We start from the raw sequence: 144,179 nt of genomic DNA, 5'->3' as shown, positions 1-144,179 counted from the left end.
CAGGATCCTTCTTTCGACCCCAGTTAAATCTCTCAGGAAACACCCTCACAGAAACTCCCAGAGGTTTGTCTCCTGGGTGATTCTAAGTCCTATCAAGGTGAAGTTAATTATTATAGGTGGGCATCTCAGGACTAAATAAAGGACAACTCCAGGGTCCAGTACACCTGATGTCTTCAAAGTGTGCAGTGAAATGTTTTTGCACTAAAAGCACTATCTCTTTGGCCTGAGAGAGAATATTTTCAATTTCCTTTGCAGAATTTAGCAAAACTATCATATATTGAGATCTCCCTAGGGTATTGATTGAGTAATCTCTGCAAAGATTAGGTGAACTACTTCCCAAAGTAGTGGATTTACACTGGGATTATTCCTCCAAGGTCATTAGATTTAGAGAAAAATTGTTCCTAAAAGTATTAGGTTCTGAAGTCTTGCTCTCTGATTCAGTAGCCAAAGGCAGGGCTTTAAGAAAACAATAGAATCATGAGAGCCTAGTTAATGGATTAGTCTATTGATAAATTCATAATTTGGTACATTATTTGGGATGCTAGGGTGTGGGGTTTGGTTGAGTAGACCACCAAGCGCATATTCTTGGGGAGGTGTGCATTGCCTAATGTCACCCCATCCAGCATCCACCGCATTCATAGTTATCAAAAAACAAGCAACTCCTCCATCATGCCTTCTTCCCTGACCTAAAAACAATGGAATCAGCAGTCCATAGAAGTAATTCTGAAACCATGAACCAAAATATGTCAAATCTCTCTCCCTTTAAGTTGATTTCTCCAGGTGTTGTGTTAGAGTAACAAAAAGCTGACTAGCACAAAGGCCTTTGACAAATTAGTTGTTTTCCTTAATCTGAGATGTGAATGTGTAGATGATGTGAAAAGTTGCCCACTACAATACATTTATTTCCAGGATACCATTTATGAGATTCCAATCCTTCATAGCAATTCTACAGCTGCATTACTGCCTATGATTTCTAGTTATCCTAACCATGTCACTAGATTTTCATACCTTCTGTCACTCTGGGCAGGGAAAGATATATTATATGGGCTATATCAATCTATTGATACAGCTTACAAGGACACTTTTTATCAAAGCTACGTGTTGATAAACATGAAGATAGGCTATACCACTCTGCAACAAAACAGCCTGGAAAAACCTCAGACTTTAGTGAGTAACTTCCATATTGAAAAACTCTAGGTAATCCTTACAAATTATAATATTTGAGAAATCTGAGGTAGTTTACCAGAGACATAAAATATGAGATATTTTGAGCATGAGATAGTTTAGATCTGAATTTCCAAAAAGATTAAGGTGTTAAAAGAGAGTAGCAGCCAACTGCACTATTTGGAGGTGCGGAAACATTTAGGGGTACAGCCTACCTGGAGGAAATTAGATCATTAAAGGTGTGCTCTTGGAGGGACTATGGAGACTCCAGCCTTTCCCATCTCTCTGCTTCCCAATCACTATGAAAAGAATAGTTTTGCCAAGAACTTGCTCCTCACCATGATATACTGTGCTTCTGTAAGCCCATATCAACAAGGCATATGACTGTGAACAAGAACAAAGTACAATCTGTAACTGACTGTGAACAATCAATTGAGATAACTCACTACCTTCAGACCAGCCAGATGTCGATATGTTGTAAAAAGGCAGTAAATAATAAAAAAGAAACACCAAAAAAAAAAGAACAAAGTACAATAATGTCTCCATCAATCCTGATCTAGCAATGGCTATATACAATGACTGTAATGTGTGTGCATATATATATATATATATATATATATATATATATATACACATGCACATATATATATATGTACATATATATGTCACAACAAAACAATACTTTAAATGATAAATATATCTATATATTATTATAGTACATATATACTCATTGTATTCATTAATTATAAATAATTACTTATAATACTTAATATAAGTAATATATATTTGATTTTTACATATAAGTAATATAAAATATAATAAGTAGGTACTTATATAAGTAATGAGTAATGCTAAACATATTGTTATATATTATATATACTCATTTTTTCTCATTACTTATACTTGTATTAAAAATACACCTTAAATGCAATATTTAATACAGTGATTTATTTTTAAAAACAAGCTAGTTCTTTTTTCTATTATTATTATTATTATTATTATTATTATTATTATTATTATTATTATTATTCAGAGTGACTGGTGACATGTTACCATGCCCACAAGAGTATACACTGTATTTGAGGCTTAGCCCTCCCATCCCTCTCTCCTCCCCTTACTCACTGTACCTCACATTACTTTAGTTTATTCTCCAGACCCTTTTGCTTCTATTGTCACATCTCTCGTAGATTGATGTTAAATGTAGCTATAATATCTAAGGTCCACACATAAGAAAATATGCATGCAATGTAGGTGGTAAAACCACTTTTTATATTATAAAAAATGATAAAAAGAGTTATTTTCCCACTCCTCTATCTTAGACCCAGAGTCAAAATCTGCCATTTGTAGCTTTTGAAATAATAAATGAAATGATGACTCCATTATCTAAGCCCACTGAGCATCTCGAGAATCTATGAGTAGTGAACAAAAGGAGGTTTGAGTGACCATGCTAAGTGAACTCGATCTAGGATGTGATTTTCTTAATACATTCAAAACTCACTGCCCCTTTGATTCTTCCTGCCTTGGGCTTCATGGATTGGTTCCAGCCTAGTGGGGAGCCACGTCGAACATTCTGGGACATTCTTTTCCCTCTAGGTCTGGAATGACTTGAAATGACTGCTTTCTCCACTCTTATTATTGGCTGTACTGCCAGCGAAACAGGCATTTTCTGTCAAAAAAAGAAAAGAGAAAGAAAATCTAAGTTTTTTTTAAAGAATGTAGTTACAGAGCCATGACACAACCCATTCAGACCATTAAACATCCTCTGCTAACAGTGGTAGAGAACACCGCCGTTAAATCATTTCATGCCCAATGTAACCCTGTCCCCGGAGCCAGCACTGACAGGGAGGGGAAGAGCATTGATCATGAGTTTTATTTGCATTGGATTCCTTCCTGTGTTGGTAATGATACATGTTATGGGGCTGTAGCCCTGAGAGGCAGTGTGTGAAGGACCAAGGCTTGCCTTGATTTTTATGTAAAATGTAGGAAATGGACGACAGGTGGCGAGGCGAATGAATCTTCTCTCAGCTGGAGCCATCTTGGTTTATCTTGAAACACACACACACACACACACACACACACACACACACACACACACATACACACACTGCTTTTCTACCATTGCCCTGAAAAGTCTTGTGGGGAAATATCCAACCTTGTTCTAGAAACTGAGGCTTGAAAGGCCCCAGCTAACTACCTGCTTCTGGCTTCTGTTACACCGTTTGCTTGCTTTACTTCCCCTGCAACTGCCAAGCAGGATGTAGTTTTTCTGTGTTCTTTGCCTTTAAGAGCTCCTTGTAAAATGCACTCAAGGCTTCTCTGTGAGAGATGTTTCTGGGCAGCCTCCAGCCAGCAGCCGGCCTAATGCAGACTCTCTATTAGGATCTTGGTCCTGCTGAGAGTCTTTACTCACACAACATTTGGAAACCCCACTACGATCCTGTGAGCCCCTTTCCAGTTTAACCAACCCTCCAGGGCTGGCCCAACACCAAGATCCTATAATCGTTCAAGTAACCATTAGCTCAGCTACCCCATCCAGATTGAACAATACCCAGTGATCCTAAAAACAAAAACCAAAAAGGGGAATTGCAGTCCGTATTGCCTGGCACACAGAGACGGGCATCCAGGGGCCCAGCTAATCATCCTGGAATAGGCTTCTCCTGTCTGTGAAGAAACCTGGGACCTCTGATTATAGATTATCCAAGATCTAAAGAAAGTGAATACGGCAGTCTAGACCTTCCACCCCATGAGCCCAAATCCATACACTCCCATGAGTCTGCTTCCTCCAGAGCAACAATAGGTGTACAGTCTTGAACCTGAAAGATTCATCTTTTATCCTCCCATTGGCAAAGATGAGTAAACCTATCTTTGCTTTTGAGTGGACAGACTCAGAAAGAGGTTATAGTGGGCACCTTACCTGGACCAGGTTGCCCCAAGGATTTAAAATTTCTCCAAACTTGTTTGATAAGGCACTAAAGCACTGACATCCTGCCCATCCATCACAAGTTTCATGGTGCCACAATCTTACAATATATAGGGTCCCTGAAATGGAAATAGATTATAAAAGGGCCATTGGGGAACTTCAGCAAGAGTTACAAACTTTGGGATTTAGAGCACCACTAAAAAAGCACACCTTTGTACCTCAGAGGCTACCAATCTCAGCTACCAACTGAGGAGAGGCAAAAGAAACCTGTCTCAGAGTATGACCGCTGCCAGCCTTTAGATCATGAACATCTTTCAAATGCCAACTTCAAGAGAGTTCCTAGGTGCGGTTGGGTAGTGCTACCTCTGCAAACCAGGGGTTTTGGAATTACTAAGGCTTATATACATCAGCACAAAGTGGGACACAGAGTCCCTAATCTAGACTGAGGCTGAACAAAGGGCATTTAAGGCTTTGAAATACCTTTCAAACAACTGGACCCTGTACACTCAGGATGGCCCATTCTTCTAAGAATCATGCTGGTTTTTCTCTATTCTAGTGAAAGAAGTCCAGATTTTTATATTCACAACAATGTGGTTGAGGTCCTCCTCCAAGGAACACTGGAACACTGGCTGTCTAATACCCATGGTATCCAACACCAGCCCCTACTCTTGGAATAGCCTCAAGTCCAATCTGAGAAACCTACCACCATCATCTTACTGCTCTCTTGTCTGACAGCTGCCAGGTTCGCATCCATTACTATCTCAAGGTGGCCATGGTGATCCAGAGCATCTGTACACACCTAGCAGCCATTCTCCAGAAATAACCTAAAGGTAGCGCTCCACACAATGGGAGCAGCTTCATTAAAGATAGAACTCAGAGGCTGCAGTAGTCACTTGTTTCAAAATATCTAATCATACTGTGAACCCCAAGATTGTGTTGCTTACTGGGAAAACCTGTTTCTAGTAGTGACGTGACACAGTCTTAGCACACACTTTAATCTTTCTGGCTGGGACACAGACATGCCCTTAGTACACACCTTTAGTAAACAGGATGAAATGAAATCAAGCATAGCTCAAAAGGCAGAGCAAGCAACCAGTTGATGGTGAGTGAGCATAAGAAGTCACAGGAAGTAGAAAGGAGGGACATTGAGTTGAAGGGCATTTAAGACACCATGGAGAAGGAGAAGGGGCCTTTTCCCTCTGGGATGCTGTGGAGTAGAGATGTCAGCTGGGTACTTTCTCTGCTTCTCTAGCTAGAAGGCTTTCACACCGGCATCTGGTTCCTGAGTCTTAGGTAAAACTGAACACTTGAAATTTCTTTTGTAAAAAACAACAGTTACTTTTAACTGAAATTATTTGGGCCCTAGCCTTAGGGCCAGGTACTGCAGCCCAGAGAGCAGAACTGATTGCTTTGACTCACGTTCTCAGATGAGAAAAATAAAGGCCATCACCATATACATTGACAGTCACTATGAGTTCACTACCACACATGTCCACAGTGTGATCTATACAGAAAGAGGACCTCTCTATGGTTGTGGAGGAGAAAGGGGTGGGACTCAGAATGACAAAATAAAAACAAAGGAAGCCTTTACCTTCCCAGAGGCTATTTGGATTTCCCCTATGAGTTAGTATTCTCCAATGCTGTGGACATGAAAAACACGACTCCCTTGAGTGGAGAGGGTAAAATGTAACTGAGGTTGCTGACCTGACTGCCAGACATTAAAAAAAAAAAACCTAATAAAACTCTCATTAGAATTTAGTGAATGTGAATAGACCGCCCCTTCACTCAAATCTACTGCAACCCATATAGGGAGGGGTTTACTTCTTATGAGGTGTTGTTTGGAAGGCCTCCCCTACTGCTTCCCTGTCTCAAAGACAGTTGGTAGAACTCTCTATGCATTCTTTCTCAAGCCAATATAAGTCCATAGGTCCTCCACACACACACACACACACACACACACACACACACACACACACACACACACACACACACACACACTCACACACAAGGAATGCATAGTAGAAAATGTAATATGCTGGCCATAAAACTAAAGGCATGGAAATTTTTAAAAAAAGATTCAACCTATGGAAAACAGGGATAAATTGGGGAATCAAATCCTATGCCACAGGAAGGGACCCTGGGGACAGATTTAACATCCAGGTGAACCATACCTCCAGGCCTCCAGACTTTTGCTTGCTAACCATTAATTCCTACCCATGTCAAGGTCCTGACCAAATTTTTTCCTCCAAAGCATTTAACATACCCTGGACCAGAGTCCTGCCTCTTGCTGTCTATAAAATTGAGAGAATCCCCATCTTTCTTTTCTGTTCTTGACAAGATCCACTGTTTACTTAATCATTTTACTTCTTAAAATCTAGCCCATTTTCCATAGATCTACTGAAAGAGTGTCTGAAGGCCAGCACCTAATAAGACGTCTTGCCACCCTAAATATGAAGTCGACAGGGACCTCAAATGCAGTGGGTGAGTTCTCAGGAATGTCTTATCTATTGTATCACCATGATAATGATCATAAGTAGTGACTGGGAACACTGAGGAAATTGGGATCTCGAATTCCGCATGTTTCAGTAAAACTTAGCCTGCTGTACATACCTTATGTATGTACCCATACATAGCCCTATGCTCATCTCCAGAAACTCCATCTCAGACTAATAGGCAACTACTAACATCTTCCATGCTTATGAATGAACCAAGTACAAAGTCCTTGGTTTGAATTCATATGATAAATTAAGTTTTATGCACACTATATACCACAAACACAAGACTATGTACATACAACAAGCGTACGTAGCCATGGAGGGAGATAGGATATATAAAATTATGAGATCTAAGACTGCAAGCATAAGAACCAGTTACTTTGAGTGGGCTAAGCTCTGTATGGTGAATATTACTTGTGCCCTTCAGTTTTTAATCAGGCAACGCATTCCTCACCTCCGTTTTCTAAAAGTTTTAGTCAGCCATTTCTGATGAATTTTGACACACTGAAAATTAATCCAAAGTTTCCGCTATGGATCAAGGACTTCCATTACAGCCAGCAGCCTCGCACTATTGATTTATTACATATCCTCTCTTGCCTTGATCCACCTTGAGTTCTTGCTAAAAACCTTGGGAGATGCACCTTGGTCCCACGTGACTAAGCAAAAGAGACAAATCCACAATCACAGGAGAAGCCAGGCCCAGGTCCACTTGTCATTTTAGAGCGAGCTCAGACCTCATCTCCAGACTTCAGCTCTCCCTTGAACTTAGATGTCTATTTTTCCGGTTTTCTCTTTTTAAAAAAAGGGCCATTTCTCTCACTTTAATGCAAGTGCTGAAAAATGCCAACTTAGCCAGACTTTTACTGACTCCATTTGAACAGAAATCTATTTTACCACCGAGGCAAGAGGCTTAATTTGTCTTCGTGACAGCAACTTAAAGGAGAGCGCAGTTTTATACCACAAAGAAGAGCATTTAGTGGAAATGAGTGATTTTAAATCTACAAAAGATTATGGGACATTAGTTCATTTTGTTTCTCTGAATTTTAAACATTGGACACTTTCATTGTTTATTTTAGTGGATACCTATTTAAGTATTCTCCCCTCCAAAATAGGTTATGCAATTTAAACCGTGTAACAGCTATTGGCTGTTATAACATACTTCTTGACAGGATGTATCCTTAAGACATATTGGATTTGTTTATAATGTTAGTGCTTATGCTCACACAGATTCTATAACCTCCTTCAGAACAGGATAAGGTGAAAACCATAACATTGTATCCCTTTGATATCTATATTATATGCATTATAAGGTACATTTGGGCTTTATTTAAAAAAAAAGTAACACACGCTGGATGGATATTTTAAAATGTGTTTATTTACTCTTCTCATTTCTGGCAACTGGAAAATCCAAGATCAACTGACCAGCAGAATCTGTTGGGAACTTACTACCTGTCTCAGAAGGTGGACATCTTCTTGATTTATTCCTTACATGATGGGAGAATGAAGGAGCTCTCAGAGGTACCTTTAATGAGGACATTAATGCTGGGTGAGGTCTCTGCCTTCATGGCCTAACCTGAAAGCCCAGCCAGCCATAATAGCACATGGGGGAAGGATTTCAGCACAGCAGTGAGGATTGTTACACATTCGGTTCATGCAGCATCTTATAAATATCTCACAAATGATCTATGTAAATATTTAAATATCTTCTGTTCTATCTTATACATATTTTAACTTGTTTTTAATCAAAAGGTGCCTTTTCCCTATCAACCTCTTTCATATTGTCATTGTTCCCCACCCCTACTCCCTGTCAAATTCATGCCCATTTTTTCTTTATTATTGTCACATACATACAGAAGTAAATAAATGTATAAGTATTGCCTGTTGAGTATATTTAGTGCTGCCCATGTGTATATGTTTTAGGCCTAGCCACTTGGTATTGGATAACCAATCAGGGGGCTCATTCTTGAGGAAGGCTAATTCTCCCTCTCCCAGCTGTCATTAATTGCTAATAGTTTTTCATACAGAAGTGGCATCCCATGAAGTTCTCCATCCAAATTGGGATGCCAACTAGTTTTGAACTTATGCCTGTCTTATTATTATGCCTGGCATTATTGTTGAGATTTCATGAGTAAGGCCTCCCTATCATATCTAGAAGACACAATCTCACAGAAGATTTTCTGGTGCTGTGTCTCTTACACATTTTTACCCTCTCCTTAGTGATGTTCCCTGAGCCGTATATGTAGAATTGTGATATCTTGTGTTATCAGATATATCCACTAGGGTCGGGGACCTCTCAGTCAGTGTTTCTCTGTGTCTTGTCCAGTTGTTCCCTTCTGTTAATACCTCCATGCTGCAGAAAGAAACTTGAATTCCCATTTAATTTGTTCTTTATGATGTACACAGTGCCTTTTCTCATTATCAAGGCATTTTTTATATTATCTGCCTGCTAAAGAAAAAGATACAATTTAAGGAAAAACAAAAAGAAGGTACATGGAAGCGACATAATTAGAGAAGAAAAGAAGTCAAAGGAAGAGGAAGAAAATTCTGATCCTGTCAGTCTATTAGCTCAAAGCTCCACTTTGAGGAGGTGGCAAGACAACTCACCCTGAGATTTCTGTTTCTCAATGTGACTTGTGTCATAAAAATACCCTTCACCTAAAATAAGAGTGAAGCAAGGACGATGAATAACTTGGTCACAAAATCATACATTGTTCTGTCTCTATTTTAGTGGCTCTTAACCTTTGAGTAGGATCTGGAGGATCTGTGAACAAGGATCAGAAAAACAAATATTTCAAAACATTTTTAACCTCTAGTAAAATGTAGCACTGTATTGAGTTGTAAATTTAGAAACGATATTAGTGATATCTGTCATTTTGTCACAAATAGCACAGATATTTTCATCCCACTTATGCTTGTCACAGATATCTCAAAATATTGCTTATGCTTATCTCTCATTTGAAGTAATGGCGGTTATTAAGCTTATTTATAAATTACATGCTATTTTTCTGTGTAAATCTCAGGCAGCTTAGCCAGTCAACTATGCTATAACTCCTCAGCTCATAGCTGTGCGATTGAGTAGTGAAATCGTGTCTTGTCATCTTGGTCACTTAGATAATGACCCTACTTTTCTAGTTTTCCCTCTACAGTTGTTTGTTGACCAACTTGGGAGAAGATGAAAACACAAATGCTAATGTTTTGCAAATCTAAGCACTTCAAGTTTCAATTCCTAATCCTAAAGTTGATACATCATTATTTATTAAACTTATATAGGGCACAGGAAACAAGTACTTAGTCTCCTTAACACAGTGTGTGTGTGTGTGTGTGTGTGTATGTGTGTGTGTGTGTGTGTGTGCATGCAAGTGTGTGTGTGGTATGTGCGTGCACATGTGTGTTTGTCTATGTGTGCATCTGTGTCTGTGCAGTACATGTGTATGCTTGCCCATAAAAGTGTCCAGAAGCCGGAAGTTGAGGTTACTTTATGTATGGAATAAAGCCTGTAGTTCATTGCTCTGTCCTGTCTAACTGTCCGTCAAACTCCCTACAATCTACCTGAGTCAGCTGGCCCCAAGCCGTGAGGTTTCAGATATGTGCCACTGATGGCAGCCTACATGGCTTGCTGGAAATCCAAATGTAGATCTTCTTGCTTGTAGAATAAGCATGTTGGCCACTGACCCATCCCCCTAGATCCCACACGAATAAATACTTTAAAGATAAAGTTTCACTCAGCTTGTATGTGTTCTGTTTGGTTTATCTCAATTGTCAACTTGAGTTCAGTTTAGAGTCTTGAGGAACTACCTAAATCATGTTGCTCTGTGGGAATGTCACAGAAGGATTGATTGTCTTAATTGATAATTGATATAGAAGACCATCTTTACTGTAGGCTACAACATTTCTCAGCCAAGTGGTATTGGTGCACCGAAAAGAGATATAAGAATGATCTTGAGAGTAGGCACACCAGAGAGTCAGGCAGGAAGGAGCATTTCCCCAATGCTTCTGCTTCAAATTCCTGCCTTGAGTTCCTATGCTGGTTTCCATCACGATGACATGTGATATAAAATGGATGGATGAATGGATGGATGGATGGATGGATGGATGGACAGATGGACATACAGACAGGCAGACAGATGATAGATAGATAGATAGATAGATAGATAGATAGATAGATAGATAGATAGATAGATAGATGGATGGATGATAGATAGACAGACAGATAAACTTTTTTCTGAAGTTTTTTCAGTCAAAAGGTTTTAATCATATTCTAAATGGATTATCTTGACACTCAATTCATTAACACAAATGTATGCACGTGGCTGCATTACAGACATTTTAATCTTGTGGCAAAAGTATTATAATTGATGTCTTTTTCAACCATGGATTCATATTTTTATGCATTTCAACACACTGCCCTTAGAAGACATTTGTGAGTTTCAGTAGAAAGTCAAGGAAGTCCAGATGAGTTTGTGACTGGTGCTATAATCAGTTTCCATAAGCTTGGTGGCTTGAAATAACATGGGTTCATAACCTTAGTGATTTGGAGATCAGAAGTTTGAAAAGGGTGTCATGTGGCTAATGGTACATGTGGCTATGGGTACAGCTACACTGCTAGACACTGATGGCAGATTTCCTTTTCTTGTGTATTCCTGTTTCTGAAAGATGGCCGCATTTCCAGCTCTTGTCTTCTATTAGCAATCTGTTCTCTGCCTCTGTCATTTCTCTCCTTCCACCTTCCAGTCTCTCTATTGTAATTAAAATGGAATTCAAAATTATGTTAGACTACCTTGATAACAACAACAACGAAACTGCTTAATCATATCCACAAAGCTTCCTTTGCATTTTAGGTAACATTCATATATTGCAAAGCTCAGGACATGTGTAAGGGGCTGCCTGTGTCCACTACACATGTGCATGCTCACATGACTAAAGTAAGAACCCTGTACAATTCCTACTACCCATCCTGGTATTAGAAAGCTATCAGTCACATCTTCCAAGACTGCAAACAATATATATTCCAAACATCTAACTTGCTTTTATGACTTTAACAATAAAATATCTCATTTAAGAGTAGATCATATTACTCTTTTACAATAGTAAAAAAAGTTATGCTGACTATGTATCCCTGTATATACACATCAATATAAAATCATTGTATTGAAGTATTATAGCTTATAAAGACAGAATGAATGAATTTGCATTTCTGCCTGCTCCCCACATACATGGTTGCTATACTATGGATAGTGCAAGAAAAGTTTTCAAATACTTTTCACCTTGTTCCTTTCTTATTATAAAGCTTTGCAGAATTCATTTCACCCTAAAATAAAAATCACATCATTATTCTCAAAATAAAATTATTTAATAGAAAAAACTCTCTGAATAGTTTTAAACACTTATGCAGAATTGTGGTTTTTAAATCAAATGTGAAGCTTTCTTAAATCCAATGGACTTTAATAGCCAATTTTTGGCCTCATTCTCATTTACATACAAATTCTTTTCTCCTACTTAAATGCCATCAAGTTATCTTAAATTAGTAGTGAGGTAGGAAAATAGGGAAAGTGGACTATTGTAGGAGATAAAATAATTATTGCTTTTGCAGTTTGGTGTAGCTAATTGTCTTTGCTGCTGTTCTTTTTAACAAAGGAAGCCTGGATGTGTCCCTCTGTCTGCCTGTCTACATAATCTCACGTAACTCATGTACAACTTCCTCCTGACTAACTTAACTCTCCAGTGAGCATCATCTGCATGGCAATCAGAGAGGGTAAGTCTGGTCCACAGTTAGACATGGGACATCGGCGTCTTTTCCTCCTCTTTACCAAGAAAAGAATTTATAAAGTGGGGTTGCTAATGCTTTGCAACCAGAATTAAGAACAACTACCCCTGCTAACCGCCTGTACGACCTTAGGTACATCAGTTTCCTGTTGGAGGGACATCATTAAGTAGCCTTCAACCTATTCTGTTGTTCTTGGAAATTGTGATTTTTTTTAAAAAAACCTTTTTAACTTTTCTTTCATTCATGTGTTTGTATGGGTACTTGCCACAGAATGCCAATGGAAGCCAAAGAACAACTTGTGGGAATGAGTTCCTTCCTTCCACCATCTGGGTCCCATGCATTGAACCAGGGTAGACTTGGTAGTGGGTTCCCTCATCCACTAAGCCATTTTATCAGCCTCTCAGCTATATTTGCACTCATTATTGGTCATAATGTTTCTTACGAAGCTTAAAACTGAGAGTGAAGCACCACTGAGGTGATAAATTTTTGTGCAGTAGATGAAACAGAAATTACACTAATAGCTCCCACCGGATTACCTCACTGGAGGAAGATGGGCCTGAAACCATGATCACACTCTAAGTAACTTAAGCACAGCTGGATTGTGAAAGATATACCATCTGGGAAGGGGAAATAATTAAAAGTATATAGTTGCCGAGCAAGAAAGTCAGGCACAGTGTCTGACCCCTTAAATCTTCTATGTTTGTGTCTAACCCCTTAATCATTAATATCCAGGGGGAATTTAAACTCTGGTGAGAGTATTGAGACCCCACATCTTGGTCAAGTAGAAAATGTTCTTGCTTTGTAGATAATACTGTCCCTGCCTCCACCTTCAACTCCACCATTGCGCCAAGTCATAAACCTACCTGGGTGAAAGGATATGTCCTGTCTGTGGTTTTGTTTAGGGAGTTGTCTGCATTGGGCTGGGTTATTGAGGGCTTTGTTTTATTGCCTTTGGCTTGGTTTGGTTTTTCAGTGGTTAAGTCAGTTCAAGGGCTTGTGCATACTCTGCCAAGGAATGCCATTCCCAGTCCTGGTCTGAAAGAAAAGAGAAGGCAGGGAGGGAGGGAGGGAGGGAGGGAGGGAGGGAGGGAGGGAGGGAGGGAGGGAGGGAGGGAGGGAGAGAAGGAGAGAAGAAGGGAGAGAAAAAAGAGAAGGAAAGAGGGGAGGAGAAGAGAGGAGAGGAGAAGAGGGGAGAGGAGACAAAGAAGAGAAAGAAGAGAAAAACTTTAGTTTGGAGCATTGACCCTGAAGTTAGATTTGATTTTCAATCCTCACAAAATCCTGCTGCTCTTTTAACTTTTTCCAAATGTATAAAAGCATAAAATCTAGTCTGCACCTCCAGCTGTGAACAGTCCACAGGCCAGAACTGGTCGGCAGCTCACCCCCACACTCGCCCACCGTCTGCTCTAGACAGGAGTGAGGGGCAGCAGCTGCAGAGCTTCTTCACCCCCAAGATACGGAAGTGACTCCAGACGTCCTGTAATTGGCAGGGGAGTTGTTGGTAGCTGACGCTGGCTGGCAAAATAATGTTTGATTGCATTTAATCAGATCCTCAAAACACAGCTGGGCTCAGGACATTCAGCTAAGAGGCAAAACAGCTTGAAAGAATAACTCTGTGTTACAGTGGTCAGTGTATTCTGCACTAACTAAGTAAGGAGACAGCATTAGACTAAGGACACAAAAGTTAATCTGTAAGTCTTCGGCTGAGACAATGACCTTGAGATATGAGATATTAGTCCCAGCAGCTGGAGACACAGTAATCCACACACCGGGAGGCTGAACCAGAACCCTGTGCCATAGGCAAGCATGGAGCAAAGCCACCGTAAGAAGGAGGGGGACCAAGGAAATAATTAACTTGCTGCAAGAGACAGACTGTCTTCGAGTAAAGATGAAAGAAAAGAAATTGATGAGTCAACTTTTTTCTTTTCTTTTCTTTTTTTAAAATGTTTTATTTATTTAATGTATATGAGTACATTATAGCTGTCATTGGATACACCAGAATCTGTTACAGATGGTTGTGAGCCACCATGTGGTTGCTGGGAATTGAACTCAGGACCTCTGGAAGAGCAGTCAGTGCTCTTAACCACTGAGCCATCTCGCCAGCCCACCCCCTTTTTTGGCCTCTTTAGGCCTTTATTACCTTGGAAGTGCTCTCTACCCCCCATGAACTATCAATATATATCTAGCAACTATAACAAAACATGGAATAATATACTGGATCCCAGATGGATCATACTTCTGAAGCCTGCGAAGCCTAAGATCAAAGCACCTACAGCTCCTGTGACTGGAAAGAAACGGCTTCCTCATTCTCATGTCGGGGCTTCTGTGTGGTGCTCAGCTAGTAAGAAGGCCATGGCAACCCTCAGGACATCTTCCAGGAAAGCAGTAATGTGAGCTTCATCCTGGTGATCTGGACGCCTGTCAAATGCCCCACCTCCGGAAGTCATCACAGTGGCGATGGAAACACTCAGATCTTAGTTTGTTCTCTGTGAGGCAGTGTGGGACTGTAAATCCACAGCTATTCTTCACAAAGGAGAAACCTGGGAACAACTAACAGGACTTTTCACAAGATTATTTCCTCACATCCGTTTCATCTTCAGAGTGAGGTGGCAGTGCAGTGTCTTGATCAGAGTCCTCATTACCTTAGAAGCTAAGGCTTAGATGAGAAAGTAAAACGAGGCATCCACTCCTAAGACCTCACCAGGCTCATTCACCAAGCAGGAATCCTGCTTCAGAATAAAATGGAGTCCTTGGCCAGTGTCCTTTCAGCACTTTAAAATTGCATCCCCAAGGCATGGCCAAAAAAATTCCCAGATTGGTATTGTGAAAGCATTCCAAAGAGTCAGAAGGAGAGACCTCTCCAGATAATTCCCAGCATACACACAGCATCTGTGCTGGCACCAGTAAGGATAAAAACATCCAGAGCTATCCATCCTCCTTCCTCAGATCATAAAATGATCATTAGTCGGAGAGAGGGAGCAGTTTTTGTCCACCTGGGATTATGCAATTAGACACAGTCTGGGAGGTTTTATGCCTTTGTGCAAGGCAACCATAGGGATGAAGAGTAAGGAATGATAAAGACCAATGAGGGACCACAGTCTGCTGGCATCTGTTACCCCAGTGCTCTGAAATGCTTAGAATTCAGTCACTGAACTCCACTGAGCGAGCCTCCAGCAGCATAGTTCTAGACTTCCATCCTGAGGCAGTCCAAGGCTGACGGAAAGTGACAGCCTTAGGCTTTTACTCAATGAGAGAGGCTGCCAATTCTTAGATGTTCCCACTCTGTTATGTGACATTTGATTTGGAAAAGAAAAGAAAACGCAAAGGGAAATGTCAGTGTGAGGTTTCTGAATGTTTGATTCTCCACCAGCGGTGACAGAGAACAGTCCATGGGCCTTCTCGCCTTTCTGCTGCCCGTTGGGACAGGCTGGCATGCTATCCACAGACTGCAATGACAGGAAATGAATTTTAACAATGCAATGCTTTGGAACAAGGCTGAAAGTCACTGGTCCAAAAATTATATTTTAGGATAAGGATGTTTCTGAGACAGAGTCTTTTACCAGAGCTTTTGTCTCTGGTAATATGTCCTGTACAATTATCTTCAGTGACCACTCATTTTCCCACCCACACATATCATAGAGAATACATAAGCTTTCTCCATGGGATACAGACTCCGCAACACACATGAAAACATCACAAGCTGTTGGTTATCTTTACTGTAAATTGCTCTTACAATTTATCAATATCCTATTAGATATTATTTCCAGAGTTATTTTTCAGTCAGACTCCTTAAAAGCTACATTTTAGATATGGAAATCCTTTTCCAAAAGAGAAAGAGTTGTTACTTTCTGAAATCATACAGGCAACATGCAAATAAGCATAAGTTGCAAAGAAAGAACTTACCCTTCCCCTGCTGTAAATGTTCAGCAGGAACCCAAAAACTTCAATGAAGACAAACTTTTCTGCCAAATCACTATAGCTAATAAAACATAATCATCATTCCAAAAGTGTGATTTTATTAATAAAAATCCAATTCATCAGCTACAGAGATGTCTCAATAGTTAAGAGTTCTGTTCTACAGAGGACCCAGCAATATGTTTTAAATCCCAGCAACTGCTTTGGGCTGTTCACAACTGCCTGTAACTTCAAGGAATCTGACACCATCTTCTGGACTCTACAAGCTCCTGCAGTCATACATACACATTCTATATGCAGGCGTGTATGTGTGTGTGTGTGTGTGTGTGTGTGTGTGTGTGTGTGTGTGTACGCGCGCGTGTGCACGCACGCATGCTTCCTCAAAAATAAAACTTTGGTATAATTCATAATAACATTTTTCATTTTATTTTATGTACATGAGTGTTTTCCCTGCATACGTCTGTAAACTACTTGTGTATCTGTTCCCTGCAGAGGCCAAAAGAACTTGTTGGATCCACTGGAACTGGGATTACAGACAGTTGTGAGCCACCATGTGGGTGCTGGGAATCACATTCAGGTTTTATGGAATTGCAGCCAGTGTTATTAACTATCGAGTCATTTCTCCATATCCAAAATATTATTGGTTTAATTAAAATCTCTGTTTGCTGAAAATTAAACTTTCCTAACATAAACTGAATAAGTGTATTTTTTTCTTATGTTTCTGTGGTAGTCAACAAAAACAATGAAGTTAGTTTTAGTACAGGGACATGTGATAAAGTCTGGGCCTCTGCAGAAATGGTTAATCAAAGTATAAGGGAAACAATGTTAACTTATATTAACTATACAATGTTAGATGAAGTGTGGATATCCAGGACACTCAATCACTGTGACAGATATATGCAACTCCTCTGGTATATAAATTCATCTTTTAAATCAGAAGCAAAATGATCACACAAATAATTAACATTAACATTTTTCTTAGAATTAATTGGGAGATGTGGGGTAGGATGTTATTCAGTGGTAGGGCACTTTACTAGCATGAACAAGGCATAGGGTTCATTCCTGAAAACAACCACACCTCTGCCTTCAAGTAAAGAAGTAATAGAGCTAAAGGTAACACAAATACATAGGAAGTTAAAGTTGTATCAGTTTCATTTAATACTTATTCATTCAGTCTATACCAAGCACTGTGCTAGAGTCTGTGATCACAAGAATGAACCAAGCATGATCTTGCTTCCTCTGACATTGAGAAAACATTTTTTTTAGAGTAGATGAATATTGTCTATGATTTTTTTCTGGTCTCATTCCTAAATTCTGCATGCTAGGTAGACATTAATTAACAGAAAACGCTACATCAGTATCTTTCCTATCTGAACCAAAGATAACTCATACAATAGCTACAACTGCTGGTTCCACAGACCAGAAGACAGGATTACCCTCAGCTCTTCATGTTTTCTTTTTTAATACTAGTACGCAGAAATAACTTTTGGGTTCTTTTTTCTTTTTTTTTTTGTCCATCTTACTGTTCTTTGACTAAGTTGAGTCTTCATAACCTTGCCTCATTAATGACCTTTCCATTTCCCCTGTTTCCTGTACAGTCAGTGCCAACATAAGGGCTATCTTCTTTAAACACATGAACACCATCTCTCAACATCTTCCTTGTACAAACCCTCAAAGATAAGAGAATATTGTTGATCTCTTAAGAGTAACATTTGGCCCATTTTAATTTAGTTCATAAACATTTGGAATCTACTGTACTATATGTGTCATATCCCAAATCATAATGAACTACATGCAGTTCTTTCAAGTGCAAATTAGATATTCAAGTTTCCATGCAGTTTGCCCAATCATCCTCACACCAAGAATTCTGTCAGGCTTCACAGATCTGAACTCTCCAATTGGAAACCAGTAGAACAGGGAGTCAGGATCCTAACATCGATATTTAAGGCAAAATCATGAGAGTGGTCACATTGTGATTAGAAATTAACAAAAGTAAGGATTAAATAAGAATCTGATTTTGGTTATATCTGCAATCACAGCATTGGGGGTGGGCTGAAAAGAGAAAATTGAGAGTTCAAGGCAAGCACTGGCCTGGGATGTCGAATGAGATGTTGTTTCAAGGACTGATTGGTTGACTGGATGATTGAATGATTGATTGATTGATAGATATACTGATTGATAAGTGAAAAATCTAAATGTGTGGGTATACAGGAGCTTTGATATCTGAAGGGGTAGGTCCAAGTACAGAGCTCAGGAAATTTAATCAGGAAAAATGCATGCATTATCGGGTCTATAAAATGATCACATACAATACTTCTTGGTTTAATACTTCTTTGGAGGACATAACACCTTACACCCAATGATTTATTGATTAGGATGGACCTCTGCAAGGTTAGAGTCTGAAACAACACAGCAATACATACAGATCATGAGAAAATGCCCTACTTACAAAAGAAGATAACTACATCTCCTATGAACTAACACACGAAGACTACTAGACTAGGAAATTTGTTTCACCTGTTTTGGGATGCATTGTTTCCTAATGTTCTCATTTTTTCATAGACTTTTCTGACTGCAAGATTTTTTGAAAAAAAAATGAGAAAAAAAATAAAGAAACAAAACCAAACAAACCACAAGAACAAAAAAGAAAAAAGAAAATGGCTTCCGTGTAAGAAAACGCTGAAAACAGAAAATGCAGTTTCATATTACCAGCTCGTCTTAGTGTGTCAGGTCACCTTAATCCATCCATGAGTCAGCACTCTTCGAACCACTGAGGTATCATCCATTACACTCTCATTCTTGAATGTCTACGACATCTGTAACCAAGAGCCAATTACCAATGTAGCTCATTAATCATCAGTGCTTCTTGGGGCAGAGAGCTGGAGTGGAGCTGTCCATACCGCTTTACTTAACTCACTCTACACAATGTCACATAAATGAACAGCCCTTTATAAGGAGGCTAATTTTGTTAGGCTCTGGATTAAATGCGCATTTAAGCCTCATAAAAAGTGACTTTGAAAAAATGTGGCATTTCAAGTAGTTTATGTGTGATACTAAGCTTTAGTAATAAAATGAAAGCACAGACAACACGATATCTTATGTCATACTTATTAAACCACTAGAACTATTTACAGTTTTGCTATTTCAAAATTAGTCATGAGAGTGTTCTTATTACGCATGCATATATTAGTAACAGAAGACTTTATATTTTGGCTAGTAAGTTACTATAACAAGTTTAGTCAGCAAAAAGTACATTTCCAAACCAAAGGTAACTTTGTTTCAAAATCAAAGACAACATATATATATATATATATATATATATGTGTGTGTGTGTGTGTGTCTGTGTGTGTGTGTATGTATGTATGTAAATATATATATGTATTCATATTCTTTTTTTTTATTAACTTGAGTATTTCTTATATACATTTCGAGTGTTATTCCCTTTCCCCGTATCCGGGCAAACATCCCCCTCCCCCCTCCCATTCCTCATGGGTGTTCCCCTCCCAACCCTCCCCCCATTGCCGCCCTCCCCCCATAGTCTAGTTCACTGGGGGTTCAGTCTTAGCAGGACCCAGGGCTTCCCCTTCCACTGGTGCTCTTACTAGGATATTCATTGCTACCTATGGGGTCAGAGTCCAGGGTAAGTCCATGTATAGTCTTCAGGTAGTGGCTTAGTCCCTGGAAGCTCTGGTTGCTTGACATTGTTGTACTTTTGGGGTCTCGAGCCCCTTCAAGCTCTTCCAGTTCTTTCTCTGATTCCTTCAACGGGGGTCCTATTCTCAGTTCAGTGGTTTGCTGCTGGCATTCGCCTCTGTATTTGCTGTATTCTGGCTGTGTCTCTCAGGAGCGATCTACATCCGGCTCCTGTCGGTCTGCACTTCTTTGCTTCATCCATCTTGTCTAATTGGGTGGCTGTATATGTATGGGCCACATGTGGGGCAGGCTCTGAATGGGTGTTCCTTCAGTCTCTGTTTTAATCTTTGCCTCTCCCTTCCCTGCCAAGGGTATTCTTTTTCCTCATTTAAAGAAGGAGTGAAGCATTCACATTTTGATCATCCGTCTTGAGTTTCATTTGTTCTAGGGATCTAGGGTAATTCAAGCATTTGGGCTAATAGCCACTTATCAATGAGTGCATACCATGTATGTCTTTCTGTGATTGGGTTAGCTCACTCAGGATGATATTTTCCAGTTCCAACCATTTGCCTACGAATTTCATAAACTCGTTGTTTTGATAGCTGAGTAATATTCCATTGTGTAGATGTACCACATTTTCTGTATCCATTCCTCTGTTGAAGGGCATCTGGGTTCTTTCCAGCTTCTGGCTATTATAAATAAGGCTGCGATGAACATAGTGGAGCACGTGTCTCTTTTATATGTTGAGGCATCTTTTGGGTATATGCCCAAGAGAGGTATAGCTGGATCCTCAGGCAGTTCAATGTCCAATTTTCTGAGGAACCTCCAAACTGATTTCCAGAATGGTTTTACCAGTCTGCAATCCCACCAACAATGGAGGAGTGTTCCTCTTTCTCCGCATCCTCGCCAGCATCTGCTGTCACCTGAGTTTTTGATCTTAGCCATTCTCACTGGTGTGAGGTGAAATCTCAGGGTTGTTTTGATTTGCATTTCCCTTATGACTAAAGATGTTGAACATTTCTTTAGGTGTTTCTCAGCCATTCGGCATTCCTCAGCTGTGAATTCTTTGTTTAGCTCTGAACCCCATTTTTTAATAGAGTTATTTGTTTCCCTGCGGTCTAACTTCTTGAGTTCTTTGTATATTTTGGATATAAGGCCTCTATCTGTTGTAGGATTGGTAAAGATCTTTTCCCAATCTGTTGGTTGCCGTTTTGTCCTAACCACAGTGTCCTTTGCCTTACAGAAGCTTTGCAGTTTTATGAGATCCCATTTGTCGATTCTTGATCTTAGAGCGTAAGCCATTGGTGTTTTGTTTAGGAAATTTTTTCCAGTGCCCATATGTTCCAGATGCTTCCCTAGTTTTTCTTCTATTAGTTTGAGTGTGTCTGGTTTGATGTGGAGGTCCTTGATCCACTTGGACTTAAGCTTTGTACAGGGTGATAAGGATGGATCGATCTGCATTCTTCTACATGTTGACCTCCAGTTGAACCAGCACCATTTGCTGAAAATGCTATCTTTTTTCCATTGGATGGTTTTGGCTCCTTTGTCAAAAATCAAGTGCCCATAGGTGTGTGGGTTCATTTCTGGGTCTTCAATTCTATTCCATTGGTCTATCTGTCTGTCTCTGTTCCAATACCATGCAGTTTTTATCATTATTGCTCTGTAATACTTCTTGAGTTCAGGGATAGTGATTCCCCCTGAAGTCCTTTTATTGTTGAGGATAGCTTTAGCTATCCTGGGTTTTTTGTTATTCCAGATGAATTTGCAAATTTTTCTGTCTAACTCTTTGAAGAATTGGATTGGTATTTTGATGGGGATTGCATTGAATCTGTAGATTGCTTATGGTAAAATGGCCATTTTTACTATATTAATCCTGCCAATCCATGAGCATGGGAGATCTTTCCATCTTCTGAGGTCTTCTTCAATTTCTTTCCTCAGTGTCTTGAAGTTCTTATTGTACAGATCTTTTACTTGCTTGGTTAAAGTTACACCGAGGTACTTTATATTATTTGGGTCTATTATGAAGGGTGTCGTTTCCCTAATTTCTTTCTCGGCTTGTTTCTCTTTTGTATAGAGGAAGGCAACTGATTTATTTGAGTTAATTTTATACCCAGCCACTTTGCTGAAGTTGTTTATCAGCTTTAATAGTTCTCTGGTGGAACTTTTGGGATCACTTAAATATACTATCATGTCATCTGCAAATAGTGATATTTTGACCTCTTCTTTTCCGATCTGTATCCCCTTGATCTCCGTTTGTTGTCTGATTGCTCTGGCTAGAACTTCAAGAACTATATTGAATAAGTAGGGAGAGAGTGGGCAGCCTTGTCTAGTCCCTGATTTTAGTAGGATTGCTTCAAGTTTCTCTCCATTTAGTTTAATGTTAGCAACTGGTTTGCTGTATATGGCTTTTACTATGTTTAGGTATGGGCCTTGAATTCCTATTCTTTCCAGGACTTTTATCATGAAGGGGTGTTGAATTTTGTCAAATGCTTTCTCAGCATCTAATGAAATGATCATGTGGTTCTGTTCTTTCAGTTTGTTTATATAATGGATCACGTTGATGGTTTTCCGTATATTAAACCATCCCTGCATGCCTGGGATGAAGCCTACTTGATCATGCTGGATGATTGTTTTGATGTGCTCTTGAATTCGGTTTGCCAGAATTTTATTGAGTATTTTTGCGTCGATATTCATAAGGGAAATTGGTCTGAAGTTCTCTTTCTTTGTTGTGTCTTTGTGTGGTTTAGGTATAAGAGTAATTGTGGCTTCGTAGAAGGAATTCGGTAGGGCTCCATCTGTTTCAATTTTGTTGAATAGTTTGGATAATATTGGTATGAGGTCTTCTATGAAGGTTTGATAGAATTCTGCACTAAACCCGTCTGGACCTGGGCTCTTTTTGGTTGGGAGACCTTTAATGACTGCTTCTATTTCCTTAGGAGTTATGGGGTTGTTTAACTGGTTTATCTGTTCCTGATTTAACTTCGATACCTGGTATCTGTCTAGGAAATTGTCCATTTCCTGAAGATTTTCAAATTTTGTTGAATATATGTTTTTATAGTAAGATCTGATGATTTTTTTCAATTTCCTCTGAATCTGTAGTTATGTCTCCCTTTTCCTTTCTGATTTTGTTAATTTGGACGCACTCTCTGTGTCCTCTCGTTAGTCTGGCTAAGGGTTTATCTATCTTGTTGATTTTCTCAAAGAACCAACTTTTGGTTCTGTTGATTCTTTCTATGGTCCTTTTTGTTTCTACTTGGTTGATTTCAGCTCTGAGTTTGATTATTTCCTGCCTTCTACTCCTCCTGGGTGTATTTGCTTCTTTTTGTTCTAGAGCTTTTAGGTGTGCTGTCAAGCTGCTGACATATGCTCTTTCCTGTTTCTTTCTGCAGGCAATGAGTTTTCCTCTTAGTACAGCTTTCATTGTGTCCCATAAGTTTGGGTATGTTGTACCTTAATTTTCATTAAATTCTAAACAGTTTTTAATTTCTTTCTTTATTTCTTCCTTGACTAGGTTATCATTGAGTAGAGCATTGTTCAATTTCCAAGTATATGTGGGCATTCTTCCTTGATTGTTATTGAAGACCAGTTTTAGGCCGTGGTGGTCTGATAGCACGCCTGGGATTATTTCTGTCTTTCTGTACCTGTTGAGGCCCGTTTTTTGACCAATTATATGGTCAATTTTGGAGAAAGTACCATGAGGAGCTGAGAAGAAGGTATATCCTTTTGCTTCAGGATAGAATGTTCTATAAATATCCGTTAAGTCCATTTGGCTCATGACTTCTCTTAGTCTGTCTACATCTCTGTTTAATTTCTGTTTCCATCATCTGTCCATTGATGAGAGTGGGGTGTTGAAATCTCCCACTATTATTGTGTGAGGTGCAATGTGTGTTTTGAGCTTTAGTAAGGTTTCTTTTACATATGTAGGTGCCCTTGAATTTGGGGCATAGATATTTAGGATTGACAGTTCATCTTGGTTGATTTTTCCTTTGATGAATATGAAGTGTCCTTCCTTATCTTTTTTGATGACTTTTAGTTGGAAATTGATTTTATTTGATATTAGAATGGCTACTCCAGCTTGCTTCTTCTGACCATTTGCTTGGAAAGTTGTTTTCCAGCCTTTCACTCTGAGGTAGTGTCTGTCTTTGTCTCTGAGGTGTGTTTCCTGTAGGCAGCAGAATGCAGGGTCCTCGTTGCGTATCCAGTTTGTTAATCTATGTCTTTTTATTGGGGAGTTGAGGCCATTGATGTTGAGAGATATTAAGGAATAGTGATTATTGCTTCCCGTTATATTCATATTTGGATGTGAGGTTATGTTTGTGTGCTTTCATTCTCTTTGTTTTGTTGCCAAGACGATTAGTTTCTTGCTTCTTCCAGGGTATAGCTTGCCTCCTTATGTTGGGCTTTACCATTTATTATCCTTTGTAGTGCTGGATTTGTAGGAAGATATTGTGTAAATTTGGTTTTGTCATGGAATATCTTGGTTTCTCCATCTATGTTAATTGAGAGTTTTGCAGGATACAGTAACCTGGGCTGGCATTTGTGTTCTCTTAGGGTCTGTATGACATCAGTCCAGGATCTTCTGGCCTTCATAATTTCTGGCGAAAAGTCTGGTGTGATTCTGATAGGTCTGCCTTTATATGTTACTTGACCTTTTTCCCTTACTGCTTTTAGTATTCTTTCTTTATTTTGTGCGTTTGGTGTTTTGACTATTATGTGACGGGAGGTGTTTCTTTTCTGGTCCAATCTATTTGGAGTTCTGTAGGCTTCTTGTATGCCTATGGGTATCTCTTTTTTTAGGTTAGGGAAGTTTTCTTCTATGATTTTGTTGAAGATATTTACTGGTCCTTTGAGCTGGGAGTCTTCACTCTCTTCTATACCTATTATCCTTAGGTTTGATCTTCTCATTGAGTCCTGGATTTCCTGTATGTTTTGGACCAGTAGCTTTTTCTGCTTTACATTATCTTTGACAGTTGAGTCAATGATTTCTATGGAATCTTCTGCTCCTGAGATTCTCTCTTCCATCTCTTGTATTCTGTTGGTGAAGCTTGTATCTACAGCTCCTTGTCTCTTCTTTTGGTTTTCTATATCCAGGGTTGTTTCCATGTGTTCTTTCTTGATTGCTTCTATTTCCATTTTTAATTCCTTCAACTGTTTGATTGTGTTTTCCTGGAATTCTTTCAGGGATTTTTGTGACTCCTTTCTATGGGCTTCTACTTGTTTATTTATGATTTCCTGATATTTTTTCAGGGATTTTTGTGTCTCCTCTCTATGGGCTTCTACTTGTTTATTTATGTTTTCCTGGAATTCTTTCAGGCATTTTTGTGATTCCTCTCTGTAGGCTTCTACTTGTTTATTAATGTTTTCCTGTGTTTCTCTAAAGGAGTTCTTCATGTCTTTCTTGAAGTCCTCCAGCATCATGATCAAATATGATTTTGAAACTAGATCTTGCTTTTCTGGTGTGTTTGGACATTCCATGTTTGTTTTGGTGGGAGAACTGGGCTCCGATGATGCCATGTAGTCTTGGTTTCTGTTGCTTGGGTTCCTGCGCTTGCCTCTCGCCATCAGATTATCTCTAGTGTTACTTTGTTCTGCTATTTCTGACAGTGGCTAGACTGTCCTATAAGCCTGTGTGTCAGGAGTGCTGTAGACCTGTTTTCCTGTTTTCTTTCGGCCAGTTATGGGGACAGAGTTTTCTGCTTTTGTGCGTGTAGTTTTTCCTCTGTACAGGTCTTCAGCTGTTCCTGTGAGCCTGTGTCTTGAGTTCACCAGGCAGGTCACTTGCAGCATACAAGTTGGTCTTACCTGTGGTCCCGAGGCTCAAGTTCGCTCGTGGGGTGCTGCCCATGGGCTCTCTGCAGCGGCAGCAACCAGGAAGACCTGTGCCACCCCTTCTGGGAGCCTCAGTGCACCAGGGTTCCAGATGGCCTTTGGTATTTTCCTCTGGCGTCCGAGATGTGTGTGCAGAGAGCAGTCTCTTCTGGTTTCCCAGGCTTGTCTGCCTCTCTGAAGGTTTAGCTCTCCCTCCCACGGGATTTGGCTGCAAAGAACTGTTTATCCGGTCTGTTTCCTTCAGGTTCCGGCGGTGTCTCAGGCAGGGTTCCTGCCACTCCTGGGCCCTCCCCCACGGGAGCCCAGAGGCCTTATACAGTTTCCTCTTGGGCCAGGGATGTGGGCAGGGGTGGGCAGTGTTGGTGGTCTCTTCCGCTCTGCAGCCTCAGGAGTGCCCACCTGACCAGGCGGTTGGGTCTCTTTCCCACGGGGTCTGGGAGCAGAGAGCTGCTGCGGGCCGGGATCTGCGGGTGTGGGACTTCCGGTAAACACAGGACGTGCCTGGTCCTAGAGGAATTCTGCCTCTGTGTGTCCCGATTTCACCAGCAGCTTTCTTGCAGCAGACAAGTTGGTCTTACCTGTGGTCCCGAGGCTTAAGTTTGCTCGCTGGGTGCTGCCCATGGGCTCTCTGCGGCGGCAGCAACCAGGAAGACCTGTGCCACCCCTTCTGGGAGCTTCAGTGCACCAGGGTTCCAGATGGCCTTTGGTGTTTTCCTCTGGCGTCCGAGATGTGTGTGCAGAGAGCAGTCTCTTCTGGTTTCCCAGGCTTGTCTGCCTCTCTGAAGGTTTAGCTCTCCCTCCCACGGGATTTGGGTGCAGAGAACTGTTTATCCGGTCTGTTTCCTTCAGGTTCCGGCGGTCATGTATTCATATTCTTTGCTTATCGGTATACCTAACAAGAGCAACTTAAGGAATATAGCAGTAACTTAGCACATGGTTTGAAGGGTGACATCCTCTCATGGTGGGAGGCACAGTGGCAGGAAAAGTGAGGTAGCTGGTAACATTTTGCCTATTGTCAGGAAGCAGAGAGAAGAATGCAAACCCATGGTAAGGCTTCTTTAGTTTATGTCTTAGTTAGGGTTTTACTGCTGTGCACAGACACCATGACCAAGGCAACTCTTATAAAGGACAACATTTAATTGGGGCTGGCTTATAGGTTCAGAGGTTTGGTCCATTATCTTCAAGGTGGGAGCATGGCACAGTTCAGGAAGGCAGGGCACTGGTGGAGTTGAGTGTTCTACATCTTGTTCAGAAGGCAGCTAATGGAAGACTGGCTCCCAGTCAGCTAGAACAAGGGTCTCAAAGTCCATACCCACAGTGACACGTTCCCTCTACACTTCCTTCAACAAGGACACACTTCTAATAGTGTCATTCCCTGGGTCAAACATATTCAAACCACCACATTCCACTACCTGGCCCCCATGGGCTTGTTTAAACTATTGAGTCTATGGGGGCCATACCTAGCCATAGCACAAAGCAATGCATTTAGTTCAACTTCAAAACTCCTATAGTTTCAATAATATTAATAAAGTTCAAAGGCTCTTCTGAGATATAAGGAATCTCTTAACTGTAATTCCTTAAGAAATCAAAATCAAAAGATCACATATCTCTAACATCATGCAGAATACACATTACCATTCCAAAACATCATGGTGAGGAAATACTTGACCAAAGCAAAACGTGAAATGAGCTGGGCAAACTCCAAACTCCATGTCTCCATGTTCAGTGTCAAAGTACTCTCCAATTCCTTTCATTCTTGTGACTACTGTTGGCAGATTTGGCATTCAGCAAGAACAAACTTCGCTCTCTTGGGCTGGTTCTATTCCGTTAGCTTTCATCCACAGAGATCCCATGGCCCTGTCATCTCAAACATCTTGAGGTCTCCAAAGAAACTTCAACATTACAGCTTCTTGTTTCAATGTCTGGGATCCACACATTATCTTCTGGGCTCCTGGAAAGGGCTTGAGTCACTTCTACAGCTCTGGAGCACTCTAGGCTCTGGTTGACTCCACTTGACTGCTGCTACTATTCTTGGTGGCCATCTTATGGTACTGGCATCTCCAGTATGATAGGGTCTTCTGCTGCAACTAGGCTTCACTTAAAGCCTCTCATAGACTCTCTTCATGGTGCTGAGCTCAACTTCTTTGCATAACCCCTTCAGTCCTGGGCCACCAAGTGCAACTGAGACTGCACTTTCACCAATGTCTTTTCCTGGTCTCTTGCCGTGCCAAGTTTCTCTCCATGACTCCTTCATGCCTTTAAAAATCAGTACTACCTGGATGATTCTTACACATTACCAAGTCCAAGCTACAACCTTGGCTATCTCTGGAACACAGCTTCTTTGTGCTCTCCAAAAACACTTTCCAGAAGATTTCACCTCCACGATGCTGGTTTCTTCTTAATCACCACTAATTTCTTATCTCAGGCCAACCAGCATCAACTGTCCCAGTAGTCCCTTTTATTCTTGACTCTAAAACCAGAGCCACATGGCTAAAGCAGTGCCATGTGCCGCTGCTTGCTGGAGCTGGAACATGCCCCCATATATCCCTTGATCTATTACATTATCACCAGCTTTCTGTTTTCCAACTCTTACACTGCCTAAACTTGGCTGTCCTAGTACTTGCTCTGTAGATTGACCTTGAACTCAGAGATCTGTGTGGCTCTGTCTTGTGAATTCTGGGATTAAAGGAATGTACCCTCAAGCCTGGACTTAAGATTTTCTTTACCTGGAATTTGTTCTGTACCAGGCTGACCTTGAACTCAGAGATCTGCTTGTTTCTGTTTCCTGGATTACAGGCATGTGCCACCATGCCAGAAACTAAAATTTTCATTTTCACTATTCCTCAAGATCTGGGTCAAAAGCAGGTGTCTTCCATTTCTGGATTGTAGTTTGTTCCAGATATAACTATTCTTTGTTCAGCAGCAAATGCATAAAAAAATAAGCTTACATGGGAGGTACCTTGCCCCAAAGTCACCATTCCCTTAATATTATTATCTACTTGAACAGAGGATTCCCCTTCATTTTATCTCCTGGTTCCCCTTTATTACTTGACCCATACTGTTTTGCTTTTTGTTTTTTTGTTTTTAAGCCTGCTTTGCTTGATCAAATGTTTTTCATGAGAGGAAACCAAAAAACAAAGTCTATGCTGGGATTGTCTACTAAGGCTTCCTATATCAATCCAATTTATCAAAATCTCTTTACCTTAACCTCAGTCAGACTCTTCAGACAAGGGCAAAAGCAGCCACATTTTTTCAGCAAAATATAACAAAAACAGTTTCTCAGCCACATATTAAATTTCTTCTTCTCTGAAACCTCCAGAGCCAGACTTTCACTGTTCCAATCATCCTTAGCAGCAAAGTCCTCCATATTCCAACTAGGATGGCAACTAAGCTTTAAGCACTCACTGCTTTCCAAATGCAAGGTCCCAAATCCACATTCTTCCAAACAAAAGCATGGTCAGGCCTATCACAGTGATACCCCAGTCCTTGGTACCAACTTCTGTCTTAGTTAAGGTTTTACTGCTGTGAACAGATACCATGACCAAGGCAACTCTTACAAAGCACAACATTTAATTGGGGCTGCCTTACAGGTTCAGAGGTTCAGTCCATTATCATCATGGCAAGAGCATGGAAGCATCCAGGAAAGCATGGTGCTAGAGGAACTGAGGGTTCTACATCTTTTCAGAAGGCAGCTAGCAGAAAAGATTGGCTTCCAGGCAACTAGGATGGGAGTCTCAAACCCCACACCCACCATGACACACTTCCTCCTCCACACCTACTTCAACAGAGACACATTCCTAATAGTGTCCCTTCCTGGGCTAAGCATATTCAAACCACCACAGTCTGCAAATCCAAACCTTCCAGATTCCCCCTGTGAGCCAGTTGCAATGACCTGCAAAACACAAAATCATCTTTAGCACTTTTCAGCCCAGATTTTTAGTATTGGATACTTCTCTCACTGTTATATTAACATGCTGGCAAACATCTCCAAAATCTAAGAAAACTTTCTCTGAATTAGGGAGTTCCATGTCTTCTTCTTCGTCCTGAACCTCCTATGTCTATCTAGCCTCTTCCTCATGCCCATGGGCTGGACAGCCACAGAACTGACCCACACTAAACTCCATTTCTTCAAGGACTGCCATTCATTTTCTTCGTTGCTTTTAAATGTATAGAAATCATGAGCCCTTCTCAAACATCAAAAGTCCACAAAAAGCATATGTTACAGAAAAAATTATACTGGATTATAGTGTAATACACAGAGCTTCCCATAGTCTAGGCACAAAGGTATAATTATCTCATAATGATTCCTTTTTAGTATCCTTAAAAGTCTAGTTGATATTACTGACATTTAGCTCTAAATTTTATATCAAATTATCTTACCTAAAGGTATTATTGGTCAGAGGCTTTAAAGGAATTAAGATTAATGCAAATGTTGACAATAATGGCCATTTCAAGGAAGCTATTAAATCGGCTGGTGCCTACCAAACAGGTCCAATCTAGTACCTCTTTATATACTCCCAAGTCAGACATACCTACGGTTTTAGGGTTTCTATTGCTGTGAAGAGACACCAGGACCATAGCAACTCTCATAAAGGACAACATCTAATTGGGACTGGCTTACAGTTTCATAGATTTAGTCCATTATCATCATGATAAGAATCATGGTGTCATGCAGGCAGACATGGTGCTGGAAAAGGACCTGAAAGTTCTACATCTGGATTTGCAGGCAACAAGAAGTGACTGCAATGCTGGGCATAGTTTGAGCATACCTCAAAGCCTACCGTCATGGTGACACACTTCCTCCAACAAGGCCACGCCTACTCAAACAAGGCTAGACTTCCTGGTAGTGTCAATCCCTATGGACCAAACATTGAATCACACAATTCTATAGTGGTCATACCTATTCAAACCACCACACTTACCAGTGTGTTAGAACAAGATGCTCCCTGTCCTGTATCCCACCCATCACTCTCCTACTTGTTTCTACCCATGTACAAACACACACAGTGTAGGAAAATAGTTTGGATGGCCAAAGAAACACCAGGGGTCAGTCCCTAAGGTCTCAGCACCTCCCAGAGTTTGCAGCTTCTAACACAGGAGTCTAAAACACAGGAGTCTTTGAGTGATGCATTGAGATTTTTTTATATCATAGATTTGTATCTTTCAATTTAATATATGACAACTTTTACCCTCTATTGAACTGATTCAAAAACGTTCTAGAGCTTCTGTCTGTAGCTTTTCAGATGAAAGAAGGCTTATATTTCTGGTTGACACCACAGGGGCTAATAAAATCTACAAAAAGTCTGAGTACTAGAATTGGCATGCCCGGCAATATTAAATTTCTTTCAGTGTTATGCTCTGTCAGCTATAACCAGAAGAGAAAAGAGAGAAAGATGCCCTAAAGAAATAAAATATAATAGGAATGAGGATTCTCTTGTGCAATAGCTGGTTCCTGCATTTTAAAGGAAGGAATCTACTTACCTTTTGTGTAAATTATTAATATAAATGATCAGTTTTTTCCACAACACAAAACGAATCTATCTACCTACATATATAATTATTGAGCCTGACTTTTAATGTACTATCTAAACTGAATTTAGAATTTTCTAGAAACTTTGATGATTCATAGTTTGTTTTAAATTGTAAAAATTCATTTCTAGCCCTTAGAATGATTTTAAGTGTCTTTTAATTAGTGTTAAGGAAATGCTTGAATTTTAGGACCTAAAATAATTATTACATTTCCTTCCAATATATAATTGAGTAGTATTCTGCTTTATTATAATGTTCTGCCATTAATAAGTGAGTTCTTCAACTATTTTTCTTATTTATTAATCTTCCATTCATCTACATCTCAAATGATATCCCATTTCCCAGTTACCCCTCCACAAACCCCCCTACCCACATCTACCCTCTCCACCCTTTCCTTTGTCTTTATGAGAGTGCTCTTCCACCCACCCTCTCTCACCCCAATGCTCCAGCATTCCCCTACTCTGGGGCATCAAACCTCCATAGGACAAAAGGCCTTCCGTCCCTTAGCTGTCAGACAAGACCATGCTCTGCTATGCATGTATCTAGAGCCATGGATCCCTCCCTGTATACTCCTTGGTTGGTAGTCTAGTCTCTGGGAGCACTCGGTGGTCCAGCCAACTGATGTTGCTCTTCCTAAGGGGTTGCAATCCCCCTCTGCTCCTCCAGTCCTTCTGCCAGCTCCCCCACCAGGGTCCCTAAGCTTAGTCTGATGGTTATTTCCAAGCATCCACATCTGCATTGGTCATTTGCTAGCCAGACCTCCCAAGGAACAGCCACACCTGGTTGCTGTCAGCAAGCATCTCTTGACAACACCAACAGTGTTGGGTTTGGTGTCTGCAGACAAGATGGATCCACAGGTGGGGCAATCCCCAGATGGCCCTTCCTTCAGTCTCTGTTCCATTTTTGTCCCTGTCTTTCTCTTGGACTGAGTAGGACTATAGCATCCACACTTTGGTGTGATCTTCCTTCTTCTTGAGTTTCACATGGTCTGTGGGTTGTATCATGGGCATTATGAGCTTTGGGTTAATATCCACTTATCAATGAGTACACGACATTTGTGTTCTTTTGTGTTTGGGTTACCTCACTAAGGATGATATTTTCTAGTTCCTTCCATTTTCCTGTGAATTTCATGAAGTCATTGTTTTTAATGGGTTAGTAGTATTCCATTGTGTAAATGTACCACATTTTCTGCATCCATTCTTCCGTTGAGGGGTATCTAGTTTATTTCCAGTTTCTGGTTGTAAGATGATGTCATCATGCAGCAAGGCAGGTTCAGGATAAGGTGAAGCCTATCACTGGATGAGATGGAAGGGTAGGAGAGGAAAAGTCTAGGAAGGGGAAGAGGGGGATCGAGGAAAGGAAGATGGAGAAAAAGGAGGAAGATTATTCCAACCCAGGTAGTCTGGGTCAGTTTTATCTTGTCTAGGTGGATGGTTTCTGTCGTTATTAATTGGCAGTGAATTTATTCTGTGGATGTATTGTAGATTGAGAATTTAACATATAAATCGAATTGTTAAACTACAAGTTTCTAGAGCTTTGATTTTACCAGGCTATAGGAGATGTGAGCAAAGTTCCCAGCAGGCAGAGAGACCATCTGTCTCAGTTCTGGAAGCCATGGTAGGCTATAGAATGCCTGGGGCTAATGTGGTATAGCACAGGGCAGAGCGCAATGTTTGTGTCAGGTGTGGTAACAACTCTCCAATGGGACAGTGTATGAAAGCAGCTGGCAGACAAACAGACAGAACACGAGGCTCCCACAGATCCATGCAGAGTGAGAACGTACGGGAACTGGTTCTGTCACTTTTTTATTTCTACTGCAACATCTGGTTATTATAAATAACGCTGCTATGAACATAGTGGAGCATGTGTCCTTGTTGTATGTTGGAACTTTTTTTTGAGTATATGCCCAGGAGTGGTATAGCCGTGTCTTCAGGTAGAACTATTTCCAATTTTCTCACCAGCAATGGAAAAGTATTCCTCTTTCTCCATTTCCTTGTCAACATCTGCTGTCACCTGACTTTTTGATCTTACTTTTTGAACTTACATTCTAACTGGTGCAAGGTGGAATCTCAGGGTCATTTTGATTTGCATTTCCCTGATGACTAAGGATGTTGAACATTTTTTTAGGTGTTTCTCAGCCATACTCCTCAGTTGAGAATTCTTTGTTTAGTTCTGTACCTATCCAATATATACAAAGAACTCAAGAAGGCAAACTCCAGAGAACCAAACACAATTTATTTTTAAAATGTTATAGTACTGCAAAAGGAATGTGGCTGAGAATTGGTTTTTATGAATTCAGTACTATGTTTTTTATTAAAAATCAATTTAACCTGTTCACCCTACACTGATTATTGTATATTGCTAACAATCAGTATCCGAGAACTATAATGGTTAATTACTGCAGTCAACCTTGTGGAATCTAGAATCACCTAGGAGAAAAGTCCCTGGGAGCAGCTGTGAGGGATGATCTAAAGGGTCTGAGGTGGGAAGACCCGCATTGACTGTAGGTGACATCAGCAGTGAACTTGGGTCCTAGAGTGAAGAAGGGGGAAGCTAAGATCATCTGCCACTCTGCTCCCTCAATGTCCTTGCTATTTGACCAGCCACCTTAAGACATTGTACCATGGCTCCCCTACCTTGATGAAAGGTATCCTCAAACTGTAAGCAAAAGTCAATCCCTTATAAGTAGACTTTCTCAGGTATATTGTCACAGTGGTGAAAAAAGCAAGTAGAACATAGATAGATGTTTTTGGTTACAAATGATTGAAATATGGCTCAGTATAATTACTGTTCTAACAATGACTGAACGAGATGGCCATGTGACACGAAACCCCACCACTCAAGCGTAACACTTACATCCACAGATGAAACTTCCCAGACATGGCTTTCAGCTAAGCAGCACATGGAGTGCCAGGCTTTACATTTTCATTCAATAATGTGCAAAATCAAAGATACCTCTTCCCCCCAACCCCCCGCTGTCCCACCTCTTAGAGAGAGGATGGTCTCTGAGAAGCTCCAAATGTTTTCCTCAACCTGTCCCCAGGTCATTCACAGCAGTGGGAAACGAATTGCCCTGTTGCCCTGTGACAGTTATGACTGACACCTCCTGGACTCATACACAGTGTCACTCAAACAGCCTAAAGACTCTAGAAAAGAGTAAAGTAACCCAACAAAGATCCTATAACATGCAAAATATTTTATAAGTATTTGTAAATTTTAAGATTTCATGGTCCACACATTCATGGTTCATAAGTGACAAAACAGAGGTCTGAAGAAATTTGGTGACTTTTTTCTCCTCCATTAATTGGCCAAGGTCACTCTGCTCATGACAAGCCATATCTGAACAGAGGCTTGCCTGGCCCCACAACCTCTCTCCAGCGGAGTCATATAATGACTGATTCATGTCACGAAGAGGAAAACAATGGGCAACTCAGTGAGTCTTGCTATACACAGAGGTCATTATCTATTTGCTATATCTGATTAAGGTTTTGGAATTTTCTTGAGAAAAGGTGCCTGTGTGTATGTCCAATATATCTTCGAAGACCAGAGATGTTTTGGTTTGAAAAAAATACTATCCCTGGAGTGGAGATGGCAGGGACCATTGGTTGCAAAGCAAAGAAAATACTACCCCTCCCAGTCTCCTCATAAACTAGCATCGTGTGCCTGAAGACCAGCACAGGTCGTATGTCACATGAGAGCCTAGAGACCAGCACAAGTCATATGTCATATCAGGGCCTGGAGACCAGCATGGGTCATATGTCCTATGAGGCATCTTTTTGATTATTTGAGAGCCTCATCTTTATTTATTGACTCATACCCAGCTTCACTCTGTTTCAGTTTTAGGAGAAATTGTTTTCTATAATTTAGTAGTGAATGATTTTCAAATAACAAGAACTTGGAGGGAAGAAAATAAGAGGTTACTTCCATGAAGCAAGGTAAATAATTGAAGATCTTCATGACGCATGTTATTTTTCTCTAGAATAACATCCACTGAATGTCATGTCTGTCTGTCTTGGGAAAGGGAGAAATAAAAACAGGCTCTGTGTTACCTTAAGATATCGATCCTTGTTGGAAATTAAGTGGTAGAATAGCTTCTACTCTCATACAATTCAACAGTAGCAAAAAGTAATGGTTATAGCAGGATGCTAATCGTGTCGTATGCTGACAAAGTCTTAGTCGAATCTCCTAGGCTGGGCCCTTTCCTGGTTTCCTGTCCATAAGTCCCCTATCCCATCCCCATCCTCCTTCTTCTATGAGGGTGTTCCCCTCCCCATCCACCCCCTTCCCACCCAGCCCCCATTCCCTTATACTGGAGGGTCCAACCAAGGACCAAGGGCTTCTCCTTCCATTGGTGCCCAACATAGCCATTCTCTGCTACATATGCAGTTGGATCTATGGGTCAGTCCATGTATAGTCTCTGGGTAGTGGTTTAGTCCCTGGAAGCTCTGGTTGGTTGGCATTGTTGTTCTTATGGGGTTGTAAACCCTTCAGCTCCTTCAATCCTTTCTCCAATTCCTCCAGTAGGGATCCTGTTCTCAGTTCAATGGCTTGCTGCTAGCATTCGCCTCTGTAAATCAAGGTAGAAGGAAAAATTTTTTTGTTTTTTTCAAAAACTGAGCATAGGGTTAACATGACCCAATATTTGTATTACCAGATATACCCATGAGAACTTAAAATATGTGCACACAAAAAATCCTGATACACAAGGCTCCACAGAAGCATCATTCAGAACATTCCCTAATGAGTGAAAACAACTTAAGTGGCCCTTAGCTGATGGATAAAGGAACACATGGGTGCTGCTATACAATAGAATATTGTTGGGCAATATGAAGAATGAGGAATTAGTACTAAAACACTACATATGGATCTTCAAATGTCTCAAGTGAAAGTATTTAGCTGTGAAATCAACATTTCCCATGTCCAGAAACAGCACATCTAAAGAAGCCAGTAGACGGACCCTGCTCACCTGGCACAAAGGATTAAAAACAAGCCAGTAAGGGTTAGTTAACAGGAAGTGACGGCTAATTGGCTGAGTTTCTTTGTGGATTGTTAACATATGTTTGGCATGTGATAAAGATGGTGTGCCTCTACAAATGTGTAGACCATATTTCAGTGAGTGGAAATCCAGAAAAGCATGTAATGAAGAAGGTGTTTTACCACTGACATATAGGAGACTGAAGAATATTGATATCTCCCAAAACCACAGCAAACCAGAGCAAAGGGAGGTATTCCTCTGAAAGGCATATTCATATTTATGTACGAAAAGTACTTGAGACTGGGCACATCTCCTAGTATGCTCTACCTAAAATACCTCTTCTGAATATCTTCAGTGAAGATTGTGCTTCAAGAATGAGACTTGGCTGACAGAAAACTCCTCCCCTCAATATATCCAATCTATAGTATAAAAACTGAGATATGGAATACTCTCCAGATAAAATCATAGATACGCCACAGAAAAATGCTATTTGTACTTACTGCTGTCATGGGCCACTGAGAAATACAGCAACCTACAGCTGGAAAGCAGAGAATTCTTGAAGCCAGCTAAACTATACTAAGAGATTATAAAGGCTCAGAGAAAAAGAATTAGCACAAACTCGCCCCTTTTTGTCCAGAGGATACCACAAGCCAACTTCCTCTCCCCAAACACCTAACCCCTCCACCTTCCAGTCCTGGTGTTTCCATGATAACCAGAGTTTCCTGGGCACCAAAGCAGGCCACCTGCTCCTCCAGCCTGGGTTTGGCTTTCCCTCTCCCAGGCTTGACTTGCTCACTCCCAGTCTCTCAGGGTTCCATGCACTTGGAAAAACTTTCCCAAAAGGTAGTTTTGTAACCAAAGAAAAGACATTTTTGAAAGTGAGTTAAGGCAGATCTGTCCCCAAATCCTATCTCTGTGGATGCTAGCAACATCTTAAAAATCATTGACCTGTGTTGTGTGAATTTAATAGAGTAATGAAATATATATACATATATATATATATCATGTGCACTCACATACACATATGTAACATATAAATAATTAAGATACAAAACTCTGTGAGGCATTCTGAATGATGTATAGTAGATGGATTCATTCCATTAATAATCTGAACTATACGTAGCAGGCATTTATATTTTTACATATGAGGTGAAATGTCTGTCTCCTCTAATCCTGCAGAAGGAATAAACTCACTCGTAAGAGAGGATAAGAGCCCAGTAGAGAAAGAACTTGCCTTTTGGATGCATGATGCCAGTCTGCAGAATACACATCACTGGACAGAGAGGAAGATCAATCATTTCAGGCTCAAGTCCTAAAGAGACAAGCATTTTGATACATTTTGATGAAAACAAGCCAGAGATAACAAAGTGACTTGATTTTAATCGAGGGATGTTGTTTTAATCTAGGCTAGTGAGCATGCCCTAAGTTATTGCTCCGAGAGGTCATGTGTCAAAGTGATGAATGAAGATTTTCTCAATATCAAGTTTCATTGTGCCATTGGGCAGTGAGATGCCCAGGTGGACCTGCTGTACATTATGGACCAAGACTGAAAATGAACATGACACAGGTTGTCTGTCACACACAATGAAGATTCCTTTCCTCAAGCTACAGGGATCATTGTTTGTAGAGAGCTTCAACGCACGCTGGGGAAGCATGTTTGGAAAACAAAGGACTTTTTAATTGCTGCTGACATGAATGAACTCTCTGAAACAACAGCTGTGTCTTGAGATTACATTACAAGGCATGTGAGTGGGATACGGAGCATCCTCATAAAAAGACAAAAGCAAAGAAGCCTTTTATTGCTGCTGGAAAAAAAATTCTCAAGGCTAGGATGCCTAATTCCAGTTCTGGCAGGATGTGACAATTAGATGTTTACAGAAGCAAACTGAGAATCAACCAATGCACTTTGGGTAGGTGTTAAAAAAAAACAAAATCCAAGCAGACAGTTTGGGCAAGCCTCAAAAATCAGTTGGCAAGGTTATCTTGGTCCTAAGAAGTTGTTCAGTGGCAGTGACATCTGGCCATTAAAATATCGTCCCAAGAGATTATTTCTTTTCTCTCTGTTCACAGAATGTCTGCTGCTAGGTATAAATTATGGACAAAAGAACTCATTTGGAGAAATATTGACCCAGTCATACTTCATAGGTTTATTACTACCTTGAGAGAAATGAACCTTGTGAAATTATAACTGCTGAACTACAACCAAGATCCTTTCAAAGGCAGACCTCAAGGAGAAAGGAAGAGAAGGTTATGGTGGGGGAGGAGGGAATCAAGAGTGCATCAAGAGGAAACAGAAGGGCAAGGAAGTAGGATTTATTTTGTGAACAGCCCAGTGGGTCTGACATCTAGGTAATGATGATATGGAGATCTGGCCATGCACTGCTCTAAGTTGCCACATACTAGGTGTACCGGTGGCTTTGGGGCTGTCTCTTGCCCTAGGCAACTCCATTTTAACAAAGCAGCATGTAGCTCCATTTGGAATAGAAATGCACCTCACTGTGTGTGTGGATACTATAGCCAGCCCGGCTCTGTCTCTGAGGCATAGGTTGATAAATAACTTATTCATTCAAGAAATAAGTTACAACCTATAAAGTAATTGAGGTGAATCACAAGCATATGGGTGCATGGGTGTATTAAAACCATATAAGGAAAAAATAGGCTCTAAAACATGCAGAACACAAAACACACCCCTGAACACCCTCACCTCAAACCCATAAAGAGGACACCTAATGCTGAGAGGGCAAAGGTCTCATCTCCATCAATCCCTCATTTGACCATCCTGTATGCACATCACCGGACAGAAAAGCCAAATACTCACATCAAGTTCCTCACTGCCTCACCTGGTCCACTCGCACTGCCACCTTTGTGTCCATGTACCTCTTGTATGTCAAGGGTCCTACCATCTTATGTTGGGTTCCACCCTGTGCCTCACAAGTGGAGCTTGGCTGCACCTTCAACCCTGTGTCAGGGCTCTCCTCTTTCCAGTAGCTCTCCACCTAAGATAATAACGAAACACCTGAAGTGATTCTTTGAATCTCTAACGGCTCCCTTCTCTGCCTCCAGTAAGGCTGCTTTATGCTCTGTGGGTACATTAACCTTTTTTTGTAGCCATGTGTGTGTGTGTGTGTGTGTGTGTGTGTGTGTCTGTGTGTGTGTGTGTATAACATATAAATATGAATATGTATATAGGAATATATAGAGATAACATCCTTATGTATGGTTCATTTTGGTTGTCAACTGACAGACCATGGAAGAGGAAACCTCAATGAAAGAATTTCCTCCATTAGATTGGCTTACATGCATGTCTATAGGACACTGTCTTGATTGCTAAGGAGATGGTACAGCCCAGCCAACAGTGGGTAGTAGTAGCATTCCTAGGCACGTAGACTTGGAATGAATAAGAAATCAGCTGACTATGAGCCTAGAAGCAACCCACAGAATAGCATTCTTCCATGGTTTCTGCTTCAGGCTCCTGCCTTAGGTCCCAGCCTTGGCTCTTTCCCTCAGTAACACTCTGCAGCCAGTAAAATAAAATAATTTTTTTCAAAGTAAGTAAAAAAAGTAAGTTAAAAAAACCAACTAACTTACTTTAGTTGTGGTATCGATCATAACAATAGAAAATCAAACTAGACAACACACACACACACACACACACACACAGTTTGTGATCTAAGACTGAATATAACTAAAATTAGAATAGGAGAACTTATGCTTGTCATTGGCTAGCTATGTGGGGAAACTGGGGCTTCCTGATAAATAGCAGTCAATAAAAGTAAGGTAATTTGTAAATTTACTTGTCAATGAGTTGTGACATTGTGAAAAGATACAAGCATGTTTGTCTATGTTTCTGGTGTAGCTTGCTCACAACAGATGATGGTACTCTCTAAAAGTCTCCTTGTCAAACAGCTCTATTTAGATAGTTAGGATAATTGTTTGCATACAAAATGCATTGAGAGTGAGTTTTCCTGTGAGATTCTCAGAAGGCTCTGTGAACTGAGAAAGTTAAAATCCAGTATGTCTAAAGAAAGCTCAGAGACTCTACCTTTATTTCCATGGAGATGAGGGATCTATTTCCCCCTCTCTTGAGACTTGTGATTTTTGGCTGACAGGAATAATGGGGAACTATGGGCTCCAGTTCCAGGTTTAGGCTCTAAGAGAACTTTGTGTCTCAATCCTCTGAACACCCGAGCTACTATCCTAACGCTGTCCTAAGAACATAGTAAATAAGGTTACCAGGCAACATGGAGTCCCTGGAGATGACGTATGAATAGTAAGAGAGACTAGACACAATAAGGCACCAGAAATGTGAGGGGAAGACCATTTTTGAGTTATATCCTAAGGCCCACTGCTGCCAACTTGATCAGAGATAATCACTTTGCCTGGCGCTATCTAAATGATTCACCCCAAAATGGAAGGAAGACGAACTTCTTATCCTAACTGATTCCAGCTTGTCTCTCCCTGACCTGTGCTTTTCTGAGTAGTTCTTCCCCTCAGTTCATATTAAATTCCCAGAACTCAGATCTGAGAGATTATAAGCATCCTCTAAGGCTAATGGAGTTCACCCTGTGGTCCAGGATCACGAGATTGATGACTAAGGATCTGTGACTGTCCACTCCCCAGAGCCATAGCAACTTCTCCGCACCAATGTGACCCTATGTGCGCCATGGATACCTCTCCTCTGTTCCTGTTTTTCTCCCCCAGTGTCAACTCAAGCACCCCCAGAACAACATTTGCCCTCCAAGGTGTGACTACTCAGAAATCAAATTTCTTTTTCTCTCTTTATTACCAACTTCTCTGTCTTTGGGGAAAGGAATGTGACCAAGCCTAGGTTTGGGGGACATTACCACCCCGCCAACCAGGTATAACTTTTTGTCCTAAGACTCAGGTGGCAAAATCATGGTCAAAGTAACCTGAGTTAAATCATGAAACTCAAGAGTAAGTTGCTCTAGAGAGAGAAATAGCAAAATACACAAGACCTTTAGCAAAGTTTGAAGCTGTTTCGTGTTACTCAAAACTTTTGGACAGTTTATAAAATTATAGATTATCACATCATTCTAAGACAACTTTTACAATACATTCCTACTTAATTTCTGACTACTGTGTTTCTAGCTAATAAACAACTCTTGTTTATAAAACAAAAATAACTTGCCCAAACTGAAAATAAATCTGAAAGTCAGAACATTTTTCAAACAATTTGTCATCCAGCAAGTGAATTTTTCATGATTCCTGACTTATTCCGTGCTTAATTTCTTTCTTGTCTTGTAACTTCTCTGACTGCGCCGCTCACTGCTGTTTTTCATTGACTTGGCTTCCTTGTTGAAGTAGTTCATTCACACGCTGGGGAAATGGTTCAGTTTTAAAAGGACTCACCAATGAGGCACCTTTCTTAAATAACCAGTAGGTGCTTTATTCTGAGATCATTTCTAATTTTACTTTGGCTGAAGATTGGTCTTAGTAATTTGTCAGGACATGGGAGGAAAACTGATTTTTAAAATTTATATTAGGTGTATACTTTTTGATTACATGCCATATCTTTTTTTCCCAATGGCTTTGCTATAGAAGACGTTGACTATATATGTTTCAATCTAATTTAAGTGCATTTGCATTTTTAGAATTTTCTATCCTTCAACCACTGAGAAGGAAGCAAGAAGGTTCATAACTCTACATCAACTTTAATCAATTACAAGTCTTATTAGTAATTTTAATTTTTCTTTTAAAAATTATATCTAATTACATCCATCAACCAAAATGTCCTCTTTATGCAATAATTTCCCATGTCTCTCTAGATCTTCCAGGTATCCTCCTTAAATAAGCTCTTGGATGAAGTGCTGTGAACTGCTGCTCTCCTGCCCATGATGCAAATTCAAAGAGAGATACAGTAAGACTGCAATTTTGCTTCAAACCACATGAGTACCTTCTCCCTACACCTTAATCTCTCCCTTCCCCAGGCTGTTCTGACTTAAATATCTCATGAGGCCACCCAGCAAGAGACATTCTTACACACACACAGTTATGCTCGTACTCCCCAATTACCCACACTTCCTTTTATTCTCAGCACCATTTGCCCCTCTCACCTTTTCTCCTGCAATTCTTACCTGCTATTATCCAAATTACCAAGTAACGCTTTCTCATGTGTATTCAGCAGTGCCAGTAGTTGTCACAGTCTATGTCATTTCAAACTGGATCCTTAGAGTCTGGGACAATGGCTCAGTTGGTCAAGTAATCCATGAGGATCTGCGATGCATACATAACACCCATAAGGAAAGCGGACCTTGGCCTATGCTTGTCATTCTAAATGTTGGAAGTACAGAGGCGTAGCTTTCTCAGGGACTTGCTGGGAAGCCAGCCTGGGCTAATCTGTGTGATCCCTAATAAGACTAATCTAATTGACTCCCAATAAGAGACGGTGTTTAAAATAGCAAGGCAGACCTTTCCGGAACTGACCTCTGGCCTTCATGCTCAGATGTATTCGCACACACTGCTCTTTCCACATCCTAGCATTCTCAAACCTTACCCTTTTAACTCCATTTCAGTCACCTTGCTTTGGAAGAAAGATATAATTGCCATGAAAGATACCTGCTGATCTCACCTGCTCCAGAACCACCATCTTAAACGAATGTTGCAATCCTTTCTGTACAGAAAAAATTCAGGGGCAAATATCTATCTTTTTGTTCCCCGTTAATGGCTCCTGAGGGGAGCCGGGCAACAAAAACAATAGTCTACCTCCCTTTCTCAAACTTTGTTTTTCAAATTGTAGAAATAAAACAAATATTATGATCATTTGTAGCTATTTGGCATTTTTCCCCTCGATATCAGAGCTGGTGATTTATTTTCATCGCCCGGAGCATGACACCTATATTAGCAGGGTGAAATTTCTTGTTTGCCTTTTTCATTTTTCAGAGAACTTCCTACCTAAGCCTGTAACATTCCCCACAGAACAACATTCATTGTTATTTAATTTCTTCTTCCAACTTCCTATTGCTCTTTTTCAAAAAATAAAATAAAAACTTTCTCATGTGATACAGCTATATTTTCCAAATGGCCAGTGTTTGCGTTCCTTTATATCTCATTCTTTAAAAAAAGATGGGAATTTCATTCTTCTGGTGAAAGATAAATACTAGGACCTGGGTAGAGAATCAAAAACAGTCTGACCTTTAAAGTCAGCCTTGCTGCGATTGTGAGCATGGTTGGTAAACCACTGTGGTGCACATACATATACACCAGTAAAACATTCATACACATAACACAAGATAAATTTTAAAAGAAAGAGCCAATTTGCATGATGGTCGTAGTAGTACACAAGTGTATTCACAACATTCTGGAGGCAGAGGTAGAAAGGACAGTGCAAAAGTCCATTCCCGTCTACATAACAAGTTCCCGGCCAGCCTAATCTACATAGTGTGATCCTGTCTTAAAACAAACTGAACAAAAGTTAAAGTGTGCCTTGCATGCAAATCATCACCACACTCGACAGAGAGTCAAGAGCTCAAACCTGAGTGAGCTTCATGACAAGATCCTATCTCAAAAACTATAAATGTGTATCTGTTAAGTGTGTGAGAGAGAATTGGTTTTCCTCAAGACTAACAAACAAAAATTTATTTTAAATCTGAGCCGTAAACATTCTTTTTTAACATCCAAAGCTATTTTTTATTAACAGTAAAAGCCAGGATTAGTTTCTGTAGACTCAGCTGGCCCTTCAACCTCTGGCATGCTCGAACTTCCTTGGAACGAACATAGGGTTTGGTGTGGCTGTGCGGAGTTCCTGGGGCCTGGCCAAAGTGTCAGTACATCTCTCTACCGTTCCGAGGACCAGAAAGGAGCTCGGTGCCTCGTCCCTTGGGAGACTCAAGGGCCAACTGGTTGAAGGTGAGGATCTTACCCTCAACCTTGAGGATCCGACTTCAGGCCCGGTGCTCCCCCTCAGTGCACACACCTTCAGCCTGTGCACTTCCAGAATCCGCACATCATCTGTGACCATCCCCACAACCACAGCAGTTTTGTTCTCCCAGCCAGGAAGCTTCATCTTTTGGATCATTCGGGACAGGGACAGAGGTGGTCAGTTAGTGTGGCTCATAAATAACCTTTTCAGCACCTTACTGTAAGTGGAGTTGGTCCGTCTGGCCAGAAACCTGTACAGCTTGTATGTCGATGTCCTGGCTCTTGGGTTCCTTGAACAGAACCTTTAAGTCCTTGTGGCGAATGTCAACAGCCATGATGGTGTCTCCTGCTTGGCCAGGTCCAGAAAAGACAAACATTCTTATCTTAAAGCACGATCATTTTTTAGTTAAAGAGCAGGAATCCCAGATTGCGTGTAATCTGGCATTGCACTGGGGTTTTCTGAAACTGATACATTAGTGAGATTTTACTTTTAATTGTATTTTAGGGGCATTCAGATGCTTTTCATAAAGAATCCTAGTGCTTGCATATTTTTCCTCATACAAAATCTGTGTTCACATGCTACCAAATATCTATTCCTCTTCAAATATGAACTGGCCCAGGTTTCTAAGTCTGAGCTAAAAACACAACCTTGTGATAGCTGTCAACATCGGATGACATCATATTTTTGTCCTTGAATCTGATGTTCTGTTACCTTCCCTAGGCCCTGCACGTCCTTTGCCTACTTGTCCCAGTGGGCAGCCATATGACGAGCATCGTTTGCTCTAGTCCCTTCCATTGGATCGCAGCTCTGTCGCTTCCCTGAGTTCAATATTCCCATCATCATTATTTGAAGACAGTGACAAGCAATCAACCACCGTGGAAGCTGAGCTTGCTCAGTGTGGCATCCAAGAACACATTGTGAATCTCTGTAGTTTGGCTGCCATCTACAGAAGACCAGACACACCGAACATTGACAGAGCTGAGCACCTTCGCTGCTTTCCTTTCTGCTGTGTCTTCGAAACACCATAAAGAAATGCGTTTAAAACACATGCTACAGAAAATGCGTAGATGCTGTGTGGTGTTTGTATCGATCCGTTTCCTCACAAAACTGTGTTACGTTTCTAAGGAGAAATGACACTGTTGGTGATAGCAATCTGCTTACTGTTAAATGTACATTATGGACTCCTCGAGAAAATATTCATCAAGGTAATGTAAGTGTTACAGTGCACACTCGTAATGCTATAATTAAGACAGAAAACTTGGACCTGCTCGGTTCTCCAGATTGTTTATTAACTCCTGGCTTCTTCTTAAGACAGATTCTGAAAATGTCTGCGCTGTTCTTCTTGGACTAATACTGACAGACAACAAATTTCCCCAGCTTTATAAGTTTTGTAAAAGGTCCTTCAGGTGGCTTTATGAAGAAGTGGCTTCAGTTGCTTCTGCACTTTTTAACATTACTTTTCTATTGGAGTTTCTGTTTTGTGTTTTATGGGCTTTGTTTTGGGGGTTTATGTCTGTCTGTCTGTCTGAATACATGTCTATGTATAGGGGCCTTTTGTCTTTTTTCAATTTGCCTATTTGTTTTCTAAAGAAAGAGAGGAAGAAGGTATAGAGTTGGGTAAGGGGAAGTGAGGGGCAGTGATTTTGGAGGAGATACGAGAGGAGAAAGTGTGCATGGAATATACTATATGGAAAATATTTTTCAATGAAAAATTCTTTTTAAAAAAGCAGCTTTTAAAAAATACTTGGATAAGTAGAGTATTTAAAAGTCAGTTTCTTTCAGAAAAGCAGAAGTATCTTCTGCGTATATACATTCAACGTTCATTTTCTTTTGCTTTCTGCTATGAAGACATCGATGGACCAGCCTTACTCCATGTTAACGATGCAAGCCATTTTGTTACAAGGTCAAAACAAGGTCATTTCTGTTTCCTTCAAAGTTCAAGTTGACCATGCTTTAACCTGTTCGACATGCTTCCCATCCTGATGAGATGTTCTGCCAAATAATTTTGAAATGTCCGTCAAGCTCCTACAAAAATCACAATCCTCCCGGAAATCTCTCGGCCCTTGGAAACTCCCTAACCTTGTAGTTTTCCCCTCTCTTCTCCTGTGTTATATCCTATACTCACAAGCCCATTTTAGAGAGATAGCTCTGTCTGACAGAAAATAGAGCTTGGTTAGTCTGACCAAGGAATTTGGGTAATGGTCTTCCCTCTTGTACAACGGAATTAACGGACATCTGGGAAGTTTACAGAACTGAGTATCTTCACACTAACCTGGGTAATCAAGTGCTAAGGAATCGAGACTTGGGTTTGTTCAATGGTGCCACCATTTTCACTACAATGCTCTGTTGTCTGGGGGTTTCTGATGATGACAGTGAAAGTGCTATTTTAAGGAAACTAGCCAAACAGACATGTAATGGGATGAACACAGAGAAAGTCTGCCATCTAAGTCTTAAACTGAGCACAGAGGTGGGAAATATGGAGCAGGCAAGCATGTTCATGTGAACCAGTGGACTAATTTACACAGTGCAGCATACAGAATGCATCCCCATAAAGATGCTGATAGAAAAGGGGAGCCAAATGAGAGGAGGAAGGAGGGTCTTCAAGAACATGGGAGGAGCTTCCTGGCCAAAGAAAATGAATAACATGAATGTCCTATTCTTAATCTCCTCACCCAGAAGAGCTTAACCTATTTTTAGATATGATCTAAAGGCAGAATTATCAAAGCAGCATTCACCCTGAAATATTCTACTGAGGGAGAGTCTCAGTATTCTCAAATGTTGATGTGCTGCCAACAGGGGTCAGTAAGTTTGTTCTTCTAAATCCAGAGGGTTCCTATTTTTGACTTTCTGGAAAATGTGGTCACAAGTATTCAATTGTCACTGTAGTTTGAAAACTGTCGCAGCCAAACTGCCACAGCTGTGTACTGATAAAACTCTCTTTGTAGTAATGATGCGTGCCTACAAACCCAGGTCTCAGGAGGCTAAGGCAGGATGACTATAGGTTTCAGACTAGCCTGAATTACATAAGGAAAGAGAAAAACATATTTTTTAAAATAAACATAATTTTGCTACTATTTAGACTATTAAAAAGCTAAACTTGGAAATAATATGCAGGCGATGAGTACCAGGGGTGCTGTGAGATAGGGGAAATGGAGAATGAGGGGAAAAAAAGTTTCATTTAGACAGAGGTATACACTTGTCATCTCTATTCAATGTGGCCATTGTTAATAATAGTGTATTATATACATGAAAATTCAGAGAGAAGATTATAGATGCCCTTACCCCATACCAAGTATATTATAGGAATTAATATTATAGGAAATAATAAACATGGTAGTTATCTTAGTTTGTTTCATGAGCTACACATATATAAAAAGCAGATTACAAATTTTATAAAAATCTATGTAATTATAATTTTTCACTTGTCAAGTATAGCTTCATGAAATGTGTAAAGCAAAAAAAAAGAAGAAAGAAAGAAAGAAAGAAAGAAAGAAAGAAAGAAAAGAAAGAAAAGAAAAAATGACTTTTATCATACCTAGCCTAAATGATTGTATGGTTGTCAAATGAATGCTTAGAGCAAGAAGTCTAAATATTATCAACTACAGGAGCTCAAAGGATGGCTCAGCAGTTAAGAGTACATACTGTTCTTGCAGAAGACCCAGTTTGGTTCCCAGCAACCTACAGTGAACGACTCAACCAACCCTTAACTCCAGACATGCAAAACAGAAAGTAACATCATCTTCTGGCTTCTGCAGACATTGACATTCTTTACACAAACATGCACAACTTAAAATAAATGCATCTTAAACAGTATGTCCTATGTATATACTGTTGCCATTATCCCACCCCTGAGTTATATAAGCATCCAAGTGCACTGTCAATATGAAGTTGACCTTGTATTGCACAACTGATATTCTACACTAAACAATACCTATACAGACCTCTCCAGAAAGAGAAGTTTCCAACAAATCTAATCTAAATATAGATGTCTCCTGAGAGATACAGCCAGAGCATGTCAAACACAGAGGTGAATGTTAACAGCAAACCACTGAACTGAGAACAGGACCCCTGTTGGAGGAATTAGAGAAAGGATTGAAAGAGCTGAAGGGGCTTTCAACTCCAAAACAGTAAAAGAGCTATACTCCACTGGAAATTTCCATACAACTATATTGTCCTCATATCCTCACAGCTGTTAGTATATGGCACATGGGGCGACTTGCTGACCTCCACATACTGTGACATGTGCAGACCCACACACATGCATAAACCCATGTCTTCACAGCTGTATGTATTTCTTTAGCTTTATCTTTGTCTCTTATTTTTGTTTGCTTATTTTATACTATTCTGGTTTATCTGTGGGTTTTGTTTTGTATTACTTTTTAGTTGCCTTCTTGTTTTCTATTTAGTAAGGGTGTTAATTAGGATGGGTGGGAAGGCTGGGAGAATCAGTCAGCGGAGGTAAAAATCATGAACAGAATATATAATATGAAAAAAATCTATTTTCAACAACAACCCAAAAAATTACCTTAAGACAATACTGGATTCGTCTGGCCTTCAAATGCAGACCACTGTATCATTCGTGTCAGCGATGAGGCTGTTTTATTTCCCCTTTGCCCCTGTCTTGCTTCCTGGAACATTTTGTGTGTGTGTGAGCTCAAACAGTAGACATGATTCTTACAAGAACCTAGCTTTCAGCTTATCTCAGCTTTTAGTTTATCTTCTTCACTCTACCATTTATACTTTTGATTTAAAGTAACATGTGTGCCACTCTCCCCTTCATTTGAACACTTAAGAGGACTTATAAATTGTCCACTGGCTTGGGACTTGCCAAGTAAGGTAGACCAGCAAGCCCTAGAGTTCCTTGTGTCTGCACTTGCCCAGTGCTGGTATTTCAAGTATATGCCACCGAACTTAGCTGTTTTCTGGTTTTGCTAATTTTGTTTGTCTGTCTGTCTGTCTGCTTTAGCCTGAGATCTGAGAAATCAAAATCAGGACCTCATACTTGCAAGGCAAGCATTTACCCACTAACTTGTCACCTCAGCCCTCCTCTTGTATGCTTGATAAATAATATTTCACTAATGTCTTCTCCGAAAAGAAAGACTGTCTAATACGTTCCCTATTTCAAAGTGGGTTTTCTGATTGTATTATCTGTCTTATAACCATCAAACACAACTGGAGAAAACAAGTGGAATTTAAAACTCTTAAGCTGCTTCTACCCTCCAAGTCACACAGCCTTTCTTATACTTTCCCAGCAGGGTTCAATATCGGGACTCGCATGTTTTAACATACTGAGAATTCTGTCAGTCTGGCAAGCACATATGTATCTTTCAAGCTAGCTCTGTAACAAATGCCACTTCCTCTGTGAAAGCTTCCTTTTCTTCCTCCCACAGGTTGATACACTTTGTCTCTCATATATTCTTTACATATATCTCCTAGTGTGTCTGCCTTTACCACCAGTCTGGTTTTCTCTCACACTGTACCTTTAACCTCATGTATCTTGTGTTTCTTCACATAGCACCCATTTTTAAGATAATCCCAACCTCTTCTTGAAGTACATTTTTTTATGTTTATAGGCATACATGAATTTATGGTGTCAGCAATAAGCAAAAGATTTTCTTTGAAAATTCTTTCCTAAAACTAGGAAAGGAGAAAGAAAACTAGGGCACAGGGTACTATAAATTGACAGTGAATTATACACCCTACTGATTATTCTGAAATTATAAACTCTAGGATTCTCATGTTTGTTCCTGTAAGAATCCCAAGTATCACCTAGTCTTTAATTAGCTCTATATGACGTTGAAGGTGCCATTTGCAATATCACACCAGGCGTACCCAAGGCTCTGCCAGGTTAAACAGTTACTATCGCATTCTTAGAGCTGCTGCTATTGAAATGTGCTATAAATGCCCAGGTTTTAAGATGGCTGAACATAAACACAGCCAAGTACAAGGCTGAAGCCTTTCGATAACTGTCAAGTTGCCATTGACACTGCTCAGAGATGGGAGGATACAGTCCATGTCCTCATTGTCAGCACAGGAGCAACTGCTTCCTCTTGACAGATCTGTATGGGTCCATAGATTATCACTGTCCTCCAAACTCTTCGTCATGTTTTAAATCTGTTGAAATGTGGGGAGGGGAGGGAATCTTAGTGCGCTTCACAAAACAGAACCATAAAAATGAAGTTGGCTGGAGCTGTTGATGCGAATGTTTGAATTATGCCTCAGACAAGTCAAAAGAGAAACTACAAGTTAAGATGGGCATCAGAGCAGAAGCCCTAGATACAGTGGTACTTTAAGGGCAAGAAGATGTGGCTTAATTCACATGAGAGCAAAAAGTGTTGGGCCCGAAAATAAAACAGGCTGAAACACGTAAGTGTGAGCCTTCAGAACCTTCTTCGTGTCTTCACATTCAAGGTGCTGTCAGGTTAAAGTGTTGAATCCCTTCCAGTTCACCATCTTTTGTTGTGGTGACTAATACTAATGAAGAATGTAACCTTTCCTGTGTTCCTTCCAAATATGCAAAATCCTCTCCGCTGTGATTGCCATCTTACCTAATTTCCTCTCAAGGAAATGGAACTCCAGCTACTTGACTGGCTTTTCATTTTCAACCTTGAGAAATCAGAGCTGCTTCATGCACGTGCAACACTCAAGGAAATGAAATTGCTCGCCCATGGCCGTGCTTGAAGTCTGGAGTCACAGTCTTTTCACTCTTAACAGAATTCATCACTTCATTCTATCTTATTTCCTCTAATCCTTGATGCAAAGTCCAGAACTTTTCTCCCTTTAACCTTAAAATCCTACAAACCATGAAAATACTTACTATATCAAAATCTAAAGACTAATGGCAACTTTATTTAAGGTGTATGTGTCTGTGTGTCTATGTGTCTGTGTCTGTGTGTGTGTGTATGCATGTGCATGTGTGTGTGCGTGCGTGCATGCGTGCGTGCGTGCGTGTGTGCGTGTGTGTGTGCGTGTGTGTGTGTGTGCGTTCAAATGTATTCATGTGTTATCTTGGCTTTCAGTGTTGTTCAGTTTTAATGTTGACAGATATTGTTTAGTTAGAAAGGAAGATTCTGAGTGGTGGATACAGATTGACATTATCTAGTAGGCAATTCAATGAATATATTAGAGAAAGATGTCTACCCATAGAAGGGAAAGGTAAACTCCCTACAAGGACCTAATTCATCCACAGTTGTCTAGAAAGTTCAGAAAGACAGATACATCACATCAGTTTGTTGCTTCCTCATAAGAAGCATGAGGCTACCTTTAGTAGAACACTGAAAGAGAGAGGAGGCACACTGTCCTTACTGAAGAGAGCTGTCAGGAACAGTCCTGCCACAGCAAAGGATGCATCACTGGGACCTGTGTGGTGACAGTCTCCTGGTGAGTACAGACACATCTGCCCAAGCTCCAGTCCCAGCTCATATCCATCTGTCACAGCATACTCATACCTCCAACACGGACAGAATTTAATCAGAATTTAATCTAGGGAAACAAGAGCAGCTTCAGAGATTCAAAGTGCTAAACTGTGCAGAAACACGCCTCAGCATGGCTATCAGTTTTGTGAACTCTGTCACTTGAAAAGTGTGACTTCAGAATTGAAGAAACATACCAGAAGGGAGAGTGATCACTGTGCATAATATTAAAGGAAGAGAGTTGGACTTTCTGTTTTACATCTTGAGATGCTTCATATGGGAAACTAAAAAAAAAGAGCATGCTTCTCCATACACTCAGTGATCTTTCAAAATAGCCTGTATAAGTAAGTTACTTAACTCACTGTTGTGACCAAATAACAGACAAGAAGTAACTTAATGGAGTAAGGATTTGTTTCATTCATGAGGTTTGAAAGGATGTGGTCCAGCATGATGGGGAAGTCATTGCAGCAGGAGGTGGGAAGCTTGAGGTCATTGTTGCCTCATATCTTGGCAGAACGGGAAACAGAAATCCTCCTGGATCCAAGGTTGAGATATAAACCTGAAAGCCTGTGCCACAGTGACTCACTTTCTCTAGCTGTGCTCCAGTTCACAAAGGTTCCCCAACTTCCCAAATCAATCCCACCAGTTCATGACCAAGTGTTCAAACACATGACCCTGAGGGGACATTTCACATTCCAAGGACATAGCAGAACCTGACAAAACCTCTGCTGATGAAGAAGAAATGAAGCGTGGGCCAAAATCACATGACAGCAATATTGAGGTTATCAAAACACATTTCAAGAAAGAATCAAAAGGTGGGTCTTACCACTATAAACAAGAAAAATATGATTGGGTTCCTCCTAAAGTCACAGTGGTTGCCAAACCCAGAAAAAGAAACTTAGGATTCAAATGTCTCAGGATATATTTTTGAAAGACAAGTCAATGACCATATCTTGGAAAGCTAACCCGTGCCAATGAAGTCATGGGAGTCATAAATGAAAATTAGTAGGGGCCTGTGAAAAACAGAATGGTGATTTAGGGCAATTGAAATCTGCTTCAGTGAAAGAGAATCTGAATGTTCCCTTCACAAAAATTATCATTATGATGAATCATCATTTAGAAACCCTAAAGTGTAGGGAATCCCAAATAGTACTATATCTTCTTCAGGGATCCTAGCACCACGTAAATACCATGATTTCAGAATAAAAGGAAGTTTAGTCCTAAAATAAAATAATCTGTGGGAGATTACAAGTAATAACTATACTACGTCGAGACAGCTCATCAAAATCATAGAAATGTAACCATCTCTTTGTTCTAACTTAACCAGATGTCTTACTATACGTTGGTGACTTTCGTGGGTAAGCTGTTCACCTGTAATTCCTGCATGAAAGAGACAGAGACCAAAGGTCATGACTTTGAGGGAAGCCTAGACTGTGCACCAACACCCTGTATCACAAACCAAAAAATATTCATAAAAATAATAACAGTAAAGGGAGGCTACATTTACATATAAAAAGTAAAATGAAAAGAAAATTAATCAACATGTGAAAGTACAGTGACACTTTAATTCTAAGTAAATATGGAGGGAAAAACTCTTGAAAATGATAGCATCATTAAGAAGTCTATAAGATGACAGTGTAATATGTCACTGTTTGCCTAAAAAGTGATCCAGCCTCAAAAAGATCCATAAAAGCTGGTGGAAAAGACTATGGAACTCATTTCATCTCAAAGCCCCTATACTTGACATAAGGTTATTATCACCATTATTCAGGTGAGGAAAACAACTATCATGGTGAGGAAGGCCTGTGTTTGAGAGACCAAATCTTTTGGGTTCAGAATCCATCTTAGAAAACCTGATCTAAGGTTAACTTAACTATCAGGCCGGTACCTAGCACCAGTTTCCAGGCTATCTCCAACAAAACCTGTGTCTAGCACCAGTTTCCAGGTTATCCCCCAACAAGACCTGTGTCTAGCACATTTTCAGGTTATTCTCCAACAAATCTGTACCCCTAGGTTACAAGCCTGCCCCTGTCACTTCACTTCCTAACAACCACCAATTAGAAGGAAAGCAGAAGTTAAGTTTATGGTTTGGCTCCCAGCACCAGCCAATTATGTCAAAAGCATAGTAGTCCCCAATTAGATGTGTGCCAGGCTAGATACCCCTTTCTTGTCTCTATAAATGTTTGCCTGAAACTAAGTTTAGGGTTGCCCCTCCCATTTTCCTGCATCAGAGACGGTGGTGTGACTCAAGCTCAAGTTTGAATAAAGAGACCCTAATATGATTGCATCGGATTCAGTCCCTTGGTGATCTTTTGGGGATTCATGAATGTTTCCTGGCACATGTCAATCACAGTTGTTTTCAAAACTGAATCAGTAGAACAGCTAAGATTTAGGTAGAACTGAACACTATGATCTGTAGTCCTATTACACTGAGGGACAAGCACAATAACCAGTAACAAGATTTATGTTTTAATTTTTTTAATTAAAGACAACACATCACTCTCTGCCTTCCCATTCTGTCCTTGAACTCCTCCCATGTTTCCTCATCTTGCTCCCTCTGAAGTTTATGACTGCCATAAACATATAAACACATAAACATTTTTTACATGTGTGTGTTTATAAACATATAAATACCACCTGCTTAATATATTTAATATTACTTGTGTGTATGAGATTTCATGGCTGACTACTTAGTATTGGATAATCAATAAGGAGATTTATACCTCAGAAAGACTATTTCTCCTAATTAATTACTTATGGTTCTTTGTCTAGAGGTGTAGCCCTGTGAGATTCCCTCTTTCTATATTAGCATGATGTGTTTGAGTCTTTTCACACAGTGCACATTGAGATAGCATGGATGAAGTGTTCTTGTACTTTCTAGGAGACACAGCAGATTTCCTGGTCCTCTGACTGTTAATCTTTCCACTCACTTTTCCACAAGTCTCATGTTGGCACAACAATACTTTTAAGGGCCATTTTGGAAAACTCACAGTTAAAAACAAATAACAAAACCAAAACCAAACCAGTGTCCATGCAAACTTCCTTCTACAGAGTGAGCATTCTGCCCTCGTGCTGACCGATTTGGGCTGTCTGCTTGGATCATGAGTCACCTAGGAGATTATGAGTCATACTTCAGAATATGTCTGTGAAGGTAGACATAATCAGATCATGATGGTCTTGAGTAGTGAATGGACTCATCCCTTGATGGATTCGTTCAAATGATGACATGATCAGTAAGTGTTGAAAAGGAAGAATTGGAACCTAGTTGAAGGAAATAATTCACAGAGGTCATGTCTTGGGGACAATATTCTGACCTGGCTTCTTCCTACATGCTCTCCTCTAGGCTTCCTGTCTGCCATTAGCCAGCTTCTCCTTGCACATACCTACCACCACATTTTTCTACTTCACAGGCTCCTCCTTACACATACCAATCACAGCATTGTTCTGCTTCACAATGGTCCCAGAAGCAAAAACAGAAGACTGGTGACTGGACTCTCAGATACCACAAATAAATAATTCCTCCCTGAATGTATCCCCTTAGATACTTTATCACATAAAAGAGAAAAGTAACTAGTGCAGACTCACACATCATGTCTGTTCTATCATGTAGTACTGGTATAGAGGCAAGAACATAAAGAATCAAGACTCCTGTTGTACCTCCATATTTTGAGATCTGTGTTCAAACTATAAATGCTGATTCCAAAGATATAGAAGGCTTTCATATAATATTCCTCAAGAATTCCTGATCCTAACCCCAACATTTTGGGTATCCACCTTGGCTCCAATGGAGACTATACAACAAGACAACTTCTTTATCGAACCTGAATTTGAGAAGCAATTTCAGTGGAGAGTAGCCTATTGAATGACTAAGAGTAGAAATAGAAAATCTCAAGAATCTAATTTTATTCTTCCAAATCTGAGAATTTTTAATTTGGACAACATAGTTATACAAGTATATTTTATTAACTATCTACTTAAATATATATATATATATATATTTAACTCATAACTGCTTTCTACCTACATTGTTGTTTCCACCTGCTACCCAGACTTTAATATATTTCTTTTTTTTTCTTCCATTTTTTAAGTTGGGCATTTCTTATTTGCATTTCAATTGTTATTCCCTTTCCTGGTTTCCAGTCCTTCAGCCTCCTAACCTCTCCCCCTTCCCTTTTATACGGGTGTTCCCCTCCCCATACACCCCCCATTACCGCCCCCCGAACAATCCCATACACTGGGGGTCCAGCATTGGCAAGACCAAGGGCTTCCCTTCCACTGGTGCCCCTACAAGGCTATTCATTGCTACCTATGATTTTGGAGCCCAGGGTCAGTCCATGTATAGTCTTTGGGTAGTGGCTTAGTCCAAGCTCTGATTGGTTGGTATTGTTGTTCTCAGACATTAATATATTTCAAGTTCTACATCTAAGAATCTGCAGCTGACATGCTACTTTTAATTATGCACCTCACAGTATAGGTTTAAAATTAAATTTGGCAATCAAAATAGTGAAAGAATAGCACATCCTTAAATATACAGGTTAGTAGTGTTATATTATAATTATGCTAATTGTAAACCATAATTTTTCATTTTGTTATCAACCCTAGCTCCTTTAAACGAAGATGAATTTTATTTTCCCAAACTTCCCAATCCACTATTTTTCCCATAATGTATTGTCCATAAACACCTAGTTGAAAATGGGACACTGACATCTTGACGAATCCTACTTTTTTTGCCGAGCAATTTGTGAATCCCATTCAGGTAGTAAAACATGCAGGACCTTTCTTATCAAAGATTTGTGGTGCAAAATAGTTGTTAAAATATCTGTCAAGGCAATAAACTGCCATTCCAAGAAATAACTAGGTGGTCTTGACCTTAGGATCTCGTGTGAGCTATAAATTCTAGGAAGAAGATGGTTTACAGCCAACCATCAATCTGTAGATGTGTTTCCACATAAATTTTAGAAGTCTTGTGTTGGCTCACACACTTCCTCATCAAATATGATTGACAAGGTTCTAAAATTCTAACTGGGCAGACATATCAGACAATATACACATTGGTGTTTTAGAAGTTCATGTGAAGTGGCTAGTACAATTAGTTAGCACTTACTAGCAGCTTTCAGAGAAAAGATGGTGTGCAAAGATGACTACAGTGAAAGCATTGCCCAGGAAAGATGTTAAGAACGCATCTGAAGCAATGGAAATGGGTGACCATGGCAATGTAGGAAACCCCCAGTCTTTGTGCCTTTCTGAAAGCTGTTTCCTTTATGCTCAGTTCCATGCTATACACGACTACAGTCTCTCAAACCCTGTGAGTGGAGAGAGTTCTCCCATGGTTGGAATCACATTTCCTGTCATAGGGATGTATTATAGGATATCATAATTAATATAATATTCATAATAAGTCATAATCTTTGCACTAAACTGATACTGAAATCCAGAACTTCCTTCTGGTCTCGTTTCTCACTATATTTCCATTTGGAATTTTCTCTTCCTTCTTACTTATTCACTTTCAGAAGGACAGAGAAACTAAACATGAGATCATATTCAATTCTGCTAATAATCAGCTTGATGCATAATAATTACAGGGAGACTTATAAAATATATATAATTATTTTTCAAATGGGAAACTACATTCTCACCAGCCACATGAAGCTGGTAAGCTGGGACATGCTAAACAAAGTGAAATTGACAAACATTTTGGCAAACATGTAAGATATGACTATGGAAAGATCCTACCTCCCCCTCAAAATACCCTGTCTTGTGACCTTTAATTCCATTTGGGGAAAACTGAAAGCCAAAGGGAAAGACAAGCTCTGCTCATGGGTGCATTCATTGCAATCTTGCTCACAGATAGGAAGACTAGAAGTGGCTTCAGAGATGAAGTGTGTTGTCTCCTTCTGATATTACAGCAGCTGTGTCCTTTCTTCCTCGGCAACAAATGCACCTCTAACTTAATACCCATTTAAGCCCTGGGAAGTAAAGAAAAAGTAAAAAGCTGAAGTGAAGTTGGTGCTTCCCTTTCAAAGTACATGTCAGCCTAAGGGTAATTGCTGTAGTTGAAGATGAGGCTGCATGATCAGAGAGATAATAATAGCAAGTTGTAGAGCCCACACCCCCACCTCCACACACTGCTTCACCGACTGAGTGCTTAACCACCTCCCTCTCATGCCTCCCCGTTATTACCCCTTCAAATTGTTCCCTATTTAAAAACCATGACAGTTCAATGAGAAACAAGATGCCATTAGGAAATTCTGTGTGCTGCTCCAGAAGGGCCATGCAAATTTCAACTCTTCTATGGAAATTTTAATCTGGATCCATGTTATGTAAAACATGAATGTCATTTTTTAAAGTCATATTTGTGTTTTATCTTTGTTTTTAGTTTTTATTCTGACTTTGATTGGTTTTCCTTTTCTGTTGTTTGCTCCTTTGTTTCCTAGCGAGAGAAAGGAGGCATGAGTTGCCAATATCGGTCAGGAGGTGAAAATGATCCAGGAGGAGATGGAGGAAACCATGACCAAAATATGTAGCACAAAAATATTCTTTAAGAAAAAATAAGTTATAGTTATACTATTTCCCTTTGCCTTCCCTAAAATTAAATAAATAAATTTCAAAATCCATGGTAAAATAACAGCTAATATGTGTGCCACTCTGGGCATAGCTTGAGCATAGTAGACCTCAAAACCTGCTTCCACAGTGACACACTTCCTCCAACAAGGCCACACCCACTCCAGTGAGACCACACCTCCTAATAGTGCCACTTGCTATGGACCAAATATTCCGACATATGAGTCTATGGGGGCCTTACCTATTCAAACCACCACACTTAGCATATGCAAAAATATGGACAGATTAGTGGTATTTTTTCCAAAGATCTATGAAATGAAATAAATGGAGCAAAGTCATGAGATTAGAGTCAACCTATACATGCTAAACCTATACTGCTTCTAGGTACCTGGAGACAAAAACGGTTTGATACGTACCAATAAAAAAAATTCGTTAGGGTTGATGATCATTGACCTGACAAAATGTAGTAGAACTATTCTCAGGCCAAACTCTTTGTCCTGAGTGTGCATTCATATTCAGAGTTATGTCTGATGAAACATTGCCAAGAACTGATAGATGGACACATCCGACCGCCATGTTACCAGAGAGATAGCCACAGAAGAATGGCTCCACGCGCATGCTGGCTTCAGCACTACTGCTCAGACACCTGAATACTGTCTGAATGTCTGGATTTATCCTTGAATTTAAAACCAATGAAAAGGTCTTCCTCCCCAGTGATTCCCCGACCTTTGAACATGTGAACTCAGCTGAAACTTTTTTAAAGGTTTCATCTCAAAAGAACAACTCGGGAAGAATATGGACGTTAAAACTCTTCATTTGCTGAGTTCTCAACCATTTGTATTTTCCCCAAACAATTCAAACCTATTCTCCTTATGCTATGGTGCTTCCAAGTACTGCGATATGTTTAGTTAACATCCAAAAACCATGTGACATCATTGGAGATGTATACAAGTATCCTTTTTAATTTTGTTGATACATAATCTTATCATTTTGATACTTTGCTCAGGCAAATTGACCAAAAATATCCATGAGATGCCAGTGAGGAAGTCCAATAAGTAAAAACAAGTCTGAAGACCTGAGTTTGACCTCTGGAACCTACATAAATGTGGGATGAGAAAACTGACTCCACAAAGCTCTTCTCTGACCTTCACTGTCGAGTATTCACCACTCCCAACACAGACTCAAAAATACCAATTTTAAATGTAAAAATACATTTATGATATTCATTGTTGATCATGCATACCTGATATGTATGAGCCACAGTATTTGGGGACTATCCCACTCCCCAAACTACAGATCTGTTCTTTCTCTCTTGCCAGTACTCCAGCCTTGTGTCCTGGTTGCCCTGCCTGCTCATTCTTCCGTTGGTAGGAAGTACTGTCTTTGTGCCTAGGGACCATAGAGCCTGAAGCTAGACATTTCTGAGAAAGCCCACAGGTGCTCCACATGCAGGCATCAGTGGCTGCTGTCAATCCTCACAGCTTGAGGCTCTAACTCCCTGGCATGTTCCTTACTGTTGTACATCAGACATTAATACCACCACCACCACCATAGAAAAAGCATTCACAATCCAGTCTGTGAGTACCAAGGATTTTCTCAGATTCACTTCTCAGGTAAGAGGGAAAAAAAGACCAAGAAGATTCCAGCAGAATTCACTACTGAGAATCCCAAGACTCCCCCTTTGCTCTTCTGACACCCACAGCTCAGTGACTGAGGATTTCTGAAACACTCAGTGATGCTGACTTCAGCTAACTGAGCTATAAAGAGAGCACGCCATGGCACCTGATTGGAGCCAGAACCACTGCACTCCATCACCAATGCCACCAAGATGAGAGTCTTTGCCACCAACAACAGCCAACAAAATCTCGAAAAGACCATTAATCGCAGGAAATGCACACACTTCAACACAAGACAAGAGACATGCAAACTTAGCATGGGACGCCAGCAGGGAAGATTGTGTAGTAAAAAAATAAAAAAAAAAGCTTAAAGACATAGAAACCCACAAATTGATGCAAAAAGTAGTCAAAACATGTTTTATTTAGAAAATTTGGCAAGGCAGACCGTGGTGGTACACACTTTTAATCTCAGCCCTCAGGAAGCAGAGACAGGCAGGGGGCCATCCTCATCTACATAGCAAGTTCCAGGCCAGCCAGGGCTACACACTGACACACTGTCTCTTTAATTAATTAAAACTGAGCAAAAATTTTAGAGCTGAGGAAAAAGATTGAATTAAAATTTTAAGCTTCAAGACAATCAAGAGTTGACTTGTTAAAGTAGAAGGAGGAGTCTGTGAAAATATTTACTGAAAGGAGAAAAAGGAGGAAAGGAATGAAAAGGAACTTTTAAAAAGCCTATGTAATCTACGCTTCCATAAAGTAAACTAACTTTCAGAGGAGAGGAGGGAAGCGAGAGGGACTGCGGCGTGTATAAACTGGTAAAGGCCTCCTCACACCTGAGGGGAGATATATGTGTGCAGGGGCTGAGGGGCAGTGATGTTCTGGCCTTGACTGCATCGACATCACACTGCACTGTTCATTTTTTAAAACGGCTTTTTTTACTTATTCTTTGAACGTTTCATGTAACATATCTTGATAATTTCCATTCGCCACTCTCTCCCACTTTCCCTAAGCCCCAACATATCTCCATCGTGTCCTTTCTTTTCTGTATAACCCACCGAGTACATTTAGACGGTGTGAAGCCTTTATTAGTCAATTATTCTTCAATAAAACTTTTTAAAGTATACTGTCTATAGGCATTTTAATCCCTGTTTTATAAAAATCTTTGTTAATATCTGACTTCAAGAAAGTGTCCATTTGTCTCTATTCTCGGGAGCTACTGTCTACTAGAGCGTATTACAACTCTGTGAACTTGGAAAGAGTAGAAGCTTAGCTCACCTAATTACTGCTGTCCTTTAAATTACTTTATGCATTTATAACACAGAGAGCAAAAATACAGAGCCTCACCAACTTTGGATGATTTGATGCTGGATTTTTCAGAGTTAAGATGTTGCAAACAGGAGATGCTTTCAGTAGAAATCACACCTCAGATTTTACATTGTCGTCTTTTTATGCTGGTGATAAACAATATAATACTTCTCTACAATGCTATACAGTGAAAAGCCAGAGTCCCAGCCAACCGCATGATGACAAAGGTAAACAATTATACTGGACTATGCAGCTACTGCAGGCGAACTGCATTCCTAATGCTAATACTCAGCATACATTGGCTTACATTGATTTCAATTTATGGTGCATTATTAAACTATATAACTCCATCATAAGCCCATCAATATTTGAATAGGATTTTTTTTACCATGAATCCTTCGTCTTATTCCCATTCTGCAAGGGATGTTTTCAAATTCTATCCTGAGTTTTCAAACTATAAAATTTTTGTATAAGAAAAGCAGAGAGAACAAAACTAAATCTCTAACTCCAGTTAGTCACTGAAATAAAAATGAGACTTCCGGAATAAATATCTTCCTTAGTCACTTCGCGTGAGTTACAATAAGAAAAATTCTGAACTAGTAACTGAGTGAGAAATGCAGAGTAAAGTCTATTTCCCAATGCCCAGCATCTTTAGAAATAAAATTAATGAACAGCTGCCACATGGAGGAGCTGGATATTGAAGTTCATGCAGCAAGAGGCTACTGTACAATATCAATTTCAAATGGCAGCCTGGAGTCTTGTGCAGCTGCATTCATCTCTGTATTTGTCAGAAGTCATTTCATTTCCTATGATTCATTTCATTTGTACTATAATGTATTAGTTGGATACTTTATTGATCATCGTTCCATCCAATTTGGGCTTTCAGAGACAGACAAAAATTCAGTTTGAAAGATAACTATTGTAATCTGCACGCCAGTAGCAGTGAGGGCATTAACAGAAAGAAAACATGGCTGGGTAAACTGCTACACTGAGATGCCATTGAAGATAATGCTGGCCTCAGAATGAACAGTAGTCAGCTAGGTTTTATATACTCATTTCCCTTGAGTCATGGGCAAATAGATAATTAGGGCATTCTGCAAATTGTTCCACAAATCTGGATAAACGTATAGTCAGATCTTTATTTTCCTGATCAATTAATAGCTTGAACATCATTTGTAGCATGAGAAGAAAGTTAATCAATAAATATTGAGTGATTGAATGAGTCACTTTTCTGAATCACAGTTTAAACTTCAGTTGGCTTGAGAGCTACTGGTCCTATCTTTAGAGGGAACTCAATCCCTCCATTAACTTAGAACTTAATAATCTAAATATCTGTCTAGAAGGCCAACCTCTAATTCTGAGAAAGAGGAAATCTGTTTATCCAACAATTTCACTCTGGTCATTGCTTCCTTGGGATACACAGTTAAAACACCTGCTAATAATATGGCGCTGATGCTGAGTGCTAATGTTTGTTAGCTGAGCTAATGGTCATTCAGTCCCCACCTAAAAACTAAACAAATCTTAAATTAAGGCTGACCCAATTTGACCTGAACAAATCTCCCAACTGAGCTTCCTATGACCCATTATTAGTTTGCCCTACCAGGGAAGCCACAGTGATCAGGCAGGAGTTCGCTTTCTGTCTGTGAAACCCGGTGACTCTGACTGCACATGGTCAGAGGGATACAGTGCAATGCCCAGAAGGCATTATGTCATCATCATAGTTCATTCATTCCTCCTTTCTGTCACACTTGGACCAGCCACTGTTCTTAGCTCCTACTGCCTGCAAAAAGAACCTTTGTTGAGGAAAGTACTTCATATCTATGAAGTATTCACATCTATAAAGGAAAGCAAGTTACTTTCTGACAGTTCTCTCCCTAGAATACAAGGGAAAGGCCATTATAGGACCTTCCATTGAGCATCCCTTATAAGAATGAGTTAAGTGTAAAACAAAGAAAAGGAGGAAACAGTTTAACAGTTTAATGACAATGGAAACTAATATGAATTCCTTTCCCAAAGGTAATTTTTATGAATAAAGATGAGCTTTAAAAATTATGTTAGTGTTTGTAACTAGTCATGTAACCAGAAGTTGTATGTTAACAACTTAAAAGTTAAAAACTGAAAAACACAAATCAACAAGTGGTAAATGATTAAATCACAAAAAATTTACAGTTCACCGAAAGTCTATGGGAAATCCTCGGCATTCTTAGCCGTAAAGAAAATACAAGCAAAACTTCTCAGGTTTCATCCACCCTAGTTAGATGGGCTATCATTAGGAAAACAAATGAGGCCAGGCATGGTGCCAGGGCCTCTAATTCCAACACTCAAGAGGCAAAGTTAGATCGATTTCTGGGAGTATCAGGACAGCCTGGTCTACATAACGATTTTCAGGTCAGCTAGGGTTACATATTGAGGCTCTATCTCAGAACAGAACAAAGGAAGGAAGGAAGGAAGGAAGGAAGGAAGGAAGGAAGGAAGGAAGGAGGGAAAGAGGGAGGGAGGGAGAAAAAGGGAAGGAAAGGGAATGAGAAAAGGAAGGAGGGAGGGAGGAAGAGAGAGAAAGAGGGAGGAAGGAAGGAAGGAAGGAAGGAAGGAAGGAAGGAAGGAAGGAAGGAAGGAAGGAAGTCAGGCAGGCAAGCCAACCAACGATAGCAAAGATGGGTGTGTTGGGGAGGAACCCTTATACATTATTGGTGGAAAAGTCACCTAGCGCAGGCACTACAGAAGTCAGTGTTCCTCAAACATTTAAACACAGAACTACCATGTGGTTTTACTACACCACTCTTAAGTCTACACCCAAAGAATCAAACACAACAGGGATGCGGCACACAGGTATTCATGGGGAAGCTTTGACATCGCCCTAGCTGTGGAACCAGTGAAAGAGAGTATAGCACACACAGACTTGCAGGAATAAATAAATGGTGGCCCTGGGATCCCGCACGGTAAATAAACCAGACAAGTGTATTGTAGTTGTTTTTTTTTTTCTTATGCAGAATGTAAATTTTAGAAAACTAAAATGGGACAGGGGAAGTGAGGTTATCTGGAGAAATGAGAAGCAGCCAAGGTTGGAAAGGTCTGCCCTGAGCTATGGTTAATATACCCAGTGACACTTCATTGAAGAAAACTGGGGCAAAACTCCTGTTTCAAACATTTTCGAAAGAAAATACTTTTCCCAATGTATTTCATTTCTGACTTTAACATCAACCCACAACATTCATTCTTCCCTGTAAGTAGAAATCAGACTACCAATATGGGGATACCTGCCATAGTCTCAGCCCAATGAGGGTGTTAGCAGGAGGATCTTGAGTTCAAGACCAGACTGAGTTATCTTGCTCTAAAAAGAAAGGCATGTAAGAAGGGAGCAGGAGGAAGAGAACAAAGTGTCATCCATGTTTCTTCGTGATGCCTCTACCACAGCTTCATCTGAAATACAGTGGCACTTCTTGCCTTTCCAAGGTCACAGTGCTCTGGCCAAAACACCTCCTGCCAATGCCCCTCCTACTACATGTCCAGGGGTTTCTCGAGCACGCTATTTCCCAATAGTATTGCCAAGCAAACGAAGTCAACTTGTGTCAGCTCCAAGTGTAAGCAGAGTGACTTTGCTAATAGTACTGTCGACATATTAGTTGATGTTAACAGCTGAGAGTTTTAAACGATGAGCACCTCTGACGGTGATGACTGCTCATCTAGGATATCTGGCTTAGCTGGGGCGTCCTTGAGCCACAGGGAGATCAATCTCTATCCATTGGAGGTATGGATGAGGGGCAGTTCAGCCAAGCTTGCCCACCTACTTCTCATTTGCCCTTCTCAACTTTTCATTAGCTCTCACCCTCTCTGCCTCTCCTTACAGTGAACACCACGGTGTCCCTCCCCAGAGTATCAGCAACATTGGACACTATGAGTTTTGTTAGATAGAGAACACATGCTTTTTAGAAAAACTCTCTATACTACACTCTATTGGGAAAAGAAGGACTAGAGAAATTTCAATTTAATCCGAAGAGTTCTTCTACATGAAGTGGAGGCCAAACCTTGAGTTTTCACATCAAAAGGCGAGCCCTTTTGGCACACAAAACAGAAATGTAACTAGCAACCTTTTGTTCAGCAAATAAATCAGCGACTCGCCACAATGTCTGTAAGGTACTCTGAGTAGAACTGTAAATGAGATACACAACGCTGTGAGAGGATTCGAAGAAAAGCAGAGCGAACACCCTTGGGGTTCACAAAGCAGTGAAGAGGAGAGATCCAAGGAGTCTGTTCTTAATAAAGCAGAGATCCCAGGAAAGAGAATGAGGCTTAGGAAAAGAGTGAGGATTACCAGAAGCCGGCGAGAAGAGAATGAGTGAGCGCCTGGAAAACAGTCAATCAAGTGCCAGGCCTAAGCCAGAAATGCCTTCCCTGACTCCCGAGACTGAAAACCAGTCCGGGAGAGACACCTAGTGTTCAAGAGTATAAACGCGTCTTCCCTCCTGTCAAGGAAGTTACAGCCGGCACAGATGTCTAGAATCCACTCAATCGCGTGACCCACCCAGTGGTTTTAGATATAAGGAAACCGATTTTAAAAGGGAAAGGTTGATAGGCAAACGGCAGTACAAGAATAGATGCAGGAGTAGAACCCCGAAGGTCAGCTTTCTTTCTCTATAAACGTTTCCCTCTTGGACAGCTCACTTCAAATCCACGTGGTCTTTTCAAACTGTTCGCTTGTATTCAGAAGATAGGTAACAATGCCCTATGCTATTGTCATTGAAGTTAAGACGAAGTGTCAGCCCAGGATGGTGATACAGGCCCTTAATCCTAGCTTTGATCATAGCTCTGGATGTTCAAGGCTAGTCTGGTCTACAAAGGAAATTCCATGACAGGACTGCAAAGTGAGTCTCCATTTCAGACAACAACCACAGCAATACAGGATTCTTAAAGCAAGAAGCATGGTCCAGGCTGACTTAGTCCTTCAAAACTAAGAAAAATGCTACTAATTCCTGAATCCCTGTGTATATGGTACTGTGTACACATTCATGTGTGCATGTGCATTTGAATACACCTGTGTGCCTGTTTATGAGGACCAGGAGTCGTGTTTCCTCAGTGACTCTCCACCTTATGCTTTAAGCAGGGTCCCACACTGAACCTCACTGAGCTCATTAATCCAGTTAGACTTGTTAATGAGATCCAGGAGCAGCTTGTCTCCAACCTTCCAATGCCGGGATAACAGATGCACTGCTCAGAGAGATTACATTTTATGTGATCTACAGCTCCAGACTCCGGACTCCACAACCACACAGCAAGCACTTCACCAGTGATGCCATCTCCCTGGCCCCCGTTAATGAATTTCTTGCACGTACTGGACTGATGATGTTAGAAGTATTATCTCTAATCCTTGCAGAAGGCCAGCCAATCAGGAACAAAAGAATTCTACATAGAACTTGAAATTCAGAGAATGAGAGTGGAAGTTTCAATAAGAATATCCACCACATGCTGGGTTATTTGAATGCTTGGTCATCAAAATGGCGCTATTTGAAAAGGAATGGGAGGTGTGTGTCCTTGTTGGAATGGGTGTGGCCTTGTTGGAGTAGATGTGACCTTGTTGGAGTAGGTGTGGCCTTGTTGGAGTAGATGTGACCTTGTTGGAGTAGGTGTGGCCTTGTTGGAGTAGGTGTGGCCTTGTTGGAGTAGGTGTAGCCTTGTTGGAGGAAATGTGTCACTTTCAGAGAGCAGTGCTACAAGGTTTCAAAAGCCCAAGCCAGATCCAGTGTCTCTCTTTCTGCTGCTATAAATCAGAATGTGGAACTCTCAACAACTTCTCCAGCAATATGTCTGCCTGCCTGACACCATGCTCCCCTCCATGATAACCAGCTAAACCTCTGAAAGTGGAAGCAAGCCCCAGTTAAATGCTCTCCTTTATAAGAGATCCCATGGCCACGGTGTCTCTTCACAGCAACAGCACAATAACTAAATCAATGAGCAACTTATCACATGCCTGGCCCAAAAGAGATCCTGAATGTTGCACGTAATCGAATCATGGTAATAAAATTCTTTAGCCCAGGAAAACTGAAGCACCAGAGCACAGTCACACCTGGTCATTCCGATCTAGTGCTTAGGTTTCTGCAGATTCTCAAGCCCAGGAAGCAAAGAAATAACCTCAGAGGAAGCTGGGGTGTTTTGTTTGGTTTTTTTTTTCTTGTGACAATTCCTTCTTTTGAATTGAAAGAAAATTAGTTAAAATAGAATTGTATCACTTCCTCTTTTCCTGTCCTCCCTCCAACTCCTCCCATATCTGCCTCTCACTCTCTCAAGTCGATGGCCTCGTTTGAGTAATAGATGTATTATATTATATTATATTATATTATATTATATTATATTATATTATATCATATTATGTTTTCTATACATAAATATAAAAATACAGGCTTCTGAATCCATTTAGTGTAGACTGTTTGTATATGATTTCAGGGATGACCACTTTGTATCAGATAATCAGTTGGAGGGTTCATCCCTACGAGTGGCTAATTCTCTCTCTCAGCAGTCAATAGTTCCCTGTAGCTCTTTCTCTAGGGGTGGGACTCTGTGAGAGTTCTCCTCCTCTGTTGGCATGTCTACTAACATAAACATTGTGCTGGTCTTATTTAGGCAACCACATTATTGATGTTTCGAGGTTGAGGCTTCCTTGTCGTTCCTAGAAATCACTATCATACTCCTGGTCCTCTGGTTCTTATCTTTCTGCCCTGTCTCTTCTTCAATATTCTTGAACCTTAGGTGAAGGAATTGTGTTGTAAATTTATCCATCAGGGCTGGGATCCCCATGACTCTAATCTCTGAATTATGTGCTACCGTGGTTTCCTGTAATAGTCACTATATAGAGAAGCTTTTACTATGAGGGGTTGAAAGTTACACTTATCTGTTTGTAAAAGGCTAAGTTTTAGAATGTGGTCTGATAAAGTGTCAGTGTTTTATCTTCTAAACTCCATGATCTCACTATCGCTGGGTAGTTGGTTAGGTTTCCAATAGCAGTCATAATTTCCCTCTTGCTGAGTGGGCCTTATCATATAGCTGATGGTTACCACCAAGATATGAGTCAATATTTCACCTTTATAGGTATCTCGCCATGCTGGTCATTGTCATAGTCCAAAGGTGTCACAGCTGAATCACACTGTTGATTTCTTTCCTGCTTGGCAGCATACATGGTACTTTCTGGTCCTATGAAAGCAAGACCACAGGAAGGAGGTTGTAGGTCAGATCCAGTTCTAATTTTCTGAGTCCTGTTTCGGAAGTATGTGACATTTTCCAATAAGGACTTACCTTCAATCTCTGATGAGTCAGTAACAATAGGCAGCAGCAATAGCCTACAGTATTTAAGGAGTCACTTGGACTACCTTAATCAACAACTCAACTAGCAATGTCAGGCAGAAATTTAAGATTAGATAGATAGATAGATAGATAGATAGATAGATAGATAGATACATAGATACATAGATACATAGATACATAGATACATAGATACATAGATACATAGATACATAATACATACATACATAGGTACATAGATACATACATACATAGATACATACATACATAGATACATAGATACATAGATAATATAGATGATTGATTGATATATAGATATATATAGATAATAGGAAGATAGATATAGCTAGATGATAGATGATAGATATAATCAAAAGATAGAAGATATAGATGATTGATAGATAAGTAGATAGAGATACAAATATAAGTTAAGTAAATATAAAATGTAACTCCTTGAAGCTTTATCAAGCATCTTTCATGATATTTGTCCCCTCTCTCCTTGTGCATAGATCTCCCTCCTCCAGCCCCTATGAGAGCCTAGGACATACCCTGAGAAAACACTATTGATCCTAGAGGCAGAAGAATAAAACTTCATGCTCTTATTATTTATTCAAAATCCTCTGCCATGAAGCAAATTTCCCGGCCAGCCTAGAGTTCATGAGATCATATCTCAAAAGGACAAGGAAAAAGATGTGCACCAGATAAAAATTGGAAATGGTAAATTCCCATGAAAAGCCTTTCATAAAAAGGCTAACTGAGGCAAGTGAACTTTGAGATCAGTTACTATGAAAGAACCCTTTGTTACAATGAGTCACTTTTCTGGATTGCTTTCAGACACATGCCTCTTTTCCATCTCATGTAATCATCTATGCCTCCCTCTAATTCACCCTACCCTACCTAGTCATGGGCAACCAACTGCCTCCATTATACTGCAGGGTTTAATGGCGTCCCCACAGTTCCTGTTTCAGTCATGCACTCTGTGCTGTTGAAAGTTGTGTGGCTTCTATAAGGGTTCTAACACTGTATAGCCTTCCCAGTACCACAGCACAGAATCCAACTGAGCTAAAACTGAAAGCCTCATCCATCTCAAGATAAGCCCCACACAGAGTCACCCCTCAAGGTGAACTTTGCCATGTGTGAGAGGAGCAGCAGGAGATCCAGTCTCCCCTGCAAGTACTTTGCATTCTTTTCTGAATAGAATGTGCACAGACCAGAGTACAGTATGAGAAAAAGAGTAACTTGGAAAGGAAAGGAACACTCCACACCCTTCCAGTCAAACCTGGAAACCAAACCAATGAGTTGGGGAAGCCATTTTTCACATTGCCCACACAGCCAACAGCTGTCCCATCAGACCCAAAATAGCTTATTCAAGGAAGATAACTTCTGATGGTTATTTGCACTGCAATTTGAATTCAATCTACTCACATAGATGAATGCTTCATTCTCGATTATGATTTCTACATTTGACTCCACACAAAGTGACTGAGGAGATGTGAAAAAAAACAGGAAGTGCTTTTTTATTATTTTTCAGTAATAAAATGCACAATGCATATTCTGTCTACAATGTTAAAAGCATCTTTTTTTTAAAACAACAGCATATTCCACTGCTTATATCTTGTCCTATTTTAACTAAGCAAACTTTTCCAAAACAGAATAAAAATACCTCTGTTAAATACTGCCAGTCAACAAGACTAGGTCAGATCTTTTACAAAATGATAACACCATAAATTATTCTTCCCAGTGCATTGCAAAGCTCTCCTCATCAGCACATTATGTTTTCTTTGGTTAAAGCAAGGTAAACTGAATGACATAAATACCTTCTGAGCAGTCGTTGTGGACACAGGACTCCTCTTGCTCATTCCAGTTGACTATAATCATTGTTTTCCATAATCTCCTTCCTCATGACAGCATCTACAAAGAAATCCGTTTCTAGGCTGAAATCCATGCTATTCCAACACTACTCCAGAGTTGTTTAAACCAGCCCTTGTTCCCTTATACCAGGGCCATCTGACAGACATGACTCTCCTCTGGTCCAACGTCACCCAGCCCTACTCCACCCCCATGAAAGTGCTGTGGGCTAACGATCAGACTCAAGGCTACACCAATAAATTATGGTTGTTAGTCGAAAGACATAGCTGGCAGATGGTTTTCTTAGACTTTCCCTAAAATATAAGACTTTGAAAATTGTGAGTTCAATATAATCTTAGTAGAGCCTTTCTTACTCCACTTCAAGATAAAAATGAAAGACAAAAAAAAATTTAAAAATTAAATAAACAAATCAACAAAAAGCCCAACCTTCTGGTTCAGTTTTCCCTTTCTGTCATAACACTAGATTGGCATATGCATGGCTCTGTGGTCTGTTTCCTCTTTAACCTGCTGTTCAACATTAACCCTATTATCTGTAATGTTTTAGTAGATCACTTATATTTGTAGACTTTTTAATCCTCTACTACCAGCAGTTTTTTTTTTCTGTTTGATACAGTTAGGTTAGTTTTGCATTGAGTTATTTTTATTCAAACAGTCCTCCTGGGTAGATTTATGAGGAGACAGTGCCAAACTAGTGTTGCTTACAACAGTAAGCAGAAAAAAAAACCTTTTTGCTAGTAATTACAGTGACTCTCTGCTCCTCAAGGTACTAAAGAAAAGTAACTGCTGAGTTCTCAGCTCTAAGTAAGGCATTTATATCACACAAACACACACACACACACACACACACACACACTTACACTCACACATATACACACATACACACTCACACATATACAAACGCAATGTCTCACTCATACACATACAAACATACACTCACACACATACACACACTCACACACACATACGCACACACACTTACACTCACACATACACACACATTCTCTACACATACACACACACACACACACACACACACACACACACAGTCTACACTTGGAAAAATATGGAGAGTGAAAGAAAATAAGGCAAAAGCTAGAGATACAAGCATCACCAACAGAATACAAGAGATAGAAGAGAGAATCTCAGGAGCAGAAGATTCCATAGAAATCATCGACACAACAGTCAAAGATAATGTAAAACGGAAAAATCTACTGGTCCAAAACATACAGATATCCAGGACTCAATGAGAAGATCAAACCTAAGGATAATAGGTATAGAAGAGAGTGAAGACTCCCAGCTCAAAGGACCAGTAAATATCTTCAACAAAATCATAGACGAAAACTTCCCTAACCTAAAGAAATAGATGCCCATAAACATACAATAAGCCTACAGAACTCCAAATAGATTGGACCAGGAAAGAAACTCCTCCCATCACATAATAGTCAAAACACCAAATGCACAAAACAAAGAAAGAATGCTAAAAGCAGTAAGGGAAGAAGGTCAAGTAACATGTGAAGGCAGACCTATCAGAATCACACCAGAATTCTCACCAGAGACTATGAAAGTCAGAAGATCCTGGACAGATGTCATACAGACCCTAAGAAAACACAAATGCCAGCCCAGGTTACTGTATCAAGCAAAACTCTCAATTAACATAGATAGAGAAACCAAGATATTCTATGAAAAAAAAACAAATTTACACAATATCTTTCCACAAATCCAGCCCTACAAAGGATAATAAATGGTAAAGCCCATTATAAGTAGGCAAGCTACATCCTAGAAAAAGAAAGAAACTAATCGTCTTGACAACAAAACAAAGAGAAGAAAAGCACACAAACATAATCTCTCATCCAAATATGAATATAACAGGAAGCAATAATCACTATTCCTTAATATCTCTCAACATCAATGGTCTCAACTCTCCGATAAAAAGACATAGATTAATAAATTGGATATGCAATGAGGACCCTGCACTGCTGCCTACAGGAAACACATCTCAGAGACAAAGACAGACACTACCTCAGAGTGAAAGGCTGGAAAACAACTTTCCAAGCAAATGGTTGGAAGAAGCAAGCTCGAGTAGACATTCTAATATCAAATAAAATCGATTTTCAACCAAAAGTCATCAAAAAAATAAGGAAGGACACTTCATATTCATCAAAGAAAAAATCCATCAAGATGAACTCTCAATCCTAAATATCTATGCTCCAAATACAAGGGCACCTACATACATAAAAGAAACCTTACTAAAGCTCAAAGCACACACTGCACCTCACACAATTATAGTAGGAGATTTCAACATCCCACTCTGATGAATGGACAGATCATGGAAACAGAAATTAAACAGAGACATAGACAGACTAAGAGAAGTCATGAACCAAATGGACTTAACAGATATTTATAGAACATTCTATTCTAAAACAAAAGGATATACCTTCTTCTCACCACCTCATGGTACTTCTCCAAAATTGACCATATAATTCGTCATAAAACAGGCCTCAATAGATAGAGGAAGGTAGAAATAATCCCATGTATCCTATCAGACCAGCAAGGGCTAAAGCTGGTCTTCAATAACAACAAGGGAAGAATGCCCACATAAACATGGAAATTGAACAATGCTCTCCTCAATGATAACCTGGTCAAGGAAGAAATAAAGAAAGAAATTAAAGACTTCTTAGAATTTAATAATGAAGGTACAACACACCCAAACTTATGGGACATGATGAAAGCTGTGCTAAGAGGAAAACTCATAGCTCTGAGTGCCTGCAGAAAGAAACAGGAGAGAGGATATGTCAACAGCTTGACAGCACACCTAAAAGCTCTAGAACAAAAAGAAGACAATACACCCAGGAGGAGTAGAAGGCAGGAAATAATCAAACTCAGAGCTGAAATCAACCAAGTAGAAACAAAAAGGACCATACAAAGCATCAACAGAACCAAAAGTTGGTTCTTTGAGAAAATCAACAAGATAGATAAACCCTTAGCCAGACTAAGGGGAGGACACAGAAAGTGTGTACAAATTAACAAAATCAGAAATGAAAAGGGAGACATAACTACAGAATCAGAGAAAATTCAAAAAATCATCATATCCTACTACAAATGCCTATATTCAACAAAACTTGAAAATCTGCAGGAAATGGACAATTTCCTAGACAGATACCAGGTACCAAAGTTAAATAAGGAAAAGATAAACCATTTGAACAACCCCATAACTCTTAAAGAAATAAAAGCAGTCATTAAAGGTCTCCCAATCAAGAACAGCCCAGGTCCAGATGCGTTCAGTGTAGAATTCTATCAGACCTGCGTAGAAGACCTCATACCAATACTATCCAAACTATTCCACAAAATTGAAACAGATGGAGCGCTACCCAATTCCTTCTATGAAGCCACAATTACTCGTATACCTAAACCACACAAAGACCCAACAAAGAAAGAGAACTTCAGACCAATTTCCCTAATGAATATCAACGCAAAAATACTCAATAAAATTCTGGCAAACCGAATCCAACAGCACATCAAAACAATCATCCATCATGATCAAGTAGGCTTCATCTCAGGCATGCAGGGATGATTTAATATATGGAAAACCATCAACATAATCCACTATATAAAAAAACTGAAAGATAAAAACCACATGATCATTTCATTAGATGCTGAGAAAGCATTTGACAAAATTCAACACCCCTTCATGATAAAAGTCCTGGAAAGAATAGGAATTCAAGGCCCATACCTAAACATAGTAAAAGCCATATACAGCAAACCAGTAGCTAACATTAAACTAAATGGAGAGAAACTTGAAGCAATCCCACTAAAATCAGACAAGGCTGCCCATTCTCTCCCTACTTATTCAATATAGTTCTTGAAGTTCAAGCCAGAGCAATCAGACAACAAAAGGAGATCAAAGGGATACAGATTGGAAAAGAAGAAGTCAAAATATCACTATTTGCAGATGATATGATAGTATATTTAAGTGATCCCAAAAGTTCCACCAGAGAACTACTAAAGCTGATAAACACCTTCAGCAAAGTGGCGGGTATAAAATTAACTCAAATAAATCAGTAGCCTTCCTCTATACAAAAGAGAAACAAGCCGAGAAAGAAATTAGGGAAACATCACCCTTCATAATAGTCCCAAATAGTATAAAAAACCTCGGTGTGACTTTAACCAAGCAAGTAAAAGATCTGTATGATAAGAACTTCAAACCTTTGAAGAAAGAAATTGAAGAAGACCTCAGAAGATGGAAAGATCTCCCATGCTCAAGGATTGGCAGGATTAATATAGTAAAAATGGCCATTTTACCAAAAGTGATCTACAGATTCAATGCAATCCCCATCAAAATAGCAATCCAATTCTTCAGAGAGTTAGACAGAACAATTTGTAAATTCAACTGGAATAACAAAAGCCCAGGATAGTTAAAACTATCCTCAACAATAAAAGGAATTCTGGGGAAATCATCCCTGAACCCAAGCAGTATTACAGAGCAATAGTGATAAAAAGTGCATGGTATTGGTACAGAGACAGACAGATAGACCAATGGAACAGAATTGAAGACCCAGAAATGAACCCACACACCTATGGTCACTTGATTTTTGACAAAGGAGCCAAAACCATCCAATGGAAAAAAGATAGCATTTTCAGCAAATGGTGCTGGTTCAACTGGAGGTCAACATGTAGAAGAATGCAGATCGATCCATGCTTATCACCCTGTACAAAGCTTAAGTCCAAGTGGATCAAGGACCTCCACAGCAAACCAGATACACTCAAACTAATAGAAGAAAAAGTGGGGAAGAATCTTGAACACATGGGCACTGGAGAAAACTTCCTGAACAAAACACCAATGGCTTATGCTCTAAGATCAAGAATAGACAAATGGGACCTCATAAAACTGCAAAGCTTCTGTAAGGCAAAGGACACTGTGGTTAGGACAAAATGGCAACCAACAGTTTGGGAAAAGATCTTTACCAATCCTACAACAGATAGAGGCCTTATATCCAAAATATACAAAGAACTCAAGAAGTTAGACCACAGGGAGACAAATAACCCTATTAAAAAGTGGGGTTCAGAGCTAAACAAAGAATTCACAGCTGAGGAATGCCGAATGGCTGAGAAACACCTAAAGAAATGGTCAACATCTTTAGTCATAAGGGAAATGTAAATCAAAACAACACTGAGATTTCACCTCACACCAGCGAGAATGAGAATGAGAATAAGATCAAAAACTCAGGTGACAGCAAATGCTGTCAAAGGTGTGGAGGAAGAGAAACACTCCTCCATTGTTGGTGGGATTGCAGACTGGTACAACCATTCTGGAAATCAGTCTGGAGGTTCCTCAGAAAATTGGACATTGAACTACCTGAGGACCCTGCTATACCTCTCTTGGGCATATACCCAAAAGGTGCCCCAACATATAACAAAGACACATGTTCCACTATGTTCATAGCAGCCTCATTTATAATAGCCAGAAGCTGGAAACAACCCAGATGCCCTTCAACAGAGGAATGGATACAGAAAATGTGGTACATCTACACAATGGAATATTACTCAGCTATCAAAAACAATGACTTTATAAAATTCATAGGCAAATGGATGGAACTAGAAAATATCATCCTGAATGAGGTAACCCAATCACACAAAAACACACATGGTATGCACTCATTGATAAGTGGATATTAGTCCAAATGCTAGAATTACCCTAGATGCACAGAACACATGATATTCAAGAAGGATGACCAAAATGCGAATGCTTCACTCGCCTCTTTAAAATGGGAACAAGAATACCGTTGGGAGGGAATAGGGAAGCAAAGTTTAGAACAGAGGCAGAAGGAACACCCATTCAGAGCTTGCCCCACATGTAGCCATACATATACAGCCACCAAACTAGATAAGATGGATGAAGCAAAGAAGTGCAGGCTTACAGGAACCGGATGTAGATCTCTCCTGAGAGACACAGACAGAATACAGGAAATCCATAGGCGAATGCCAGGAGCAAACCACTGAACTAAGAACGGGACCCCTGTTGAAGGAATCAGAGAAAGGACTGAAAGAGCTTGAAGGGGTTTGAGACCCCATATGAACAACAATGCCAACAACCAGAGCTTCCAGGGACTAAGCCACTACCCAAAGACTCTACATGGACCTACCCTGTGCTCCAACCTCATAGGTAGCAATGAATAGCCTAGTAAGGGCACCAATGGAAGGGGAAGCCCTTGTTCCTACCAAGACTGAACCCCCAGTGAATGTGATTGTTGGGGGGAGGGCGATAATGGGGGGAGGATGGGGAGGAGAACACCCATAGAGAAGGGGAGAGGGAGGGGTTGGGGGATGTTGACCCGGAAACCGGGAAACAGAATTACAATCCAAATGTAAATAAGAAATACCCAAGTTAATAAAGACGGAGAAAAAAATGATAAAAAGTCTCACCAACATGACCACCTAACATGAGCTGAAAAAGGGTGACAATAGTGAACAAGTCAAAGTGGAGAGAGAAAAGCACATGGTCACACACACACACACACACACACACACACACACACACACACACGAACATGGCAAAAAAAAGAACTATAGGCAACCAAAAAAAGCTAAGAACAGAAAATGTGGTCTTTTACAGGGACAAAGACTCCAAATGGTGATCTAATATTGTCTTAGTCAGTGTTATGCTGCTCTGAAGAGACACAATTAATTAGGAAAACAATCGGGGCTGGTTTACAGTTTCAAAGGTTTAGTCCAGTGTCATCATAGTGGGAATTATGGCTGTACACAAGCAGACATGGTGCTGAAGAAGTAGTTTGGCAGTTCTGCACAGGATCTTTGGACACCAGGAACAGAGAGACATTGGGCCTGGCTTGCATCTGAAACCCCAAAGCCCACCCACAGTGACACACTTCCTCCCACAAGGACACACCTACTCCAACAAGGCTACACCTACTAGTCTCTGTTAATAGCACTCTCCATTGATCAAGCATTTAAATATATGGGCCTATGTGAACTTTCCTACAAACCACCACATAAACCACAGCATCAGCTCTGAAAACATACATACAAATAACAGTATACTACTGAATGAGCAGGATATATAAGCATGTATATATGTGTATACATGTATATGTATGTGATGTGCATATATATTTATATGCAATGGCAGTTGAGGATAAAAGGGGTCATGAATTTTAAAAAGTGTGGAGAGAGGTATATGGGAGGGAAGGAGAGGAAGAAATGCTGCAATTATATTATAATCTCAAAAATAAAATGAAACGAATTAAGCTGACTGCATTGCTGGGCAGTGCCCAGGCCAGGCACAGAGAATAGGAAGCGCACTGTCAGTGTGAGGCTCAGTAAGAAAGTCTACAGAGCCTCTTCCTGGGAAGCCAGAAAGGAAGAGTGAGGGGAGTGGAAACCCCCAGGTTCCTATCTAAGATGTCAAAGACATAGGGAAGCAACTGCCATGGAGTAAGAGGTAAAGAAATTCAGCTGCACTGTACTCTAAGGAAAACTTAAATGAGATTTATTTTATCTTACACACATGAGTATTTCACCCGCATGTACATGTGTGCACCAAATGCATGCCTGGTGCCCACCGAGGTCAGAGGAGGGTGTTGGATCTCCTGAAATAGGAGTTATGAAGAGTGGGACGCTGCCATGTAGATATTAGGAGCTGAACCCGGGTCTTCTGCAAGACCAACAAATGCTCTTATCCTCTGAGCCATCTCTCCAGCCCCAAATATCTACCTCTAAAGTCAAATAATACAGCAACCATATGAATGAATCATGAATATGGAAAAGACCCATCACTTCTCCAGAAATAGAAATAAACGCTGTCTCCAGAATTTTTAGCACAGGAAAAATGGAGTGAACAATTAGAAATGATTGAATAGGAAATTAATAATTTAAAAATAGAACTGTAGGCTCTACCAGATGCAATGTGGTAAGATAAATAAAAGAAATACGAGATGTGTTAAAAGACATGAGTAATAAATTGAGAAGTTTCAGAATACATAAAACATAAAAAGTGTGTGCAATATGTTTAATTCAAATGCAGGATGAACTGCAAAAGCGCTCCATCATCGACTCCCTGTCTGCCATGTGTCTGTAATATGAGACAGTGGACCCTATAGTGTCAACTGGCTCAGGCTTGCCTTGCTGCTGAAGTCTACTCAAGAGCTAACTTCACTAGTTGAGGCTTTGCTAACAAGGCTAGCACCATTGTAGCCATGGACCTCCTACCTCCATTACCTGTGTGGACCATGCATTAGGAGCCAAAGCCAACCTCTTTGTTTTACCCAGCTGTCAATAGTTTTGTCAGGGTAGCGAGAAACTACTGATAGAGATGAGGAGTGGTCCCATTTTGACCTTTTTTAAATCCATTGGTAATATCATGGCGCCACTTCAACCAATTGTTCTCATGAATTTAGAGATAGTGCTGCAGACTGAACCCAGGGCTTCATGTATGCTAGGTCAATACCCTATCATTAAGCTATACCCCAGCATACCTGGGCTAGGTAAGTACCCTATCACTAGCTATACCCTAGTACTACCTATGCTAAGTAAGTACCCTATCACTAAATTATACCAGCCAGTATACCTGTGCTAAGTGAGTGCTCCAACACTGAGTTATACCTCTATGGTAGGTCAATCACTTAGCTCTCAACCCAGCACGCCTATGCTAGTAAGTGCTGTCACAAAGCTATATCCTCAGTACCTTCCCCCACTGTTTTAACCTCCTTGGTAATAATCTACTTTTCACAAGCACTGGGCACAAGGAGAAAATGTCACTGATAATGAAAGCCAAGAGGAAATGGTTCACTGTCATGATTCTCTGTTGTAAATCTCCATTTCTTCTCTCAGTCTGGGGCAGAATTTAGTCCATAAGTATTTCTCTGTCTGGGTAGATCTGAGGAGGGTTGAGCCTCGCTTTGGTTTCCAATTGTGTTAACCAATCATTGGTTGATTCCTCTAACTAAATTCCATCCTTAGTAGAATGCCTTTGCCTCCTTTGGGAGCAATGCATATTAATATAGCTCAGACCATACCTGCCCCCCAAAGGCCCATGTCCTGAACCTCATGTTGGTGCTATTAAGAGGAAGCAGAGCCTTGAGGTGGTAGAGCTTCTTCCGATGTCTTTACATCTTTGGAGTCAGGACTAGAAGTGACTAGTTGATCCCTATGCTCTTCTCTCTGCTCTCCTCCCTGAATATAAAGTGAGTGTTTTCCCTCAGCTCCACACTCCTGCCATGGTATCTGCATTATCTAAAACAAAGAAGTGAATCTATCATGAACTAAAACCTAATCTGAGCCAAACTAAACCTTTTCCATAAGATGATTATCTCAAGTATTTGTTAGGTAGGATAGCAAAAAGCAGATTAGCATATGTGCCAATCATAATTTATAAACAAAGCTGTTTCAGTTGGTTTCCATCTTTCTTGGGGTGGTCCAAGAGTCAAAGGCAGAGTTGAATGGTTGAGAGTCAATGAGTGCTTAAGATCATTGAATAGCTTTGTTCTGGAAGTTACCTGGTTCTTTTCTTTTACCAGACTAGGTCTCCATATACTTCCTATAGGTCCCTTTTTGTTCCTGTCAGGGATGTACCTGAATGAGGGAGAGAGAGAGAGAGAGAGAGAGAGAGAGAGAGAGAGAGAGAATGAGAATGAATAAAAAAAGAAAAAGGAAGGAAACAAAGAAAGACTCCAATAATGTTGCACTCAAATGGGATTTCCTACTTATCATTTTACATTGCATAACTAAGAAACCCACACATGGCCTTCCGGGGTGGGGGTGGGGGTGGGGGTGGTTCCCATTTGATGTGAAGATCTGTTCTTTGCTTGTTTTCCCAACTCTGCCCAAGACCACAGGGCTTATCACTTGTCCTCAACAACCTCCCTTACACTGGTGAATACATTCAGTGATGAGTCCCGGAAAACGGTTAGTTGTCTAGTCCTTACATTTCCTCTCTGCTGGCAGTTCAACTCTAGGTGACAACCCCTGCCAAGCAGTTCTTTCTACACACCCCCTTCTCATTTCAGTAGGTCTACTGGGGTGCAATAGAGTACTGAGTATCTCTGTGATTCCTCCATGCTCAAGCCATGCTTCTGTGAATATGGATGCTATTTGATTGCTTCATCTGCTTCCTCCCAGAATCTTATCTGATAGAGCAAAGATCTTCTATCTGCAAAAATGAATGTCTGTTGCAGTTATTACACAGATGCTATAACCTGTAACTAGGTCCAAGAAGGGCACAAAGAGAAAAAGACTATCCAGAGAATGGTAAGCCCCAGTCAGCCGTGGCTATTTCCTTATTTGAACCAGGTTTATAGTCTCTGCAGGATAAAGGCTCACCGTAAGCCCTGGTAACTGCTTGCCATTAGAGCCAGGTTTATGATGGATTCTTCTCTTATTAGAAAGGAATAAAGGAGGGTTGATGAAATCAACACTTGACCAGACTTCAGCAGCTGAGAAAGCAAAGTGAGCATCACCAATTCATATTGCAGGCAGGTATGATGGGTGGGGGTTGTTGCTATGTACCGAAAAACGCTTTGTAGCATATTTCATTCTCCTTTGTTTTGTTTTTTTCTCCTTATACCACATGATTTAATACTACAAGTAGATGGTACAGGCAGCAATTGACATCATAAACAACAAAAACAGTTTATGGCCTACTCCAGAATCTGTTGCTTTTCTTTCTTTCTTTCTTTCTTTTTTTCTTCTTGCTTTAATCTGATGCTCATATCTTTCCTGACACCTCAGCCCATGCACCTGAACCATTTCCCTTGTTACACAGTCAGAAAGGATGTGCCAACCTGTCATTAAAGATAGCTGCCAAGTCCTCAGGTGGGTATAGGTGTGTGGTCTGGTCGTGTTCTAAGCATTTTGACAGAGCCATAATACAAAGTAATTTGCATTTAGTTAATTGTATTCCCTTATATGTATGCGTCACCATCTACTCAGAGGTATTTTCAAAAACCAAAAGACAAGAATTCTGTTGGGGTCCAGGAACAGCCTCACAAACCACTCAGACACTGTTCTCAGTCAGCTATCCATGATTTATTGAATGCACACTCCACGACTGATTAATCAGGGACACAGCCAAGAGTTGGGATCCAAAACTTTGACAGGAAGTCCTCAGGACTGGTTTTTATATGGGGTAAACAACAAACAGGTGCAGTTGCAACATTTACGACATCTGAAGGAAGCAGTGTGCCCGACCTTTAACATTTACGACATCTGAAGGAAGCAGTGCTGCCGACCTTTAACATTTACGACATCTGAAGGAAGCAGTGCTGCTGGACCTTTAACATTTGACATCTGAAGGAAGCAGTGCTGCCGACCTTTAACATTTACGACATCTGAAGGAAGCAGTGCTGCCCGACCTTTACATTTACGACATCTGAAGGAAGCAGTGCTGCCGACCTTTAACATTTACGACATCTGAAGGAAGCAGTGCTGCCCGACCTTTACATTTACGACATCTGAAGGAAGCAGTGCTGCCCGACTTTTAACATTTATGACATCTGAAGGAAGCGGTGTTGCCCGACCTTTAAGCGGACAGGCTCAGTCTAAAGGTGAGAAGACTAGGGAATGTCCAAAGTCCAGGAGGCTCCATGACAAAACACAAGTTGTTTTTTTGTCAGGGCAAGGAACAATAGGTCAAGATTATGTGCTACAAAGTGAAGTTTGGGGGACTACGTCAGAACTATTGTCAAATTTTAATTTTTAACAAATTCCTATCCTATTGTTGGACTTTTCCGGAGATGTGAATGAACATTTGAATATTTATCTCAGATAGTACACCTATAACTGATCAAAGAAACTGTCCTACCCAAGTCTAGCTTAAAGAGCCAATGGCTTTATTGAGATTACATGCAGGGACATAGGTGAACGTTACTCTCAGAGGCATGGAAGGCTCAAACGCAGCTGCTTAACAAGATTGAAGCGTCTGCGCATACATAATCACAAAAGCTGCATCGCTGGAACTCCTGTTTTCCAGCACCCTTTATTTCCTGAATAACCTTTATGAGCCTTACTACTTTCTGAGCTTCTTGGTCCTTTTGTGTATCCTTATCTTCCTGAGTCTCCTGAGCTTCCTTCCTCCCTTCTAGAAAGAAGGTTTCAATGCCCAGGAAATATAGGGTACATACCAAATGTTAAGGAAACTAAGAAACGGTGTTCTTAGAGACTAAATCATATCTACGAGGAACAACATGAAGGATTTCCATAGCATAAAAGGAAATATCCATGGCATGGAGGAGTGTGTTTGTGCATAAAAAGTATAGGATGAACCCTTCCTTCAAGTATGAGATCATCCTACACCAGCATTGTATGGTGAGTGTCTTCTATGCTGACCACTGAATCCTCAGAGTTCCTCACAATAGGTTATCTGCCATGAATATTTATGTAACACTTGATGTTACTGATAGAGACCATTTTCACTTTGACTTTGTTTTCTGTGCTAGGTCTGTGCTAGGTCGAAATGTATGCAGCCATGCACCAAGGAGATCACCGACCAGTTTTTAAATTGGAGTAGACTTTTGCCTGGATCTAACTCTAGAGTGGACTGAGCATGAAACTGTTCAGGTTTTCATGTTCATCCAGTAGACTGAGATTTTCAGACTCTATAATTTATATTATATATTCTATATTAGATATGTTATATATAGTACATCATATAATATATAATATTACATATATATGTATATATATGATCTATGGCCTGCATCAAAATATTTTACTTCTCTAAACCTAAGCTTCTTCATCTATAATAGTGTATACATCATGAAATCAAAGGTAAAGCACTGCCTGTTACATACTAAAAATTCCATAAATATCAACTTCACTGGCATCACACTAAAATGTGTATCAAGAACCATACACATAGGGATACAATGATCACGCCTATGGCTTTTGCATTTCAAATATTCTATAAAACAAGAAGGACCTTGGAAGACTTCCGCTACCCTTTAAACTTCTCCCAGAATAAGTGGGGAATCATAATATGAACTTTATAGATTCTTCTACAGAATTCTCTAGCAAGGCAGCACAGTTCACCTGCTGCAGTAGCGTTGAATATGATTGTATTGTACAGTTGTATTGATTATGTTGCATGGGGCAATAATGGATATAATAAAAAATAACAGGAAAAGCCAGAACCCAGAGAAATAGTTCTTAGCAAGAATTTTTCCTTAGGTAAGAACAGTAAAAAATACACATTGCAAAAGCCATCTACAAAAGTCTTACTTTCTAGGACAAAGGGGATGATACTCTCAATGGTGGGCTTTCCTTACTGTCAGATAGATGATTCGGGGTGTCACAGTTTGGTGGCATGCTCGTTTTAAAGGTAATCCCTTCCACAGAGTGACTTTCCAATGGTTCACATCCTGTATGCCCTTCTGTGGTGTAACCTCACGTTACCCCACCAAAAGAGCTTTATTTTTCTACCTTACTGAATCTCAGCCTTTTCCCTGAGATTCCTTCAATTAGCTGAATGCCAGAAATGTATTCTATGCCAACATCAGATGTAATCATTAAGTGGCCTGACAGCATTAAAATGCCAAAGCCCAAAAGAAAAGACAACTATTACTCCTCCATCCCACAGCTTTAGTGGGGTTCTCAGTGCACAGCTGCCAGTCAGGCACGGTGACTCTGGGTAGCCACCAAGTCAAACGTTCAGCTCACTCAACGCCTCACCTCCACCTGGCAACAGGCCAGACATTCCTCAGAGACAGGCGCACCTTGAGAGCAGTCAACCCATAAAACTAGGGGATAACAAACTGATTAAAACTCTGTGAGCTGCTTTCTTAAAAATTAATATGTAGCCAGAAGTTTACTCAATTCAACCCGATTTACTCCCCTCTATCTAACTGCTAAAAAAGCTAGATGCTTTTTTAAAACTGCTTTCTTCTATACGTGGTTGAAATTTACTTAAGATAAACTACATGAATATATTTAGCCAAGACTGTTAACATTATTAAGAAGCATAGCAGAAACCCAATGTTAAAACTTTAATTTGAAGGCCAGTGAGACAGGAAACTGGAAAAGGAAATACCATTTGAAATGTAAATAAATAATTGTATCTAATAAAAAAAAAGATGGTATGAGGGCCAGTGAGTCAGTTTAGCAGGTAGAAGTGCTTGCCCATAAGCCTGATGACTTGAGTTTGGTCATTGGTCTCAGGAGGTCATAGGAAAGAACTGATTCCACCAAGTTGCCCTCCAACTGCCACATTTACTCCACGGCATGATTATGCTAGCTCACACTGGAAAACACACACATTTATTTTATAGTTGAGACTTTGATGTGATTGAAATTTCCCAACACTGATAGATTGGATTAACAACAATAGCTCAATAAGCAAATAATTCTTATCCATATCCATTGAAGTAAAGAGCCAACCTAACAAAATACTCAAAACTCTTTTAGCTATTGCTAGACTTAAAAACATGCAGAAACGTCGATTAAAGAAAAAGAGGCCATAAATTTAAGAGAGAACTTGGGGAGGGGTACATAGGGGGGGAAGATAATGGGAAACCCAACAAATGTTTGCAAACTATTTGTAATAGTAACATAAAGGCACAAAAAATAATAATTACAAGGAAGAAAAAGGACTTTGTCATGGTTGATCTTACTTATGAACTTGATTGATTTAGCATCCCCCAAGAAGATGTATCTCAGTGTGTATAATGGGGTTTCCAGAAATATTTAACTGAGCATTGACGAGCCACCCTGGGTATAGGTGGCACCATTCTTTGTCCTGGGGTAGCAGACAAGCCAAAAAGAAGAAAGCAAGCTGACTTTGTATGCCATGTGACCAGTCATCCCACACTCTTGCTGCCATGATTCCTCACCAAGAAGGACCCAAGTCTGGTCAACCTTGTGACACTGCAACATGATATTGTCACCTATAAAATGTGTGTGCAAAAACCACAGTAGAATATATAATCCTTATAATGAGATTAATGCCAACATCTCATTTTGGGTGCAAATTTTTAAAAAAAAGCCTATCAATGATTGGGTTTCCCCATATGAATGTAATGCGAGATCTATTGACCAAGAAAAGTGCGAATATTGGAAATACGAGTTGATACTGCACCTGAGAATCATAGAGAACCGATGTGAGGCAGCAGCTGGTAGAGAAAGTATGGGGTCCCATAGCCTAGATGTGCCTGGAAGTTGGACACACACACACACACACACACACCAATGAGGCTCAGAGCTGCAAGTAAGGAAGCTAGAGAGATGGAAACTGTGAGCAGATACTATATGCTTGGGCTGGAATGTTAAAGAGATGGGGGACTCCCAAGTGATACTAAATTTCAAGATAGAGTGGAGCATGGGAAAATTCAGGACAGAGCCAAACAAGACAAAGGCGAGTGTAATGGGCACTGAACGGAAGGGTACTAGAGAAGCTATAGATGTTATGTGGTGAGGGATCCCAGCTAAACATCCCAATAGTAGTGTGAGGTGGGATGGGCTTTGGAAGATGAGAAGTCTTCCTTTATGATGGTTAAGATGCAATAAAATCACAAGCCTCCATATCTATGAAGGCAGTTATGCAGTTCCCGCGAGAGTGAACTAGTTGCATGGTTCTCCCCTCCACTCCTTCCCACATTCCCCCACCTCTCCTACACACATTCTGACGTTCTACACCATCTGTCATGTCTTCCACCGTGAAGCCCTCAACTAAGCCAAGAAGTGGGGAGTGCCTTGCTCTTAGCTGCCATGCCTCCCCCAGAACTGTGCTCAAGAATAAACATCTCTTACCCTGTAAAGTGGTCTCAGATATTCCGTTATAACAACAGAAAACAGACTAAGACAACATGACTTTCTCTACATTCTTTCTCTTTTTTTTGTATGTCATATCTCATTACATTAATTTTTTTCCACCTGACTACCAGTGGCCCTGCTTCATTCACTAGCCTTCTCTACTCTATGTGAGCCTTATCATTTTGGAGTTCTCAAGTTGTGTGTGTGTGTGTGTGTGTGTGTGTGTGTGTGTGTGTGTGTGTGTGCATTTCAGCTAATTCTATCACTACTATTAAATTCAGGCATTCTGTAAAATTTAATGAACACTCTGTGTGGGTCAACTCTACTTGTTTCCAAACAGGGGTATACAACTTTATGATTTTAAAGGACATCTTTTTCTTATCATGTCCAACGTGGCGTTCAAATATTAGCAAGACAATGTGGTGCCTAGCCACATGGATTTTGCTATATTTTGCACAAGTACGAATAAAACAATTTCTAAAATAAATTTAAAAAGAAAAGCTAGAGGGTTCAATAAAATTCACTCAATAACTCTAAAGCCCTGGCCCTCACTCTGCATTTGTAAAAGGGATTATTTTTTATTAACTTGGATATTTCTTATTTACATTTCCAGTGTTATTCCTTTTCCCGGTTTCTGGGTTTCTGGGCAAACATCCCCCTAATCCCTCCCCCTCCCCTTCTTTATGGGTGTTCCCCTCCCCATCCTCCCAGCATTGCCGCCCTCCCCCCAACAATCTAGTTCACTGGGGGTTCAGTCTTAGCAGGACCCAGGGCTTCCCCTTCCACTGGTGCTCTTACTAGGATATTCATTGCTTCCTATGAGGTCAGAGTCCAGGGTCAGTCCATGTATAGTCTTTAGGTAGTGGCTTAGTCCCTGGAAGCTCTGGTTGCTTGGCATTGTTGTTCATAAGGGGTCTCGAGCCCCTTCGAGCTCTTCCAGTTCTTTCTCTGATTCCTTCAACGGGGGTCCTATTCTCAGTTCAGTGGTTTGCTGCTGGCATTCGCCTCTGTATTTGCTGTATTCTGGCTGTGTCTCTCAGGAGAGATCTACATCCGGCTCCTGTCTGCCTGCACTTCTTTGCTTCATCCATCTTGTCTAATTGGATGGCTGTATATGTATGGGCCACATGTGGGGCAGGCTCTGAATGGGTGTTCCTTCTGTGTCTCTTTTAACCTTTGCCTCTCTATTCCCTGGAAGGGTATTCTTGTTCCCCTTTTCAAGAAGGAGTGAAGCATTCACATTTTGATCATCTGTCCTGAGTTTCATTGATCCAGGCATCTAGGGTAATTCAAGCATTTGGGCTAATAGCCACTTATCAATGAGTGCATACCATGTGTGTTTTTCTGTGATTGGGTTAGCTCACTCAGGATGATATTTTCCAGTTCCAACCATTTGCCTACGAATTTCATAAAGTCATTGTTTTTGATAGCTGAGTAATATTCCATTGTGTAGATGTACCACATTTTCTGTATCCATTCCTCTGTTGAAGGGCATCTGGGTTCTTTCCAGCTTCTGGCTATTATAAATAAGGCTGCGATGAACATAGTGGAGCACGTGTCTTTTTTATATGTTGGGGCATCTTTTGGGTATATGCCCAAGAGAGGTATAGCTGGATCCTCAGGCAGTTCAATGTCCAATTTTCTGAGGAACCTCCAGACTGATTTCCAGAATGGTTGTACCAGTCTGCAATCCCACCAACAATGGAGGAGTCTTCCTCTTTCTCCACATCCTCGCCAGCATTTGCTGTCCCGTGAGTTTTTGATCTTAGCCATTCTCACTGGTGTGAGGTGAAATCTCAGGGTTGTTTTGATTTGCATTTCCCTTATGACTAAAGATGTTGAACATTTCTTTAGGTGTTTCTCAGCCATTCAGCATTCCTCAGCTGTGAATTCTTTGTTTAGCTCTGAACCCCATTTTTAATAGGGTTATTTGTCTCCCTGCGGTCTAACTCCTTGAGTTCTTTGTATATTTTGGATATAAGGCCTCTATCTGTTGTAGGATTGGTAAAGATCTTTTCCCAATCTGTTGGCTGCCGTTTTGTCCTAACCACAGTGTCCTTTGCCTTACAGAAGCTTTGCAGTTTTATGAGATCCTATTTGTCGATTCTTGATCTTAGAGCATAAGCCATTGGTGTTTTGTTCAGGAAATTTTCTCCAGTGCCCATGTGTTCGAGATGCTGTCCTAGTTTTTCTTCTATTAGTTTGAGTGTATCTGGTTTGATGTGGAGGTCCTTGATCCACTTGGACTTAAGCTTTGTACAGGGTGATAAGCATGGATCGATCTGCATTCTTCTACATGTTGACCTCCAGTTGAACCAGCACCATTTGCTGAAAATGCTATCTTTTTTCCATTGGATGGTTTTGGCTCCTTTGTCAAAAATCAAGTGACCATAGGTGTGTGGGTTCATTTCTGGGTCTTCAATTCTGTTCCATTGGTCTATCTGTCTGTCTCTGTACCAATACCATGCACTTTTTATCACTATTGCTCTGTAATACTTCTTGAGTTCAGGGATAGTGATTCCCCCTGAATTCCTTTTATTGTTGAGGATAGTTTAGCTATCCTGGGTTTTTTGTTATTCCAGATGAATTTGCAAATTGTTCTGTCTAACTCTTTGAAGAAATGGATTGGTATTTTGATGGGGATTGCATTGAATCTGTAGATTGCTTTTGGTAAAATGGCCATTTTAATCCTGCCAATCCATGAGCATGGGAGATCTTTCCATCTTCTGAGGTCTTCTTCAATTTCTTTCTTCAGAGTCTTGAAGTTCTTATTGTACAGATCTTTTACTTGCTTGGTTAAAGTCACACCGAGGTACTTTATATTATTTGGGTCTATTATGAAAGGTGTCGTTTCCCTAATTTTTTCTCAGCTTGTTTCTCTTTTGTGTAGAGGAAGGCTACTGATTTATTTGTGTTGATTTTATACCCAACCACTTGGCTGAAGTTGTTTATCAGCTTTAGTAGTTCTCTGGTGGAACTTTTGGGATCACTTAAATATACTATCATATCATCTGCAAATAGTGATATTTTGACTTCTTCTTTTCCGATCTGTATCCCCTTGACCTCCTTTTGTTGTCTGATTGCTCTGGCTAGAACTTCAAGAACTATATTGAATAAGTAGGGAGAGAGTGGGCAGCCTTGTCTAGTCCCTGATTTTAGTGAGATTGCTTCAAGTTTCTCTCCATTTAGTTTAATGTTAGCAACTGGTTTGCTGTATATGGCTTTTACTATGTTTAGGTATGGGCCTTGAATTCCTATTCTTTCCAGGACTTTTATGTGATAGGGATTTTAAAGAGGTATACTAATGTTAAATGAGATCCTACGAGTAGGTTTGGTTTGATATAACTAGTATCCCTAAGAAAGGAGAAAGAGACACCAGGCACATAGCTATCGCCCAAAGAAATTACTATATGAGTGCACAGAGAGAAGAAAGAAATCCACACAGTGAAGAGAATGCTCTATGAAGAAACCAAGTCAGCCAACACCTTGACCTTTGGCCTGACAGCCTCACTCCTGTGAGAAAATTGATTTCCACTGGGTAAGCTTCTTGGGAATATTTTACTATTAAACCCCTAGTAGACTCATTCCATTGTGTTTGGAGGCTATCCTCCCTATAAATAGGCCAATTTTTCATTTCACCAGCCAAATCTATCTCCACAACTTAGCCTCAATGTATGCAAATTCATACACAATTAAAAAATTCATACATGATAAAAACTCATCTGAACACAACTGTGTTTGCTTCTTTTTATTCTGTTTTTTTTCTCTGCTCTGTGGTGCTGAGAGCTGATCCTAGGGTTCTGTACACTGTGGGTGAGTGCTCTGTCACTAAGCTCGCTCTCTGTTCCTGAAGATGGTGTTTAAAAGCATGGTTATCTCTGCTTGTGGAACAAGACTCTGGTAAGTTAAAAACAAGTCTTTCTTTGTCCTCTGAGTTCTAAGAGAAGGGCTTGGGGATTTAACTATGTGGTAGAAGGCTTGCCTAGGTTAGGTCCTCAGTTCCATTACTGGTGGGGTGTAGTGTTGGGAGGGGAGGGGTTGGGGGGAGGGGAGGGGTTGGGGGAGGGGACACGACACAAAATAACAAAAGCTTTTTGAAAAATGATGACTAGGCTGTGTGTGGATTAGGCTGTGTGTGACCTCGTTTGGTTAAACTGCAACCTTGACAAAGATCACAAAAGAATAAAAGTTTCCAATCCAGCTTTGAATGTCTCTCTACTAAAACTCAACACCCCTCACCTAGCCCCCTCCCCCCACTCCCCACTCCCCACCCCATCTCTTCTCTTGAGCTTGTATCCACCTTGCAAGCAAGACACTGCCTTGTATGAAATCACTCGCCTCTTCTGCTCTTTGAGAGCAATGAATGGTCTCCACCACCCTTTAAAATTCATGACGATCCTTTGCAGAGAATAAGGATTCAATAAATGTTTGAATAAAGGATCTCTCAGCCCCTGGGTTCTATCCTCTGGCAATCCTAAGCCAAGGCTTTAAAGACTCGCCAGTAAGACCTGAGCTTTGCCTTTCACCTTGCTCCCTGGAGACAACTGCTCCTGCACTGTGCAAAGCCAGAGTCCTCCCTCTTGGACAATCAATTTTAACTTGTGACTCCAGATTGACTGTTGAGCTCTTCTCCACTTAACTCTTGACAGTCTGTGGTGGTTTGAGTGTGAAGTCTCTCCTATAAGATCACGTGTTTGAAAACTCAGTGAGGCTATTTAGGAAAGCCCTAAAACCTTTAGACAAGGAACCTCACTAGAGGAAGTGGTTTACTAGGGGCAGGCCTTGGGGTTTCACAGTCTGGTCCCAACTCTCTCAACCTGCTGCATTCCAACGGTAGATGTCAGGTAGACACTTCATTCTCTTGCCTCTGAGCTTCTCTGCCAATATGACATTATCTCCCTGAACTGTAATCCAGGGTTGCCCTCTGGTCGTTTAAGTTGCTTCTTCACAAGTATTTGGTTACAGCAACAAGAAAAAACAACTAATGTACAGCCCTTTCCCATGGATTGTGGCTATATTCTGTGGCGCGTTTCTAGAACCACGACCCCCAGCACCCCCACATCCTTTCACCTTCTCTGATGAGCCATTTTGCTTCCCGACCTGACCTGAATCATCATCAGCGTCTCAGGTATTTTGCCTGTCTAATTCCAGAATGTGGTAGTTTGAGTGGGAAAGTTCTTCATAAACTCATATATTTGAACACTTTGTCCCCAGTTGGTAAGACTGTTTGGGACTTTGGAGAGGCGGGGCCTTGTTGGAGGAGGTGTCCCTTGGAGCAAGCTACCCGGGTTTCCCAGGGAGCTCTCCCTGCCTCTTGCCTGAGAATCAAATTACAAACTCTCAGCTACAGATTCAGGGCCCTGCCTCCATGTCTGCCTGCTGCCGCTGATGGGCTAACCCTATAGAACGGTAAACCCTGAATCAAATGCTTTCTAAGTTGCCTTGGTCATGGCGTTTTATCCAGACAATATTTAAACTTAACTAAAACACAGAAAAGTCTGCATAGAAAATGCAGCAAGCTTTTTTTTTTTTTTTTTTTTTTTTTGGTTCTTTTTTTCGGAGCTGGGGACCGAACCCAGGGCCTTGCGCTTCCTAGGTAAGCGCTCTACCACTGAGCTAAATCCCCAGCCCCAGCTTTTTTTAAAAACTCTGTATTTCATGATTTGATGGTCTAAGAGTCTATGCTTTGTGTTGTGTCTTCAGAGTGTAAGAGTGCAGTAAGAGGGTGACCTTCAATGCTGAGAAGTCAGGCGAATTGTGGCGTATTTCTTTTAGCCTCATAATGGTTATAACTTCCGAAGCCCCCCTCACCAGTCTAAGGACCGTCCTCTTGAGTGGAAAGTCCCCTACCACCATGACTGTTTTAAACCACCATGGTCAAATAAAGCTGACACCTCAAGAGTCATGAGATCTCCCGTTTCCCGGGACAAGCTTTAACCCTGTGTTTTCAACTGTTCTTTAATAATTTTGGAACTCGATCACTATATGGCGCGGGCACCTCGACTGCTGAAAGGACTCCCTGAGCCCTTCACTGTGCACTCCTTTAAATAACTAAACTTAAGACAGTTTCTCTTTGTATCGTCATCGACCAGGTAATTTCGAATTTGATAATCGCTTTATCTGCACCATATCCAACACACTTTGAACCGAGCTCTTACACAGTGAAAGTTCTGCAATTCAGTGAGAGAAGAGGCTGAAAATTGAGGAGACTGAAGACTAAGTTTTCAAATTTGCGAGGGTGGGTTAACTCTCCCCACTCACTGTACCAGGCTTCTGTTTTGAAGAGTTACCTGAATTCATCTGGGTCCCCTTGAAGATTTAGGGGTAGGGATGAGAGAGGGAGCGAGAGAGAGAGAGAGAGAGAGAGAGAGAGAGAGAGAGAGAGAGAGAGAGAGAGAGAGAGAGAGAGAGAGAGAGAGAGAGAGACCTCGATACTGAGAGCGCCTCTTGGTACCCGTTGCAATGGAACAAAACCACCACCAGAGGGTAGTGAAGGACAAAGATCTTGAGACCTGAGACCTGAGATCTGTCCAGTTCCGGGCACTCATTTCAAGATCTGTCCGGGAGGGCCGGAGTGGGGGGCGTGGCCAATAGCAACGCTGTACTGCAAGACTGAGCAGCAAGGTCCAGAATCCATCCTGCTTTTAAGTGAATTCGGGCACCGATCCGATTGCTATTGTGCATCACAGCAGGGCCTCTCGCCACGCCCATCCCTGACCGATGACTTAGGTGGCCTGAGGTCAGCTGCCATAGGCCAGGACGCGGGGTGGGAGGGGGCGTGGCCGACTGCGGTCCACTCGGGTCAGATACTGCCACTCGGTGGATGAACTTTGTCCCTTCTGTCGCCTGACCCGGGCCTATTTAGATCTCAGACACTGACAGCGGCTGTTAGCCAGGCAGATTGGGTGGCACTCCGCAGCACTACCCGGAGACAGCTAACAGTGCAGCCCGAGTGATCTGGGAAGCCGTTCTCAGTGACCGACTTTTCTAGTCCTGTTCCACGCGACCAGCAGAGACATGAATTACTCAAGGTTCCTCACTGCAACGAGCCTGGCCAGAAAGACATCCCCTATCAGAGCTACAGGTGAAAAACAAAGCCGGAGCCCGCTCCGCTCTGCAAGAGTTGAGTTTTCTTAGCCGAAGCTCTGTGCGGTGCCCTGTTTTGGTGATCACCGCTAGGTCGCGCCCATTCATTCAAGTGTGAAGACAGTCTGTGAGCGTTAGTGAAGGAGGAGTTACTTAACTTTTGTTCACTAAGAGCTTGGGCCAGAGGCAAAGCAAAGCAGTGACTACTTTTGCAGGAGTATTTAGAGATGAGCCTGGGGGCCAAACATGGGGTACACCTTGCAAGAAAGGCTCTACAGGGAAGACAGGACTGGGGAATGGGAGCCAGAGGTGGAGCAGGTAGGTATTGGGCAACGGGGAGAAAGGCCTTCTGCTACTGCGGAGAGCCCTTTTTCTTGGCCATCTGCATTCTTGGATTCCTCCGGCAGTGAGGAAGCCTAGAAAAAGTTATTTTGCACTTATTTTAGACTAGCATTCAGTCTTAGCCCAGTATGCTGCTACGTCAGACTAGAGGAGCAGTAATTCAATAAACAGCAAGAATACTCTCTCGGTGGCGGAGGCCACCATGTCCAACATCAGGTACCCGTGAGGGCAAATCCAAATAGACGATGCTTCTCGCTGCAGTTCGGCCTCTTTAGAAGGAAATTTCGTTTCTGAAGGCAGAGTTATCGTGATCTAATCCCATCTTTAATATATCATATCGAGTACTAGATTCTAGTATAAGACTTGGTCAGAGACACTAACGTTCAGACCACGGGACAGTGGACGAATTTTTTTTTCCGTGTTTATCATAGTGGAGATAATGAGTAGAGCACCCAAAGACATCATCTCCCTGGCTCCTGGATCTCCGAACCCGAAAGTGTTCCCCTTTAAGTCAGCTGTCTTCACTGTGGAGAACGGAAGCACCATCCGGTTTGAAGGAGAGATGTTTCAAAGGGCCCTCCAATATTCCTCAAGCTATGGGTAAGTGTTCAATAGATGTAGGCTCATACTGGTTCATTTTCCAATGCCATTGATAAAGTGACTGAATTCTTTTGTTGATGGGGTGTACAATGATAGGGGAAGTTGGGAGAAGAAATTTTAAAATACAAAAACCAAAATCAGTACTAAATGCTTCACACACCCCAGGGACTAGCTTTCAACTTTAAATGACTGGGAAAGCCAGAGAAACATCTAGAAGAAAGTCCCATTTGAGCTGAGTATGATACTGAAAAGAACACTAGGTGAAGCATCATAGTGGGAAGAGAGAGGAAATGTATGGAACAGTCCTTGAACAATAATGATCTTTCCTATTTTAAAAGAACTAAATGTGGATGTATTGTTTTTATAGAAAATAGACTCTCTTCTCATATATTTTATCCTGAAATATGCTTTCCTCGCCACTCCTCCGTTCCTCCCCAACTCCTCTCCCATCTAGATTCATTCCCTTTCTGTCTCTCATTAGAAAAGAACAAGCTTCTAACTCAACATGACAAAATTTAAAATATAAGATGGGGCAAAAACTGTCACATTGAAGTGGGACACGGCAACCCAACAGGAAGAAAAGAATCCCAAGATCAGGCAAAAGAGCCGGGGACACACTCATTCTCACAGTCAAGAGTCCCATAAAAACACTAAGCCAATAGCGGTAATGTATGCCGAGGACCTGTTGTAGACCCTGGTAGGGCCTGTACTTGCTGTTTCAGTCTCTGTGAGCTAGTATGCACCTTTCTTAGTTCATTCAGAGAACCATGTTCTCCTGGTGTCCTCTATTCCCTCTGACTCTGACCTCTGCCTCAACATTCCGTGAGCCCTGAGGGAAGGGATTTGATGGGAAACTCCAATTTACACTCTCTCTACATAATGCCTGCCTGTGGGTCTCTGCATCTGTTCCCATCCACTGCCTCTCTGGTGATGCTGGATGCAGCGTCCCTCTCTGACTATGCCAGAGTATCATTAGAAACCATTTTGTTTTGGTTTGGTTTTTGTTTTTACCGGTTGTGTTTGATAGGTCTTTGAGCTATCTCGTCTTGGGTTTCTAGTTTACCAAGCATTGTTGGGGATGGGCTCCTGCCTATGGAGTGGGCCAGAAGTCAAATCAGACATTGGTTGGCCACTCCCACGAGTTCTGTGCAACCATTGCGTCACAGATTGTAGGTCAAAGATTTAGTGGCTGGGTTGGTGTCCACATTCCTTTTTCGGTACTCTAAAGAGTACCTTCCCATACCAGAGAAACTGAAGGCACCGCGTAGACACCAGCTGAACAGCCATTTCACTGAGTTGTGTGGGTGTTGTCCTCAGCAATGGCACCCCCTTGGCCCACAACTCAATTGAATGCAACCCAGTCTTGCCTCTGGAAGCCTCACCTGGCAACAATAGATAACCTGTTGATACTCCTTTTCTGGCATTACTAGAAGTCATCATCCCTCCCCTGTCTTTCCCTGCGGACTGTTTCACTTTCCATAACCTTTCCAAGTCTGTGGTTGTATCTTGTGTATTGATTGCTTAGCATATATCCACTTACAAGTGAATGTATCTACATGCCATATTTGTCTTTCTGAATCTGGGCTACCTCACTTGATTTTTTTTCTAATTCTATCCATTTGCCTGCAGCTTTCATGATGTCAATAATTTTAACAGTTGAGTAATTCTCTAGTGTATAAATGTGCCACATTCCCTTCAGCCAGTCCTCTGTATCAGGGCATCTAGGTTGTTTCCAGTTTCTGGCTATTAAGAATAAAGCCACAGTAAACATTGTTGAGCTAGTGTCTGGGATATGATGGACCATCTCTTGGGTATATGCCCAAGAGTGGTATAGCTGGGTCTTGAGTTAGATCCATTTTCTGAGGAACTGTAATATTGATTTCCATAGTGGCTGTGATTCCTCTATTGAGACTTCTCTGTTTAGATCTGTATTTCCATTTTGAATTGCTTCGTTTGTTTTTCTGAGATCTATTATTGAGTTCTTTATACACTTTGGATATTAGTCCTCTACCAAATAAGGAGTTAGTAAAAACTTTTCCCACTCTGTAGACTGCCATTTCATCCAATTATTAGTGTCCTTTGCTTTTCAGTTTCATGAGGTCTCACTTATTAAATATTGATCTTAGTGCCTGTACAATCTGTGTTCTGTTCAGAAAGTCTTCTCCTGTGTCAAAGCGTTCATTGAATTCTAGAGCATGATAGCTGTGTGTTGCCTGTTTTACTGGCCTACTCACCTGGTATGTCCTCACAGAATACCTGCTGGTGCTGATGGCTGGGAGACAGTGATGAGTGAGGGAAATGACAGAAGGATATGGTCTGTAGGATCCACAGGACACTCAGGCAGTGGAGGGGAACTGCAGTAGTGATCTGTTGCAGTGCTAAGGAGAAGACTGAGGGATTGAGTGTGGGGGGAAGCAGAGAGATCTGAGAGAGTCTGGCAGCTGCCTACCAGGTTCTCTGACAGGTGTCACGATGCTTCCTTTTAAACAAATACATGGCTTCTATAAATTCTAATTGCTGAACAACAAACTCAACTATACACCAAGACTTCCTTTAGCTAGTCTTCTTCCAAAAATAAAGGCTAATTTATTCATTCTTTATATAATATTTTATTAAATGTATTTGTGGCCAGGTAGGGGATAGACTAGGCTGTGTGTGTGGGGGGGTGTGTGTATGTGTGTGTGTGTGTGTGTGTGTGTGTATTATAGTCAAAATAAAAAAACGAAACATATTCTGTTTATTGAAAGCATACTGTTAAATCATGTGCACATGAATTGGGTAAACATCTAGTTTATAGTAATATTCCTAAGGTAAAAAAAAACTCTACTATGTAAAGAATGTCCTAGGGGGAAACAAAGCCTTCAGGCTTCAAATTAAATAGGATGTGGAGTCAGGCTTTTGGCTCATGGATTAAACGGCTGGCTTTATGTGACTTTCTGGCTGATTGAATTTATGTGAATCTCTTAACATATAACTCCATTGCCTCATTTTTTAAGTGAGAATACTGATGCCGCTGAAAGGCATTTGAGGGATTTTTAGATCAAATGTATAATGAGTTTGATATTAAGCCACTATTTCTTCCCTGCCTACTGTTTCTATGATTATTATGACCATAAATTTTAAAGTGCATTGTATGCCTTAGAATTCCAGAACTTCTGTCCTGGCTAAAACAGTTGCAAATAAAATTGCATAATCCTCCGACTGTCAACTACTCACCCAACGAAGGACAGATGGACCTCTGCATCACATCTGGCTGTCAAGACGGTCTCTGTAAGGTAAGAAGGGAGGGAAAATAAAAGCGGTGTGTAGAGTCAAGCACAGTCCACAATGTGGTCCTCTCCCACAAGCTACAAGGGAGATAGTTTTGTGTGCTACTAGTGTCTTTTTGTTTGTTTTGTTCTGTTTTTGTCTTCGCCTAGGATAATAAACAGGAAACTCTAAGTCAAAGGATAGGACAGGAGGGGTGAAGGTGAGGGTTGACTGCACCCACAAGCCAGGTACACATGCTTTGGGTTAATAATTGATATTAGAACTAAAAATAACCTCTCCTTTTGCATTTAGAATAGGGGAATGAATTAGCTACTATGTAGGTTACTACTAGAAGAGAAACATTTGTGATTCTATGGATCTATACTTAGAAATCCTCTCGAAGATATGACTTTCTTTGAAAAGTGACCTTTCCTTGTGGAAAGAGACAGAAAACAGTTTCTCCATTACCTGTTATAATTCCAGTCAGATCAAAGAATGAAGTCAGTTTATGTGACTTTATTACGGAGTCCATGGCAATAATCTGATTTAATATTTGATAATCTTATTTAATATTATTTGTTCCATGTGTTCCGTGGAAGCTAATTATATTTCCTATCAATTTTTATTTAGGTAAATTAACCTCATTTATACCTGGCTGTGTCAACAATAGATTTATTTTCATTTCTCTTTCATCTATTTTACTTTTTAATTTATTCCTGGAGAAATTTCATGAATACAGGGATATGTGATCATATCCCACCAATTCTCCTGAACCTACACATACATCTTCCTCCCAAATTCACATTCTCCTCTTTTTTTCTTTTAATAACTGGCTAAGTCCCACTAATATTCACCTATGTGTGCATGGGAGCAGAGCCATCTACTGGAGCATTGGAAACTACCCATGAACAAATACACCAGGAAAATGATTCTCTCTCCCCCAGCAGCTGTCAACTGCCACTAGCTCCTCCACTATGAGTGACCTCTCTTGAGAGCTCACCCCCCTTCTAATCTCTACCCTTTATTTAGTGGCACAGGTGAGGTACATCTTCCCCTTTCAACTGGTACACTTGGTTTTGTATTGGGACACCCCCACCAATAACTGTGGGAAATATATATGAAGAACTGCTCCTGTTACTTGCTGTTAGGACATGTGTCAGTCCCTCAGCTGATTCCTTTGGTGACAGGATGTCTTGTAAAGGTGGGGTCCACTAGGAACTTTTGTGAGGAGTATGGATTCTATAAGAGGTCAAAAGTTCGGAAAGAAAAATAAAGCATCAGGCCAAGTTAGAGAATAGCAGTCAATTCTTCTAGCTCAAATAAAATAGCCCTAATTTTTAGTTACTATTCAATAGCTTATGACATATAGGCTATTAAACTGGAAGAGAGACCCAAAGCAGGGACTGTGATTAGCAGGCAGTAAGATGGATTATTCTGTGACTTGTATACTATTGAGTCATAGTAGACCCTACATTTGGAATGCAGAAATGTCTACCTGTGATGAACATCAGGGTTCTTCACAATCCACACCTCCAAGCCTTGCTAAATAAACACTGTTTAGTAGTTCTGACTACTTCATGCTTTCTTACACTCCAACTCTCTCAGTGTATGGCTCTCCTGTCTCAGACTTGTGTGGCCTCTTTTAAATATCGTCCTCAGCTAAGCTCAGATATCTTGAGTGGATCTGCAGGCTACATCTGCCTGTCTTCGCTCAAGCACATGCCCACCCCTTCCATGCTCTTTCCAAATGCATCTGACCACTCTTCCGTGTAACACTGTAGCAGGATGTTTAAAGGAAGAAAGAAAAAAGAAAGCACCTAAATGACTCATCCACTCGCTCAAATATGGGCAATATTTTGGCCCTCTGTTTAAGTGATTGATACTCAAGTCTTCAGCTCCTCTTCCTCACGCCTTTGTAGCCCATGAGCATGCCCCATGGTTTTCCTTTCCTAAACACCTCACAGGCCTTCCCTAGAGTTCCACCTCTGCACCAGTGTCTATCCCTAGGACCGTATCAGTCACCTCCCAAATCCTCAAAACTGTACACATAGTTCCCCCTCTCATTAGTTTATGCTGCAGTCAGAATAATCTTCCTAACAGTGTGGTCCCTTTCTCTCCTTTCTTAAAGTCCTTATGTCGTTAGAGTCTTCCCATGGCCTGAATACTTGCATGATGTTCTCTGTCCAAACTGCCCCCTCTTCCTCCCTCCATCCTTCCTTCTGTCCCTCCCTCCCTCTTCCTCTCCCTCCTCCCCCTTCTTTCTCCCCCTCCTCCTCTTCACAGTCCACCTCAAGACCCAGAAGTCTTCCAGTTTACTAAAAAGTGCCAACTGTCACTTGTCCCTATGCCCACCCGAACATCACTTTCTCACAGAAGCTTTGCCTGGGTTCTCTGAATGCCCAAGTCCTACAGTGAGATGCTCACATTGGGCACCTGACCCAACAGCACTTGCTACTGGTCTTACCTTCTCTATTTAGATAATTATCTGATTAGCATCTAGCTCTCAGAGGATCAGCAGCATCAGGAGAGTAAGAACTCTGTCACTTTGCCAAGGATTTTTATTTTCAATACTCCCTAGTCTGACTCATAGTTGATAACCAACACATTTTTCAAGAAGCAGTAAAAGGAACCGATGAATTTTAGAAGCTAAACCAGTTATGTTCTTCTTTGTTTTTCCATTTTACCCTACAATGGAGATTAACCAACTGGTCCACAGCAAAATCCAGACTGTTAGCTAAGTTGGTAAATAAAGTTTTATTGGCACTCACATTTATTTACACATTGCTTGTGACTGCTCTCTCACAATAGAGGCAGAGATGAGCAGCTGCAACAGAAATACTATGGCTCACAAAGTAGGTGTTGCCTGGCCCTTGTATAAAAATGTCCAATGCCTCCCTAGGTCCTGGAAGTACAAAAGAAAAGATATTCTAAGAGGGGGAGCCATTCTGTGTGAGCTAACCTGTGCTTCTTTTGTTAGGTGTTTGAAATGCTCATCAATCCTGGAGACACTGTTCTGGTCAATGAACCACTGTATTCAGGAGCCCTTTTTGCAGTAAGTACACATTTTTACAAAACAGCAAGTTCTTGGCAACCCTTTAGACAATCACCTCAAAGACCTGTTTTAAAAAAGATTTCTTCCTTTGCAATAAAGCTCGATAGTGTCTTGTGTTTAAAACTTGAGTAGTTTATTACCATATCAACAAGCTATTTTGTCTTTGATCTATCATAGTAAAGTCACTTTCATTAGAATTTATCATCGTGCTTGACTTTGTGTGACAGCTGAGATCTGAGTATGTGCTATATCACTAATCACATTAACATCGAAACACTAAGGTCAAAGGTGCTGGGGTTTTTTTCTTTAAAAAAGTGCTCTTTTAGGGGACTGGGGAGATGACCTGGTGATTTAAATGTTGATTCATGCAAGGAGAGGAGCAGAGCTCAGATGCCCAGGATCCAAGGAAGTTCTGGTGGGGGTGAAGCATACCTACAGTTCCAGACCAGAAGGTAGAGCCAGGGAATCCCCAGAGCTGGCTATCAAGACTACGTGTGAGAACTCTGGATCTGATTAAGACACCCTGCCTTCATGAATAAGGGGGAGGATCATTCCCCAACATCAACCTTGGACCTACACATGCACACATGTATGTGCATTCACATACAGATGTACACCCCACACATGCCACACACACACACAGACATAGGTGGCAGGGAGGTAGAACGAGGAAAGTGTGTGGTCTGTACTAGGTTGCTTTTAGAGAGTCTTTGGTTTCCTGAAGTTCAGTGGTTATCCGGAAGCCTGTTCATATTTTTCATAACTTATTCTCAGCAGCAATGAATTGCTACTACCACACAGTCATAAGTTTAAGGAGTGGAGGGAGACTGTGTTCCCATTCCTTAGCACCAAGCAGAAATGATCAATTTGCGTTGCAGGAAATACACTTACATCTATAGCTCCACGATATGCTCTGAAACATTCAGGACAGAAGTTGTGGAGAAGGCAAAAAGAGGTTGAAGGATAGGTAAAAGTTTAAATTAGAAAGCTTAGGCAAATGGGATTATATTGATTAAATATGTTTAATGTGATCCAGGTAATTTTGGATCACATATTGTTGAGTTACGCTGTGGTTGAGTTTCAGGTAAAAGTGTTGATGATTATGTCTGAGTGCTCTGCGAATCACTTGCGTGTGTGCTTTGTGGGACTTGGTGACTTCAAATCCTACATTGTTCATAAGAGAGATGTTATCCTCCTATTCTATGTTTATGGTATAATTCGATATTTGAAATGCTATATACTATACGGTGCACTTACATTTCCAAAGAAGATTGGAGTTTATGCCGTTTTGCTTCAAAATCACAGCAAAATGAAAATATAAACAAAACAAAACATGGTATCTGCCCAAAACAAACTAAAATATAATATTTTCATCTGTAAGCCAGAGGCTCTTAAAAGGTGAGACACACTAAACATTCCCTAGTTCATACATAGGATAAAATTTAAGAGTGGCATTTTTTTTCCGAACTCAGCTTACTCCCAAACAATTGAGTTAGAGACTATAGATTTATTCAAAAGGCTTTTCTCACAATAATTGAGCAGATATCCCTAACCCTCTATGCTATCTTAGCTATTTCTCAGCAACACATCCTAGGTTTCTTGCATTTAGTCTATCCTTGGCTTGCTCTTCTTGTTCCCATGCCTGACCTCAGGGTGACTTCCTCCTCCCCCTCCTCCCCTCCTCCCCTCCCTCCTCCTCCTCCTCCCCCTTCTCCCCTACCTCTCTTCCCCCTTTTCCACACCTACCTTGTGGTGAACTCCTTCCCCTTGGTGGATCAGAAGTCCAGCCTTCCTATTTCTTCTGCACATGCATTGGCTGTTCAGCTTTTTGTTAACCAATCAGAGATAATTGCTGAGCATTCCTTACGCTGCATAAATACAGGAGATTCTTCAAAATTCATGACTATGCCTCTGTCTAGACTGTAACTAGATATCAGGGCACAGAAATCAGGGCCTGAATACATAGTGTGCAATACCCACCTACAACCTCCTATTTCTTCTTTAAAAAGGAAAGGACATGTTTAAAAGGGAATATTTCTCCTATTTCTACAATCCTCCCCCATTTCTTCTTTAAAAAGGAAAGAAATTTTTGCTAAAATTACATTATATAAAATCCACATCTAGTTTCTTCATATTTCACATCAAATGTGATTTCATTTACAAAAAATAACAACTTGTTTTTTCATTGCCAAATAGGAAAGTACAACCATGTTATATGTCAAGTTACTATAGCTCTAAACCAATATGCTGTGCTGGGCGTTTCTACTCCAATGTTAAGGTGGTGGAACTGCCTCGTACAGGAGATACGGGGGTTACGTGCCTCACCACTGACTATCAGGGTGGGCATTCCATTTTAGGAGGGCTATGTCTGGTGAGCGCCAGCAGGGAAGCACAGCTGGGATTAATAGATAATCCAAAACTGTCAGTGATACAATGAATGGTTGTGGAAACTGTTGCAGTTTTCCCCCTCAAAGAAGCATAGGAATTGTCCTCATCATATATAGAATAATTACATCGACTTGTCCATGTTATTAGGGTGGTAAAGCTGAAGGAAACTGTTGCTTCTTATTGAAAATAGATTTTAAAAATAGATTTCATTATATACTCTACCCTGATTATAGCTTCCCTTTTCTCTGCTCCTCCCAGTTCCTCCCCACCTCCCCTTCTCTCCAGATCCACTCCTTTTCTGTCGCTATAAAAAAAAAAAAAAAAAAAAAAAAAAAAAAACCAACAGGCTTCCGAAAGATAACAACCAAATAATGCAAGATAAAACATAATAAAATGAAACAAAAATGTAATATGGACGTTGAACACAGTTCAATAGGAGGAAAAAAGTCCCAAGAGCAGGCGAAAGAGTCTGAGATTTACTCTTTCTCACAAGAGTTCCAAAACGAAACAAAACCAGTAAGCCAATAGCGATACAATAGCTATACAATAGGTACACAATAGCTATACAATAGCTATACAGTAGCTATAATGTGTATGCAGACCACCTGGTGTACACCAGGCCAGCCCTGTGCCTGCTGCTTCAGTCCCTGAGCTCATATGTGCCTTGCTTAGTTGATTCAGAGAACCATGATCTCCTGGGGTTCTCTCTCCCCTCTGACAATCTTTCTGCTTCCTTTTCCAAAGGATTCTCTGACCTTTTAGGGGAGGAATCTGATGGAGATCTCAAATTTAATATTAAACATAATATTTGACTGTAGGTCTTTGCATCTGTGAAGAAAACCATTTCAACTCATATTAAGAGCTACCTAACCATTAATCTTACCAATCTGCCTGGAGGAACATAAGGTCTGATGTTGATTTTCAGCCTGATTAGCTTAACAATTACTTCTCTTCTCTTTCTCTTCTCTTTTCTTCCTTCTTCTCTTTCTCTTCTCTTCTCTTCTCTTCCTCCCTCACTCCCTCCCCCTCTCTCTCCTTCCCTCCCTCCTACCTTCCCTCCTCTTTCCTTCCTCCCTCTTCCTCTCTCCCTCTATCTCTTCTTCCTTCTTCCCACTCCTTGCACCTCCTTTCCTCCCTCTCCCTCTTCCTCTCTCTCCCCCATTCCTTACCTCTACCTCTCTCCCCCCTCTTTCTCTTTTCCTGACCACCATGATGTGAGTTGTTCTTGCCCGCTCTGCTCTCCCTGCCACAATGAATAGAAATATCTTTACCATGAATGACCATATATAAATCTTCCCTTTCTTAACTAGTTTTGTTCAGGTGCTTTGTCACAGCACTGCAAACCACATATGATGTTGCTCCAAATTGCCCATAAATGCTGGTGAAACAGTTTGATTTCTTGTAAAATAATTCAGGCAGTAGGGGCAAGTCTCAAGCACTAGCAGCTACCGAGCCTTATTTCTCTCATACCACACACCCAGCACAAGGCTACTGCAGCTCGCTCTGTGGCATCATTCTTCCAAGCCCCAGGTTCACAGAAGCACCGTGCGTTTGGAACATTGCCAGACAACCAAGAGCTGGTATTTTAAGGATTCTGCTTTGGCTAAAAAGAGCACATCATTGCTGCTCACCTTTTGTGAACCAGAATAAGACATGCATGACCAAGTTTAACATAAATGAGACAGGGAAATACAAGCCTCCTCGTGGGAAGAGACGGGGAGCTATTGCTGATCTCAGAGGAATAAGAGCATTATAATATACAGCTCAACCGCCTGAAACACATGTTTACAAGGCCATGAATAGTACAGTTCTTCATTATATATATTTTCATTATATATATATATATATATATATATATATATAAAAGAAACTGGGCTTGCATTTTATAATCATGTTACATTCTTGGGCTTTCCTTTATTCTCCACAGATGAAACCACTGGGCTGCAATTTTATTAGTGTCCCCAGTGATGACTGTGGGATTATTCCAGAGGGTCTCAAAAAAGTACTTTCCCAGTGGAAACCAGAAGATTCCAAGGATCCCACAAAAAGGACTCCAAAATTTCTGTATACTATTCCGAATGGCAACAACCCTACAGGCAACTCGTTGACTGGTGACCGCAAGAAAGAAATCTATGAGGTAATTACAAGACGGTGACCAGAATGCATTCTGGTTTCTTGATTACCTTTTGAAAAGTCTTAAATTCAAGTTGCTTTTCTTACTACCCACTTTAATTTCAGGGAAGATACCTTTTAATAAAAAGGACTCATTCATCTATGTCAGGGTTCCTACCAAAGTGATACACAAGAAATTGCCACATCTTTTGTCTCTGAAACTTATTTTTCCTTAATCTGTACTTTAGTACATGAAAAATGGCATTCTTGGGCACCTGGTATGCGTACACACTTGGTTTTCGTTATTGGATGTTTGTGTTTGCACTGAACTTTAGATCTGCTTGGTCTGTCTGCTACTCATTGTCAGTTCAGGCACCAAAGAATCTTTTAGAAAACAATTTCCAAGATCTCTGTAGGTACCTACACTGTCTCATATTTTTGCCAATTTTAATATAAAGCATATGTGGAGCTATACATAAATCTGGAGAAAAAGAGTATAACAAATATGCCTTCTGTAAAATCTTGCTGCTGGACCTAAGTGAGTCCCTAACCTTTCCCTGCAAACTGTTTTTAAAGTAAGTGTTAAGCCCCCATTTAACTACCTGGAAACCTAATTGTGTGCATTGAAATCGCAGTCAGATTCCAACCAGTTTCCTCTACTTGGAAAATATAAGTGTTCCAGATATTGCTTTGATATTTATATACTCTTTTATAGTCCCTGGTGTACAGTGGCGTGTGAAGCAGCAGGAGGGAGGCCTTGTACAAAAGGGAGTTTCTTTGGGGGAAGGGGAGGAGACATGAAGAAGGGCTAAAGGCAGAGAAAGGGGGACAGAGAAAGAGGAAGAGAGGAAGAGGCCAGCCAGAGAAAAGTGGAGAGAGAGAGAGAGAGAGAGAGAGAGAGAGAGAGAGGAAGAGAAGGGAGAGGAAGAGAAGGGAGAGGGAGAGAAGGGAGAGGGAGAGAGTGGAGGAGGAGGGTGAGGGAGAGAGAAGAGATGAAGAGAGAGGGAAGGAGAGAAAGAGGGGGAGAGCCAGTGGGAGAAGGAAAGGGAGGGAGAGAGGGAGGGAGGGAGGGAGGGAGGGGGAGGGAGGGAGGGAGGAAAGAAGGAAGGAAGGAAGAGAGAGAGAAAGAAAAATGATTCCTTCTTATAAGCTAGGTTGGTTAGCACCTGGTTCTCTGTTGGGTGGATAGGTGGAGCCTACAGGAATTACTCACACCCAGAGTTCAGTCCTGATTTCTATGTACTATCTACATATTCCCCTAAGATAGCATTATCCAATGCCATCGTTATAAATTTCATTTTCCATAAGATGATTTCTGCCTTGGTCAGCTCCATCTCTTCCCTGAACTTCAACTTGTGAAACATTGTGCTAGCTCCATAGATGTCCAATAGCATTTCAAACTTAACCTGGCCCAAATAGAACTCCTGGCTTTTCCCTAGCCTCAGCCCTAAAACTCTCATGTACAACCAACCCCTCCATGCTCTCCAGCCTTATAAATGAGGTTCATGAACAATTACCTTCTTTTTTCTTGTTCTCTTCTCTCTTCTCCCCTGTTATATCCAGTCCATCCTGTGGACTCCACGGTTAAGATTTTCTAGTCAGTACTTCTGTTCCACCATTGCCCCCAGCCCCACTTCCTGTTCCACTGTCTGTCCACACTGTATGATAGCATGAGATCATCACTTGCATCATCACTCACCCTGTTGCATTTGGCTCAGAGTGTCTAACTGGCCACTGAGTTTGCACTATCAGTTGTAGCCCCTGCTGTTTGGAAAATGAAAAGGCAGCCTTGTAGCTTTCCAAATTCTGTATGATGCCATCACTTGCTCTGTCTCTCTTTCTATCTCCCCCTCCCCCTTCCCCCTCCACTTCCTTCCTCCCCCCAAAACCTGCATCCCATATGCCAAAGTCATATTGTACTCTTCTGTCTCTTAGCCATCCCAAGTTTTTGTTCACCCCCCCCCCAATCTCTGCTTTCATTCATCCCTTGGTCTATAGTTCTCCTCCTTAGTATTTGTGCAGCTAGTTTATTCTGATCATTTTGAGTTCTAATCTTATCTTGTTGGGAAGAGCTCCACAGAGGTTTGGTTTGAGTAACTATCTGCCTTAGCTAGGGTTTCTATTGCTGATGGATCGCCAGGACCAAAGCAACTTGGGAAGGAAAGGGTTTATTTGGTTTAAGCCTGCTTCCACATCACAGTCCATCATCAAAGGAAGTCAAGACAGGAAATCAAGCAGGGCAGGAACCCAGAGGCCATGAGAAGTGCTGCTTACTGGCTTGCTCCCTGTGGCTTGCTCAGCCTACTCTCTTATACAACCCAAGACCACCAGCCCAGGGATATAACCACTCACCATAGACTGGGCCCTTCCATGTCATCCACTAATTTAAGAAGTGCCTTACAGCTGGATCTTATGGAAGCATTTCTCAACTGAGGTTCTCTCCTTTCAGATAACTCTAGCTTGTGTCAAGGAGACATAAGACTAGCCAACAAGTGATCTTGTCACTGCCTTCAGCTGTGACCACTACTTAAATGGACAGTTTTTAATTACCCAACTGACTTGTTCACATCTGTCTTCCATGAGAAAAAGAGCTTTAGTAACTCATTCGTCTCCATCCTCCATGTTTGGGATAACAGGAACTCACCAGCTTATGAATGAATAAATGAATGAATGAGAATACAGAACTGTGATTCCAGATAATCTTCATATTAGACAGCTCTGAGGAAATATAAATATTGCTTTAACCTTTCAGCTTGCAAGAAAATATGACTTCCTCATAATAGAAGACGATCCTTACTATTTTCTCCAGTTCACCAAGGTATGTGATGCTATGGGCTTACATCACTGTCATTTGTTGTTAGTTATTAACTGCATTGGACGTTAACCTGGCTTTAGTCAAAGCTATCTTCTCTCACAGTGAGCTTGGGTAGTTAGTGAGTTCTCTATAGCTTTTCAGTCTTCCTGTTTTCCCAAAAATTTTATTGTATTAATGCTTATTCTAGAAATTACTTTTAGGCTAGTACCTAGTTCCCTGAAACATGCATTTAGACAAGCAGAACCAATCAGGCTGGTAGCACTGAACTCCAAACCCTACGTCATGTTACCTCAGACATCAAATGGGGACATGGCATTGGTTTCATCTTGTATTTCAGCTTCAGTCTAGTAATGGTAATTGGCTAGAATGATGGCCAGTGGTGACCAGCACGCAGGCTGAAGGAGAAGTAGGACTATGCTCACTCAGTGCTCTGCAGAGAGAAGGCACTGCAGCCACAGAATTACATCCTTGGCACGTGCTCTGAACGTTCTCTGGAGGAGCTGGGTTTCTAAGTTGTCCTTGCTATATGTGTAGGCTACATTTCATGATAACAGTTTTCTAACAGGCAATAGTACTAGTACATGTCCTCAGGACTACAGACATCCATCCTTAATTGGATTTAGTTCCTCCCTTTACATCTACTAAGAAGACACTAAACGTGCTGCTTTGCTGCATAGTTTTGCAGAGCATGATTGGACCTGCCCTCCTACCCTAAGTGTGACTATGAACCCCTTTCCCACTTGACCTTACATTTGGCAGAAATTCTTTTTTTTTTAATGTTTTTTTGTTGTTGTTGTTTTGTTTTTGTTTGTTTGGGTTTTTTTGGTTTTGGTTTTGGTTTTTTGTTTATTTGTTTGTTTGTTTGTTTTTGTTTTGTTTTGTTTTGTTTTTTGGGGGTCTTTTTTGGAGCTGAGGACCAAACCCAGGGCTTTGGGCTTCTGCCACTAAGCTAAATCCCCAACCTTGGCAGAAATTCTTAGTGTCCATGTACAACATTAATTAAGCTTCTCAGCTGCATTCACATCAGTTTTTATCTTTCTAGTCAGTTCCAAGGATCAACCCCAAATGGTCGTCTTGAAAGAACTTTTTATCTTATCTGAAGTCATTTCTGCTGTGTAGGGGGTTGGCCTAGTGCTGCTTGTATTTAAATGCTAAATACTATCTCCCAAGATCTGGTTCCCATTCCACCAGCAGATCCTCACATACACTAAGTGATGTCATGTAAACCTTGCTTCTCAATTTAACTCACCAATAAAAGGCTAGAGCCTGTGACTGGGCAGAAGAGGGAGAAAGGTGAGACTTGAAGATCAAGAGAGGGGTCTCAGGAAAGACCAAAGGGAGAACAACAGACACAGAGAGTGGAGGAGGCCACCGTGAGAGGAGATGGGCCATGAACAGGTGGCCAGAAAAGCCAGAAAGTAACAAGAGACATTATGTCTGGGAAATAAGTTAGAATAGCTTCAAACCTGCATAATCCAGGCTTTTGGCTTATAAATAAAATACTTGGATTGTGTCTTTATGTGGGCTATCTAGAATTTATAATTTCTTTATACTCCTGAGTCCTTCATTTGAATCTAATAATGTTAAATTTCAATTCCAGGGAGGCAAAGAGGGCCTGTTTGAAGTTTCTCCAAATTCATAGCAATGTCATTTTGAACAAATAAGGAAACTTTGTGAACATATTTAGCAAAGAAACCCTGAGCTCAGGCAGACACTAGGTCTTAGAGCCTAGAGAATGGTAGGATGTAGCTGCTATGTGTGCCAGTCTGTGCCTGTTTGCTCTCATCCACGCTATGCAAAGTAATCTTACAGTGATCGGAGTTTGCAGACCAACAGTGGCTTTCTTCCTCTTTCAGCCTTGGGAACCAACCTTTCTCTCCATGGATGTTGATGGGAGAGTTATCAGAGCTGACTCCCTTTCAAAAGTTATCTCCTCAGGGTAAGGCTCATATCTCTAACTCGATGCCAGCCTCAAAGCCTTTAGTTCAAGAAACTCTCCTCATGTAAAAGGCTTGTACTCCACTTGCCTGGAAACCCACATGATCGTTAATAGGCATGTGGGCATTTTACTGTCTTCATTATTTTCCAGTGTTCAAAGATGCTTGGCTATTAGCCTAAGCTGCCGGAGGAGATCAACGTTCTGGAAATGTATATTAGAATACCATGTTTAGAAATTCTTAATAATATTTGCATTGCTTCTGATCATATACACTTACGTTTAAATATTTTCTAAGTAAGAAGTACTTTGATTAGAATATATAAGGCATCAAGACATCTTTGTCTCCAAGTCATTTCTCTTTTAGTGAAGTCAGCAAAGCAATTCACATCAGGTGTTTATGTAGGGTCGGAATAACATCTTTTCTCTGTCTGCATAGGCTGAGAGTGGGGTTTATAACTGGCCCCAAGTCCTTGATACAGAGGATTGTTCTCCACACACAAATCTCATCACTGCATCCCTGTACTTTATCACAGGTAAGCACAATTTAGTATATACATATATATATATATATATATGCGAGTGTGTGTGTATGTGTGTGTGTGTGCGTGTGTGTGTGCATGTGTGTGTGTGTGTGTGTTTGTGTGTGTAATCAGAATCACTAGACAAATAAGATTAGCTTAAGCTGACAGGCAGGGAAGAAAAATCATATGCTCAATCTCCATTTCCTAGATAGAATTAGTAGATCAGCATGTGCAGAGGCTTAGTCTAAGCAACAAATGAGAAATCATTTAAGTTGGTGTCTTGATATTGCCTGTCCAGACTCCTTATGAAGCAGGGTATATCATCTGTGTCTTGGGGAGAATGCTAAAGGTCAGTCAATTAATAAACATTTTTTTTAAAAAAATGTAGATTAAACAAAATAGAACTGAATTTGATGAAGTAGCTCAAACTTTATTGGGTTGGAATTTGTAATGATAGGAAGAAATCAGACTCTTTAGTGCCTTCCTACCCCACCCCCCACCCACCCCGTTCCTCAGTTCCTCAGCTGCTCCCAACGCCATTCATCAGTAAGCATTTTAATCAAAATAGAGTTAAGTATGGAGGCTGAATAAATTTCCTCAGAAGCTTTAGAAAGTACTGGACTTGGAAATGACTGTGATCTTAGGACTCAGATACTGTGTGCATGCTTGCATGTGCTCATGCATATGTGTGCGTGAGTGGATATGGGTGAGCACACGTGTGTGCACATGTGTGTACAGATCAGGTTGGCTTCACATGTCTGCCTTATTGCTCTCCATGCTATTTTGGGGGACTATGTCTCTCCCTGGACCTGGAGCTCTGGGGACTATGTCTCTCCCTGGACCTGGAGCTCTGGGGACTATGTCTCTCCCTGGACCTGGAGCTCTGGGGACTATGTCTCTCCCTGGACCTGGAGCTCTGGGGACTATGTCTCTCCCTGAACCTGGAGCTCTGGGGACTACGTCTCTCCCTGGAGCTTGCCTATTTGGCTACTCTGGCTGGCCAGTGAACCCCGAGGGTCCTCCAGTGTCCATCTCCCCAGTGCTGGCATTGAAGGTTCCTGCTGCCATGCCTGGCTTCGAAACTGGATAACCTGAATTGGATTCTTCCATTGGCAAAGCAAGCTCTACTCCTGAACCACATCATATCTGAGCCATCGGAGTGAAAAGTTTATACTCAAGGATGCTCGTTCTGCATGCACATTCTGTAAAGTATGAATGTCTGCTATGGAACCAAATAAGAAAATGTTCCCAGAGTTTTTTTAGATCTCACCAGCAAAATTTTGTTACATCATTTAGAGCTCCAGCATGTTAAATAGAAAACCTTTCCATATTTAATATGGGATCTACCTGCCGTAAACATCAGGAGAACTAGGGCTGTAACTCAGTGTTTCAGTACATGCTTAGCAGTCATTTGGTCTTTGGTTTGACCCCTCACACCAACAAAAAGGAAAGAAAAACAGAATATTATATATGTTCTAAAGTTTACAGAGGCATTATACTCCAGTAGTCAATACAAGATCTGGAGCTGAAAAATCTGTCTCGGAATCCAAACTCTATGATCAGTTCTTTGACAGAAAGAAAATTAACCTTTGAGCTTCCATTTCCTTATTAGCAGAGCAGAACTAACATTCCCTAAGTATTATGAAGGTTGAAATACTCAGAGATGTTAATATAGTATAGTAGAACCTAGCATATAAGAAAGCTTTGTATTTAAGGGGGCTTTTTGCTTTGTGTGTGTGTGTGTGTGTGTGTGTGTGTGTACATTTTTGTATGCACGAGGCCAAAGGTCAGCATCTGGTGTTTTGTTTGTTGTAAGACAAGATCTTTCACTAAACCTGCAGCCTGCTTGCTAACAAGCTCAGGAATTCTTATGCCCCTGACTTCCGTCACTGAAGTTCTAAGTGCACATCGTTGCAAAGATGCCTGGGTGTGAACTCAGGCCCTCATGCTTTCCCAGTAAGCACTCGAGCACCTGAGCCTGCCTCTGTTATCATCCTGGTTTTTAATTAAAGCTTATTGAAGTCACTGATAGGACCCACCCAGACTCCTTGTTGTATCTTTCTGTGTGATTACGCATGAGCAGAAGCAAATGGCTTCTGTGTTTACAAAGTACAAACTCGGTTTTGAGCATGAACCATGACATTACTACTATTCCCTCTCTTTCAGCTCATGATATCGGAGCTTCTATACCAGTGGGGAGAAGAGGGTTTCCTGGCCCATGTTGACAGGTATTGAGTCAGTTGTTAACACTTTTGTGGGCAAAAATAAAAACCATCCAGAACACTGATGTATTATTCTTCCTTCTTTTTTAAAGATTTATTTTTAGCTTGTGCGTATGGGCAATTGCCTGTACATAGATCTGTGTACCACATGCCTGGTGCTGGTAGAGGCCAGAACGGGACATTGGTTCCCTGGAACTAGAGTTAACAGACTGTGGTGAACTAGCTAGCATGTGATTATAAGCTGTTGTGTTTGTGCTAAAAAAAAAACCCAACCCTGGTCCTCTGCAAGAGTAACAACTGGTCTTAGGCCCCGAGCCATCTCCGCATCTTTCCTCAGTGTCTGAAAATCACATGAGTGAAACAGGCATTTTGTTTTAGTTGCTTTTCTTATATAGAGCCTTCTCAGCATCAGTCAAGCTTCGACCTGAACTCTTCCCCCCAACCCCTTCCCTACACACACCACAGTGAACCAAGTCCCCTGGGTTAGATTTCACTGTTTTAGCTGGAAAACTATGCACACACCTAAACATGTTATTTGATAAGCAGCTAAGGACTGGGGGGGGGGGGGGGCATGAACTGGTTCAAGTGTGAATGATGAAAAGCTCCCTTTGTCAGTATAATGAGACCAGTCATGAATTATTTTTGTTATGTAAATGTGGTGTTTCCTGGGGCCACTTATTAACAAGCAGGATAGGGTCACCTCTTTCCCAGACCAGTGACTCAGCACTTAGATACAGTTCCCTTTCATCTCAAGTGTTCTATCCTAGAAAGGACAATTCCTTAAGTCAACTAAACACAGGGGTCTGTCAGGCAATTTCTGTTACATCGACATTCCATATTTTAAGCAGAAATGAATTCTGCTCTGTTCATTATTATACTTTAATTTCTGCATAGTAAAGGGGGAAAGACTTTTGGGGTTTGTTTTTGTTTTCTAAGTCTTTCTGTACCCACCTCAAAGCAAGGCAGTGTTCTCTTATGAAGCAGTTAAAGCAGAAAACAAATTCTTACAGGCTGGAGTCCAGAGCTTTTCTTGTGTCTGTGGTCAGTGTTCTGGACACAGTGACCCTGATCCTTGCTGTTCTCTTCTTCTAGAGCTATTGATTTCTACAAGAACCAGAGGGATTTTATATTGGCAGCTGCAGACAAGTGGTTACGTGGTGAGTAGGGAGCATCTGGTGTTACTATAAACAATGGCATCTCTAGAGCTGGTGACAGACAGCATGTGGCAGTCCTGGTGTGGAGAGACTGAAGTGTAAGCACTTTCTTGCCAAGGAAAGGTTGCCCTACCGATAATCGATAATCATTCTTGTCAAGTCTTGAGTTCGCTCATCTCCACCATCTGCAACAATTCTCTTTTTAAGACAGGGTCTCCCGTAGCCCAGGCTGGCCTTGAACTTCTGATCATCCTGCCCCCATTTGCTAAGCACTGAAATTGCAGATGTAAGCTACCACATCCAGTTTAGAGTAACCTGGGTCCCAGGAATTCAAAGCAAATAGTCTACCGACTGAACTACAAGTGTCAACCCTGGATTTTGTGTTCCTAAGAAAAAAACAAAAACAACCAACCAACCAACAAACAAACTCAGTTGAAAAATTAACCAGCGATATTACCTGAATAAAACCCATCTGGAGAGATGGCTCAGTGATTAAGAGCACTGACTGCTCCTCCAGAGGTCCTGAGTTCAATTCCCAGCAACCACATGTGGCTCATAACTCCCTATAATATGATCTGATGCCCTCTTCTGGTGTGACTGAAGGCAGGTACAGTGTACTCATACATAAAATAAACAAATTTTTTAAAAATTCTTCAAAAACTTTCAGCAATTATTAGTGTTATAAAATCTAATACAGACACCATGCCAAGGCACCCCCTGAGTAATCATGCCATCGTGTAACAAATCTGGTATAAAGGAGGTTTATTTAGGGAAAGGGAGGGAGAATGACGGCCTGAATAAGGGATAGAAGCAGAGCAAAAAAAGGGGAGACAGAGAAGGACAGAAATGGGGAGAGAAACACGGCCGGGAGCACAGAAGAAAAGGGAAAGAGAAAGAGTGAGAACTGGAGTGTCCAGCAGTCCTTTTATATGTCACACTTGGCAGCGGCAGGTAATGGCTGCAGATGATGATGTCCACCATTACTAGGTCCCTGGGAAGGGTCCAGCCGAATTGCCTATAAGCGAACAGCAGTTGTTCCAAAAATTTGCCCCCAAAATAGTCTGTTTATTACTAAAAATAAATGTAAACCAGTAGTACAGTATTGTAGTCATTGAAGAAAGAGCAGAGACTCAGAGAGTATGCAGAAACAGAGAGATATTCTTCAGAAACATCCTGCATGCAGGCTCAGCCGTTCTCCAAAGTGGTGACCCCAGACAAAGGCACACAGGCCTTCTTAGAAGGGACTGGAAGAACTCTCTAGAAGGATTAAGTAATCTAAAATTTCATTGATGGATATTAGGGGGTCACAGGTGATCAATGGTCTACATTCCTATGTCATGAACTTCAATCATGTGTGATCAGTGGTCTGCATTCTTGTGTCATGAATGTTCAACCATGTGATGAGATGGGGATGCCCAGTGCAGATGGCCCATTCTGAGATAAGATATTTCCCCATTTTTGTGGTTATCCCAAGGCTGTTCTTTTGGAGAGGGTTTTGTTATCATGTTCTGGATTTTATGGTCTATTCCCTGAAGCTGGTGCCTTATGGCCTTTTTTTGAAATCAGACCTTTTTTTTCTTTTAAATTAAAGGCAAGTGGGATCCTTACATGGAGACAAATGGGGATTATATTGTCCTTTCAGTATAATTTAAGATTCTTAAATTCATTAAAATCTTTCGCCTTCTATTCATTAGCCACAAGTATTTGTTTGATATATTTCTATTGTTATTTTTAATTTAGGATGCTTTCTATTATAAAATGAAGTTGGATGAACTGCACAGCTTTAAGTATATTGTTAAAAGTGCATTTACTGTGAAGACTAATTAGTCAAAAATATCAATGTCCTGTGTCTGTCATATATCATTCTCTGTAAAGTCTTTATTAAAAATAGAATTGTTATCAGTCTGATAAGAGTGATTTTCTACCACTCTGTATAGGAGTGATGACAAAAAATATTAATGGCATATTTTTTAAGCAATTTAATCAAAACACTTGTCCTTTCTCCTTAGTTATGTTTTGTTTTGTTGTTTGTTTTTGTTTGTTTGTTTATCAAAATATACACAAAACTTGAAGATGAATCAGCACTTTTGGGATTAAAATACTTTATTTTATTTTATTTTTTTTATTAACTTGAGTACTTCTTATATACATTTCAAGTGTTATTCCCTTTCCTGGTTTCCGGGCAAACATCCCCCTCCCCCCTCCCCTTCCTTATGGGTGTTCCCCTCCCAACCCTCCCCCCATTGCCGCCCTCCCCCCATAGTCTAGTTCACTGGGGGCTCAGTCTTAGCAGGACCCAGGGCTTCCCCTTCCACTGGTGCTCTTACTAGGATATTCATTGCTACCTATGGGGTCAGAGTCCAGGGTCAGTCCATGTATAGTCTTTAGGTAGTGGCTTAGTCCCTGGAAGCTCTGGTTGCTTGACATTGTTGTACTTTTGGGGTCTCGAGCCCCTTCAAGCTCTTCCAGTTCTTTCTCTGATTCCTTCAACGGGGGACCTATTCTCAGTTCAGTGTTTTGCTGCTGGCATTCGCCTCTGTATTTGCTGTATTCTGGCTGTGTCTCTCAGGAGAGATCTACATCCGGCTCCTGTCGGTCTGCACTTCTTTGCTTCATCCATCTTGTCTAATTGGGTGGCTGTATATGTATGGGCCACATGTGGGGCAGGCTCTGAATGGGTGTTCCTTCAGTCTCTGTTTTAATCTTTGCCTCTCCCTTCCCTGCCAAGGGTATTCTTTTTCCTCATTTAAAGAAGGAGTGAAGCATTCACATTTTGATCATCCGTCTTGAGTTTCATTTGTTCTAGGGATCTAGGGTAATTCAAGCATTTGGGCTAATAGCCACTTATCAATGAGTGCATACCATGTATGTCTTTCTGTGATTGGGTTAGCTCACTCAGGATGATATTTTCCAGTTCCAACCATTTGCCTACGAATTTCATAAACTCGTTGTTTTTGATAGCTGAGTAATATTCCATTGTGTAGATGTACCACATTTTCTGTATCCATTCCTCTGTTGAAGGGCATCTGGGTTCTTTCCAGTTTCTGGCTATTAAAAATAAGGCTGCGATGAACATAGTGGAGCACGTGTCTCTTTTATATGTTGAGGCATCTTTTGGGTATATGCCCAAGAGAGGTATAGCTGGATCCTCAGGCAGTTCAATGTCCAATTTTCTGAGGAACCTCCAGACTGATTTCCAGAATGGTTTTACCAGTCTGCAATCCCACCAACAATGGAGGAGTGTTCCTCTTTCTCCACATCCTCGCCAGCATCTGCTGTCCCGTGAGTTTTTGATCTTAGCCATTCTCACTGGTGTGAGGTGAAATCTCAGGGTTGTTTTGATTTGCATTTCCCTTATGACTAAAGATGTCGAACATTTCTTTAGGTGTTTCTCAGCCATTCGGCATTCCTCAGCTGTGAATTCTTTGTTTAGCTCTGAACCCCATTTTTTAATAGGGTTATTTGTTTCCCTGCGGTCTAACTTCTTGAGTTCTTTGTATATTTTGGATATAAGGCCTCTATCTGTTGTAGGATTGGTAAAGATCTTTTCCCAATCTGTTGGTTGCCGTTTTGTCCTAACCACAGTGTCCTTTGCCTTACAGAAGCTTTGCAGTTTTATGAGATCCCATTTGTCGATTCTTGATCTTAGAGCATAAGCCATTGGTGTTTTGTTCAGGAAATTTTTTCCAGTGCCCATGTGTTCCAGATGTTTCCCTAGTTTTTCTTCTATAAGTTTGAGTGTGTCTGGTTTGATGTGGAGGTCCTTGATCAACGTGGACTTAAGCTTTGTACAGAGTGATAAGCATGGATCGATCTGCATTCTTCTACATGTTGACCTCCAGTTGAACCAGCACCATTTGCTGAAAATGCTCTTTTTTCCATTGGATGGTTTTGGCTCCTTTGTCAAAAATCAAGTGACCATAGGTGTGTGGGTTCATTTCTGGGTCTTCAATTCTATTCCATTGGTCTATCTGTCTGTCTCTGTACCAATACCATGCAGTTTTTATCACTATTGCTCTGTAATACTGCTTGAGTTCATGGATAGTGATTCCCCCTGAAGTCCTTTTATTGTTGAGGATAGCTTTAACTATCCTGGGTTTTTTGTTATTCCAGATGAATTTGCAAATTGTTCTGTCTAACTCTTTGAAGAATTGGATTGGTATTTTGATGGGGATTGCATTGAATCTGTAGATTGCTTTTGGTAAAATGGCCATTTTTACTATATTAATCCTGCCAATCCATGAGCATGGGAGATCTTTCCATCTTCTGAGGTCTTCTTCAATTTCTTTCCTCAGTGTCTTGAAGTTCTTATTGTACAGATCTTTTACTTGCTTGGTTAAAGTCACACCGAGGTACGTTATATTATTTGGGTCTATTATGAAGGGTGTCGTTTCCCTAATTTCTTTCTCGGCTTGTTTCTCTTTTGTATAGAGGAAGGCAACTGATTTATTTGAGTTAATTTTATACCCAGCCAATTTGCTGAAGTTGTTTATCAGCTTTAGTAGTTCTCTGGTGGAACTTTTGGGATCACTTAAATATACTATCATGTCATCTGCAAATAGTGATATTTTGACCTCTTCTTTTCCGATCTGTATCCCCTTGATCTCCTTTTGTTGTCTGATTGCTCTGGCTAGAACTTCAAGAACTATATTGAATAAGTAGGGAGAGAGTGGGCAGCCTTGTCTAGTCCCTGATTTTAGTGGGATTGCTTCAAGTTTCTCTCCATTTAGTTTAATGTTAGCAACTGGTTTGCTGTATATGGCTTTTACTATGTTTAGGTATGGGCCTTGAATTCCAATTCTTTCCAGGACTTTTATCATGAAGGGGTGTTGAATTTTGTCAAATGCTTTCTCAGCATCTAATGAAATGATCATGTGGTTCTGTTCTTTCAGTTTGTTTATATAATGGATCACGTTGATGGTTTTCCGTATATTAAACCATCCCTGCATGCCTGGGATGAAGCCTACTTGATCATGGTGGATGATTGTTTTGATGTGCTCTTGAATTCGGTTTGCCAGAACTTTATTGCGTATTTTTGCATCGATATTCATAAGGGAAATTGGTCTGAAGTTCTCTTTCTTTGTTGGGTCTTTGTGTGGTTTAGGTATAAGAGTAATTGTAGCTTCGTAGAAGGAATTCGGTAGGGCTCCATCTGTTTCAATTTTGTGGAATAGTTTGGATAATATTGGTATGAGGTCTTCTATGAAGGTCTGATAGAATTCTGCACTAAACCCGTCTGGACCTGGGCTCTTTTTGGTTGGGAGACCTTTAATGACTGCTTCTATTTCCTTAGGAGTTATGGGGTTGTTTAACTGGTTTATCTGTTCCTGATTTAACTTCGATACCTGGTATCTGTCTAGGAAATTGTCCATTTCCTGAAGATTTTCAAGTTTTGTTGAATATAGGTTTTTATAGTAAGATCTGATGATTTTTTGAATTTCTTCTGAATCTGTAGTTTGTCTCCCTTTTCATTTCTGATTTTGTTAATTTGGATGCACTCTCTGTGTCCTCTCATTAGTCTGGCTAAGGGTTTATCTATCTTGTTGATTTTCTCAAAGAACCAACTTTTGGTTCTGTTGATTCTTTCTATGGTCCTTTTTGTTTCTACTTGGTTGATTTCAGCTCTGAGTTTGATTATTTCCTGCCTTCTACTCCTCCTGGGCGTATTTGCTTCTTTTTGTTCTAGAGCTTTTAGGTGTGCTGTCAAGCTGCTGACATATGCTCTTTCCTGTTTCTTTCTGCAGGCACTCAGCGCTATGAGTTTTCCTCTTAGCACAGCTTTCATTGTGTCCCATAAGTTTGGGTATGTTGTACCTTCATTTTCATTAAATTCTAAAAAGTTTTTAATTTCTTTCTTTATTTCTTCCTTGACCAGGTTATCATTGAGTAGAGCATTGTTCAATTTCCAAGTATATGTGGGCATTCTTCCCTTATTGTTATTGAAGACCAGTTTTAGGCCGTGGTGGTCCGATAGCACGCATGGGATTATTTCTATCTTTCTGTACCTGTTGAGGCCCGTTTTTTGACCAATTATATGGTCAATTTTGGAGAAAGTACCATGAGGAGCTGAGAAGAAGGTATATCCTTTTGCTTTAGGATAGAATGTTCTATAAATATCCGTTAAGTCCATTTGGCTCATGACTTCTCTTAGTCTGTCGACATCACTGTTTAATTTCTGTTTCCATGATCTGTCCATTGATGAGAGTGGGGTGTTGAAATCTCCCACTATTATTGTGTGAGGTGCAATGTGTGTTTTGAGCTTTAGTAAGGTTTCTTTTACGTATGTAGGTGCCCTTGTATTTGGGGCATAGATATTTAGGATTGAGAGTTCATCTTGGTGGATTTTTCCTTTGATGAATATGAAGTGTCCTTCCTTATCTTTTTTGATGACTTTTAATTGAAAATTGATTTTATTTGATATTAGAATGGCTACTCCAGCTTGCTTCTTCTGACCATTTGCTTGGAAAATTGTTTTCCAGCCTTTCACTCTGAGGTAGTGTCTGTCTTTGTCTCTGAGGTGTGTTTCCTGTAGGCAGCAGAATGCAGGGTCCTCGTTGCGTATCCAGTTTGTTAATCTATGTCTTTTTATTGGGGAGTTGAGGCCATTGATATTGAGAGATATTAAGGAATAGTGATTATTGCTTCCCGTTATATTCATATTTGGATGTGAGGTTATGTTTGTGTGCTTTCATTCTCTTTGTTTTGTTGCCAAGACGATTAGTTTCTTGCTTCTTCTAGGGTATAGCTTGCCTCCTTATGTTGGGCTTTACCATTTATTATCGTTTGTAGTGCTGGATTTGTAGAAAGATATTGTGTAAATTTGGTTTTGTCATGGAATATCTTGGTTTCTCCATCAATGTTAATTGAGAGTTTTGCTGGATACAGTAACCTGGGCTGGCATTTGTGTTCTCTTAGGGTCTGTATGACATCAGTCCAGGATCTTCTGGCCTTCATAGTTTCTGGCGAGAAGTCTGGTGTGATTCTGATAGGTCTCCCTTTATATGTTACTTGACCTTTTTCCCTTACTGCTTTTAATATTCTTTCTTTATTTTGTGTGTTTGGTGTTTTGACAATTATGTGACGGGAGGTGTTTCTTTTCTGGTCCAATCTATTTGGAGTTCTGTAGGCTTCTTGTATGTCTATGGGTATCTCTTTTTTTAGGTTAGGGAAGTTTTCTTCTATGATTTTGTTGAAGATATTTACTGGTCCTTTGAGCTGGGAGTCTTCACTCTCTTCTATACCTATTATCCTTAGGTTTGATCTTCTCATTGAGTCCTGGATTTCCTGTATGTTTTGGACCAGTAGCTTTTTCCGCTTTACATTATCTTTGACAGTTGAGTCAATGATTTCTATGGAATCTTCTGCTCCTGAGATTCTGTCTTCCATCTCTTGTATTCTGTTGGTGAAGCTTGTATCTACAGCTCCTTGTCTCTTCTTTTGGTTTTCTATATCCAGGGTTGTTTCCATGTGTTCTTTCTTGATTGCTTCTATTTCCATTTTTAATTCCTTCAACTGTTTGATTGTGTTTTCCTGGAATTCTTTCAGGGATTTTTTTGTCTCCTCTCTATGGGCTTCTACTTGTTTATTTATGTTTTCCTGGAATTCTTTCAGGCATTTTTGCGATTCCTCTCTGTAGGCTTCTACTTGTTCTCTAAGGGAGTTCTTCACGTCTTTCTTGAAGTCCTCCAGGATCATGATCAAAAATGATTTTGAAACTAGATCTTGCTTTTCTGGTGTGTTTGGATATTCCATGTTTGTTTTGATGGGAGAATTGGGCTCCGATGATGCCATGTAATCTTGGTTTCTGTTGCTTGGGTTCCTGCGCTTGCCTCTCGCCATCAGATTATCTCTAGTGTTACTTTGTTCTGCTATTTCTGACAGTGGCTAGACTGTCCTATAAGCCTGTGTGTCAGGAGTGCTGTAGACCTGTTTTCATTTCTTTCAGTCAGTTATGGGGACAGAGTGTTCTGCTTTCAGGCGTGTAGTTTTTCCTCTCTACAGGTCTTCAGCTGTTCCTGTGGGCCTGTGTCTTGAGTTCACCAGGCAGCTTTCTTGCAGCAGAAAAGTTGGTCTTACCTGTGGTCCCGAGGCTCAAGTTCGCTCGTGGGGTGCTGCCCAGGGGCTCTCTGCAGCGGCAGCAACCAGGAAGATCTGTGCTGCCCCTTCCGGGAGCTTCAGTGCACCAGGGTTCCAGATGGTCTTTGGCTTTTTCCTCTGGCGTCTGAGATGTGTGCACAGAGAGCAGTCTCTTCTGGTTTCCCAGGCTTGTCTGCCTCTCTCAAGGTTTAGCTCTCCCTCCCACGGGATTTGGGTGCAGAGAACTGTTTATCCGGTCTGTTTCCTTCAGGTTCCGGCGGTGTCTCAGGCAGGGGTCCTGCCGCTCCTGGGCCCTCCCCCACGGGAGCCCAGAGGCCTTATACAGTTTCCTCTTGGGCCAGGGATGTGGGCAGGGGTGAGCAGTGTTGGTGGTCTCTTCCGCTCTGCAGCCTCAGGAGTGCCCACCTGACCAGGCAGTTGGGTTTCTCTCTCACAGGGTCTGGGGGCAGAGAGCTGCTGCGGGCCGGGATCCGCGGGTGTGGGACTTCCGGTCAGATTAAAATACTTTTATCCTAAATAAATTTCTGTAGAAATTCGTCTGGGCATGCAAACTATTGCATAAACAATAGGATTTATGAAACCCAAGGAGACAGCATAAAGAATGGAAGAAGTAAGGTTAAAATTTTAACAGCCCTTTGTCTTACTTGTGAGTCTAACTGTGAAAGAGGCACTGAATTTCTTGCTCTCTAAAGGCTGACAGCTCTCTCATTGCACATCAGAGCAAACAGTCTCCCTTCCCTTCAGCCTCTTATCACAACTATTGCCAGACTTTCTTGGCTCCTGCTTGAGGTTTAGTAATCAAGACATGAATAATATCTACAGGCTGTTTGTTGACCTCTTGCTAGGGCAGCCTCTCAGCTAGCCTCTCACTTAACCCCACTTCTCCACCATTAAAGGGACATTCTCCACGCAGTTTTCAATGGCTACTTCCCATCTCCAACCAAGCTGCTTCTATCTCCTTCCACCTCTGCTTCTCTCTGTCAGTGTCTCTGCCTGTGGGGACATTTTATTTTTTTATTTCTTTATTATGCAAAAAGCCACATTCCTTACTAACCAGTTAGCTTTAGGGGCTACTTGTCAATGGGACCTTGCATTTCTTTCAAGGCCGGGGAGGAAGTGGCACTTACATATCTTGCTAGACTGGCACTGGCTCAAATGAACAATTCAAAACACTGAAAACAATATTTGTGGGTTGTCCCAAAACCCAACACTGAGATCATCAGTTTGGGGGGGTCTTGTCAAATCATATTTTCGAGATGTTTCCACTGAAACAAGCTGTTGGGGTGATTGTTCATGACCACTGTATCTGGGTTGTGGAACTGTAAATCATCAGCGACATGCCTAGAGTGTGCTGTCTTCTTCTCTTTCTAGGTTTGGCAGAGTGGCATGTTCCCAAAGCTGGCATGTTTCTATGGATTAAAGTTAACGGAATCTCTGATGCAAAAAAACTAATTGAAGAAAAGGCTATTGAAAGAGAGGTAAAAGTGGGAAGTGGGTGGGAGAGATGGCCAAAAGAAGATTCACACTATTTCTTTGAATAAAGTGAAGAGATATTTTTGCGGCCTAGCCACTTGTGTTGTTGAAATATGTTGGGTATATTGTCTCCGCATTAAAATTATAATAAATTTTGAAGTTACAATTCAGATGGGCTAAATTGATGGAAATACAGTCATTCACATCAGTGACTGTCGGTCCCCCCAGTTCAGGCATCCACCTTGGGTTTGACTTCATAGTCACTTTTACCACACATGTAGCTCTGGGTCTCTTACCCACTCCTGTGATTTATTGATCAATAAAGACAGCAAAAACCCTTTCCTGGGCCAGTAAGAGAGCCTAGCAGGAAAGTTTGTGCTGTGCTAAGCCTGGTGTAAATTCTGTCTTGAAATTCATAAGATCGATTCCACAGACTTGTCTGGGCACCACAATATGCACAGTGTAATGTGAGCACACACATTCATTCACTTATGCACAAACTGTAAGAGTCCCACCCCATCCAATTGCCATGATGACCTAATGACATGTGCAAACTCCTGGTCCTTAGATGTGTGTACAGTAAGTGCTTAGGGGGCACTCACCCTTTGTACTTGATATAGAAATGCTATATGTTGCTATTTATAAAAATAACAAAAATGAAGTCCCCCATCATTTTATTACCCGGAGTTTATGAACGAATGTTTGTGCTATGTTTTCTAGAAGAGCTTACACATATTCTAGCTTTTTGACTAATTATTTTACTTATTGGCTAAAATTACAAAGAATGTTCAGGTATTTTTTTTTTTAGTAAAATTAAGTTTTATAGGTTCTCTCTCTCTCTCTCTCTCTCTCACACACACACACACACACACACACACACACACACACACACACACACTGAAATCATAAGTTTTCTTAGTGTTGTGTTTTATTAAAAGGAGCCAAGGATATATTTGATGGAGCCAGGTATGGTTAGGTGGGGAGGGTCCCTTGGTGGGTCCATGCTGAGGCATCCCTTACCCCAAGCTACCGTCCATACAAGTGGTATAGTATAGAATAGATTTTATTTAGGGCATGAGAAGGGTAACTAAGAAGGGATGAGAGAGAGAGAGAGAGAGAGAGAGAGAGAGAGAGAGAGAGAGAGAGGAGAGGCTGGCCAGAAGCATGTAGAGAGAGAAGAAGGGCAGGACGGAGAAGGAAAGAGAGGGAGAAAGGGGTCAGGGAGAGAAGAGAGTCAGTGAGAAAAGGGGCAGAGAGAGCGAGGAGGCCCCAAACAGTCCCTTTTATAGCAAGCCAGGACTACCTGGCTATTGCCAAGTAACTGTTAGGTAGAGCCTAGAAGGAATCCTACCACTTAGCCTTCACTTGCAGGCACAGAGTAAAATCAAAACTCTAAATGAAATTTCCTGTGTAGCTTTTCAGTTGACTGACTGAACCGTTCCTTCTCCCCATTAATTCCCTTATTATGTTCATGAGGTCTTTCTTTAAGACCTGAGATCTGTTTCCAGAATCACTGTTGTCTAGATAGTAACTCTGAAAGAACAAATTGGGTTGAACGTGGCAAGATACAATGCAGGTACAGTAGAAACACTTCCTTCCATGGTTAGATCTAGAGAAAGACTGCCCAGGCAAGGATTGTCTATCCTCTGACCCTCTCACAAGAGAGCAGGACTCATGTCCTGCTCATTCTATTTATCCTAATGTCTGCACAAAATAGGTACTTAATCCATATGTGCATATTGCTTATTACAAATGAATTCATTTTAATATAATCTTCAGTTTGATTTTTTTCTGTCAATGACATTATTATTAATAACTTTTGGTAACTGTTTGAATGCATCTATGAACATATGATAAGAATGGAAACAGACATAGTGTCTACTTTTTTCCCCAAATTCTTCATCTACTATGTGTTAGTATGTATATTGCATGCATTTGGATCCTAGCGTAAGTTGCTTAACCTATTCTAAATAGTCCCCAATTACATCAACAATGCCTTAGCCCAGATTTTGACAACATCCTCCCTCTCTTACAGGTCCTTGCTTCTAGTCCAACTCAAAACATTTACTCTACATTGGGAGAAATGATGGCTTTCACATTTCAGGATAATGAAACCCATCCTCTGCTTGAAATCTTCTATGTAGAGTACCCCATGTCATTCCAGTCTAAACTCATCTTCTTTTAGCAAGGAGTACCCAGATTTATAAACTGTAACAACAACAGCCAATTACTTAATATTTCTGGAGATCCATGGCAATTGCAATATGAAATATAAACTCTAAACTTAAAATTTAAAACAGCATAATTTATTTCTGACTGGCCTAAAAATTAAAACCTTGGGTTTTTAACCATCTTTGGCCTCTAGTCTTAATGAGTACTTTAAAATTGCTACAAAATGGAAGGAGCTTATTACACCCATTGGTTAAAATTTACTAATGTGGCCCATATAACTACAAGAAGGCTAGTGTTGCCAGAGGGCAGAGCGCATGCTTAGAAAGTGTGATGTCCTGAGTCAACCCCAGTGTGTACATAAGGGCGGGAAGAGGGGACGGAGAGAGGGAGGGGAGGAAGAGAGAGGAAACAGGATGGAGATCGAGTGGCAGAGGAGGGAGTAAAGTATATGTCTCTGTGAAGTGAGTGTCTGGTCACTCAGCTATTCCTACCATCACGGTCATAAAACGAGCCGTTTGCTGTTCTCAACACCGCATCTTAACACACTTAATAACTTCTACTTTATGTATTAAACATTTGTATCCTTTCAGTTTCTTCCTATCCCAGGGCCTATACATTTTAAGGTTTCTCCTTAAAATACTGGTCCCTGGTCTTTGTTAGCTAGGATCTAATTGTTGTTAGAAATATCAATGTTTATATTCATAGTACTTTTGTAACTAAGTTAGCCACTTATTCGTATTTTACTATTTGTCTCTAACCTATATTTTTTACATTTAAGCTTAAAATTTGGTCTTTTCTTCTCATTTTTATGCATTCTTTATATGTGGAGAAGAAATAGCATTGGTCATATTGATGGTAAATATTGTTCCTAATTCTGTGTACTGGGTTTGTCTATTGCATGCCATATGTATTTTTATATGATATTTTTTTGTTTTCTGTGGTGACTTCTTAATTGATTAATAGCTTTTAAGCCTGAAATATTCCTCCCCCAGTAATACTAGATATTCCTAAATTTCCTTTTAGCTTTTCTTCAGTATTATAATGACTTATTTTTGACAACCTTTCACAGATCTTGTTAGTTCCTGGAAATAGTTTCTTCGTCGATAATTCAGCCCCCTCCTCCTTCTTCAGAGCATCCTTCTCTCAGGTTACTCCAGCGCAGATGGACTTAGTGAGTATCCTCCAAGCCACACAGCCCGTCAGTTCTGATGTCGGATGTGTGGGTTCACCCTCTAAGTTAGAGATGACTTAGTTTCTTCTTACACTCCTAAAAGCCAGCCTTTGGTGTACCAGTTCCGAACTTAATAAACATCTTTTTGCTTTCTTGCTTGGCAATTATGGGCAAATGAGACTAAACTGGTGTTAAAGTTTGTCATCTTGGTGAGTGACTGGTCAGAACTACTGAACTCTGGAGGGTTCCCAGCAGGTTCTGGGGCAATACTTTCTCTTTCCTTCAATGGACTCACATAAATGAATAGTAAGATCATCAGCCATTGGTCCATTTCCCTGAAGAAAAATGCAGTAACAAGGTTTAAAACTATTCTAAGAATTGTGCACAGAGAAATCCAAAAGAAAGCTACTGACCAATCACTGCCTTCGACCTTCAGACATGTGTGGATATGTACTAGGCACAGGCTCACTAAATATCCTTTCTTTACTTCATAAGTGAGTGTGTGTGTGTGTGTGTGTGTGTGTGTGTGTGTGTGTGTGTGCGCGCGCACGCGCGCGCATGCGCATGTGCATGCACTGGAGACAGACTCCTTGTGTGTCTTTTCTTCATTTGTTTCTCATTGTTACTAATAAGCTGTCCACAAGTACACTCTGCTTTTATGTGAACAGGTTTAAGCAGTCCAAACTGAATAAGTTATGTTTGCAGATGAGAGAATATATAAAATCACAAGTATTTGTACTGTGGGCAAAATAGAAAATTATGCATGAAAGTGCTGGCTGATAACAGCAGAATCTGGAGATGTGTAAGCTTGGTGCACACTATGTCTATCTCCGTGACTCCTGACGGCGTTCTGCCGAGAGAAAGCTGTTGTCAAACTTACTATTTACTGAATCATCCCAGTTTCAGGTAGACATTCTATTTAAATCTCCAGACTTACAATAGAGATTTTGAAAATAGCATCCTAATACATCAATTCTTATCTCTTTTCTGTTTTAGGTCTTCCAGAGATTGGCCCAACTCATAAAAGACGTTTCATAAAGAAATCAAACTCAGCATTGAACTTATAATTTTAAAATAAATTTCCTATACTTTGCTGAAGAAATGGCTGACAGGATGGATCCAGTTTGTGAAATATCTGTGGCAATTTCACTGAACAACTTTGAAGCCCCTTAAAATCCACCGCATTGCCAAAATAACTTTCTGATATACTTTTGCCCTTTGATTAATTATGAACTAACAAAACATCAAATTTCATTGTTAAAGACCTCTGTAGCTGCTTAATAATGTCCAATAAATTTTTTTGAGCCTAACATAGACTAACTAACATAGTAAATTGCAAGGGAATTAGTTAAAATGGCCTATAATATGCAGGTTTTTTTCTACTTTAAGGAAATTTCATGAGCATTTACTGCAAAAATTGTTGTAATTTGACAATTATAAATTACTTTGTAACCGAACATGATGTCACGGAGTCTCTTTGAAATTAAAACTCTGAAGCTATGCATACCAAAAAAATTGTACATATTAATTCCAAGTAAGGAGAAAGAAATTGTGATCTTAGAAATCATTACTTAGTGCTACATGACTCACAATATCACAGTCTACAAACACTTCATAGCTCACTCCTCTTGCAGCCTTTCAGGTTTTATACTCTTTACCACTCTGGTTGTGGGGCCTGGGATAATGGAGCCAAAAATAACGCAGACCAAAGTCTGCCAACTTTATTCAGAGCCTCAGACAATCTGTTCTCTGAGGGTTAGGAAGACTCACATGAGGCAAGGCCAAGCTGCACATGACAGGCAAGCCATACAGGGCAAAAACATGTTTTCCCACAAATACATATAGACAGATAGCAATAGCCAGTTGTAATGAATAATCTGAAGTAAACTCACTCTGTCTGCTACATCTGGGAGGGGCACAAAAATACACTCCAAGAACTATTCTGTGTGTTGTTGTTGCTGTTGTTGTTGTTGTTGTTGTTGTTGTTGTTGTTGTTGTTGTTTAGAAGCTGAGGTCAAAGACTCTTGTCTTGTTATCTTGGCTTTTTCTCATAATTACTCTGAATTCTCCTCATACGATCCCATCCTCGGACCATGTTCTGAAATCTCCTTCCTTTTTCATTTTTAGTAGCAGGATATTCGGAGATTTGATTTGAGGTACTGAAGATAAATCTAATTGTCATTTGATGCATGTCTATCCTATAAACAAGTAAATTATAAGTGTAAATGAATAATATCAGAACAGTGAAGCCATTGTGAAAGCATTCTGCCATCAAGAACAAGGACCCAAACCATGTCTAGTACTATTTGGTTACATTACCGTAATGATCAGAAAAATCTAGAGAATAGCTTGAAGAAAGAACCAGATGACTAAGTAGTTCATAAACCCGTACGAACACAAATGTAATGCCCCCCTATGCAAATGGGAAATGATTCAAATTCCAAAGAAAAATCAAACTCAGACCCTTCTTCAGATGAATGGATGAGTCTACTGTGGCCTCAAGGTCCATCATAATCACAGAGTCGTGTAATGATAACAGGTTCTGGATTCGTCTAATCTACAAGCTGAAGTAAAGAAGGATGGGGTACATAAGAGCAACACACATGTTCAGAGGCACTCACCACAGATGCACAGATCACAGCAGCTAGCTTTGCCAGAGAAAACATTCTCAGGTTACCTAGGGCTCTCTGTGCTCCACAGAATAACTTGCCCCTCGGTGCATAGGACTGTAACTTGGCCCCAGGTGGGCAGACAACTTCTGATGATACGGTTGATATCTTCTTTTGCCCTTTAGCTGAAGATTGCTATCTTTCTGGTGAAGTCCACTGTCTTCTCATGCTCTGCCCTTGTCCTTGATGATCCAGGGCTGAAGAAGTCAAAGAGGAATCCATAATGTTTCCATAATGGATCCATCTGAAACTCCAGATGCATATTCCCTACCAATTTTCTTCTGGGAAAGTAAAAATGGAGCAGGTTAATGCATCGGCTTGCATTAACCAGAGAGGTCAAAGTGTGCATCCATATGAGCAATAAATAAGGGATGTGTGTAGGTTTAGCCAGGTGTTATATTTAAGTGTTTATGAATTAGCCATAATAAATAAATCAAAACAGCCCATTCCACCCGTGGGGCTAAAGGGAAAAGAAGTATTAGTAGATTGGAGAATATCTGGACCATGAATCCCTTCAGTACCCTTAGAAGAGCCTTCTTGCAATATAATACCTGTAGAAGACACTTTTGTGGGTAAAGTCAATAAGTTTAAAGGCAGCAAAGGATCCACAAGATCCGCAAATGCTTCTTTTAGTCACCTCGATTCAAGCAGTGGAAGCTCTTTCCTTGCCTCTCGAGATAATATGTGAGGACTGTCTAATGCTGTCTTTCTTTCTAAGGTTGTAAATAGATTAGTGCATTGCAAACACCACCGTGTGCAGCCCACGAGGCCAGGGAAGAATTGGGAAACAAATTCCTCTTTTGTAGCTTGCTTAGGTTGCAAAGTTAGGTTTTTATTTTTTTTATAGGCTCTCATAAGTTCACACCAAAGAATAGAGAGAATTCAAGATTAGATTGATTATCAAATCCCTCTACTCATGCTTCAAGGTCATTTCCAGACAATGGAGGATGCATACCTAAAGGAGTCTCCAACAATAGATCTGAGACAGCAGCATAGTTATCAGTGGTGCTGATTTCACTTTCAATTTTGCTTGAAAGGGGAAAAATCACTTCTTTGCCTGTTTCACCAATTTTAAGGTTTGATCATCAGATCAGCTAATATTCATTCAAGGAATTAGCTCTCTCTTCCTCATGATTATTAGTCTCCTTTCTCCTCCTCAATTATTTTGATAATAAATAAGTGCCCATGTGACCCAAAATTAAACAGAGATCTTTCCCCCTTGTTTATATATCTTTCCAATATTCTTTCAGTATTCTGTCTCATACATCTTCATCTGAAGTTCCCTTTTCTGGAAACCAGGAATTACAATCATATACAACTTGGAAGCAATCTAGTTGTAGTGGTTTTAATATTTGTGCTTCCCCTTTCATTAAAAGTGATGTACCAGCTCAACATAAGCAAAGACTTTCCTGGTCCCATTACTGTCACTGCCACCATCTTTTTTTTTTTTTATTAACTTGAGTATTTCTTATATACATTTCAAGTGTTAGTCCCTTTCCCGGTTTAAGGGCCAACATCCCCCTCCCCCCTCCCCTTCCTTATGGGTGTTCCCCTCCCCATCCTCCCCCCATTGCCGCCCTCCCCCCAACAATCACGTTCACTGGGGGTTCAGTCTTAGCAGGACCAAGGGCTTCCCCTTCCACTGGTGCTCTTACTAGGATATTCATTGCTACCTATGGGGTCAGAGTCCAGGGTCAGTCCATGTATAGTCTTTAGGTAGTGGCTTAGTCCCTGGAAGCTCTGGTTGCTTGGCATTGTTGTACTTTTGGGGTCTCGAGCCCCTTCAAGCTCTTCCAGTTCTTTCTCTGATTCCTTCAACGGGGGTCCTATTCTCAGTTCAGTGTTTTGCTGCTGGCATTCGCCTCTGTATTTGCTGTATTCTGGCTGTGTCTCTCAGGAGCGATCTACATCCGGCTCCTGTCGGCCTGCACTTCTTTGCTTCATCCATCTTGTCTAATTGAATACTGCCACCATCTTTAAGGGCCCCCACCCTCTTATTTCATAGCTGACTTCAGATCCCAGTAGGGCACCATTTGTTCACTGCTTTAGTTGTTGGTAGGACCTGGGAGAAAGAAGTTGATAAGAAGATGGGCTAACGTCCTAGCCAACTTTATTCGGAGCATCAGACACTACGTTCTCTGGGGGTTACACAAAGTCATAAGTGAAGTGTAGTAACAAGGATGAGTCACACACTCCCTAGAGGCATATAAACAGAGACGGTAGCTAGTTGTAATGAGTAATTTGAAGTAAACTCATTCCTATCCACTATGCTGGGGGTGGAGGGGCAGAAGTATAATCCAAGAACAACTCTGTGGTTTTGAAGATCCCGAAGTCACAAGACTCTTGTCTTGTTTTCTTGGAGGCTTATTACAGTCAGAATTCTCCTCACACAATTCCACTCTTGGACCATGTGTCAGCATTACATCATTTTTCAATGATTTTCTTCACTTGCAATATATTTTCCCATCAAGTGGGTCATATATTATCATCTTAAATTTACAAGATTTCCAGAAAGGTAGAAGATGAAGCCCATTCACTGCCTCAGTATCTGCAGTACTCAGTGTCCTGTGACTGCAATTTTTAGAACCTTCCTCTTTCCTCCGTGCATACCCATGAGCAGCTAAGATTATAGGAGCCTCCTGAGGCATAAGTGCTCTGTACTCGTCTTCAAATACATTCACTACTGAACTACTTAACCCAGAGTTTTAAGACAGCAAAAACTTTAAAGGCTGAAAGAAAAATTAAAGACACTAGAAGGTGGAAATATTTCCCAAGCTTGTGAATCAGTAGACTTAATGTGTGAAGATGACTATTCTTTGGAGAGTAATGCACGAATTTAACACAATCTCCATTTTGGTGATGTTTTTGTAGAACTTAGAGAAATAACAACTCACATGAGGCAGAAAAGATTGCAAGTGGCCAAAGCAATCCTGGCACAGCACAAAACTGACCTCTGGCTATACTGTACAGCTATATTACTCATACATTGTGACCCCTGGCTATACTGTATAGCTATATTATTAATATATTGTGGTACTGGCACGAAAACAGACACATAAATTGATGTCATAGAATTGAGTACTCATAGACAAACCCAGACCTACTCGCTTCCTGATATTTGACAAGGTCTCAAAAAATACATTGAAAAAGAGCAGCCTCTTCAACACATGGTGCCAGGAGAACTGGATACTCACATGTACTATATAGAGGGAAACTAGGTCCATATCTCTCACTCTGCACAAAAGACAAAATGGATAAAGAGCCTTAATTTAAGAGCAAAAACTCTGAGGTTGCTAAAAGAAAACATGATCAAAAACATTTTAAGATACAGGAGGGGGCTGGGGATTTAGCTCAGTGGTAGAGCGCTTACCTAGGAAGCACAAGGCCCTGGGTTCGGTCCCCAGCTCCGAAAAAAAAGAACCAAAAAAAAAAAAAAAAAAAGATACAGGAGTAGCCTAGGACTTTCTGATGGGCTCCAGGCAGATATCTCAGGTCATTCTAAATCCTACCGCGTTGACAGTCAGCATCAACCATGACTCCGGATTATCCTACAGACCATCACACAAACCAACAGGAACCACTACTATCCCTAATCACAATGCTCACCATCACAGGGTAGGGGTAGTAGAACGACATGGCTAAGTTATAGCATTGTAGATGGACATTAGAAAGACAAAGAAGGGCATGTTCTGTTAGTCTACTTGGTGAAAACTGTTGTTTGACTGGAATTTAGCACTTTCCACAGCATATGAGATCTGCAAATAAAACTGATTTCCTAGAATCAGCTGCTACTCCTGTTTTGAAAACATTGAGGGCCTGCCTGAGCAACTGAGGCTAATTCCTAGCTATTCTTTCTCACATGTTCTACATCTGCATACTTCACATTCATGAGCAAACAAGACAGAAAGTTTAGTAATTTGAAATTCCTCAGGTTGATAGCAGTTTGTAAGGCCAGTTTAGGGTAGTTTAGATTACAACTATCTTTCCAAATCAGAGGCCCAGGAAGTTCATTTTTAGTGAATTCATATAACATTGAGGATCTATGATCTGCAGAACATTCTTTGACTCCTAGAAAACCCCTTGTCATTTGGTTGTAGGCCAAAGAAAGCTGAATACTTTTAATCCTCTCAGCAGTCAGTTTATGTTCTAAGTAGTGAAACAGTTTCCCTAAAGACTGAATTTTTCCATTGAAACCTGTGACGTTTATATAAGGCAAATTTCTAAAATACTGCTGAACATTGAGTCCATCTCACAGTAGTCTTAAGTACAAGGGAATGATGTTAGATCGTCCATGGGTCTACTCTCATTCAATGAGAGTAGAATTGTAAAGAAACTTCAGGGTTGTGAGGGCCTGGACGATGCCTCCAGGGAGCCCTAAGGTGCTGTAGAGCAGGTGCATTGCTGACTTTTCCAAGTTCAAGCAAAGAGCCATGGCTCTTCCTCAATAGGACAATTAATGAAGACTGAGCAAATGTCTATAACAAAACCATCTGGTGTCTTGATTTTATGGGGTTTTCTTTGTTTGCTTACTGTTTCTGCTTTATTAATGGGTGCTGGTTTATGTCAACATATTTGGTACAGACAAGCTTTCACTTCCTTTCGTTTGTTCTGAGATTATACATCTCCCTTCCCTTTCTTCCTGCCAAACCTTCCCATATATCTCTCTCCCTGATCTTCTTCAAATTAAGACTTTTTTTTTACCAATTGCTGTTATACAAATATTTATTTGTATATACATATGTATTCCAAATATAACCTTGTTGAGTCCATACAGTTTCCTGCATAGGTTATGAGGGCTAACCTTTGGCACTAGAAAACCAATTGCTGTGCTCTCTCCTGGGCAGAACCACCTATCCCACTCCAAGCATTATTCATAACCTAGCTAGCTCTTTGTGTAGGTTGGGGCCTTGTGAGCTCTTTTTTGTCTAGTTTGGCATGTCCATTGTTGTCATTCTTGTTTAGCTTATAGTTGGGCAGTCTTGTTGGTAAGACTTCACAGATGTAGCTTCTGATGTTGCTAGAGGCCACGATCTTAGCGAAATCCCTGATCCTCTGGTTCTTATAATCTTTCCTCCTCTTCTACAATGTTCTCTGAGCCTTAGAAGTAGGAGTATTTTGTAAATGTATCCACTGGAACTGGTTTGCCCAACTCTGCACATTGATAAGTTTCAGTTTTCTGTAGTGGTCTCCATCTTCTGTTGCAAAGAGAAGTTAAGACTATATTTATCTATGGATATAAGGATACATGTTTATAGATTGTTGGTAAGTATAATTACACAGATTAGCTGGCTAGGTTTCCAGTACCTGGCTTGGTATTCCTCTTGTTGAATGGGCTTGGCCAATAGAGGCAAAACATACAAGCAAAAATACAGGCCCTTGCTTATTTTTACTAATTTTTAAATTTTTTATTATTTCAAACGTTTTTAAGCATATTTTGTTCATATTCTACCCCTCCTCCAAATTCTTCTAGATTCTCTTCCCCTCCCTACCCTTCAATACAACAACAAAACCCACAAAAAAAAGAAAAACAAGAAAAAGATAATAAAACACACACAAAAGAAAAACACACCAAACTGTAACTAAAAAAAAAGCATATTTAAAAAACAAAAACTATGGAATCTATGGTATGTTGCAATACTGAATATAAGGCCTTCCCTGGAGTAGTTGATATATCTTGTGGCATTCTGTTGGAGACAACTGATTCTTCCTTTCCTAGCAGCTATAAATGACAGTTCAGTTGTTAACCTTTACCGTAATGGATAGGTTTTCATTTTCACTTATTTTTTGTAAAATGGCAAAATAAAATATAATCATATTGTCATAATCAAAGTTGTTGAACAAGACAAACCAACAAAAAGAGAAGAGCCCAGGAGAAGGCACCAGAATCAGAGACCCACTTGTTGATATACTCAGGAATTCCATAAAAACACTAAAATGGAAATCATAATACATACACAGAGGACCTGGTACAGACACATGCAGTCCCTGTGCACGCTTCTGCAGGGTCAGTAGTTCAAATGAGCTTTATTCATGTTGGTTTAGAGGGCCTTGCTTTCTTAGTGTCCTCCATCCTCCCTGACTCTCAGACTCTTTCTACCTCCTCTTCCTCAGGAATCACTGACCTCTGATGGGAAGGATTTGATGAAGACATACCATTTAGGACTAAGTGTTCCAAGGTCTCGCACATTCAATGTTATTACTATCTGGCTGTGATCCTCTATTTGTTCCTATCTGCTGCAGGAGGAAGCTTCTCTGATGGTGGCTAAATAACTCTCTGATCAATGAGTATAGCAGAATATCATTAGGAGCCATTTATTACTACATTTTTTTTCTTTTCTAGACCAGTATCATCAGACTTTTCCCCATATCCCTGGGCTATCTATTGTTAGGTTCCTGGTCACCAAAGCAATGACATATATGTGTTCCATCTCATGGAGTAAGCCTTAAGTTAGATTAATTATTGGTTGGTTACTCCGACAAGGCTTGTGCCACCATTGCCTAGCATATTTTACAGGCAGTACCATTGTAGAACAAAAGGCTTGTTCCTGGCTTGGTGTTTCTTTTTCTTTTTTCTTTTTTGTAGAAACAGGGTACCTTCTTTACCAGAGATGGAACACAGAGTTAAAGGCTCAGTGTAGGCACTGGTTGACATGTCCTTGTTCAATTATTTGTATAGGTGTTATTTACACCAAGGAGGACTTGCTTTGTGTTGAGAATAACCCATAGCTTTGGCAACAGCCTGTGTTGTTTGGGGATTCACATAGAGTCTATTTGGCCCTCAATTGTAACCTAATCCCAGTACTAGAAGCTTTGATGGCTAATAAGAGATATCTCGCTGGGGCTCTGTTTTCCCCCATTATTTGTAGGTTTAATTTAAATCACCTTCCTATGTGAATAAACTAAGAAGCTTCTACTGTATTAGGTTTCCATACTACCCCTCAAAAGGACCCTAGTTTTAGCTGTCTCCCTCTACAGTGTCTCCCTTATCCAACTCTCTCCTGCGGGTATCCTTTTATCATTTGTATGTAGGAGGGCTAATGATTTCCATCAGTTAACTTTGTGTACATCGACTTTGATCAAAGTGTTGATCAGCTGTAGACGTTTCCTGGTGGACTTTTTTTGGTTAACATATATTTTCATGTCATCTATAAATATCATATCAAATATGTATAATATTATATGATTTGTTTGGTTATTGATTTCTTTCTTTCCAATTTGTGTCCCTTAGATCTCCTTCAGTTGTCTTACTGCTCTGGACAGAACTTCAAGTACTATTAGACTAGATGGGGAGAAAGTAAACAATGTTATCTTGTTTCTGCTTTTAGTAGAATTTAGCTTTGAGTTTCTCTCCATTTAAGTTGATGCTGGCTCTGGAATTGCTATAAACTACCTTTATTATGTTGATGTATGTTCTTTGTATCCTTAATCTTTTTTTTTTTTTTTGAGGAATTGAGACTTGATTTTGAGAGACGTCACTGATCAATGATTACTGCTTCCTGTTAGTTTGCTGCTGCTGTTGCTGCTGCTACTGCTGCTGGTAATGGTAGTAGTGGTAATGGAATGTGTGTGTGTGTGTGTGTGCGCGCGCGCGCGCGCGCGCGAGCGTGCATGCGTGTGTGCATGCACTTCCCTTCTTTTGACTTTGCTAGCCTAAGATTATTTCTTTGACAGAGGTATCCATTTCTTCTATTGTGTCTTCCATGCCTGAAATTCTGTCTTCCATCTTTTGTATTCTGTCAGTGAAGCTTTCTCTCTATGGTTCCTGCTCAACTTACTAAATTTTCCATTTCCAGATTTCCCTCTGTTTGGGTTTTCTTCATTGATTCTATTTCTACTTTCCAGTCTTGAACTATTTTGTTCATTTCCTTCCACTGTTTTGATTGCTTTCATTGGTTTCTTTAATGGATTTCTTTCTTTCCCCTCTAAGACCTCTATAATATTCACAAAGGCTGTTTTAACATCTTTTTCTTGTACTCCAGCTATGTTAGACTACTCAAGACCTGCTGTGGTAGAGATACTGGCTTCTAGTGGAGATATATTATTTTTGGCTGTTATTCATCAGCATCTAGGCACTTGGGATTGAGAAGATTATCATTCTAGGTACTGATATTTGGTTTTGTCTTTGTTGGACAGCTGTGTTGCCCCTTTGTTTCTGTTTTCTCTCTGTTTCTTAGGAAAGTGTGATAATTGTGTGTTGCCTGGTAGGAAAAAAAAGCCTTCTGTGGTCCTAATATGTGTGGCTGCGAGTGACTCCAGGTAAAATGTTTCTGTACATTGTGTCTGCTGAGACTTAGGAATAGGAGTGTTTGGGGGGCAGTTAAGTAGCTTCACAAGAGGAACGAAAGCAGGTTATCCATCGGGATGAGTTTGGTTGATCCCCTGGTAACAGAGGCAGTGGGGAGAAGCCACAGCAGAAAGTCTGCTATAGAACTGGGCACGAGACTTGGTGGGATGGAGAGAGAGCTGAAGCCTGCATTCAAGTGAGCCAACACCTTCAATTATTAAGAGAACTAGTAGAACATCAAATTATATTACTATATAAGTTTCAATAACTTAATTCCACATTATGAGATAAAGAGCATTATTTAGATAAAGCTGGTTTATAAAATTGATATTCCAGGACTTCATAGATGGTTCAGGAGGTAAAGTACTTACCACTTACATGTTAGGGCCTAGTTTAGATTCTCAGAATCCATGCAAAATTCCTGTTTGCATCTCAGCCTGCCTGCAACCTCAGTGCACAGGAGATAAGTCACTGAATCCCCAGAGAAAGCTGGCAAGCTCGACTATGGGAACAGGGAATCCCCTGGATTCAACAAGAGAACGTGCTTCAATATTCAAGGTGGAGAGTGAGCCAGGAAGACATTGGGCTTCCACACAGAATCCTATGTACACACGTACTTAACATGCATGCAAGGCTGCATGCACACTTGGAGCAGACACACACACAAAGGAAAAATAATTAATTTAATTATATTACATAGAGATTTGAAGTGCTTTGTCATGGCCTGACATCTCATTATGGTTTACAAATACTCCAGTGATCGCTGCCCCAGTACTATTGAACACCTCTGTGATCAACATGCAACTTCTATGCCTTTTAGAACCTATAAACCCATTCTCATTTTTGCTGCTACATCAATTGCGTAGTGATCTATATTTGATGCCGAGCACTGGACAAAGACCTTTGAAGTTTCAGTGTTTGTGAACTAAACTTTTCCCTTTTCTTTCTTTCTAGAAGGAAAAAAATGCTTTATCTTGACAAGGGTTGGCATTCTGCTTTCAAATACAGTGTAAGTCATGCTGCCCTAAGAGCTACAGAGACAGAGAAAGCAGAAGACCTCAGCTTATCTCTAATGTTGTTCTGGTTTTGCTCTTTGAGTGCATCTATCTGTGCATACGCGCATGCATGTGAATATGTGTTCAAATAATCTTCTTCCCGGATGGTTGAGGGTAGAGAAAGAAGCAATGAAAAACAATAGACAGGCTGCAGGATTTTGAGAGGAGCTGCTCTCCTGAGCTCTGGGCTACTCCAGTTGCAGCCTAACAGGTAATCCTTTCTATTATTTACTGTAAACAAGGACGCACCATGAGTTAACTGACATAAGCCCACTCTGTATTGCCAGATGATCAGGCACCGTGCCTTTCTGTCTCCCCTCTCCTGGAAAACTTTTGCCCTGGTACTGGCTGTCTTTGTGGCCACTGCCCAGGCTGTGGGTGTCATGAAGTGATTGCCTACCCTTTCTCCATGATTTGTTCCTTTCAGAAGCATTGTAGTTTTGTTTGTGTGTTCAGTTTTGAATCTGGGTGCCTGTCAGACGACATGACATTAGGATTTGGAGCTGTGGGGAAACAGCCTTAACGATATCATCAATGGCTCTAAGCTCTTGAACAAATTCACAGAGTCATCTGTTTGCCTCGCAGCTGGCATGAAGAGAGGGTGACAAGCCCCGGTGCATGGCGTGATAATCCGTTTAATTGTAGTCCTCCACATTGAGGAAAGTCATTGAAGACTTCAAGCTTCAGTGCCTATTGGGGTCACTTAAACAAGATTTCACAACGACCTATTGGAACTTTTATCATCCTCACACTTTTAACCCTTCCGATATAGGGAAGAGACCTACAAACAACCATATTTCAGGATGATAGACCGGGAGCATACAGGCATGGGTTTTGATCTTATCAATTTCTGCCTATAGAGCACATAACAGTTGGGTATATCAAGAAGTCCCAAGACTACTTCTGATTCTAAAGAAAATTTTAAAAAAAAATTAGCCTAGATAAGACCACTCACACTAGCAAGGTTCTGAAGCAGTTTAGTGAAAAGCTTTGTTTGCTGAAAATGGTTCTGAGAGATAGAGTTTTAAACTAGCTCAAAACTCAGCAACAGGATCTGACTCAGGAAGACAGATGGTTAAAAATGCAGGAGGACTGGTGCAGACTCACTGACCTTCCGGATGTCACTGGATATGAGTAAATGAGTAACGGGTTCTGTTCTGTCCCTGTGATGTTTGTTCAAGGCCCCATTGTGCCCTACAGATAATGTTCCAGCCATCGTGTCCTGCGGATAGTATTCCAGGAAACTGGGGCCGAAGCCTAACCAGATGTGTATCAGATGCAGATGCTTCGTCAACTCTGACAAACATTTACCCTAAAGGACAGGAATCAAGATCTGTTTTCAGGAGAATGAGGGCTTGACCTTTCCCGTGATTTAAACCCTAGAGTCTTAAGAACAATCCTGTGACTTTGAGAGTTTCCCCTTGTGACATTTTTGGTATTTCCTTTTGACATCCCCTCATCTCCTGGGGTTTGTGACTTCTTCCTTTAAAAAGCCCTTCTCCCAGCCACTCAGGGTTGACTCCTCTTCTCCTGCGTGGGATACTTGTCGGCCCAGAGATCTCCGTAATAAACCTTGCCCCTGCTCATTGCATCAAGATTGGTCTCTCCTGTGTCTGGGGTCCTCGACTTCCCGAGACTTGAGTGAGGGTCTCCCTTCAGGTGAGACCTCAGTTCCAAGACCAACTGGGCAAAATAAAGGGAACTTTGAGAATCAAATCCCTCAGTACAGAAACGCTATGTTTAGTCTGAAGGATGTCTTATTAAAGCGTTCCGAAGGCAACCCTGCCAAGCTACTACACACAGGAACCATTTGATTCCCTGTTAATGATCTTTTCAAGTTTGTGTCTCTGAGTCCCTGAGACCACCTGAGAATCTGGTGGTTACTGGCTCACAGGCTCCCTCTAGTGGACCCACGGTTGGGCCGCAGGGAGAGAGTGATTGCCCTGACTGTTCTCCAGGAAGATAGATATTCTGGAATGATGAATTTCTTGTTCGAAGACTTCTTAGGTATGATTTCGGGAAAGTTGAGCTGTTCTGTTCGCTCTTGGTCCTGTGGCTTGCAGTTGGAGATATAAAAGCTTTTGGGTTTTCTCTTGCTAGCCTTTTCTTAAAATTCTCACTAGGGGCTGACGAATCCTTTCTGCAGGCCCGGCTTCTGTTTTCTAACTAGGCTAATAAAATTACTCCATTTTCAAATACAACAGGAAACACTCTTCAACTTCTATAGAAAATACTCTGTATGTACAAAATCTAGATTTGGTTTTACGTATTTTGTTCTCAGGGCTGGAGAGATGGCTCAGTGGTTAAAAACACTGTATGCTCTACCAGAAGGCTGGCCTATCTGTAACTCCAGTTCCAGAGAATCTGACATCCTCTTCTGACTAGGCATGCATCAGGCATGCACCAGGCATATGTGCAGATAAAGCTTTTATGTACATAAAATAAATAGACAAATATTTTTTAAAACAACAAAACAAATATTTTTCTCAAACTCTGTAATCTGACAACCCCTACAAACCTAGCAATCGTGAATTCTGCAGATGTCCAGCTTGCCTAGTCTGGGATTTCCTATTTCTTTTAAACCAATAAAATTGTCTTACAGCTTTAAAAAAACAAAACAAACAAACAAACAAACAAAAATCTATACCCTGTAAGCAGTTAATCTGCGGGTTTAGTTGCTACTGGTAGTGATGGTTTGTTTTACTTTTCAAATTACACAATTAACAAATACTTTTAAATGTATCTTTTTATAGATACACCTTGAGGAATCTAACCTTTCGAACACCCATCCCCACCCCCTTTTTTTGACTAGTTTATGGAAGGGACTTGGGATAAGATGAGGAATGCTTTAAATCTTCCTAGATTTTTCCATTCTACTGTTGTCATCCAGGTGACTGTCTTGCCAGTAAGTACAGAAACATTGTATACATTGAAACTTCTCTGTAAGCCACCATGAGGATTCCAGAGTCTTTGGTAGTTTTAGCTCTTCTAACAATAGTAGCAGTTCAATGAGTCAAACTTCTCCGGCTACACCTGCAACTTAGGGGTATCAGGTGCACCTGCCTGATACTTACTATGCCACTTAAGGTGCCATTTTTCTAAGTCCTGGCTTCTTAGCAACAGCATGAGATGGCAGTTGAACAATCGTGGAGTCAGTATATAAGTTAAAATGGAAGAGTAGGGGGTCACTTTAGTCAGCTTTTCCTCTGCATTCTATGAAAATTTTAGATAAGCTACTTTAACCCATCAATCCTACACATCTCTCCACACCAATTACAAATTCATCCCATCAGTTTTGTGTGTATGTGTGTGTGTGGAGGGGGTGCTCTCAAAATCTCTTTTCTAGTTCATTCTGCAAGTAAATAAGTTTATGTATGTTTGACCTTTTCCCATGTGTTAGACATTTCATCTTAACACAGTAAAGACAGCCCGTTCTAACACTTCACTTCTTACACATAAGATAGCTGGAGACCAAGAGAGGGAAACTCAGATTCCTTGGGTTGGAACAAACCAGAAGGGTACCTACTTGAAGCTGACTGGGCATCATCAGTTACAGGATTCAATCTAACCCTAACTCAATCCAGCTTAAGGACTGTTCCTATAAACTTAAGTATTCAAAATATGAAGCCCTGTAACTCAGATCCCTTAGAATTTCTAGTCACTTCGAGGGTTGATGGGCATAGTCAGCCTTGGTAGGGGCCTTGGAGCACCCCGTGGAGCTCTACACTGTACACCAATCTTATAAAAGAAGATCATCAGACAAGTTAAACATAGTACAGTTTGGCTGAGTTGTTGTGGGCGTGGGGCATGGATTAAGAGAGTTCTGCCTTCCACCATGGCCAAGTAATACTTATGACCTGGAATTGGAAGTGTTGTCCAGGAAGGGAAGGTCAGTCTGCCCTTGGTTTTGCCAGATTGCAGCTTGTGACTGGCCTAGACTTAGTCATTTTGAGTGGTCAAAGTTCAAGTTTGCTTATGAGAACATACACTTTGTAGATGGTAGGGATCACATGGGTGCATGTGTGTGCATGTGGATTCATTTACGTGTGTGTGTGTGTGTGTGTGTGTGTGTGTGTGTGTGTGTACACCGGGAAGACTTGTGGGAGTTTGTTTTTTCTTCCACTATGTAAGTAAGTCAAGGGGACTGAATTAAGGTCATCAGGCTCACATAGAGGCCAAAGGTCAACCTCAGATGCCATCCCTGAGGAGCCTTCCAGCTTGTTTTTAGAGACCATGTCTTTCCTTGGCCTAGAATTCATAAGAATACTGTCTTGACTAGCCAGCAAGCTCCACGGATCTGTCTATATTCGCTTTGCAAGTGCTGGGATCATAGGTGTATGCTGCCTGGCCAGATTTTCCTTTTAAGTGAACACAGGTATGCAGCAACTGAGCTTCTCTCTCTCTCTGTGTGTGTCTTACAAGAAAGAACATTACTTAAGAATATTACTTAAGTTGGCGGATACAGGTTGGCTGGCTAGTTGGAGAAGTGAGGTCTTGCTATTTTGCTCAGGCTGGCGTTGAAGCAGTAGACTCCTCCTGCCTCAACCTCCTCATAGGTGGAAGTTTATTCGCATACTAAGTCATCTTACAGCTTGCTAAAGAGGTATCGTTATTCAAACTTCTATTAGCACCTTTTATGGCAATATGTTGTGACTGTGCGTTGTCTCACTGTTGTGGCCTCTCGGTCCCTTCTGTAAAGTCTGTTAAGGGAAGTACACCTCCAGCAGCAGAGATTGTTGAGGCTCTGTTTTTCACTTGGCAGAGTCAAAATAGGAGAAAGAGAGTCATTTTTTTTTTGTATGAATCATAATTAAGACTATGATTTCATAGCAAGCAATTCTTTGGCTTGGTAGCTTTCTGATTCTGACAAAAGTAGTGTATTTCTTGGGTATAAATGGTTATTAGATACCCTATCTATTTCTCAGTTATTGCAACAATTTTAGAAACATGGTAATAAACATTTGTTCCTTAAGCCAACAAGAGCCGGCTACTCTATCTGCACCTGAAGCCCAACCTATGTGATCAAGTGTGTCAGTCAGACATTTCCGAAACTAACCTCAGGGATGGTAATTCACCAAAAGGACTCAGATGACCCGAAAGGCTGTCTTTGAAGTTACTGCTGGTGATAGAAATGGACAGAGTAACTCAAAGAGAAGATGTCAAACAGTACGAGAACCAGATCTACACTTCCTTCCAAGACACCACCACCCCAGCCTTCAGTTTTGTAAATATTCTGGAATATAGCCCTTTGGTTCATTCTACAATTTGATAATAAACTTATTTTTAATAACGGAAGAAAGCCAGTGGCAGAGGGGTTTTGTTGTTTTGTTGTTAGGTAAATAGAGATTTGTTGCTGCTTGTATTACAAATATTAATTATATTCCCCAAAGATCTGCTTACACAAGAATATCTGCACACAGCTTCTGGAAACCTGCTCCCAGTTGGTTCTGATTGGTAAATAAAGATGCCAGCAGCCAATAGCTGGAGAGGACAGACAAAGGTGGGATTTTAGGATTTTCCAGGCTTGGGACCTGAGGAAGGAGGGGGATCCACCATGCTTTAGGAGTGTGGGCTGAGGAGAGAAACAGAGTCCACCATGGAGTAGAAAGCGCCACTGGCTCAGGGCCAAGAAAACATGGCCCAGTCTGAGTTCAGAGTAGCCAAGATGGGACATAGGAATTAGTAAGTAGTAACTCGGGATTATCAGCGGGAGGTAGATTCTAGCATCACAAAGGCTGAGCAGTCATTGCCCAGCTATCATGCTGCTTAAGGCATATTCAAATATAAAGGCTGTGTATGTGTCTTTCATTTGAGAACCTAGACCATTGAGTCAGGAAGCACACCCTGCACCTGGATTTATTAAATA

At 40.7% G+C, this 144,179-nt stretch overlaps 1 protein-coding gene, 1 long non-coding RNA gene and 1 pseudogene across 6 annotated transcripts; 1 reads left to right on the top strand and 2 right to left on the bottom strand.

Moving 5' to 3' along the window:
- Positions 1 to 37,458: 37,458 nt before the first annotated feature.
- LOC134478862 (uncharacterized) lies at positions 37,459 to 70,687 on the bottom strand. Of its 3 annotated transcripts, XR_010058781.1 has the most exons (7): positions 70,586 to 70,620; positions 70,108 to 70,201; positions 69,716 to 69,772; positions 68,073 to 68,182; positions 42,320 to 42,458; positions 39,065 to 39,220; positions 37,459 to 37,536 (listed from the first exon to the last, which is right to left on the bottom strand). It is a non-coding gene; the product is annotated as an uncharacterized LOC134478862 (long non-coding RNA). The 3 variants fall into 3 exon arrangements; XR_010058780.1 differs by lacking the exon at positions 69,716 to 69,772 and having other exon boundaries at positions 70,586 to 70,687; XR_010058779.1 differs by lacking the exons at positions 68,073 to 68,182; positions 69,716 to 69,772; positions 70,108 to 70,201; positions 70,586 to 70,620 and having other exon boundaries at positions 42,320 to 42,756.
- On the bottom strand, positions 43,894 to 46,081 carry Rpl18-ps1 (ribosomal protein L18, pseudogene 1; annotated as a pseudogene).
- Positions 70,688 to 81,609: 10,922 nt separating the features above from the next.
- Aadat (aminoadipate aminotransferase) lies at positions 81,610 to 127,762 on the top strand. 3 transcript variants are annotated; one of them, XM_063275271.1, is made up of 13 exons: positions 81,610 to 81,714; positions 93,772 to 93,940; positions 97,083 to 97,215; positions 100,167 to 100,241; positions 104,557 to 104,766; positions 107,494 to 107,559; positions 109,413 to 109,495; positions 109,932 to 110,028; positions 112,183 to 112,244; positions 113,331 to 113,395; positions 122,861 to 122,967; positions 126,204 to 126,305; positions 127,302 to 127,762. In XM_063275271.1, the coding sequence occupies exons 1-13, from the start codon at positions 81,657 to 81,659 to the stop codon at positions 127,341 to 127,343; spliced, it is 1,269 nt and encodes a 422-aa protein (XP_063131341.1). In that variant the 5' UTR covers positions 81,610 to 81,656; the 3' UTR covers positions 127,344 to 127,762. The 3 variants fall into 3 exon arrangements, with proteins under 3 accessions (XP_063131341.1, NP_058889.1, XP_063131340.1); NM_017193.1 differs by lacking the exon at positions 81,610 to 81,714 and adding an exon at positions 92,818 to 92,996; XM_063275270.1 differs by lacking the exon at positions 81,610 to 81,714 and adding an exon at positions 93,085 to 93,316.
- The last annotated feature ends 16,417 nt before the right edge of the window (positions 127,763 to 144,179 follow it).

The sequence above is a fragment of the Rattus norvegicus genome, chromosome 16 (assembly GCF_036323735.1).
Source record: "Rattus norvegicus strain BN/NHsdMcwi chromosome 16, GRCr8, whole genome shotgun sequence".
Lineage (NCBI taxonomy): Eukaryota > Metazoa > Chordata > Mammalia > Rodentia > Muridae > Rattus > Rattus norvegicus.
The sequence above is the reverse complement of the archived record's forward strand: the minus strand, read 5'-3'. Positions and strand labels throughout refer to the sequence as shown.

Excerpts from the sequence above, each read along its gene's own strand:
- Aadat (XM_063275270.1), top strand. The coding sequence starts at position 93,226 with ATGAGCCTGGGGGCCAAACATGGGGTACACCTTGCAAGAAAGGCTCTA. Across the intron at positions 113,396-122,860 it reads TGCAGACAAGTGGTTACGTG|GTTTGGCAGAGTGGCATGTT; the intron begins GTGAGTAGGGAG and ends TTCTCTTTCTAG. Across the intron at positions 126,306-127,301 it reads CTCCAGCGCAGATGGACTTA|GTCTTCCAGAGATTGGCCCA; the intron begins GTGAGTATCCTC and ends TTTCTGTTTTAG.